The sequence below is a fragment of the Chanos chanos genome, chromosome 11, assembly GCF_902362185.1.
Source record: "Chanos chanos chromosome 11, fChaCha1.1, whole genome shotgun sequence".
Taxonomy (NCBI): domain Eukaryota; kingdom Metazoa; phylum Chordata; class Actinopteri; order Gonorynchiformes; family Chanidae; genus Chanos; species Chanos chanos.
The window spans coordinates 19,563,443-19,707,221 of record NC_044505.1 but is presented as its reverse complement, the minus strand read 5'-3'; the positions used below and the strand labels follow the sequence as shown (position 1 = coordinate 19,707,221).

The window sequence follows — 143,779 nt, the reverse complement described above, 5'->3', positions numbered from 1 at the left end:
ACAGTATTTTGAGAACTTGTGCGCTTCCTTTCTTTTATAGCAGATACTTCAGAAACTATCTCTGTTTGGCTGATCTTTGTGACAATACTGATATGTGCGCTAGCGCTTTTGGTCATTATGGTGTGTGTAAACAGCAAGAGACAACGACAAGGTAGGCATTGTTTCCGAACAGCCCAAATGTCATTATAAATGTTAAACTAAATTTGTTAAAGTGAATCAGTCCTAACAGAAATTTGAGTATAATACTCCTTTCCCTTTTTACTTCTATACAGGTTGCCAAACTGCAGAGCGGTATTACTTTGTAGACCATGGTATGGATTAGAACATACAAATGAAGGTAAGGCCCGCCATTGGAAACAAATACTGTACAGAACCACTTAAAATAACGAAAAAAAAAAAAAATAGTTAAACGTCCCAAGAGTTGGAGGGATGCGGGTTTGTCTCCTGACCACAGCTGGGATAATTTGAATTTGTTCACTTTTCTCTCATTGCTAATGTGAACTAGAACAAGACACTTCCTTCTAGAGATGCGATCTCTGAGAGAGGAGATGAGTATGTAAAGCAGTCTGGATGAAAGTGTCAGCTAAAAGAATACGTGTAAAACGAAATGTAAGAAATATAATCTCACTTCTTTTTCCGTGCTCTCTGTCTTTCTGTGTTTTTCATGTTTTAGGTTTTACAGGGAGCTCAGGAGACGTGAGGCTCTGTATTCAGCTATTGAGACCTGAGATGGAAGAGACAGGATGTGTTCTTTCACTGTAACATGCTGAGCATCCCTCCTCCCTCAGTCAGTCACAGCTCTTTCAAATCAACACACATTTTCCCGTCCATCTTTCTTTATTTATTTCAGTCTTACAAACTTAAGGGGCCACAAACATGTGCTCACAGCACACAAGCATTCATCTCTGTGAGTTATACAGTACACGTCACTATCGAACCTACCAAGACATACTCTGAGTCCTTTATCCACTTTTCTCTCCAGTAATAACTGACTGGTCCAGATGAACTGACCTAGTAACAGAGCATGTTACAGTTTTAAAAGCATTTTTGTATTATTTATTGAGTTGTTTGTTTAAAAGTCTATCATAACTTGCCTGCTGAAAGCAAAAAGGATTTGCTGGCTATGTTGGAATGAAAAATATCTGAATATAAAGAGACTGAACTTATTGCACTGTTAAAGACATGGGCACTGTTGTTTTTTCTGTTTCCTTTCATTGTTCCAGTATCATGTGCTACACTGAGAAAATATGTATTTGTAGAGTATTATTTTAAATATTTATTCGTTATGTGCTCGTGGAGACGCTTAGTAAAACATTTTGACATTACTGGTATGATGCATAAGATGGAAGAGACACCTGGGGCGTATTCCAGAAAGCAGGTTTAGTGAAAACTCAGAGTTAGTTAACTCAGAGCAAGTAGTAAACCTCCTAATAGAAGATCCGTCTTCCTTCATTCTCCTAGCAAAACAAAGTCATAGGGCTCCTGTATTAGGAGGTTTACTACTTGTTCTGAGTTAACTAACTCTGTGTTTTCTCATAAACCGGCTTTCTGGAATACCCCCCTGAAAGGCAAGCGTTGAGTAATAACAACACACACCTCAGTTATTTTTCAAAAGATGAACATTTAACTATCCACCTTAATTCTTACTTTTATTGCTATCACACAATACAAAGTGAGGGGCAAATTTTTTTCAGGTCCGTGTTTCAAGGAGAGAGAACACTGTATCACTGAAAAGTGAGGCCTGGATCATTTCTCCTTAAACTGGATTATGGAGTTTAAAGGCAAATATGTGTGCTGATTCATAAAGGCAAAACCACACAAACATCATGGCTGATTTCAGTACTTTTTAATTCTTCTGCCCCAAAAAAGGTCTCTCCTTTAACAATCATACTCTGGACTACTTTTGTCTTTGGATCCTTATGTCTGTAAGAACACAGTATGTGATCATCACTCTGGAGTTCAGTAAAACCAGTGTGTAGAGTAACAGTCTTTCCTTCTCTCACTGTCTTCTCCTCATCCACAGTAACTCCCAGCACATCTGTGAATAACAAGCGAAGTTGTAAAACAATCATGTAATGAGAGAGAGAGAGAGAGAGAGAGAGAGAGAGAGAGAGCACTAGATACAAAGCTTTTTACAATCAAAAATTGTCTCCATGCAGTTTGATAGAGATTAGCGCCTAAACCCCCAGTGAGCAAACTTGAGGTGAGAGTGGCAAGGAAAAACTCCCTAATGGAGTGAATAGGACGAAAGAACCTTGGGAGGAACCAAGACTCAACAGGGGGGCCTACCCTCCCCTGGCCAGCGCACTGAATATAGACATTTAATGTTTAAACGAGTCCAGAGTGACCAGATTCAATGGTCTCTAAAATTATTTCAAGTATATAATTTGTTTAACAGTTTAAAAGAGTTAATATCCTCTATCCACAAAATCCACCCACGCTAACTAGCCTCATCCATGGCTGGGTGTTACCTTCCAAAAGTTGCATACCAATCTCAGAGCTGCTGAGAGAAAATGGTGTAAATGCCTCTTTCTTTACTGAAAAAGTAGTGGCCATCAGTAGCCAATTCTCTGAACCACTCAGAGACAGCCAGTCTCCCCTGCTAAGGGCGCATCACTCTTCCTGGTCAGCCCCCTCACTGAAGGCAGGGTACCTGGGTACATGTCATGACAAGTTGACAACTTAGATCACACGGTGCCGCAAAGCGTCGCGCTCTAAAATCTTTTGTGACATTTTAACTCTCATCATTGATACAGTCATTGGACCGCAGCCGCAATGAATAAGTAGCCTGTCCTGTCCATGTGATCGGTCCAGACCTGGCTGTAACTTCAAAAATATATCTATAATGCAGCATGTACCTATTTTAAATGACAAAACAAAGACGATTGAGAACAAATACACATCTTTTTATATCTTCTATACCGGTATACATATTTTTCACCATTGTTTTGACGTGCCTCTTTGCGTAGCGCCCCTATGTGCTGCGTTTATTGCATATACCCCCTTTCTGCGCCTCTGAATTTAAATATAATGTCAAGAGGACCAAAGCCCTTTGGTGCCCAGGAAAGAAACAGAAGAGGAGGAAAAACGGGAAAAAGACAGAGGTAATGTGATGAATGAGTAGTTTATTGCAAAGTAGTTACCGTTGGAGCAGAGTGCTAGCGTACTTCGGACGAATTTAACTTAATGAATAGCTAGAGTTAACGTCAATTATTCCCACCTTAAATCAATTAGGGAAGTTGAAAGACTATCAAGGTGTTTGGGGAATAACCTTCAACCTAATTTTGACAAACTCACTTTTTATTTTAGGTGTGCTGCACGAACCATCCACTGTCTTCCTCAAGAAATCAGACATACTTAAATGCAAACATTAAATATAATTTTTTTAATTGACATCTTAGTCTAGTGGGCCAGCGTTAGCCCTGCTTGTAATAGTCAATTGAGTGCCAGGCAATTAAATATAAACAGTTCAGATGATGAGTTAAGTCCAGTGTAAATTGTATGATGAGTGGAAAAATTTTGAACAGTTCAGAGACATCTGAGTGCTTTATATATACTAATGAGTTCGTTTTTTTAAAGGAGCTCCCCCTGAACAAAATAACTGTAGCTGATAACCAAGTCAGTCACCAGATAAACCAAGTTAACTTTATAGAGTCCTGTGCCACAATTTACAGCAGTTTGAGTAAGGGTTCAAAAACTAAAACTGTAGAATTTTTCTAACAGATCTATCTATATTTGATTTTTTTTTTTTTTTTAGCCCTCCAAGGGTTATTTCCTCTTACCCATAGTAATGATGATCAAGATGAAAACTAATGGTAAAGTAACCAGAGAACATTATTGTTAGAACTTGTACATCTTTATCCAGAACTGTTCATTACATTATTTCATTTTCTTTTATAGCAGATTCTTCAGGAAACATCCCCAGACGGCTGATTCCTGTGATAATACTGATGTGTGTTATAGTGATTTTGGTATTTATGATATGGCGCAAAAAACAGGCACAGACAATGAGGGAGGTAATGTGTAACTGTGGCTTGAATTTCAGTATTAATGTTAAACTGAAATTGTTAGAGTGAATCAGTGTTATGGCAAATTTCAGTGTAATTCTCCATTTTTTTTCTTTACTCATATACAGTTCACCAAACTGAGGAGCTGACTTATGGTGAAGTTCATGTTTCTTCTCAGAGCTCAGAACCCACAATAATAAAAAATAGTCAAATCGCTCAGCAGTTGGAGGAATGTCTCCTGATAACGACTGAGAGAAGCTGAATAAGTTCAAATTTCCAGTTTTCTCTCTCAGTACTGATGCAGACTTGAACAAGACACTTCCCTGTAGTGGTGTGATTTCTGAGACAAAAGATGAGTACATGAAGCAGTCCGGATGACAGCATCAGCTAAAAAAGTACATGTAAAATGAAATTTCAGAAATATAATTTTATTTTTCCCCCCATGTTCTCTGTTGATCTGTGTTTGTCATGTTTTAGGAACACGTTCACAGGGAGCTGAGGAGACATCTGAGACAGTGTAGTTTATCAGAATCTAACATGGACATAACAGCAGGTTTATTTCCCAGTGTGACATCTCATGCATCACTCCTCCCTCAGTCACTTATAACTCTCTCAAATTCATACACATTTTTTCCTCCAGCTTTCATTTTTTATTTCATTCTCACAAGCTTAAGTGGCTAGAAGCATATACTCATAGCACATAACCATTCGTCTCTGTGACATATATACATAATTATCCAGCTACCAATACACACTGTGATTCCTGTATCCACTTTTCTTTCCAGTAATAACAGACTGCTCCAGTTTAACTGACCTGGTAACAGAGCATGTTCCAGTTTTTATAGTATGTTTGTGATATTTATTGAGTTGTTTGTTTAAAACTGTATCATAAATTGCCTTTACAGTTTTCTGATGCTGAAAGCAAAAATGATTGGTTGTCTACCATGGAGTACAATACATCTGAATATAGAGAAACTGAACCTGCTGCACTGTTAAAGACATGGGCAGTGTTGTTTCCTTCCATTCACAAACTGCTCTCGTCCACAAAGACAAAGCACGAAAATAACAAAGTTGTAAAACAATCACATAAGCAGAGAGAGAGAGAGAGAGAGAGAGAGAGAGACAGAGGCACAGAGAGAGACAGAGAGCGCACACTAGATTAGAACCACAAAAATTGAATTTCTACTTTTTTTATCTGCCACCCTGACAGACAGTAGGTGTTGCACATCTGTGTGAGTGCTTAAGTGCCAGGTAGCTCAGGTTCTGAGTCAAGTGCAGTGTAAATTGTAAGATGTGTATGATCATTTTGAACAGTTCAAAGTCATCTGAGTGCTGTCTATATACTCACAGGTTCACTTTTTTTAAAGGAGCTCCCCTTGAATCAGAATAAAAATCATTCTAAAACATTGCAAAAAATTTTACCACATGGTTCAGTTCGCTTAACGATCTTGTTACCTCTTTTCTTTTTATCTGTACTTCTCTGCACCAACACCAGGGTATCTGTTCTGAGGTCTACAAGGCACCAATCCCATGCATCTGATCCCAGCCTGAAGTCTACTTACTCCTGTTCCTCCTGCCCTGACCTCCTGCTAGGCCCTGTTCTGAGTCAGTGGCCCAACTGTGATGCTGATTCAGCCTGGCTATGGAACCAAGATCATCCTGTCCTTTATACTCACATCATAATCTGAGTTTTAACTAAAGTAAAGATAATTATTCTCAGCCATTATGCAGTTTGTCTTAAAGACAAACTTTTTGATATGAACACTGCTTGCTAATTAAACTAATTTATATCCCAAACCATCTAGAACTCCTAGAATCTCTCTACATTAGCTCTTTTAAACTGTAAACAAATCATATACTGTAAATCATTTTATAGACCATTGAATGGGGTTAACCCAGATTGATTTTATACTGTAAATGTCTCTACTCTATGTGCTGGCAAGAGGAGGATGGGCTCCCCCTGCTGAGTCTTGGTTCCTCATGAGGTTTCATGCTCCTGGAGAGTTCTTTCTTGCAGCTGTCACTTTGGACTTGCTCACTGGGGGTTTAAGCACTGATCTCTGTAAAGCTGCTTTGAGACAGTTTTTGATTGTAAAAAGTACTATACAAAATAAATTAAAACTTAAACTTGAAAGTTGAAAGCTTGAACAATATAGCATAAAGTAACTGAGGTAAAGTGATCGTAAAACCTTAAGATTAAGCCTACCTTTCCAAATAAGAGTATGAGGATAACATCCCGGGAGAGTGCTACTCTGAGTAATTTTTAAATATCAAAGTGTTGTGTGTTATGTGGCATGCTTTGTGCCAAAATTTGGTGGATGATAGCACAATCACACCTCCTCCTTCATCAGCCTATAAAGGAGTGTAAGTCTCAAACAGAGGATGTGAATGTGGTCAGAATGTTTCAGGTGTACATGTTTCACTCTTCAGTGTGACTGTGTAATGACGTGCTCCATAAACCACTCACAGACACACTCAGTCACCATATACATGCTCTAGTCACGATCATTTGTACACTTACTGCTTCATTTACTGTTTATTTTATATACCAGCTCTAGTACTTGCATCTTCCCTAATAGACACTTTATCAAGTACGCAGACAATACTGCCTTGGTGAGTCTCCTATGTGATGGGGAGGAGGAGCATGGGCTGGTTCTTGACTACTTCCTAAACTGGTGTGAGAAGTCAAACCTTCTCCTAAACACCACTAAAACTAAGGAAATGTCCATCGATTTTAGAAAGCCGCAATCCTCTGCCCTACGTTTATCAATGGGGAGCCATTACAACATGTTACAAATTACAAGTACCTTGGCATTGTGCTCGATCATATGCTTAAGTGGGACCTGTGGACTGACTTCATAAATTCATAAATAGTGCAGAAAGAATGTACTATTTAAAAAATTGCTATCCTTTAATGTCCACAACAAAATGCTTCAAATGTTTTACTGTGCTTTTATTGAAAGTGTTTTAACCTTCTGCATCATCTGCTGGTTTGGCAATGCTACTGAGCCCCAGAAAAAGACAGCTAAAAAACAGTAACAACAGCCAGTATACTTTTAGGGATTACATTACCAAGTATAGAATGCATTTACAGAGACAGAATGATGAATAAGGAAAACAACGTTATGGGTGACAAAAGGCACCCCTTGCCTCTTCATTTAAATTGTTGCCATCTGGGCAAAGATATTGCATCCCTCTATTCACTAAAAATAGATCCAAATTTTCATTTGTTCCACAAGCCATTAAGTTTTTAAACAGGGAATTCATATAATAATAAGCAGGATGTCCAGCTGGTCTAGCCAGCCTGGTCTACTGTAAGGTGTGAGGTATGTGTATAGGTATGTGTGTGAGTATGTGTGTGTATGAGTATGTCTATTGGTCTGTTGGTGACACTGTAATGTTGTGATGAAATGCCTTGTGATTGTGCTGCAAACCAATTTCTGAGTGACTGAGAGATTTTAGGGTTGTATTTTATTACTCTCCAATAAAAGCTTTTTTTTTCTTGTCTTTGTTATGCAATAATGAGCAACGTGTACTTTTGAACTTCTCAGCACTGTCCACAACACATTTTCGAGAACTTAGCAGTATAAGTTTTTTGGATGACATGGCTTGAGTTATGATACTGCCTTTTTGTTCTTACTACATAAAAAAAACGTGCAACATTATCTAGAGGAAGAGCTGATGTCTTCTTGTAAATTTGGCAGCTTCCCAAGTAAAATGCAAGTTTTTCCAGTGCAATACTTCCTGCTCATGTCATCGTTAAGCCTGCAACATATCAGATAATCTCAGTTTATTCCTCAGAGATCCCCTGCACTACACGTATTTGTTTCAATTTGTTTCAATCATTAGAACATCTGATTCCACTGACCAACAAATCATCAAGCCCTTAATTAGCTCAACTAACTATGATAATGAAGAGCTAAAACAAACACACACATGAGGTTGGGCTGAGCACACCAGGAACTAGTACAAGACACACACACACATACACACACAAAAAAATGGCATACTAATGTAGTGTGATCTCTGCTGCCACATAGTGGACATCATGAGGTTCACTTGGGCATGACCACATGACAATAATGAAAGAACTAGTAGTTTTCCGTGAGTCTCAGTGCAACTCTATGGATGACATTCATACTGGATACTGTGAGGAGATGGACAGTTACTTTTTAGCCATGTGCTGAGTAAGACATTGCTGGAATAAATCTAAGGATCACAGGAGCACAGGAGAATGTTCATTATTTCCATCTTTTAAAATGGAATTATCTTAGCATTAAATGCTCAGTGGAACCGTGTCATTAAGTAGCTAATTTAGTGTCATTAAGTAGTCTCATACTAAAATTCCAATTATATACAGATTATATACGTGTGTGTGTGTGTGTGTGTGTGTGTGTGCGCGTGTGTATGTGCGTGTGTGTGTGTGTGTGTGTGATTTCCCTTATAGCAGCTCTCAACCACCTGCTCACTGCAGCATGAAGGTCTCCCTGTCACAAGGGGGAGCCAGCGAGCACTAACCCTCCTGCTTCAAGTTCAGGAGGGTGTTCCAAAAAGTGGGTTTAGTGAAAACTCAGAGTTAGTTAACTCAGAGTAAGTAGTAACCTCCTAATAGAAGAGCCCTATGGCTTCATTCTCCTAGCAAAACAAAGCCACAGTGCTCTTCTATTAGGAGTTTTACTGCTTGCTCTGAGTTAACTAACTCTGAGTTTTAACTAAACCCGCTTTCTGGAAAACCTCCCTGGTCTAGTGTTGTGGTTGTTCAATTGCAACTTGATCGTTAATTTAACTTCTGAGCCTGTTTCTTGTTCTCTTCAGTATCCTGAATATGTTTAAGCTGTCTGTCAGTTTTCTCTGTGTGCTCTTAATGTTTACTCCTTGTTGTCTTTATTGTTGCTGCCAGTACTTTCTTACCCAAAGTTGGAAGTTTATTTTCTTGCGCTCTTCAGAGAGGGTTTATTTTTGCAATCTTTGTTCATCCTCCTTAGTAAAATAATAATAATAATAATAATAATAATAATAATAATAATAATAATAATAATAATAATTAATAACATTTTAACTCTGTTCTGCTTACTGACTGATTTGGGTTCACCAGGCCTGAGCATAACAATTAACAATAATGTATTCTTTTTTTGTTACATTAGCCATATTAGTATTTATCAGTTACATTTATGATGACTTCACTTCATTCATTATTGACATATCACAAAATATATTTCTTTTTCATTCAGTACAGTGAAATAAATCTGAACATTGAAAAGAAACATAAAATCACATTTCTTTTATTGGCATATCAACAACATATCTTGAAATCACATCACACAACATAACTGTTAAGATTTCTGTACATTCTCCACATGTGAAAAGCTCCTGGTGTGTGACCTCACTCAACAATTGTGATGATGTCACAGAATTGTCCCTCTGTCAGTTTCTGGGTCTAAAGTGATCGACCAGCACGGCAATCAAGGCCGCGCCCACAAGAACAGAAAAAACTGAACGGACCACAAGCACAGTGAAACTGCAGTGTGAAGCGCAGTCTCTGGAACCTGTAAGGAGGAAGGTGAGGGAGAAGGTCAAAGAGACAGAGAGAGAGACAGAGAGAGAGAGAGAGGGAAAGAGAGAAAAAAATAAAAGTGGTGGTGTATAGTTGTGTTGGAGCTAGCGTAAATATATTAAATACATACATTCTAATGAAGATTAACAGTAATGGTCTTACCTGCAGTTCGAGGGCAGAGCTCATTAAAGTTGAGTTGTGTTGTCTGCTGACTGACTGGGTTGTCAGCTACACAGCTGTAGATGTTGTTGTCCTGATCTTCTATCTCAAGAGGGAGAGAGAGGATGGTGTTGAGATCAGGGCTGCTGGTCTGGTTCAGTATCTCTTTCCCTTTGTACCAGGACAGAGTCACATCTCTCCCATTCTCCACTGAACACACCACTGAACACTTTTGAGCAGACGATCCATTTACTGCTGAGTGGTTCTGTCTGACTCTGATGTGAGGAGCAGGAACAATAGCTGGTAGAAATGGAGAGACATTAAAGATGAAAAGAATTATATGGAATATGTGATTAAATTCTCTTGACTACACCAGCTTTGGAAGTACTGTCAGTCATTGTTAATGGATTCAGCATCTTCAAAATAAGATGACCTCTACGTATCCCTTAACTCATGTCAAAACAAGGAGGTTCTATTTAACAAATTTGTGTGTTTGGCTGATATAAGTTAGCTGAGGACAGTGGTGTGAACAAACCTCACTCCCTCAAGAGACATCCATTACCGTATCAGTTTGAACCTTTAACACACCAGCTAGAGTATCTGAGCCATAGGTTAGTTAATGACCTGGACTTGGTGCGAATCCACTACATTTGCTCATTTGCTAAATACTAACCTTTTTTTTATAAGCAGAAGGAATACACTCTAAAATAACAATAAAAACTACAGTATAGTAAATACATAAACCAGTAACACAGTAGTTTATTATCATTATCAAGTATTATGTACTGTACATAATTGTATGTGCTGTAAATTTATACGACCAGCAGTGCAGTAGGTTTGTTTACACGAGCATCACCACAAGCATGGGAGTAATGCGTTATGCTACGACGGCTACAACGTCACTGGGCGATAGGAATTTTTCAGCTCCACTATAATCTTATGGGACCACCATCGTATGCGGTCTGTCACTGAGCAAAACATCATTATGCAGCACATGACTGTATTTGAAAATATAGATCTACATAATGAGATATCTTGGCACCAACAGAGCATCAGAGCCCCACATGGGCAGGTGAGGTCAGGTATCGAATTTTCCACTTGAGGCGTCAAAGTTTCAGATTCGGGAGCATTTCGGATCTTCAGATTAGTGATGCTGAACCAGTACGTGCTTTGAATTCCTTTAGATATAGCAATGCAGAATGAGTAAAGGCTAATCAATGGATTCATTCACAAGAGAGTCTGAAATCTGACTTGAAATCAGTGTGATGATATCTAGTCTGTTAGGAAATGTTCCAGTGTTGCTTCTGAATGATCTGTAAATTTAACTTTTACATGTCAAATTAATAAACAGGACAGTGAAGGGACAATCTGTAAAGTTTGTGGAATAAACTCACCATACACAGTGTAACTGAAACTCTTGTCTGACATCTCCTCACTAATGATTGTTACTTTATAAACTCCAGAGTCTGTGATGTTGATGTTCCTGATGGTGAGAGAGCCAGTCTGTCTGTCCAGCTGCAGTCTGTCTCTGAATCTATCACTATAGTCAGATTTTAGGTTCATGTTTTGGACGTGGGCGATGCGTGTTTTTGGATCCTCTGGTCCAAATGTCCACAGTATCTGAACACCACTGTGTAGCTCAGTCAAACCAGTGTGTAAAAAAACAGTCTCTCCCTCCACTGTAACTCCCAACACATCTGTAAAATGCACACAAACAATTAGTGTAGTACACTGACGTACAATTACTCAGTACACAGCATCTGAGAGAGAGAGAGAGAGAGAGAGAGAGCGCACTACATAAGAAACTTTGAAACCTAATAAAGTATATATCAGTAACCTGATTCTCACGTAAATATATGATTGCCAATACAGTGCGAATTTTTCTTCGCAATATCGTTTGTATAGTAAAGGACGGTGATTTTAAATGACTAGCGATGCTCTCTTTAATGGAACCAGCAAGGCTGGTAGATCCCGAAAGAAATTAACTGTTTTTTCTTCTTTTTTTAGAAGTAACAATTTACAGTCTTTTGACAAATGTACATGAGGGAGCGTCCGCTGAAAACAAACCTGAAGCAACAGTAAAGCAGAAAAGCCTAGCTGTTACGACGAGCATACATATCCAAATAACCGTCTGGAATTGATATCCTCTGAGAACATTACGACATTTAAGAAAGTTCACCATTTTGTCGTCCCATAAACTTCACAATGCTGGTGGACTTTTTTTTCCTTTTTAAGTTTTTAGTACATGTGTCGTTGAACTATATAACGGCAGCACGTCACACGCTTCTACCAATACAGGTGAAGTACCGACGTAAAGGTTTTAAATGGGAGGGATATGTAAAACAACGCCCATGAATATTACGACAAACAAACCTATCCCCATAACAGACCGCAAGTTTTCAGGCCGTTACCTTGTGAAAAACGAGTGAACTCTCAGACTTAAACTTAATGCAGACAAGATTTATACTAGTAGGGTTTGATTTGCGCGAAATCAGATCACATTTTCATTTATTACTCCTGTTTACTTAGCCTTGTTCAAGTTTTAATGACAGCCTAATCTATTAATATTCTTATTGGGTTGTCCAGATCCAGATAAAAAATAATGAAAATGTCTGATGTATGCCCAGTGCTAATTAAAAGAGCACTGGTTTAAGCTTGTTTGGCTGGTAATTGATTCAAGTACTGTAGGTGACTGGCAGAGAGGAAATGCTGTTTAGAACTGTTGTAAAAAATTATTTCTCACTTACAGTGTCAGCATGGAGAGTTCCCATTTTGATCTCAGTTGATTAAGGAGTGAGAAGTGGAATGCATTTTAGTTTACATTATTTAAGTAGTAAGATGTGCACTTTTCTCACCGAGTTTTCTGGCTTCAGTCCTACCATTGTACTGGACATCCCAGTTTGAACCAGCTTAACCAGACCTTCATTCTCCACTTACATTTTCCACCAGAAGAAACCACATACACTATATACCCCGGCACACTGACCTAAATAGAGAACCCACAGCTACCAGTCTGTGTCTGAGAAGCATCAGTAGTCATTGCACTAAATGGTCTGTGCATGCAATGCTGCATGCATTACTCTGTGATTACTCTTACTCTTAGCTCCCCACAGTTTACACACACATGCACACACACACACACACACACACACACACACACACACTTTACTGTAATAAAAGAATAATAACTGTAATGCCAACCCTAAACTTAACCCTAACCAAACAAATGGCACAGAACAGCTGTGCAGAGGAGAAACCTTTGTTTGGCCTGCAAACAATTGTTGTCATGATAATCCCGGGGATGTACACTGGCTTTAACACATATTCTTGTAGACCTGTGAAATTCATGCCTAAAAGTCCACTGGCCTACACTTACATGGGTAAAGTGATCTTCATTGTTTCAAATGTTGAGAAATGGTTGTAGAAAAATAGGATAATGGAATATCTGGGGGTCTAAATACTTTTCTGGGTATATTCTGTAACTGAATGAGATCTCTCAGGGGACTTATAAAACAGTTTCAACAAATTTCAATAATTCTTTTTGTCCAGCAGTTACGGTGAGGCTGATGATTGTTAGTGAGTTAGGGGATTAAGTAGACAGATGAACACCAGCACCACAGTTGCCTTACGAGTGTTATACACACGTCAGTGTCAATCAGATCAGAATACTTCATATGTTTATTTAAACTGCACTGCCTAATCTCAGATTCACTGCATTTAATCCATTGTTGTTCATGCACATATTTCTAAATCAGCTCTATTATATATGTTCAAAGATATAGGTTAACACATTATAAATCAAAATAAAGACAATAATCATCTGTCATTGATGAACTTCCTATTTACTGCTCTCCAAATCCAAAATGAGCACATGTATGCAAACCACTGCTGTGGTTCTAAGAGAAAACGGATTAACTGTGTGTTAAGAACACGTTATGAGTGAAGTTGTTTTGGTGGCTGTGAGATGTCCTTTATATTATTTTTATATTATTATTAGACCCACTTCCTTTTTTTGTTAATTTTTTTTTAAATGTTCCATCTCTGCACATGGCAACAGCTCTCATCACTCTGAAATCGTTTCAGAACGCCATGTGATAATTTTGCATTAACACTGGCCAAAGGATGGCTTTAGATCGTCTGTCTCACACTTCACAAAGGTTTCACACGGTGGTCTTTTTTCTGCCAGTGAATCATCCTCCCCCCTACCCCTGACCACTTCCTGTTCAACTAAGAGACACAGAGACTATAAACACATCGAAACAATGAACATGGGTTACACGCACTGTGTGCAGTGTTAGAATAGAGATGGAGACATGTTGTGTTGTCTGCTCTGCTTCTCTCCCATGTATCTCTTTCTATATACATATCATTTTTTTTTTACAGCAGAATAGCACATAACTGCAGTGCACAAGGCTGATGCACAAGTCAAACAATCTCATGTGATAGACTGAACTGTCATATTACACCATTACGTTCAGTTCTGAGCCCATAACTGCTGAAGTTCCTGAGAATCAGGTTAAACCAATTGTGGTCATGGTATTCTTCAGCAGATAGTGCACCATGTAGCAACCAGAGCAATTACAGTTAAATGATCCATGTTGTAGACCGCAACATGTTAACTAATAATCCTATGATCTGCCCACTTATATCTGGATAGAGCCAGTGGCTCCAAGACATGAAAAAATTCTAGCTCTAAAATATCAGTCATCTTTTAGTTCAAACAACCGACATTTCTTTTTTTCTTTCTTTTTCTTTTTGGATATAGCAGATTAAGTTTTTCAAATTTTCTTGGTGTCATTTTCTAAGCATGGGTGTCTTCACACACAGTGTTCAGCTGATATGAGAACCGGCAAGACTGATTCTTGTCAAATACCACACGTGACTGAAGAATGTGGTAATAGACTGTACATTCTCTCTTTAGATGGTACCACTCTTTCGCTGAGGTAAAGTTTTGATAGCATGGACATGTTTTATCATAGCCAATGTAATGTGGTCTCTTATGCCACCTAGTGATCGATCATGATCTAGACATGATTATTTTACTGATTTAACATTTCAGACCCAAGGTCGGTCTGCGCTGTGGAATGACTGCACTGTCCTAATTAGACTTTTAGTTCCTGTTCTGACTGGAGAGTCTGAGGACATGAACATTTCCATGAGAGGTGTTTTCATGTTACCTTTCAGCTGTAGTGACAGTTAATATAACATTCACATTTTCCAAGCATGTTTTTTTTTTTTCTGAAGAAAGGAGCACTAAACTGGTGGGAATGAAATTCCTCCACTCCTGTGTCAGTGACAAAAACGGTACTCATAGGATTCGGATTTCACTTTTGGATTTTAACGTCATTAGGTATGGATTCATTTTTTTATCTATATCTAATGACATTAAAATGCACAGCACCTCATGCCTCTCTCTCCAGGCCCATGATCAGTGTTGTCCACCTCCATACTGCCTTGATGTTGATGTGACTACAAACCCTCTGCAACCTATTTCGACCGGTCAGACCTTTGCTTTCCAGCCATATTGTTGCACATTGCTACAAGCACCACGTACCTCAGTTTCTTGCGCTCATAGGCCTCCTCCACTGCATCCTCCCAGGGCACTGTAAGCTCGATAATGTGAGCTAGAGTGAGGCCAATCATAGCACCAGGTCTGGCCTAAGGTTGGTTGATGTGATTTCAGCTGGGAAGCAAAGCCTCTGACCTAAGTCTGCCACCATTTTCCAATCGCGTGCCCCACCTCACCGCCCAGTGTCTGGTCTTGATGTGGCAAGTCGGGCTTGACCCTCACCTTCCTGACAAACGTTGCTTCCGGCCAGCAGGATGAAGGGGGAGGAAGGGCGTTGACACTCGTACGCTGACTTTCCAGTACTGCTGCGAGACAGTCTGACACCTGGTTGTGCCGCTAGGTGTATCAGCCTTGAGAGGGGCTGGTCTTGCAGCCCACCAGGATGTTTTAGTGTTGCTGGTGTTGGGGCAGAGGGAGCATGTAGGGTCCTCTCCATACCACTGGCTGAGATTCATGGGAGATGGCAGGACATCATGGGCAGCCTTAAAGGTGACGCTCGCTCTGCATTTCTCCATCTCCCACAGTTTTTTCCAGGAGATCTTTCTTTTCTCCACTCCCTCCCATCTCATCAACTGCCCTTGCCTTGCCTGAGCAACGGCCTTGGCTCATCTTGCTGCCTCTTCCTGCTGATGTATCTCCTGCACCACGAGCCTGCGTCTCTGGGACAGATCAGCCTTGTTCCAGGCTGGTGTGCTGGCCACGAGGCCAAGGCCACCCCTCCCTTGCTGCACTCGGCCCATGATGACCCTGTGCTTGAGTGCTGCCTTTGCCTGCTTGGTTGCTTCCGATGGGGTCCATTTCCTCCCAGTATCCAAGCTGGGGGCAGCCTGCGCTACAAATGGATCACTTGCCTCTATTAGCATCATTTCAAGTCTTACCTTGGCACACTTGTACTCCTCTGAGAGCCTGGAAATGGGTGGCTCAAGGACTTCTTTGCCATGGAGCCCCATGGTGCTGAGGCACATAAGAGTTCATCACCCTCTCCAGCTTTTCCACCTTTGAGATTGGAAGAACAGAGTGCAAGAGCGTCAGCAACAGCAAGGTGAGAAGAGTACATGCTACAGGCGTCTGGACGAGGGACATTCCGCATTGACCTGCAAATATAAAGAATTCAAGTGCAGAGCCTGCGACAAAAAGTTCACCTTGAGTGTTGATGTAGGAGGGGCCCACAGGGCAGACCACATCACACCACCAAGAGCACTATGTCAGGCAGACAGGCCAGGTACATCAATGCAGAATCAGCTGTTGAGGACAAACCCATGCAAGGTTCAAGGTATCCCCAAGGTAAACTCCTTTCAGTGACTGCCCTGACACCAGAAACATCAGTGCAGCCTCCTGAAGCAGTGATAGTCTCCCTGCCAGATCTACCAACTCTTCACTCACTCAATGATCTTCCAGGAACTGAAAAGGACGTTGCTCTGTTTTCAGTGAAAGGTGACCATGAATATGTGAGGCTGTATCGAGTGATGGTAAGACGTAAACTAGGGGTGTCCCCGACTAATAATTAACATAGCCGGGTCTGATTGGTCAAGTCTTGCCTATCATCAACTCATCGTCGAATCGCGTGTCCTGTCCTCTCAAGATTCTGGACTAGTAGTCGTTCCAAGAGTTAAAAAGAAGTCTGCTGGCAACTGTGCCTTTTCCTACCACTCTTCCTTTCTCTGGAGTGGTTTACCTACAGAATTCAGGGAAGCAAACTCTCTTCATACCTTTAAAACCAGACTAAAGACTTATCTTTTTTCTCTACCCCCCCCCCCCACCCCCCAATTATCAACAAGTTGCCCCTTATTCTAGTAACATTTGACATAAGAATTTATTTTATCAGACATTCAGCACCCCCAGACAGTTGGAATGGAATGATCCTTGTTTCATAACCACATTTTGCCACGATTCGACTGAGAGATTGGCGGTCAAATCAGGCTCCTTAGATCAACCTCAACGTAGGACCTCAATGTAATACTGAATTTACAGTTTCATGACTGAAAGCCATTCCTGTGTCAGCAAAAGACGTTTAGAAAAACCCAGGGAAAATGCAGAAAAGGCTAGACTCATGTCCGAAATTGTAGTTGATTATTAGAAAAATAATGTGATAAAGAACAATTCATTTTGTGTGTATTTTTTGAGAAAATGTAAAACTTTGTTTTTGTGAAAAAAAAATGGGAGACATAGGGTTTTGAGGAAGAGGTTCTCGATTTTTGGGGAGGTATTTGGTGTATTGAAATTGACAGCTGTTGTGTTGGTTGTGTGAGTGTTATTTAGTATGTCCCTTAAGAGGATCCATACTTGACCCATGGAATCAGAACTAAAGCTCTAAGTTTAGATGAGAGGGTGTGATGTATGGCTTGCAGGTTTTTTCTGTTGCTCTCATTCACTCTCACCCTGATGATCCCAGCTTATGTGATGGTCTGTTTGAGTTCCAGTATAAATTCAGAGAGAGAGAGAGAGAGAGAGAGAGAGAGAGAGAGAGCAAAGAAAGAAAGAAAGAAAGAAAGAAAGAAAGAAAGAAAGAAAGAAAGAAAGAAAGAAAGAAGGAAAGAGAGAATCTGTGTTAGGAGACAAAGAAAATCAGTGGTAGAAAATGTGTGTGTGTGTGTGTGTGTGTGTGTGTGTGTGTGTGTGTGTGTGTGTGTGTGTGTGTCTGTGTATGTGTGTGTGTGTGAACAAGAGAGAGAGAAGGAGAAAGAGAAAGAAAAAGAGAAAGAAAGAGAAAGAAAATCAGAGGTAGAAAATGTGCATGTGTGTGTGTATGTGTGTGTGTGTCTGAAAGAGAGAGAAAACAAAATAAAGAAACAGAGAGAGACAGAAAGAAAGAAAGAAAGAAAGAAAGAATATGTGTTTGAGCCCAAAAGATATGCACTACTGCCTATAAAGAATATAGGGGACAAAAGTACTGTAAAGTTACTTATCTGCATTCCAGCCATGTTTCAGGGAAATGAACCAGGTGTTAACTCAGTACATAACTATGGGGACACGTACTGAGGAATTCGTCATTGGGCGATTCCATCATTTTGCAAACATCATAGGATGTACTTAAAATGATACAATCAAGTGACGCGGTAAACACGACACGTGAGGCGTAACACGGCATACTGTTTTCCAGTAAACTTTTTTCTTTATAGGTAATAAGTGTGCTATAGAGTAACGATAAAAAGCCCAAAAATGACTTTTCAACTCCATTACAGTCTTATGGGACCACAGTCGATCCGTCATTGTTCGAGACGTTGTTAAGAAGAAAATGCGGAAATAGCTTTGTTTGTTTGTTACATCATGTGGCTATCTGAACTACTCTATCAGTGCTTCTCAGTGTTGTTAGTTTGTTGGCACTTTGTTTTCATTTTGGGGAGTACAGCTTAAACCAGTCTCCCCTGCTAAGGGCGCATCACTCTCCCCGGTCAGCCCCCTCACTGAAGGCAGGGTACCTGTAAGCCAAACACATGGCAGCCCTAATACATGTCCTTCTCTGTCTCCCCGGCCAATGGTGCTTCGCTTCCTTCATTCATCCCTCTGACTGAGAGTGAGCTATCTGAGCTCCTGGCATGTAGAAGTCCTACTACATGCCTGTTGGACCCCATTCCCACTAACCTCCTCCAAGCCGTATCACCCACCATTGTGCCAGCAGTCATGCATGTGATAAATAGTTCACTGGCATCAGGAACATTTCCAAAAGCATTCAGACTGGCTTGGATAACACCTCTCCCTCAAAAAGCCTTCACTCATTCCAGCTCAAGTTGAGAACTACCAACCAGTCTCATTACTTCAATTCCTATCTATGGTTATCGAAAGGGTGACTTTCAAACAGGTCTCAGAATTCCTCACTTGGAATGAACTCCTTGAGATAAATCAGTCAGGCTCTAAGGATGTGTGTTACATTATTACCAGCATAGTACAGTAGAAGTGGCATGTCTATTCAAAACCGGTTTATCATTGTTGAACAAGAGTAGTTGTTCTTGAGCACTTTCTGTACTCATACTTAAAGAAGTTAAAGGGGATGGGCTCTAGGAAACTGTTTTAGTTCCGTATAGTTGTGATCATCTCAAGCTTGGGAGAGACAATGATAATGGGAGGTGAAATTGACTTCTCTGCTCCTTGTAAGGTCCTCACATTGTGTGTTAACAGCGGCATGGTTGCAGTTCTAAGGTGACACTTTAACGTTCTGGTCTGCTCCTCATCATGTGATTATTGTGAACTAGAAAGGCTTGTTATAAATCCCTTCAGGAGGTGATTTTCAGTGTTAGTTAGAGCGTTAGTTAGTTAATTCTTTTCCAACTTGTTTATTTGGCACTTTAACTACCTTTAGCCCCTTTTTGGTTAGTTTTTGGAGGTAAAGCTGAAGTAGAAGAAAAATGTTCATCAGAATAACAGCTCTGTGCCTCTTCTGTGGTAAGTTATGCACACACAAACGTCAGCTTATGATTATGACAGATTCTGTGTCGATGTTTTAATACATTTGGCTGAAGCCAGTGTGAAAGATTTGTGTTTGTTCAGTGTCATGCAATAAGAATCTTGAAATTTATGACTTCCTCATGGCTAATGACTTCAGTTGTCTTAAATTCTCTTTGCCTGAAGTTTTAGTTCTTCACACTGTGTTTATTTGTTCACATATGATTTCAAAACACTCATAACCAACCTTACATTTTGTGACTCTGACTTGTTTCAGAGGAGAATTTGCACAAACCAATGTTTTTAGCTGTTACACTCCAAAATGTGTGAATTTTTGTGGACTGACTAAATGAAAAGAGTTCCTGTTTTAAAGTTCAATTGCTAAACATACTAAAAATGTTAAAAATGACATATGACACATAATTTAAAACATAATGTAAGCACTTGATATCATATACCAGTACTTCTTTTTGTGTTGAAATTGTAAACAGAAGTATTTTCTTTACACAAACACATCATGAGCACGGTAAACTTTCATACATAGTTTCTTATAAACTCCTTACTGAAACCTTGTCCTTGTTACTCACTGTAGAATAGCTCTGTTTAACCTGAAACACGCTCAGGATGTTTCACCACTCTTATCAGCACGCTCTTTCTTGTGCTTTGACTACACTGAGACTAGTTCATTGTTTCTGTGGACAACCCTGTGGCTGAGTGGTGAGTCTACATTCTGAGAAGTTTGTGTTTATAATTCACAGTTGTACTGGGAGTTACTGTGGATGAGGTGAAGCCAGTGAGAGAGGGAGAGACTGTTACTCTGCACACTGGTTTTACTAGACTACAGAGTGATGATCAGATACTGTGGTCATATGGACCTGAGGATCCAAAGACAAAAATAGTTCACAGTCAGGTCCTCAGAGGAGACATTAAAACAGATTACAGTGATAGATTCAGAGACAGACTGCAGCTGGACAGACAGACTGGATCTCTCACCATCAGGAACATCAGCACCACAGACTCTGGAGTTTATAAAGTACGTATCATCAGTGGAGAAGTTTCAGAGAAGAGTTTCAATTACACTGTCTATGGTGAGTTGTTTCTTCATTTTGCACTTTATAATATTTTACACTACCTTGTAACGGTTATATTGTGCTGTGCCTTTAAGAACACATTGCCTATTGTGCAGCTGCGCCTGCGTATATTGAGGGGATAGGAGGAAATTAGTCTCGCTCTTGTGTGGAACACGTGAAGTGCAGTGCTAAATGTCTGACTCTACCACCCAGAAAACCTGTAACGCGACAGCTTGTACATCCCTCTTTCTGTTTTATTTTCGCTAGTCTGAAGTACATGTATGTCCGGATAAGTATGCCGTTGAGACCTGGCAATGTGGTCGACGCTTTATTATTAAACCGACCCGTATGAGTACCGCCAACTACGTTGTCCTAACTCTTCCATGGTGTCTCCAGCCTTCACAATACAGAGCTAAAGTGTCACAACCTCCTCTCACAGACCTGTACTCTCACCTTGAGATTCAGGGGTCATATTTCCTTATAAATGGTCCACTGGTTCAGTCAGAACAGTCTGAAGCGAGACAGTTAAAATTCATAATAAATCAATCAATCAATAAATATTGATAAATCAATGAATGAATAAATGTCCAGATTCACAGATCTTACAGACCATACTCTGTCTTGTAAAGAATGTGTTGGAAAAGAGACAGTAATGAGACATTAAAATTCAGAGCATTTAAAGGCTTGTCTCACTCTCTCTCTCTAATCCGTTGTTGGAGTGGATTACACTGACACACAATCAGACAGTTATGGCCTCATGTTTTCAGATTGTGTGCTGCAAATATAGAAGTTGACCGAACTTCTCTCCGGTTATTAATATGGTTTTTATTTCTTATTTATAACCCCTCTATTTACTGCCATTAGGTGGTACAATGATGGCACTTACCCCATTAACAATAACTGACAACCGATTGCCAGTGAAGTCAAGGGGATTTTTTGCATTGCACAGCATGTAATTCTTAGTATTATTCATGTCTCTCCATTTCTACCAGCTGCTGTTCCTGCTCCTCACATCAGAGTCAGACAGAATCACTCAGCAATAAGTGGATCATCTGGTCCAAAGTGTTCAGTGGTGTGTTCAGTGGAGAATGGGAGAGATGTGACTCTGTCCTGGTACAAAGGGAAAAAGATACTGAAGCAGACCAGCAGCCCTGATCTCAACACCATCCTCTCTCTCCCTCTGGAGATAGAAGATCAGGACAACAGCATCTACAGCTGTGTAGCTGCTAACCCAGTCAGTACCCAGACAAAACACCTCAGTAAAGAACTATGTCCTCACAGCCTTGGTATGTCAGACATGGCCTTATTGTTTGTCATTATTCTGTGTAAGATCTTTATGTTTGTTGACCATATACTGTGTAGCTGATAACCCAGTCAACACATGAACAACACAGCTGAACACGACTCAGCTTTGTTACGCATTTGACAGTATTCTGGGTGCGATTTTCCTTTTTGACTGGTTGTTTACTAAGCATTAAAACAGAATGTGTTGCCACCAGAGAATTGTAGAAACATTTTATCTCAGAATTACAAAGATCCTGATTTCATTCCATTTTTTATTTTGGACCCCCAGCAAAGGGAAAACAAATAAACAAGCCCAGAGAATGAGAGGAACTGAGAATGTACAGATTTCATTGTTGTTTTTTCCCTTTTTAGCTGTAGCTCCTCCAGTAAAACTGCATATATGGATAATACCTCTCACAGTGCTTGTATTGACTTTACTAATACTGGCATTTTTCATATGGAGGATGAAGAGGAAGAGGCAATCTGAAGGTAAGTATTGAGCAATGACTAGTCAAACTTCCGTGGGATCAGGTGAAATTATTATGGGTACAAATCATAACACATACTTACTAACATTTCCTGTTTTCATATTTATATAGAGCACACTGAGGAGGTGAATTATTGTGTGGTTCAAGCTTCAACTCAGAACATACCTCAAACGGTAAGATCTGTGTGTTATGGTAATATGTACAGTAATGCCTAAAATTGATCACATCCTTTGATAAACAACAGTCAAATGGTTCAGTAGACTGGAGGTTGTTGGTTTAGATCCAGGATCATGACTGGGAATTCCCTGTTCACGTAGTAAAGTGGTTCGTCCCAATTTCACTCTAGAAATGTGATGTTTGTGGAGAGAAATCAATATTTAGCAGAATAAATGTATCCAAGATGAAATATGAGTGTATTTTTCTCATATTTTTTTCAATATTCCTGTCTTTTTTCATGTTTAGGTTGAACAAGGAACAGATGAAGCTTCAGAGATATTCTATTCAACTGTCAGAAGCTGACACTGAAATGCAAACTGTGTGTATTCACTCTCTCTCACTCATTATCTAAGCCCTTATCCTGATTAGGGTCGCGGGGGGTGCTGGAGCCCATCCCAGCGCTCATAGGGCGAAAGGCAGGGAAACACACTGGACAGGTCACCAGTCCATCACAGTGTGTGTATTCATTTGATCAGTATTATCTATGGGTAGCCTGTGGTTTGGAGGTTCGAGAATCAGCCTTGTGATGGAAGGGTCACCGGTACGATTCCCAGAACTGGCAGAAAGCATCCTGAGGTGCCCTTGGCCAAAGCACTGAACCCCATGCTCCTGCACTTGGTGTGTTCAGGATGGTGTGTAAGGATGGGTTAAATGCAAAGGATAAATTCACTGTTCACGGTGAACAGTGATCACTGATTCTATTCAGTTTAGAGAAATAAATCCCATATCATTTGTTCCCACACAACACCTACAGCTGTGTTGTAGATAACCAGACAACTCAGCTATTACTGAGCTCTGTGACAATATTTCAGATAAGATCCTCATTTTAAGATCTTGTTTTGTTTTACCTGAGAGGTACATAGCACAACATTGTAATACACTACGTACACTCTTAGCAAAAAAAAAAAAAAAAAAGAATAGAGACATCTTTATGCCGTTCCCTTCCATAGTTTTTGTTTTGTTTTGTTTTTTTAATCGTAGTTGTTCACCCACCTGTTTAGGTTTTGCATGTTTGACTGTTGAAACCATCTAGTGGCAGTTAATAGTAGTGCAGCCTACTTTAAAGACAGGAAGTAGTGTTCATTTAGTGTTAGCGTTGCAATGGTGAATTGTTTATTTTATTAGTTGATCACATACAGTATGATTGCACCTAAGCTAACATACTTAGGCTAACGTCCTATTATACTCACCTGATAAGACATTTACCTTTATTTACTGTTATACTTTATACTTGCTGCATAATACTTACTTTGTCACATCTGTAATGTCGACATGTCATTTTGTGTTTGTTTCAGTTTTACAAAAAGAACTATTCAAGTAAACTTCAGAATGGAATCCTGGTTCTCCTGGAGTTATTCAGTAGATGTTTAAGCGGTCTGGATAACTAGGTGCAGGGACCTCTACCGAGGCCAGTACAATAGTAATGATAGGGAGAACATTTTCAGAACGCATGAATGTCTACTACTGATATTTCATTGTGTGTGTGTGTGTGTATGTGAGAGAGAGAGAGAGAGAGAGAGAGAGAGAGAGAGGAAACAAATCATTAGAAATGAAAGGAAAGTGTGAGTGTATCTGAAAAGGGAAAAGTCATCCAGGGCATGTAATATTCTGATTACATAATTTGTATGACTAACATGTATTTAGTCTCAAGTAATTCACAACTGAATGCAACGACCTCTCTCTCTCTCCCCCCTTCTGTGTGAATGTCTCTTGGCAGCCTTTGAAAATACTACATAATTCCATGACATAAATACTCAATACATTTTTATGACTGTCACAACCTGCACCTCCATTTTGGACTTTTAGTTTGACATGTCTTTGTGCGCCTGTTCTGTCTGTCTCCGCCCCTCACCTGTTCCCGTTTGTCCCAATTATTAACCTTGTTAATTTCTACCAATCCTGTGTTGCCCTGTTTAGTTCTCCCTCTATTTAAGTCCTAGTGTTTGCCTTGTCCATTGTCTATTGTTGTTTGTGTTTTAGAGCACACTGTTATGCTGCACCTTTTTGTTATTGGTTTTTGTTCTAGTTTTACTTGAACTTTGGTCTTCATTTTAAGTAAAGTCTTCCGTTTTGTCACTTCAATCATCGTGTCTTTGCACTTGGGTCCTGCACCACACCACCAGCGTGACAATGACAAGGCAAGGAGACATAATCAGCGACTTTATTTCCAACTCATCACTTTTTTTCAACATTTATGTTGAATATAAAATGAAATCCATAGTGTTATCAAAACAATATGTCTTGTCATTTCTGTAATCTTATCAAATATAAGGTAAATATAGGATTGCAGCACCCCTCATTTTCAAGTTCTACTGTTCTTACGTGTCAGTTAGAAAGACAAAAAAAAATCGAGGAACTTATCATCTAAGGAAAAACATTCTTACAAAGATCTTCTCAAAGTCAGAGGGACTTTTCTTTACATAGCTTACATGAAAAGGCAAGAAAAAAGTCGAGACAAGAGGACACAGTAATACCCAGATGCACCACTTCCAACAAGCCTCAGAGTGTTATTCATCAGTGTGTTAAAATTAACTAAAGAAAAACCGGTATAGAGACATTCTTTTCCTACCTGACCACAAGGTGTCACCAGTTACATTAAGTCAAAATTCAGACATTTGGAAAAATGGGAACTTACTATTTATTTGATAGAACTAGACAACACCAACTCTATCTAATATAACAGGTATATTGTGTGTTGTTCCCCTAAGATTGCTACATGTTTAGCAGTATGATCATTTTCAGACATGTAGCTACAGGTTTACTGTGTGTGGGTAAGGCACAACTGGTTTCTCAAGACTCTCACAGGATCAACAGAACAGAAGATATAAATGACACCACTGAACCTTACTCTGTATCAACAAAGACATTTCGGTGTAGAGCTTTCACGGGGATCTCGCTCAGGTCTGTCTCTATAGACGAACACTATTCTAGCAGGATTCCTCAAACAAGAAGGATGAGTACTACTCTATGGTCAGACAAAGACAAAAAGAAAGAGAGAGCAAGAGAGAGAGAGAGATAGAGGGAGAGAGAGAGACGGTGATGCATAGTATCACTCTGGCCTTTTGCTTTTTCACCACAACCCCAGAAGGCTAACTTAACCATTGGGTGTAACTTAAATACCAGACAGAATAATCTATCTGCTCTTTTAGTGAAAGAATGGGATTCTTAGCCGTTCCAGTTTTTGGTAATTATGTTATACTTTCAGCCCAGTTAGGTGGAGTACTGCATGGTTACTGTTGTCCCATAGTCCCTGGATGACACAGACTTAAAAAAATGGGTACTTTGTCTTGTTATATAATTTATCTTAATTGTAATGACATATGAAAGCCACCAGGGGCTTTTTGTTTTGAACAGCAATTTCCTCCACCGCACGCCTGGCCTTGTCAACAGCAGGGCCAGCGTTTGTAAGCTGCACGGGGGTCATGTTTTTTTTTTTCCTTCGAGGAAAAGACACATGTTTTCCCTTTGACGTCTCACGACTAAAAACGTGCTGTTTTTTTACGTATCAAACCCGGCGTAGCTCCAGAACGTTCAAATAAGACAAAGGTACCCTCCAAAAGAACACATTTTTATATTCTGTGTTAATCGCTGTCGGAGGATCACGTCATTGTTTATTTTCTGAGGGACAAGCTTCGTGGTCAGATGGATAGCGTTTGTAACTTCCTTCTGAAATGTTACCACACTTACAAGTTTCATTTACATATTGCTAGGGCTCACAGATAATATTCTGTTGACCTGCCATCACCAGGAAATGTATATTGTTTAATGAGATTCCTTGCACACCTTGGTCATACCTCTGAAGATATACCCCGTGCAGCCAAGGACTTTTGACCTTGGTGTCCATAGATAACGGAAACTCCCAAACTTACACTTCAAACTGAACGGTGAAAAAGCTTTGTTGGTATGAATTATGTCACCCATGTATGGGAACATATAAGTAAAACAAACATATAGCCCAGTGCTCTAACCTTTAGACCACAGCTGCACTGCTTGATGTGATTAGTTGCAAACTTACGCTTTTTGTTCACTTCACTTGGCAGTGTGTGTATGTGACGAGCACGGGCATGCATTGTGATGAGTAGTTCATTTTCCCCTTAGTCTTAACAAATAATCCCACTAGATGGAAGCAGACACCACATTCAGTTCGGTTACTGTTTGTTGTGTATTGACATAGAGATATGTCTTTTTTATTTCTAAAATCAAATAGAAAAGAAAAAAACTATTTCTTCTCTCAATACTGTATAATACTGCATGGACTAATTATGCTCATATGGAATGAAACCCTAAAAAAAAAACCTTCACTGTTCATTTCATATATTACGACAGAGATACGTGTTTCAGAAAAATATAAGCAAATGTATTCGTGATATGTGGTTTCTGTGAATGGAAATGAAGCAGTAATGGCATTTATGAGCCAGTGAAGTTTCTATGTCTAGAAAGTCTGTTTCCTATACAGATCATTCAGTGAAAAGCCCATACATGCTTCAGCAGATTTCATAACTGTACGTTTTATATAAGTCAGTGCATTGGATTATAAATATGATGTATATGGTCTTTGTGAATGGAAATGAAGCTGCAGTCATCTTTACAGTCATGACTGCAATATGTATGTGGTGGATGAGTGTGTCTGTGAGTGGAACATCATGTCACAGACGCACAGTAGAGTGAAACACTATGGCCTGACGCATTCTGACCACAATCACATACAATGAGACATCATTTCTTCCACGTGTAGCTACGGCAGGTTGAGCTGGAGTTATTAAGGGACATGTCTCAACTCAAGTCTGTACAAAAACAGTGAGACTTCTATAGACAAATGCATAGCCACTGATGTAGTATCAGCCAGTGAAAGACATGATTAAACGGACCAGATGTTCAGATGATCAGATGACATCAGCTTTAACATATATTTGAGATTAACTCTTCAGTGTTCACTGGACGTTGTCCTTTACTCTTGAAAAATTAAAGAACCAAATGTCCCGGCAAGTGGAGGGTACTGTGTTTGTCCCCAGATGATGACTGAGAGAAGGTGAGGGACAGCTGATTAAGAACAAGATTCTCAACCCAAAGTCAGTAACTGATAAAATAAAAGCCAAATATAGGTGAAAAAGGCCTGTTCAGCACTTTTATACATGAGAAGACATGAATTGCTTATTGAATTCAGGAACCACACTGCCTGCTTGACTTTCAGTCCCTCGTTAACTCGAGTGTCTCCTGTATTTTAGCAGTTCCCTATAGAGCAGCGGTTCTCAACTCCAGTCCTGAGGGACCCCTGTCCTGCACGTCTTTGCTTTAACTCAGGACTGACACACCTGATTCCAATGATCAGTTAATTATCAAGCCCTTGATTGGCTTAATTAACTGTGATAATGAAGAGTTCAAACGAAGACGTGGAGGACAGGGGGCCCTCAGGACTGGAGTTGAGAACCACTGCTGTAGAGGATCAGTATGTAAGACAATCTAGATAACAGTGTCAGAAAAACAGACACATGCAACATGAAATCTGAGATCTGTGTCTCTCATATGCTCATAATAATCCCGTCTTTCTGTTTTGTCATGTTTGGGGTTTTACAGTGAGCTGATGAGATCACAGAGAGAGTGTTTACAGCTATCACTGAACACTTGTTATGAGAAAAAAAAACACATCCAGTTATTCACTGAAAATATAACATTTTCCACATCACTCTGTAGTATTCATACTTCCATTGGTCAGATCATAACTCAAATGGACAGTGGACTTGTATGACCTTATATGGATTTATACATCATTGTAGTTGTATAGGATGAGGAGCTCAGACACCCGGGAGGAGCTCGGAGTAGAGCCGCTGCTCCTCCGCATTGAAAGAAGCCAGTTGAGGTGGTTCGGGCACCTAGTCAGGATGCCCTCTGGACGCCTCTCTGTGGAGGTGTTCTGAGCACGACCAACTGGGAGGAGACCCCGGGGCAGACCCAGGACATGTTGGGAGAATTATACATCTCGGCTGGCCTGGGAACACCTCCGGATCCCCCAGGAGGAGCTGGTGGATGTAGCCGGGGAAAGGGATGTCTAGGCTACCCTCCTCAGCCTGCTGCCACTACGACCCGGTCCCGGATAAGCGGCAGAAAATGGATGGATGGATGGATGTAGTTGTATTTAATACAAACAAACATATCCACCCAGCAGATCGTAATCCCCCTTCAACCTCCATCTTTATCGACTGTTGTTGTCCATTGCAGTTGCTTGTTCTTGTTTCATCCTCTCAGTACACAATCTACTTATTACAACCAGGATTTCTGTCTTGATATCATTAAGATAATGACTGATGTCATCTTGTGTTTTCTCAACCTTCAAAATACAGTTGAAAGATCAGTGTTGTTAATGTCAATACTGTGTGTACATCTAATAATGAACACTGCTTGAATGAACAACTGCAGTAATCAATGAGACTGATAACTGATTTGCTTTTTATGCAGTTCAGTGAAATTAATTACATAAAAGGGATGGCTATGAGTCGAAAAAGAATGACAGTAAGACGGATAGCATCTTACCAATACAACTGTTATACTTTGTTTTCTAACCCTATTTGGGGAAACCTGCTGATAGGCAGGTGTGTGACGTCATTCAACAACTGTGATGATGTCACAGAGTTGTTCTGCTCTGACTCGAGTCTAAAGTGATCAACCAGCAGGAGAATCAAGGCCACAACCACAATAACAGAAAAAACTGAACGGACCACAAGCACAGAGAAACTGCAGTGTGAAGCGCAGTCTCTGGAACCTGTAAGGAAGAAGGTGAGAGAGAAGGTAATAGAGACAGAGAGAGAGACAGAGAGACAGAGAGAAGTGGTGGTGTATAGTTGTATTCTGGCAAGCGTAAATATTTTAAAAATGTTCAAGTGAAGCTTAACAGTAGTGATCTTACCTGCAGAGTGAGGGCAGAGGTCTTTAATGCTGAGTTGTGTTGTCTGGTGACTGACTGGGTTGTCAGCTACACAGCTGTAGGTGTTGTTGTCCTGATCTTCTATCTCCAGAGGGAGAGAGAGAATGGTGTTGAGATCAGGGCTGCTGGTCTGGTTCAGTATCTTTTTCCCTTTGTACCAGGACAGAGTCACATCTCTCCCATTCTCCACTGAACACACCACTGAACACTTTGGACCAGATGATCCATTTACTGCTGAGTGGTTCTGACTGTCTCTAATGAGAGGAGCAGGAACAGTAGCTGTTAAAAACGGAGAGAAAACAGCAATAATAAGAATTTCATGCTGTGCGTTGGAAAAACCCCTATGACTAAACACAGAATGATGTGCTATCAGATTTTCATGAATATCAGATTAGACCGTACCCTTATTTAATATTTTTCTTTGAAGCTCAATGACAGTTTTGTCAATGTTGCGGCCAGTGGAAGTTAGACTTTAGACTGAGACGTTTAATCCCAAAATCCCTCGACATGACTGTTGGAAAGGAGACAGGCTTCTGAATTGGAAGGTAACCCCCAGCTGATTAAAAAGGCGAAATTTTGCTGATGCATTTAGCATGTGCTCTGACAGTATATGCCTTAGTGCCACAATTTGTCTGTGTAAACCACTGAATCTTAAGTGAGGAAGCTAGGACAGACCGTAAGCACTGCATTTAAATGTTCCAGATTTCAGTATTTTATTATCACCACATATATTCATTAAGACGCACGTCCTTTTCCCATCATTCAGTGTCTGTTCATAAAATATCCCGGCGCTCTTCATGAATCATCTGCTTGGAAATATAACTGCAGACATGCCTGAATGAGTGTGAAATATGTAGTCATGAAAACTGCAGAACCAACTCACCATAGACTGTGTAATTAAAACTCTTATATGACATCTCCTCTCTGATGACTGTCACTTTATAAACTCCAGAGTCTGTGATGCTGATGTTCCTGATGGTGAGAGATCCAGTCTGTCTGTCCAGCTGCAGTCTGTCTCTGAATTTATCACTGTAATTTGTAATAATCTTTTCTCTGATGACTATACTCTGAACTATTTTTGTCTGTGGATCCTCAGGTCCATACGTCCAGAGTATCTGATCATCACTCTTTAGTCCAGTAAAACCAGTGTGTAGAGTAACAGTCTCTCCCTCTCTCACTGGCTTCTCCTCATCCACAATAACTCCCAGTACGTCTGTGAACATAAATACAAATTTCTCAGAATGCAGAGTCACCCGGCATGCGCACAGCAGTATCTTAATAGTAGTCACATTAGTTGAGAGAGCACTAAATTAAAAAACTAAAAACTGAATTAATTATAAATGTTCTCTGCCATTTGCATGTCGACTTCCTGACTCATTTTGAACAGACTGTCAGGTCTCTCCTCTGAACGTTCAAAATCGAAAAACGTAACACAAAATAGCTGACACATACAACAGAGAAGCCTATCGTTCGCAAAGACGATACATAACCAAGTGATGCCAAATGACAACCAAAATATCCAAGGAGAAGTTAACATTGTCTCGTTTTCAAAACTAATCACACTGGGTTAAATATTGTTCTTAAATTCAAGCACTGTCAAAAGGCGCAATGCGGCACAAAGAAAAAGCAAACTGATGAGCCGCGGGGTCGTGACTGCTTAAATTTGTAAAAGTCGTGATTCGTGTTTCTTCGCCTTTTCAGAATTTATGACGCACACGTCGCAATATATGTCCCTCTGCAGATGTAACCACCTGCTCTTGCAAACTGTGGCCTAATTTCCTCACCGATTTGCAAAACCGCTTAAGGTTTGTACTGAGATCATTTGTTAGCAAACCTGTAAAACAGCCCAGCTCAAAGTTACGTCCTACATAAATGGACGGAAAAGATCTGTAGAGCTCGTGTTATTTCTCCTACACTTGTGTTTGTCATTTGTAGGAAGGCAGTGTTTTGCTTCGCAGAAGGTGATGTGACTGGAAACTGGGGAGGGGGGGGGGGTATTTGTAAGCCATGGTGTAGCGGTTTCTGTAATGGTAAAATGAGCTGCAACTCTATGGTTTTATATCATCTACAAGCAATGCCTCCTACTGTGTGCTTTTCAGATTAAAGTTACCACTAACACAAGTGGAAAAACTCTTGAGACATGTCCTCTGTTTGCCCCCACCACTTCCTGTTAAAGTGAAAGACAGAGGTAGAAAGACCACTATACAGTGTATGCATACATCAGCGTGTGTGGACTCTGACACACTGCATTCACTGAATAAGACTGAAGTTCACTATGCACATTACTTGCATAAAGAGGAGGATGAGTACTCTAGGATGAGTGTTACTGATTATGATTAGGACACTTCCTCTTTCTCTTTTTCTTTCTTTCTTTCTTTCTTTCTTTCTTTCTGTCTGTATGTATGTCTGTCTGTCTGCCTGTCTGTCTGTCTTTCTTTCTGAGTGAGTGAGTGAGTGAGTGAGTGAGTGAGTGAGTGAGTGAGTGAGTGAGTGAGTGAGATGGCATAGTGTAGTATTCTCAAGACACGTTCTCACAAAAGACAGACAGAGGGAGAGGTCAAGAGAAAAAAAAGACAGAGAACAAAAGGAGATGTGGTAAGACGAAGAAAAGGCTTATGTAATCCTGCATTCTGGCCTGTGTAGACTGTAGTGAAGCTGAACAGTAATGATATTACCTGGAAAATGTGAACAGAACTCTCTAATTTTGAATTGTCTTGTCTGGTGACTGACTGGGTTAGCAGCTACACAGCTGTACATGTTGTTGTCCTGATCTTCTATCTCCAGAGGGAGAGAGAGGTTGGTGTTGAGATCATGGCTGCTGGTCTGCTTCAGTATTTCTTTCCCTCTGTACCAGGACAGAGTCACATCTCTCCCATTCTCCACTGAACACACAACTGAACACTTTGGACCAGATGATCCACTCACCGCTGAGCGACTGTGTTTGACTCTAATGTGAGGAGCAGGAACAGTAGCTGGTGGAGGGAGGGGGTAAATGGGGAGAAATTAACAATCACAAGAGACATATTCTTCAGTCTGTAACCTTAAATTGCTCTTAAAGACTGTCAGGAAACAAGTTTCTGATGAAAAACACCAGCTGATTAACCAGTCTACACTTGGCTTCTGTTCTAACGATACGATATCTGCCCCATAGCCACAATTCGGCTGTTCTCACATCGTTATGAACTGTTGAATATTACAAAAGGGATCCAGGATAGATTGTAAAAACTCTTTAAATGTTTTACATTTCATCATTTCATATTTCTCTGTTTTCCTCAATAGCACGTGCATCCTTTCTCATACTGAGGAGCCATTAACCACCAGATATCGGGCTGAACAAGATTAATCCTGATTTATGATCTGCTGCTGCTTCAGTCTATGTTTGTTTATAAATATTCCAGCGATGTTTACAGATCATTCGTAATGGACATTTGACTGATGTATTCCATGTCAAAATACAGGCCTGTGAGAGGAGGTGCTGTAAAATATATAAAACAACAAAAAACAAAACAAAAAAAAAAACTGCAGAACCAACTCACCATAGACAGTGTACCTGAAACTTTTCTCTATGAACTTTCGATTGAAGATTTGCACTTCATAAAGTCCAGAGTCTGTGAGGCTGATGTTTCTGATGGTGAGAGATCCAGTCTCTCTGTCCAGCTGTAGTCTATCTCTGAAACCTCCATTGTATTCTGTTATAATCTTTCCTCTAACAATCATACTTTGGGCTATTTTTGTCTCTTGATTCACATATCCATATGACCACAGTATCTGAGCATCACTTCGTAGTCCAGTAAAACCAGTATGTAGAGTCACATTCTCTCCTCTTCTCACTGCCTTCACCTCATCCACAGTAACTCCCAGCACATCTGCGAATAGTAAACACAAACGTCCCAGAATGTAGAGTCACCACATAACACTGCAGTTGTCAACAGACACGGCAGTGTCATCTTATTTAGTCACAGTAGGCAGCAGGTGAGAAAAGAGAGAGAGAGAGAGAGAGAGAGAGAGAGAGACAGAAAGAGAGAGAGCACTACCTTAGAAACGTTCAAAAACTGAATTAATTTTTTCTTTTTTTCGTCATCCCCCTTTTGCTAATCCCAGTAGGCAGTTAGAAGTACGTTGTTCAGGTCATCAGTGAATAAAAGTAGTATGACGCGCGGAGTTATTTTTGACAGGTCAGAATCTTTTGAGTAGGCTACTTTACATATACTAACGTGTTAGTTTTTATTGTTGTTGTTGGTTTTTTTAATGAACTTTCCTTGAACACAATAACACAAAATGATTGAGGTAATATCATGTTAAAAACTTACCTTTTGAGAGGAGAATACTTATCCAAATGAGACTATGAGTATAAAGCACTGAAAAGGCGAAAGGATAGTAAACTGTACCACAAAGAAAATGAAAATAATGTGTTTCTAGCTTGTATCCATTCATATCGGAGCGAACCTGTTCTTCACACATGTCTGAGAATTGAACAGCTTCATAGTTAAGGAAGGGCTCGTTACTACAGCCTACGTCCTCCCGTAGGTGTGACCATTTTCTTCACACCTTTTAAACCGTTTTAAGATTGTGATAAAATCATTTGTTAGCGATCCTATGAGGAAATAATGCTTAAAGTCGCGTCATGCAACATTGAAATTGTTTACAAAACCTACTTTATTTAGCTGCAAATTGTCTTTGGAAGTTGGAAAAAGCGCGCTATTTGTTCGCGAAACGCGAGGCAACTGCAAACCGTTTTTGTTTCTGTAAAATATGTTGGAACTCCTTAAGAGGCGTTAAACCTTTCCAAGCTGAGCAGTTTGGCCGTTATGTGCGGCGATTTGTGCAGGAATTTGTTGATAGTCACCGTTATAAACTTCGCTTCAGGTAAACTTGTTACTACTTGTGGGAAGCTCGCCTTGAAATTAATTGAGAAGTACACGTTTGTTAAACTTTTTTTGACCTCACGTATCGTACGAATGGCAAGTTTATATCTTTATATCCTTGTACATACAAACTCATTACTTTAAATTCACACATAGCTGTAAAATCACATAACAATTCATTTTGAACCAACATGACAGCCTTCTCCTTCACCAACCCGCTGCTCTAGCTAAACCAGCTAAAATTATTGTAGATGAATGTACATCTCAACCGAAGGATGTGAATGTGGTCAGTGTACATGGTCTTTAGTTCCACGGTCCTTTGTGTCTGTGAAATCATGTTCCCCATAAACAACTCAGAGTCTCACAGTCGCACCTACCACGTACGTGCTCTAGTTACGATCCTAAGTGACATTATGAAGTGACGGCTTCATTTGCATTCACAGAAACCATTTGCACTGTATTTAAGCCCCAGTGTACTGATGCGTTTCTCAAACAAAGATGCGTGTTTTCTCACCCACAGGTTTCTCCATTTTCCCTCCGGTTTCTGTAGAGACACATACGTAGACTCCATATAAGTGATGCGTATCACAGCATTTGTACTGAATATGATATGCAAGCACTAGACTTTCTGCTACCCTCTCAGTAGCAGAAAGTCTAGTTCACAGATAAAGAGTGAGAGAAAGAGGTGAATGTTTACAGGGAGCTGAACATTTTCTTTGCTCACAAGCAACGACCCTTTCTGTGTTTTGATGTTTCGTGAAGGTATTTATTGTTTTAATACATGGTGGCTATACACATTTGTGCTTTTCAGATGAAGGTCAGCTGAAACAGAAAGACTCTTAGGACATTTCATCCTCCGTTCGCCCCCACCACTTCCTGTTAAAATGAGAGACAGAAAGACCACTATAAACACGTGCTCAGTGTGTGTGGACTCTGACGCACTGCATTCACTGAATATGACTGAAGTTCACGATGTACATTACTGGCGTAAAGAGGAGGACGTGTGCTTTAAATGATCACTAATATATGGAAAAGTGTGAGTGTTACTGATTATGATTAGGTCTGTATCACTGCTCCTCCTCTTTCTTTCTTTCTTTCTTTCTTTCTTTCTTTCTTTCTTTCTTTCTTTCTGGGGGAGAATTTTAATTAATCTCTGTTGTTTAGTTAATTCTTTCTCTTTTTCGTCCTCTCAGTAAATATTATATTTATTGCAGCCTCACTGTCTGTGCTGGTATCTTTATGATGCCATCTTGTGTTTTTGGAACTCTCAGAAAACAACTGCATTATGAATATTATTATTTTAAAATACAGAAAGACTAGTCCCAGAGACACACTGCATTGAAAATGAACCTGAACCTAGACCTGATCTGAACCCTCTGGTAACAAGTTCATTTCCATGACAGTAGGTTACAACCACCTCCTCACGACAGCATGGGGATCTGTCTGTCACCGTTTAACACCAGAATATGATATTAATGAAAATAGGAAATACTGGTAATGCTTTATTTTACAGTTTGCTAATTACCAGGTATTAACTAAGAAATGAGATGATAATAAAAAGAAGTTATTAGGATCAGAAGTTCAAAATCATTTCCTGGTAAGTACATAAAAACCTACTAGGAAACTAGATGGCAACAACATCCCTTTTTTTCTTTTCTTTTCCTTTTTTTTGTTTGTTTTTTTTTTTTTGTTGTTGTTGTTGTTGTTTTTGGATGTGGTTGATGAAGGTGAGTTTATTTTTGCTCTCACATGCGGAACAATGACTGGCGCCCTCTGCTGGATAACACGTGAAAGTACAATTCGAAAAGAAGACGTAAAGTCAAGGTCACCACCACTGCAACCATCATGAGTAAAGGTTCACTTTAATTATTACTGAAATATTTCTTTTTTTTTTGTTCAGTACAGTGAAATCAAATCTGAATATTTATGAACACCAACAGGAAGACACATCTCTTCTGATATTGTCATAGCAACAACATATCTTGAAGGGACATCACACAATACAACTGTTACAATTTTTCAACAAGCTCTATATGTGATGTCACACAGTTCTTTCTCACTAAGTTTCTGAGTTCAGTAAAGTGATCGACCAGCAAAACAATCATGGCCCCGCCCACCAGAGAAGAAAAAAAACTGAACAGACCACGAACACAGTGAAGTCACAGCATGGGTTACAGTCACTGAAGTCTGAGAGAGAGAGAGAGAGAGAGGGATGGAATTAAAGAAGGAAATATGGTGAAATGATGTAATGTTGTATTTTGGCCAATGTAAATACAGTAAATATGCTTTAAGTTTAAGTTTATTTAAAGCCCAATATCACTGTTTACAGTCTCAAAGGGCTTTACATGCCCGCAGGATTACAACAGACAGAGCAGGGTAGCACCCCCTGACTTGATCCTCATAGCGGGCAAGAAAAAACTCCTCAATAAACCAAAACGCTAGGGAAAAATAGGAGAAATCTTGAGAAGGACCACAGAGAGAGTAGACCCCTTTCTAGGCCAGCCAGGTATGAAATAGGTGCCAACCCAGTGGGCAAATTACAAACAACACAGTGATAGTGAACATGAAAACACAGCTAGTAGACAGTATGAAGAATGACAAGACAGTACGGGGCTCAGCTGGGGTGGACGACACAGCCACAGCCACAGCAGCGGTACTAAAGTTGTAGTGTTCTTACCCACAAAGTGTGAACAGAACTCTTTAATGTTGAGTTGTGTTGTCAGATTACTGACTGGGTTAGCAGCTACACAGCTGTAGATGATGTTGTCCTGATCTTCTATCTCCAGAGGGAGAGAGAGGATGGTGTTGAGATCAGGGCTGCTGGTCTGGTTCAGTATCTTTTTCCCTTTGTACCAGGACAGAGTCACATTTCTCCCATTCTCCACTGAACACACCACTGAACACTTTGGACCAGATGATCCACTTCCTGCTGAGTGACTGTGTCTGACTCTAATGTGAGGAGTGGGAACAGTAGCTGGTAAAAATGGAGAGAAATGGTAAACAATGACAAGAGATATATGCTGTGTTTCCAAACCTCTCTTAAATCCATGCAGAATTGTGCATCATCACATTGTCATAACTATCGGATGAAACTATATCATTATTTGTTATAGGTTTATGAGTTGTCGTGGCCGAGTGGTTAAGGCGATGGACTAGAAATCCATTGGGGTCTCCCCGCGCAGGTTCGAATCCTGCCGACAACGTCAGTTTTAGGGGCAGCTGTGGCCTTATGGTCAGAAAAGTGGGTCCCTAGGACCAGCAGGAAAAAATGTGGGTGGGGGGAGTGGGTGAACAATTCTAGGCTGTTCTGTGCTCTCTTTGGAGGTATAGTAGTCACTCTGAATTAATCTGTCTTTATAAATTAAAAAGCCATGTACTTGTAGCATGGCCGTAGTTTTTGCTATTGGCGCATAATAGAAACAAACCAGCTTCACCTGATTTGTTTAGGTGGAAATATGTGCTATGGCTAAACTGTGTTCGTCTAGCAAGTTTTCTTTTTTGCATGTGTATTGTGCAGCACTATCATGTAGTCCTCTTACCCTACCATGCTGTGACTAGACAGTACAGCAGTAGCGCTAACCTTTTTATTATTTTATAGGTAAGGCTGATTTCAGCGATACTCACAGTGGCAAGATGCATCATTCCCCCAAGTTAACTGAAAAGTTGATTAGTGTTATCACATTTGATGAACGAAGGCATAACTGCCATGTTCTGTTATGAATACTTGAAATTTTCAACTGTAATGTAACCATCTCTATGTAATTACCCTCATGCTAATCTCTGTCAGACTTGAGCCTATTAATCCAAACGCTAACCTTAATCCACAAACCTCAGCCCAACAAAACTGGAGTTACAGGAAATAAAAACGTTAAGCTACATTCTTATGATATCACAGCCACTTGTTTTTCCTTGGTGAACTGAGCTGACCTCAGCTGTGTGTGGTGTTTGAATAATACGATCTGATGAATGTTGTGGATTCTTACCCAGTGCTCTATATGCAAAATAGAATGCTCTGTATTATGCATTATAGAATCACATATGATGGGATCCTGTATGATAAAAGTCATTTAAAAATGCTCTTTCTCTCTCTCTCTCTCTTCCATGTTTGTCTACATTTCTTTCGCTTTCATAATCTCCTACAGACATCTAGTGTTAAAATGTTTAGGATTGACTTTTTCAAGACAAACCTGTTATAAACACTCTCATAACAAAGAAGATGTCCCCTCCCACTCTCAGACATAAAGGAAAGAAACTTTCCACAGCTCCTGCTTTGCACATTTGAAACCGTGCAGTCGGTGCAGGACCGTGTCTGTGTGGTAGTACTGGAAAGAATGGCAGAGACCAGTATTTCAGTGTCTCAGGACCAGTTCATGTGTCCAGTCTGTGTGGATCTTCTTACCGATCCTGTGACAATTCCCTGTGGACACAGTTACTGCATAGACTGCATTAATGGCTGCTGGGATCAGGAAGATCAGAATCAGAGGGGAGTTCACACCTGTCCCAAGTGCAGACAGACCTTCAGTCCGAGACCTGCTCTTTGTAAAAACACCATTTTGGCTGAAATGGTGGAAAAACTGAAAACAACAAGACCCCAGGCTGCTGCTGCTGCCGATGCCCCTCCTCCTGCTCGATGTTCCGGCGAACCCGGAGACGTGGAGTGCGACTCCTGCATTGGAAAGAAGGAAAAAGCCGTCAAGTCCTGTCTGACATGCCTGGTTTCGTTCTGTCCGACTCACCTCCAGCCTCACCTTGAGTCACCTGCCTTCCAGAGACACACGCTGGTCAAAGCCTCTGCACACCTACAGGACCAGATCTGCTCCACTCACAACCGAGCCATAGAGCTTTGGTGTGAAACTGACCAACAGTTCTTGTGTCATTTGTGTAAGCAGGATGCACACAGCAACCATAAAACAGTATCAGTGACAGCAGGGCGGATCGAAACAGTGGTATGTACAGGGACTTCTCTTACAGCTCACTGATAACGTGTGTAAATATGCACTGACCGCCGATAGCGAAAGAACTTGTCATTCATAAAGATATTGTGTGACTTTGCACTGTATTAAGACACAGAAGTATCTGGAGGAGATTCAGAGAAAAATTCAGCAGAGAATCCAGGAGAGAGAGCAGGAGGTGCAGGAGCTGAGACAGGCTGTGGAGTCTATCAGGGTGAGTGTTGAATAGAGGAGAAGACAAAAGCTGGCTGCTGGAGGAGTCATTTGAGTCAGTGAGGAGTCCAGTGTTGGGCTACTGTCCAATCCCACTGAGTCACAGTGTAGAGAACAGACTGGCTGAGTAAGAGCTGAGTGAAGTGTGTACTTGTAATGGACCCCCCCTCCTCTGTGTGTGTGTGTGTGTGTGTGTGTGTGTGTGTGTGTGTGTGTGTTTCCTAACAGCGCTCAGCACAGGCAGCAGTGGAGGACAGTGAGAAGATCTTTACCGAGCTGATGTGCTCCGTTGAGAGGAGGCGTTATGAGGTGACAGAGCAGATCAGAGATCAGGAGAGGAGTGAACTGAATCGAACTGAAGGAATCCTGAAGCGGCTGGAGCAGGAGATTGCTGATCTGAGGAAGAGAGACACTGAGCTGGAGCAGCTTTCACACACAGAGGATCACATGCATTTCTTCCAGGTGACAGCAGAGGAAAAAAAAGTTCCCTCCAGAACAATGCTGATTGGCTGCGTGAGCCAGGGTTGAAACGGATGGACGAAAGGTCGTCCCATGAGTGTAACAATTACAGACACATCCAGCTTTAGTTCACACGCTAAACTGCCTGACTCTCTCTTTCACAGGGTGTGGTATGAATGGAGTGAATCTGTCGCATAGGCACTTAATACACACTAGTCAGTGTTGAATCATATAAAATGATATGTTTTGCATATTGACTTTAAGTAGAAGACACTGTGTCACCAGCGGTATCTACTAGGCATTGTCAGTATCATAAAATAACTATACATAAACAGTTGTAAGTTACCTCTTCAAATACCATATGCTGTTGCAGAGATCAAGAAATATTTTACTGAGAAGAAACAAAAAAAAGACACTTTGAGATAACATTTTTTTATCACAAAAGCTAAAGAATAATTCATCCTGAGTAGGTATTGAAACACTTGTGTGTGTGTGTGTGTGTGTGTGTGTGTATAGAATTTGCTGTCCCTCTATGCGTGTCCTGGATCTGAAGACTTACCCAGCACCACTGTCAGTCCACACCTCTCTTTTGAGGATGTAGGAAAATCTGTCTCCCTGCTGAGAGAGCGACTGGAGGATTTCTGTAAGGAGGAGTTTGGACGGTTTTCCACTAAAGGTTTGGACTTTATATGCTATTACTGAAGTCTTGCAAAACATGTAAAATATGTCATTTCAAATATGTTCCATGTTTAACAAATTAAGAATCAGTCCCTTTGTTTTTATACTGACAGATAGTGTTCATTCTTCTTCATAAACATGCACACGCGCGCACACACACACACACACACACACACACACACACACACACACACACACACACAAGAGTCCCATTTATAAGTAATTGTATTTCTAATGCAATCCAATGAACAAAAGTGCTATAAAATCAAACCCTAACCCTAACCCTAATGTAATCATAAGGTAACTAATGTTCTGAAGGACAATCCAGGAGGAGGAGTCCAATGTGATCCCAGTTTAATGTGATCCCAGTTTAATGTGATCCCAGTTTAGTCTCGTCCAGTTATGCTTGCTTCCCCCGCATCAAAGCTCACAACAGCAACAGATTAATTCAACGATGATTGAATACGAAAATAACTCTAACACCTCCACTGATACGCTGGTGACACTGCATTGTTTATTTCTCTCAGAATTTCACGAAACGGAACAATGCATTTTCGTAACATCTTCGGGGCCCGTGTATCTGTAATACTGGTGCTTGTTTTCAGTCACTTGTGAACTTAACGGTTTTGTTCCTCAACAGATTCCTATGAGCTCACGCTGGATCCTGACACAGCCTATAAATACCTCCGTCTGTCTGAGGGAAACACGGTGGTGACAAGCACCGACACTGACCAGCAACACCCTGACTGTCCTGAGAGATTTAATGGGAGGGCTCAGGTGTTGTGCAGAGAGAGCGTGCCCGCACGCTGTTACTGGGAGGTTGAGTGGAGTGGGAATAATGGGGTTTATATAGCGGTGTCGTATAAAAGCATCAGGAGGAGAGGACAGGCTGGCGAGTGTGTGTTTGGATATAACGATAAGTCCTGGAGTTTGTTCTGCTGTTCGTCCCGTTATGTGTTCTGGCACAAGTTTCAGGAGACTAGATTAGACGTACAGCCCAGTCCCTCCAGAATAGGAGTGTACGTGGACCACGGGGCGGGAACTCTCGCCTTCTACAGCATCCTAACAAACCAAAACAAAAAGTTTCTCCTCCACAGAGTCCAGACCACGTTTACCGCACCCCTTTACGCTGGGTTTGGTCTGGATGCGAACTCCGAAGTGAAAATATGTCACTTCGTGTGCTACGATGTAAAATGAAAATGAAAAAAAAAAATTAAAGCCGAGCTGTATTTTCCGATCGTTCAATGGCGTGAAATCGCATAGACGAACCTAAAGAGCATCGTGATGTAAAAAAAATATTGCGCTCCAGCTTTTTTAAAGCACACGCTGTTTCGCTGTTTTCTGAAGCTTTTGCGACTTGTCATTTGCCGACTCTGATTACGCTGATGTTATTTTTCAAACACTTTGAATGGTAGCAGGTTGGTCATGTTGCATAATCAGTCTATATCTTGATATATCTTGATATTTTATTTTGGGCTGTATAATACAATGCCACTGACTTGGATCTAAGTATTCTCTTGGGGGGGGGGGGGGGGGGGGGGGGGGCATCCACAATATTAATAATAAAATGTGAAATCTGTGATTGTATGAGAGAAATAAAGCATTATGTGGCTATAACCGGCCTTTTGGAGCATTGCTTTCTGATAGTCTCAAAGAATATTATGGCGATATGAGTATCGTTTAATTCTTATTAATCTGATTTAAATTAGTTTAAATTAGTTCAATAGTTTAAAGTAGTCAATAGTTTAAAGTAGTCTTTTCCAGACTGAATGATATATGCAAAAACTTCTCAATGAATGCATGTATAACTAACGCACCTTACATTTTAAAATGTATTCGGCCTGTACCTGTGTCTTTCTTTTAAAGGTGTTGGAAAACATGCAGATGTTTTGTTGTTCCAAGCTTTGGGTTCGGTTTGTGTTATTTTTTTGTTGTGCTTGTCTCTAGCGAGAAGCTTTAGACGCATTAGGCCAATGGTCCTTCTAAAGTGCAGTGGAAATGTTTTTGCCTTGAGAGCCGTCATCCTGAATACCACCACACGCCGAAAAGTAGGAAAGAAAAAAACCTGTCAGCAGGTCTCAACTTCAGTCATATGAGTAATAGGTTAATTCTAGTGCAGGAGAGACTTGGTGTTCCCTTCAATGAAATAGAAAAAGGACATATGTACCAGTGTCGGCATCGGCAATCGGCCAAAATGAGTTGATGACGTTGCGGCGAAATCACATTCTCGTGTTCTCGTAGAAATGCATCTGTCGTTTTGAACTGTTCGCAACTTTTGAAAAGTGACTGCAACGCTAAAATGTACGCATTTTTCTTCTAAATGACAATAAAACCATTTTCTCTGTCACATATTCAGTCACAACACACAGTCTGTCTGCCGGGCTGCGGAAGTGCAATGTAAGTGACGTCAGCAGTAGTGACGGCTCAATCAATAGCCAGGAACAGGCAGCAGCGGCAGTAGCACGCGTTCTACGAGACAAACTTAATTTTTTTGGTTAAATCGTTTAAACACATTCAATTCAGAGTACACTTGTTTGGTTAGGAGGTCACAATTTAAAAAATAAAAAGAGATTAATTTAGGATTTTCTCCACATTTTTGTTTAAAAATAAAAATATCTGATCATAAAAAGTGTCTTGTGTTTATACGACTTTTACAAATAAAAATATGTGATAAACAAACAAATCTAAACTAACAAGTTTCAAATCACATCTTTCGCCAAGATGGCCAGTTAATTTGAGTAACGTCATTGTGTATTCTACGCAAACTGCATCATTACGTAACGACGCCATCGCATAATGACATCACAGCATCATGCAGCAACTTTTACCAACGATCAGCCTACGTGTAGCAACTTCCCCATAAAATTAGTTGGCAACACTGGCTACTGTCCAATCCCACTGAGTCACAGTGTAGAGAACATACTGTCTGAGTGAGAGCTAAGTGAAGCGTGTGATTGTAATGGACCCCCTCCTCTCTCTCTGTAAGTGTGTGTGTGTGTGTGTATGTGTGTGTAGAGGATTTCTGTAAGGAGGAATTTGAAAGACTTTCCATGCAAGGTTTGGGGATTAGATATTATTACTGAAATATGGTTGAGACCAGATGACCTTAAATCAGTCACTCACACACATGTGTAGTACATGGTATTCAAAAGAGAGTTTGAAAAAAAGGATGATCTGTGAATTATGTTCTCAACCCTTAGTGGATAATCACTGAATGTTTTCAGTGTTTGTTTGTTTTTTAATCCATAACAGCTGACACACAAAAGAGCTTTATATAAGAGTGAAAGTCATTCGGAGCGTTTCGGACTTTAATTTTTATTCTACCTGTAAAGTCCACCCTCTCCCCTCACCCCTGTGTGCCCGACCACTTCCTGTTAAACTGAGAGACAGCGACAGAAACATCCATGTGAGTGGACTTTAACACACTGCACTCACTGAGCATGACATCCTTTCTTCCTTTCTTTCTTTCTCTCTTATTCTCCTGCTGATCTTTCCATATCTTTCAAATTTGTCCAGTAGTTGACTTCTACGTGCCTTATTGCTCTTTTTAATTCTTGCCAATTATTTGTGTACATGAGTCAGTCCAAGGCAGTATGATATGTAAATCTCTCTCTCTCTCAAGCTCAAAAGATTCATTGGTGACGGTCCTGCCATTTAATTTCAAACCTATAGTTCATTGGCAAGACAATTTCCATCAAATCCAGCTTAGGCTAGATGTGTCAAAGTGGTTCTCTGAGAGGGGAGGGGGACATTCAGTCAAAGACAGTGTTGGTCTAGTACCGTGGTTCTCAGCTCCAGTCCTGCAGGGCCACTGTCCTTCACATCTTTGTTTTAACTCTTCATTGAAGCAGTGAACTGAGCTAATCAGGGGCTTGATGATTAATTGATCAGTGGAATCAGGTGTGTCAGTCCTGAGCTCGGGAGAGTTAAAACAAAGACGTGCAGGAAAGTGGCCCCCCAGGACTGGAGTTGAGAACCATTGGTCTAGTCCAGGCGTTTTCAACCTGTGGGGCACCCCAACCCCACCCTCCGATTTGTCCGTTACAAACGTTACTACCAACTGTATTGTTGAGTTACTGGAAATTGTAATCGACCACTAGATGTCGTATTCAGACCGTCTCATGAAGGTTACGGGTCGCGTCCATAGACTTGCTCGCTGAGGCTGATCTAAAAAGAAAAGCTCTTAACAGCCTCACTCACCACCATTCGCCTTCAGCCAAAAAAGAAGCAAGACATTTTAGTTCTGTCGACTTTTCGCATCTGTATATGTGTAGACGAACTTTTGTGGACACACAAACTCACTTATCTAAACCGAAAGCAAGGACTTGACAGCAAGCTTCCGTGTCTACTGTAACTGTATCTAGTTCATAGGTTTGCTTAGTGCATGTTGTCAGCGCGCTGGCGTGGCTCAGGGGTTACTTCACAGAATTGGCTCTGACATACAATCGCTGCTGTTGGTGGCGGTTCGAACCCCGGGCGCTGTCCAGCGTTTTTCTAAAATCTCTCCCTTTCGGTCTCAGTCTCATTCATGAAGTGAAAAGCAAAGTGTTACGCATAAAATGTATTTTGTTACTCTACGAACGGGCATTCGAGTGATATTTCAAGGCTTTCACAAAGATCTTCTGTCTGATGCTTTGCATAAGACTACTGGTTCCATTGCTTCATTGTCATCCTGACGGATAAATTAGAATAGCATACTGCACGGCTTATAACCGTAGTATAGAAGTTCTTGGATGTGGAAAGGCAAAATTTCAGATTTCCAGGCGGATTTTTAACAACGAGAGAGGAAACCTGCGTTTTAAAATTGCTAAGACTTGCGGGACAATTTACTTTACACACTGCACGAGCGGCCAGGAGACGGCAGTAAAGGACCATTTTTGTGAGTTTTGTTTCAAACTTAGCAGAGTGAATACAGGCAGAGCATCCTTGGCAAAGTGAATACGTGTGTACAAAGGGCCACTGACATGTAAAAAATGTTATTTTGTACTTTACAGCAGGCATTTTCAACCTGTCAATGAGTAAAAGTGAAAATGGAGAGGGAATACAGCTGTTCTGAGGTTTGTATACAGCTGCACTGGGGTCTGTATACAGCTGCACTGAGGTCTGTATACAGCTGTACTGAGGTCTGTATACAGCTGCACTGAGGTCTGTATACAGCTGCACTGGGGTTTGTAAACAGCTGCACTGAGGTCTGTATACAGCTGCACTGAGGTCTGTATACAGCTGCACTGGGGTTTGTAAACAGCTGCACTGAGGTCTGTATACAGCTGTACTGAGGTCTGTATACAGCTGCACTGGGGTTTGTAAACAGCTGCACTGAGGTCTGTATACAGCTGTACTGAGGTCTGTATACAGCTGCACTGGGGTTTGTATACAGCTGTACTGAGAGAAGTCTCTCTGTGTTGGTTAGATGTGGCCTTTCTGCTGTGTGGTGTGTGATACACAACTTATATCAATCCAGTTAGGAATAGTGCCTCTTTTAACAGCATGTTTATTCTTTGTGTTGTGAGCTTTACAAACTTAAATGCACAACACAAGTTTTACTTGATCAGTTTCTCTGGCTTTTACATTACCATGCTACAGACCGACAACTTTAACATCAGGTGTTTCTCAGCCACGATTTCTGCTAGATATGCTGATCATCTCTGAGAGTATTTTGTGTGTCCTCTCTCTCTCTTTCTCTCTCTCTCTGTCTGTCTCTATCTATCTCTTTCTTTCTCTCTGTCTCTCTCTTTCCTCACAGTTTGGTAAATTACAACATGCAGCATAGTCATTCACATTTCCTGTTCAGGTCTTTTAATCAATCATAATGTGTAAGATGTGGAACTTGGCAGATATGCACTGTTTTTTTACAGGCTGCGGACATTGAGTAGACATTCACAGAAGTTTCTGCTGCATTGCACTAACATAACCAACAAAAGTCATCATAAAAGAGCTGTCAAGATGGATTATAAGCAAATATTTGCTCCATATACAGTTTTTACATGTGATGCAAAATTCTTCATAGCACTCTGTGTCTTTGTATCGCCCATCATCGCTGCTGGAACAGAAGAAGTGAAGGGGATTATGGGAGAATCTTTCACATTTCCTGTTCAGGTGTCTCAATCTGGAATCCTGATTTATGATGGATCTGGCATAATTGCACTGGTTTTTAGTGGACAGAGTGACACAGACATTGAACTGAAGTTTAAGAGTCGTCTGCACTGGGACAGTCAGAATGGACTCATCACACTGTCAGACCTGAAGATGGAAGATTCTGGAGTTTATACTGTTGAGAGCATTGTTGAGAATGTTCAACAGGTGTTTCACCTGACAGTGTACAGTAAGTATAAAACTTACATATGTCCAGTACTTAACCAGAAAATAATATTTATGTTTCCTGATAGCATACATTGTGATTTCTTATCTTAGAAGCATGAGACTATAATTCTGCTGTCATTAAGTTTTTATTTGTCTTTGTTTTTTTTTTCAGATGAAGTGTCAGAACCTACAATCTCAAAACAGGATGTAAACTCATCTGTTCCACAAATAGTCAGTAAACTGTGTTCAGTAGTGTGTTCAGTAGAGAATGGGAGAAATGTGACTCTGTCCTGGTACAAAGGGAAAGAGATACTGAACCAGACCAGCAGCCCTGATCTCAACACCACCTTCTCTCTCCCTCTGGAGATAGAAGATCAGGACAACAACATCTACAGCTCTGCAGCTGATAACCCAGTCAGTCACCAGACAACACAACTCAACATTACTGAACTCTGCCCTCACTCTATAGGTAAGACTATTACTGTTAATCTTCATTAGAACATATTTTATGTTTTTACAGTAAAGCCTGATCTCTCTCTCTCTCTCTCTCTCTCTCTTTCTCAGACTGCAGTGAGTCTAGCCCATGCTGTTGTTTCACTGTGCTTGTGGTCCGTTTGGTTTTTTCTGCCGTGGTGGGTGTGGCCATGATTGTCCTGCTGCTTGACCACTTCAGACTCAGAAACTCACAGAGGAAGAACTCTATGACATCATCATAGGTTCCAAGTGATGTCACACATCTACCTATCAGCAGTTTTTCCACATATAGAGTCTGTAGTGAAATTGTAACAGTTATATTGTGTGTTATGACCTCAAGTTATATTGTTAGTATGATAAAATAAGAGCTGTGTCTTCCTGTTGGTTTTCAAAAAATGTTAAGATTTCATTTTTTTTTTTATGTAGTTGATGTAGATCATCCAGCGAGCATGTATGACATTTAAACAAAAATTATAAATAAAAAATAAATTTAAAAAAAACATCCTCTTGAAGTTTTAGGAGGTTGCATTCATGTGAGAAAGGAAGAGACACCTACTGAAAAAGAAAGACAATATGCAGCCCCTCTGTATTCTTCCATAATTTCCCATCTTCAGTGTACTTACACATAAATAATCAAACAGCTCAAACAATATCAGCATCATTTAGATGTATGTAACAATGTAAATAAAAATCACAACTGATGTATTTACGACAGACACACAAAATATTGACTCTAATAAAAAAAAAAAAAAAAACAAATTCTCCATGTCCAGCAAAATTTGAATGAGGCAGCAATGATAAATCATCATACTAGGTTTATTAAATATCTTTAAGTTCAGAGTTGACATCAGTAATGATAATGAAACCTTAACCACTCATTATTCACCATCTCTCATTTACGATCAGGAGACAAGTACAAAGTGCTGACTATTTGATTAGTCTTCTTTTCAAGGATGTGAATATGGTTGGAGAGTACTGTGGGGCACATCAGGATGCATAGCAGTGTGTTCTCCATGGGATTATGATCAGAGGAGACACCTACATCCTCACACACACACACACACACACACACGCTCGCATACTCACCTGCACGTACAACATGTACTCACCCCCACACACCCATATCCATACATCTGCACATCCTCCCATTCGCAGAACCAAACAGTAACTCACAGAAATCAACGTGGATTTTAGAGTTAAACAGAGTGCGCTTTTTCCAGTCTCCGGTGTGTGAGTCTGACATGCGTGTTGTCTACGGCAACCAAGGCCAATATCTATGAGCAAGAAATTGTTTTCTTTGGCTCAGTAGCATCATGACCCAGGCACAGTAACATCTTGTGTGTGAGGAGCAGCTCCTCTCCTCTCCTCTCCCCTCCTCTCCCCTCCTCTCCTCTCCTCTCCTCTCCTCTCCTGTCCTCTCCCCTCCTCTCCTCTCCTCTCCTCTCCTCTCTCCTGTCCTCTCCCCTCCTCTCCTCTCCTCTCCTCTCCTCTCCTCTCCTCTCCTCTCCTCTCCTCTCCTCTCCTCTCCTCTCCTCTCCTCTCCTCTTCTTTGCTTGTCCCATCATTATTGAGCCTCAATAAAGAAGATTACTACCAAAAATCATCTCTGCGCCTTTTGATTATTTTTACCAACAAACACAAATGGCCCAGAGTACTGTATGTATTTCCTACACATTTAAAGGTCTTGTGTTTGATGTGTGCTCTGAGTGGAGAAATGAAACTCCTCAGTGGTCTTTTCTTCTGTTTTCACTGAATAAATGTTGAGAACAAAATAAATGGTAAGTTCATTAAAGTATTACGACTGACCTACAATTACAGCAAAGTAGTCTTAATATTAAATCTAAATTTGAGTTTTCATTTTCAACACTCACCTTGTAACATGGTGCTAAAGCAGAACAGCCTCAAAGGAAGGAAGATAAAGAAAATAGTTACCCAATCACTCATTTATCTCACAAGAGTCTTTTTTCTCTTCCCTTTTTTTGTGACTCCCTCTACTGCTCTCTCTCACACATGCACCATACACACACAGACACACACACACACACACACAGAGCACAAGAACACAGAGCCCCCCACCCCGCCCTCTCCCTCTCTCACACATTTTCCAAACACTCCGGCACACACGCACACAGAAAGCACAAGAGAGAACAACTAAAAACAAATAAATAAATAACTTTTTTTTTCTTTTTCTTGAACAGTCACACACAATCTGAGAAGTTTAACTTCCGTCCATCGGACAACTGCAAATCATGCACTTTTATCACTGTTGTAATCTACTAAATGTCAGAAATGTCTTTTTTATCGTTGTTGTTGTGGGGGGGGGGGGGGGGGGGGGGGGTTCTCCCTTTTTCTGATGTTTTTTTCTCACTTAACTCTGGAGTCTGGTACTACACATAGAATAACACAGACTCTGTAGTTTGATGCCACGAAGGATTTACACAAACTACGTTTTCAATACAACAAGGGACAGTCTAAAATGTTTAACTACGCTTAACCATGCTTAACCACACTTAAACATGCTTAACCAGTACCAAATATGACAGGTAGACACTCCAAACTACTCACATGTGTAGCTATTCCATAGTACTAAATATATCCAAAAGCTTGAGAACGTAGTCAGAAAGGAAATATTCTAAATATTGATTGTGCATTTTCTTTGCGCATATATAGTGGAATGGGCTTAATAAGCGAAAACACTCAAAATCTTCTAAGAATATAGTTGTCCTTCAGAACTAACTATATCCAGAAAACTCGAGAATGTAGTCAGAAAGGAAATATTTTAGATATTGATTAAGCGTTTTCTCTGCGCATAAAACTGCAAGCATTAACATATGTTGTGTATTAACTTTAAGCGGATGTGCCAAAAGAAAATGTTTAATGAGTATGTAAAGTGTTTCCCTTCTAACTACATTCTCAAGCTTTTGGAAATAGTTAGTACTGAAGGACAGCTACAATCTTGGAAGATTTTGAGTCTGTACTTGTCATTTTAGGTATGTTTTTGCTCGTTAAGCAGACATGGGCAAAGAAAACGCTTAATCAGTATAACGAATAAACAAATAAACAAAAAATGTTCACAAATGGTGATGAATGTTGGTTGTAGGAGAAGCTCTTCACACTGGGAAACACAGAGCAAAGTGTTTATTCAAACAGAACCATTATCAGGAGTTGTAGCGGAGGCACAATGCCTGTGTAACAGCAGAAGGTTTTGCAGGCACAAGGTGGAGCAGAGGACAGTGGAGACAGAATACACCAACAACAAGAACAATAGACAGGACACAGGGTGCTCCTCTGGAGCTGTACAAACAGGTAATCATGATTACAGTATTAACTGGGAACTCAAAGTATCAAGACTCGATCTCCACAAAGACTTCACAACAAAAACGCAGCGATACATCTATTGAACAGAAACCAGGCTTGAATTTGACATGTGTGCCCAGGTAATCATACAGTCCCAGAGCACTGACAGAATGTCAACGTCGGCGGGGAGACATCTTTGGAGGTGCAGGCTCCCTGCAGGCCGCCCTTTCAATGTTGTTCTCAATATGCCAGTAGACAGGAGCCACAATCATCACAGAGGGGATGATAGTCTTTTCCTCTGCAGGGGTCTCATGGGACGTTAAGGGTATGGGACAGAGTATTGGCTTTACCATTTTTTGAGCGTGGGTGAAAGGAGATGGTGAAATGAAAAAAAACGAGAAGAAAAGGGCCAACCAGGCTTGACGTGGACTTAAACCTCTTTGCCCCAAAGTAGAAGGAGAGACACTTACCTTCTATGAGTGAGCAGGTGACAGAGTCCCCCACCCCGGCCACAATGTAGACAGAGCCTCTTGTCTACATTGTGGCCGGGGTGGCCAAACTGGGCACTTCACTCTCTGTTGTCCCTCCTCTTCATAGTAGAGACAAAACCTTTGCTCAATCTGATGGTGACTTTCTTGCTGAAGTAAGATGGTTGATGCCTATTTGCATGGGCTCTGGATTCAGTTCTGGTTGGCAATTTGTCATGAGGAGTGCTCTGGAAGGTCGTCGGTGACCTCTGAGAAAATTGTCCAGATGGATGGAAAGGGAGATGAGCAAGTCTAAGGAGAAGGAATGCCGAGCCTTCAACTAGCACCTATCTAAACGAATAAACGCTCTTACTCTATGGAAATGCGGGTGCTCCTCAGTGTATGATTGGGTTACGTCCCGATAAACGCATCGTAAGTTGAAAATATCGTAAGTCGAAAATGCATTTAATACAATACATCTAACTCTACCAAACATCATAGCTTAGCCTAGCCTACCTTAAACATGCTCAGTAACGCTGGCAACACAGCAGACTATAAAGTATCAGATGTTTACCCTTGTGATCGCATACCTGACTGGGAGCTGCGGCTCGCTGCCGACGCCCAGTATCACAAGAGAGTATCATACCGTATATCACTAGTCCGGGAAAAGATCAAAATTCAAAATTTGAAGTACTGTTTCTACTGAACACGTATCGCTTTCGCACCATCGTAAAGTCGAAAAACCGTAAGTCGAACCATTGTAAATTGGGGACCATCTGTACAAGAATTAATCTAGTTAAGACAGGTCTCCTAACCTAATACCACCTTATGTGTTGTGTGTAACATGTAAGTGTGCCTGTCTATGAATGTGTGAGTATTTAACTAATAAGATGCTTGGAGGACAACACGGCCAAACCTGGGGAATGCGGGTGGCGTCTCCGAAAGGCCGTTCCAAGTCACCGTGATGTTCCTCCTTCGCTTGGCGAGCCCAAGCTGTATCTGTGCAGTTTAGTTGTAGTGGTGGCAATCCAACAAGTGAGCACAATACCATAAAAGACTTCACAAAAACAACATCATTCAACACAGAGGAGAATAATGAAAGGGAATAGGGATATACAACAGACCAATATGGTGCCTCTGTAAGTTCGCGGCAAACCATTTAGAGAGTTCTCGAGCTCCTCGCGAGAGAGAGAGAGAGAGAGAGAGAGAGAGAGAGAGAGGGAGAGAGAGAGAGATGTGGTGGCGTGGCTGCATTCTGGCCTTACTGCAAAAACATAAAATATGTTCTAATGAAGATTAACCGTATTGGTCTTACCTATAGAGTGAGGGCAGAGTTCTGTAATGTTAAGTTGTGTTGTCTGGTGACTGACTGGGTTAGCAGCTACACAGCTGTAGGTGTTGTCGTCCTGATCCTCTGTTTCCAGAGGGAGAGAGAGGATGGTGTTGAGATCAGGGCTGCTGGTCTGGTTCAGTATCTCTTTCCCTTTGTACCAAGAGTCACATCTCTCCCATTCTCCACTGAACACACCACTGAACACTTTGGACCAGATGATCCACTTACTGCTGAGTGATTCTGTCTGACATTAATGTGAGGAGTGGGAACAGTAGCGGGTGAAAATGGAGAGAAGTACACATCTATGAGTTGTCGTGGCCGAGTGGTTAAGGCGATGGACTAGAAATCCATTGGGGTCTCCCCGCGCAGGTTCGAATCCTGCCGACAACGTCGGTTTTAGGGGCAGCTGAGGCCTAATGGTCAGAGAAGTGGGACCGGCAGGACAAAATGTGGGTGGGGGGAGTGGGTGAACAGTGGTTTCCCTCAATGTTCACAGGTGAAGTGACCTTGGGCAAGGCACTTAACCCCAGAACTGCCCCCCGGAACGTTGCGATTGTGTGGCTGCGCACTGCTCCGGGTGTGTGTACACTGTCTTCTTGTGTGTGCTCTTTTGCTCACTGCTCATAGAGTGTCTTGTGTGCTCACTGCTTCAGATGGGTCGAAACGCAGAGGTGGAATTTCCCCGTTTGTGGGATTAATAAAGGAAATAAACTTAAACTCTTTGAAGCGCAACTCCAGTTTTGACAGTGCGGTCAATTATTGTCAGTGGATTCTGCAGTCATTTAGATATATATATATCTTGAACCCTTAACCCCATAATCATTCTATTGTCAGAAGGTAGAGAAGCGTCTACATTAATATGTAAGCGATACCTAATTAACAAGATCAAAGTAAATTTGTCCTCTGCTCTAATAGTTTATATCTGAGAACCACAAGTGGCTGTTCCCACATAAATCTGAACAACTGAGTTTTAAGGAGGGGATCTGGCACAGACAGTAAGCTGTGTTTTACATGTACCAGATTTCATTATGTCATTATTGTTTGCTGTATTCAATAATGTGCAGAATGAGGAAATGCCGACCAATGGATGACAAGGACTGAATCCCGACTTTAAAATCACTTTGTTTCAGTCTAATCTCTCTATAAATATTTCAGTGCTGATTACTGACCATCTGTATGGAAATATAACTCCTGTATTCCAAGCCAAAATACAAGTGTACAGGAATAGTTACATTAAAATATGATTTTAAAAAACTGTAGAACCAACTCACCATATACGGTGTAACTGAAACTCTTCTCTGAAACTTCTCCACTGCTTATTGTTACTTTATAAACTCCAGAGTCTGTGATGTTGATATTTCTGATGGTGAGAGTCTCTCTGTGTTGGTCAGATGTGGAAGACGGTGACAATCATGGTGGATGGTTTGAGGAGCTGGGCTCTGACTTGAGGAGTGACTTCCTGTGGCTTTTTTAACTGTATAACAGGTAACTTACAACTGACATGAAACCAATTAGGAATAATGCCTCTTTTAACAGGATGTTTATTCTTTGTGTTTTGAGTTTTACAAAATTAAACACACAACACAAATTTTAATTGATCAGTTCCTCTGACCTTTATATGCCCATGGCAACACAGGAAAATGAATAACTACTTCTTGTTTTAACATCAGCTGTTTCTCAGCCATGGTTTCTGCCAGATATGTCGAGTATTAAGCGTGTCTTCTCTCTCTTTCCTCACAGTTGGGTAACATTCAGGCTAGTCCTTCACATTTCCTATTCAGATTTTGTAATCAGTCATAATGCGTAATAATACTTGGCAGAAATACCTTGATTTTTAAAGGCCGCAGACCTTGAGAAGACACTCACGGGACATTCTGCTGCATTCCACTACAATTACCAATACAAAATCATCATAAAAGAACAGTCAAGATGGATTATAACAAAGTATTTGCTCCATGTCCAGTTTTCACATGTGCTGTTAAACTTTTCATGGCACTCTGTGTCTTTGTATCGCCCATCACTGCTGCTGGAAGAGAAGAAGTGAAGGGGATTGTGGGAGAGTCTTTCACATTTCCTGTTCAGGTGAATGAGTCTGGTGCTCTGCTTTATAAAGGATTTTGCATTATTGCACTGGTTGTAAATAAACAGAGCGACACAGACCGTCAGCAGAAGTTTAAGAGTCGTCTGCACTGGGACAGTCAGAATGGACTGTTCACACTGTCAGACCTGAAGATGGAAGATTCTGGACTTTATGTTGTTGAGAATAAGGAGGCAGAGAATGTGTTTGACCTGACAGTGTACAGTAAGTGTAAAATTTACAGAGAGAGGGAGAGAGAGAGAGAGAGAGAGAGAGAGAGAGAGAGAAAGAGAGAGAGAGAGAGATGTGGTGACGTGGCTGCATTCTGGCCTTACTGCAAAAACATAAAATATGTTGTAATGAAGATTAACCGTACTGGGCTTACTTATAGAGTGAGGGCAGAGCTTAATAACACTGAGCTGTGTTGTCTGGTGACTGACTGGGTTAGCAGCTACACAGCTGTAGGTGTTGTTGTCCTGATCTTCTATCTCCAGAGGTAGAGAGAGGATGGTGTGGAGATCAAGGCTGCTGGTCTGGTTCAGTATCTCTTTCCCTTTGTACCAGGACAGAGTCACATCTCTCCCATTCTCCACTGAACACACCACTGAACACTTTGGACCAGATGATCCGCTTACTGCGGAGTGATTCTGTCTGACATTAATGTGAGGAGTGGGAACAGTAGCGGCTGAAAATGGAGAGAAATACATGTCTATGAGTTGTCGTGGCCGAGTGGTTAAGGCGATGGACTAGAAATCCATTGGGGTCTCCCCGCGCAGGTTCGAATCCTGCCGACAACGTCGGTTTTAGGGGCAGCCGTGGCCTAATGGTCAGAAAAGTGGGTCCCTGGGACCGGCAGGACAAAATGTGGGTGGACAGCATTTTCCCTCAATGTTCACAGATGACGTGCCCTTGGGCAAGGCACTTAACCCCAGAACTGCCCCCCGAACGTTGCGATTGTGTGGCTGCGCACTGCTCTGGGTGTGTGTTCACTGCCTCCTTGTGTGTGCTCTTTTGCTCACTGCTCATAGAGTGTCTTGTGTGTTCACTGCTTCAGATGGGTCGAAACGCAGAGGTGGAATTTCCCTGTTTGTGGGATTAATAAAGGAAATAAACTTAAACTCTTTGAAGCGCAACTCCAGTTTTGACAGTGCGGTCAATTATTGTCAGTGGATTCTGCAGTCATTTAGATATATATATATCTTGAACCCTTAACCACATAATCATTCTATTGTCAGAAGGTAGAGAAGCGTCTACATTAATATGTAAGCGATACCTAATTAACAAGATCAAAGTAAATTTGTCCTCTGCTCTAATAGTTTATATCTGAGAACCACAAGTGGCTGTTCCCACATAAATCTGAACAACTGAGTTTTAAGGAGGGGATCTGGCACAGACAGTAAGCTGTGTTTTACATGTACCAGATTTCATTATGTCATTATTGTTTGCTGTATTCAATAATGTGCAGAATGAGGAAATGCCGACCAATGGATGACAAGGACTGAATCCCGACTTTAAAATCACTTTGTTTCAGTCTAATCTCTCTATAAATATTTCAGTGCTGATTACTGACCATCTGTATGGAAATATAACTCCTGTATTCCAAGCCAAAATACAAGTGTACAGGAATAGTTACATTAAAATATGATTTTAAAAAACTGTAGAACCAACTCACCATATACGGTGTAACTGAAACTCTTCTCTGAAACTTCTCCACTGCTTATTGTTACTTTATAAACTCCAGAGTCTGTGATGTTGATATTTCTGATGGTGAGAGTCTCTCTGTGTTGGTCAGATGTGGAAGACGGTGACAATCATGGTGGATGGTTTGAGGAGCTGGGCTCTGACTTGAGGAGTGACTTCCTGTGGCTTTTTTAACTGTATAACAGGTAACTTACAACTGACATGAAACCAATTAGGAATAATGCCTCTTTTAACAGGATGTTTATTCTTTGTGTTTTGAGTTTTACAAAATTAAACACACAACACAAATTTTACTTGATCAGTTTCTCTGACTTTTATATGCCCATGGCAACACAGGAAAATGACTAACAACTTTCTGTTTTAACATCAGCTGTTTCTCAGCCATGGTTTCTGCCAGATATGTCGAGTATTAAGCGTGTCTTCTCTCTCTCTCCTCACAGTTGGGTAACATTCAGGCTAGTCCTTCACATTTCCTATTCAGATTTTGTAATCTCTCACTATGCGTAATATGTGGAACTTGGCAGAAATACCTTGATTTTTAAAGGCCGCAAACCTTGAGAAGACACTCACGGGACATTCTGCTGCATTCCACTACAATTACCAATACAAAATCATCATAAAAGAACAGTCAAGATGGATTATAACCAAATATTTGCTCCATGTCCAGTTTTCATAGCACTCTGTGTTTTTGTATTGCCCATCACTGCTACTGGAAGAGAAGAAGTGAAGGGGATTGTGGGAGAGTCTTTCACATTTCCTATTCAGGTGAATGAGTCTGGGGCTCTGCATTATAAAGGACTGGGTACTATTGCACTGGTTTTAAATAGACAGAGTAACACAGACATTGGACCGAAGTTTAAGAGTCGTCTGCACTGGGACAGTCAGAATGGACTCTTCACACTGTCAGACCTGAAGATGGAAGATTCTGGACTTTATGTTACTGAGAATAAGGAGCGAGAGAATGCGTTTGACCTGACAGTGTACAGTAAGTGTAAAATTTATATGTGTCCAGTATTTTGCCAAATAACATCTTTGTGTTTTCTGATAGCGTGTGTTGTGATTACTTATTTTGGAAGCGTAAGAGTATCATTTTACCATCACTGTGCTCTTGCTTTTCATCTTTTTCTCAGATAAAGTGTAAGAACCTACAGTGACAAAACAAGATGGAAACTCAGCTATTCCACAAACAGCCAGTAAACTGTGTTCAGTGGTGTGTTCAGTGGAGAATGGGAGAAATGTGACTCTGTCCTGGTACAAAGGGAAAGAGATACTGAACCAGACCAACAGCCCTGATCTCAACACCATCCTCTCTCTTCCTCTGGAGATAGAAGATCAGGACAACAACATCTACAGCTGTGTAGCTAATAACCAAGTCAGCAACCAGACAACACCACTCAACGTAACTGAGCTCTGCCCTCACTCCATAGGTAACACCACTACTATTAATCTTCATTAGAACATATTTTATGATTTTGTAGTAAGGCCAGAATGTAACCACACCATTAAATCTCTCCCTCTCCCTCTCTCTCTCTCTCTCTCTCTCTCTCTCTCTCTCTCTCTCTCTCAGACTGCAGTGAGTCTAGCCTATGCTGTTGCTTCACTGTGCTTGTGGTCCGTTTGGTTTTTTCTGCCGTGGTGGGTGTGGCCATGATTGTCCTGCTGGTTGACCACTTCAGACTCAGAAACTCACAGAGGAAGAACTCTATGACATCATCATAGGTTCCAAGTGATGTCACACATCTGCCCATCAGCAGCTTTTCACATGTAGAGTCTGTAGTGACATTGTAACGGTTATATTGTGTGGTGTGATTTCAAGTTATATTGTTAGTATGATAAAACAAGAGATATGTCTTCCTTTTGCTTTTCAAAAAATGTGAAGATTTCATTTTGTTGAATGAGAAAAAATAAATGATGTATATCCTGGCTTATGATGGTTCCAGTGGTGATAGGTAATATGTGTTTCCAGTGGGTCTAGTTAATATATTCCAACACATCCCTGACATTTATACACGCTTAGATCATCCAGTGAGCGTGTATGGGTTAACTGGAAGGAAAAAACCCCAAACATTTGAATGATATCAATCAGCAGAATGCCTTTATTTTTTTAACATCTCATGCTGTATCACAAAGAGGGAGCATTTAACAAAAGTAATAAATAAAAATAAATTTATAAAAAATCCTCTCAGAATTGTAGGCGGTTGCATTCACGTGAGAAAGGAAGAGACAGCCACTGAGAAGAAAGATAACATTCAATCCCTCTGTTTTCTTCCATAAATTCTCATTTGCAGTGTGCTTATAAATAAATAACCAAACAGCTAGAACAATATCAGCAACATTTAGATGTATGTAACGATGTATTAAAATCAAAACTGATGTATTTACGACAGACATACAAAATGCTGACTTTAATAAATAATTCTCCATGTCCTGCGACATTCGAACATGCAGCAATGATACACTGGTCCCATAAAGTTCAAAATGAGAAATAATTCATTTATACCTTCATAAGTCTTTACATATTAAAAGTATTTTCCGTTGGGGATGGAGGAAAATGTGGACGTGTTAGATTATCAGCAAACGGCCGAATGATTTCTGTTTTCATGCCAGTGTCATTCAGCCACGTCGAAATAGTCCGCCTCTGAGATCTCGTCTCCCTTCTCTAAACCCTAAACATGTAAACATGACAAAACCAAAGCCAGACATTTGTGGAAGCATGAGTTGACAATTTTTTTCCAAGGTTCACGCTTTGATCCTGTACAGGAAGTACTCGAGTAAATGAGGAACATAAAGCCGACTGAAAGCATCGTGGTTCGTGACTTAATTAAGCATTTGTAAGTATTGATCCTGTATAAAAAAAATACTGGAAAGTCTACCGTTATTATGCTCTTTGTTTTAACAGATATGTTAAAGGACACATCCATTAGGAGTCATACTGGGTATATTAAGTATCTTCAATGTCGAGTTGACATCAGTAATGATACTGAAACCTGAAACTCATTATTCACCATCTCTCATTTACGATCAGGAGACAAGTACATGACGGTCAAACTGCTGACTATTTGATTTTTTTTTTTTCAAGGATGTGAATACGTTTGGAGAGTACTGTGTGTATTTCCTACACATTTAAAGGTCGTACTTTTTGCTGCATGCTCTGAGTGGAAATATGACTGAGTGAGATACTGCATTCTTCAGTTGGACCTGAATAAATGTTAAAAAGAAAAGAAAAGAAATGGTAAGTTCATTTAAGTATTAAGACTGGCTCACAATTACAGCAAAGTAGTCTTAATATTAAATTTAAATTTGAGTTTTCATTTTCAAGACTCACTTTGTGGTTCGTTTTCTCTTCTATGACGCCATGCCAGAAAGAACAAAATCACCAAAGTGCATAGGAATAATGCCGGTGGTATCAGCCGGAACATGAGTTTTCCAGAGGAATCTGATCATGAAAATGAGAGACATAAAAAAAAATGACAACATTGTGAGAACGATGATCTTTACGCAGTAGCGGGAATTTTCACAGAAGAAGCCCAACAACATTTGCATTTACACTGATACAACTTAGTAACGTGGTATAAATATTAGGCTACACTTACACTTACACGCTTACACGCGTGACTAATCAGTTCGCAATACGACGTGTTTAATATTGTCAGTTTCATTTTCCAAATCAAGTCAAATGAAGTTGTCACTCAAATGGCAACTTAACAAAACTGATTTGCAACAAAGAATCCAAGTCAACATCCATGCCATATTACTCCAAAAATCTCTTACCAACTACTCCCTCTCTGGTTGAAATTCGATTTATTAGCTGCTCATGTCAGACCGATAATGTTTTGCATTTCTGATCTGATTGGTGTGAAGACAACAGCAGGTTGGGTTCCCTCGCCCGCCCACTAAGAATTTACTATGTTTTCATGGACGCCAAACATTCGTGGGCTTCTTCTACACACACATTTTTTTCTCTTTCACAGTCCAGTCAGAGCACTACAACACTCAAAGGTGATTGGCTAATTAAAAAAAAAAGTGAGAAGAGGCCAAACGTGCGTGAACTAAGACTGGCTTCCCCTCGGACATGCAAGACTACTGTAAAGCGAGAAACGTACAACGATATGAGATTAAAAAAAAAAAAAAAGCTTTCCTGTTACCATAGTCGCTGTACAAATATGAGGTAGGCTACATGATCAAAAATTGGAATATAATCACGTGAAAAGTTTCACTAAAATTTATTTCACGTGTTGTTATTGTTACGGAGATTTTCACGTTTCAAGTCATCTAATTTTGAGGAAGACTGGGTTCCGCTAGGAGTCGCCACTTCTCATACGCTGTGTAACTTGAGTTTCATTGTGTATCATTACTCCAGCTTGGAGGAAATAATATAGAAGATAATCAAATCAGGATCTTTGTGTAGTGTGGATGTTGAGTTATGTCGTAGTATTGTGATTTTCTGACTACTTTGTTCTTTCTTTAAAAAGCTTCCTGAAAGAAAACAAACACATGAGCATGCAGTACATTAAAGTCTCACCTGAAACAGTGTCAAATTTGTCACAGAGCTCAGTTACGTTGAGTTGTGTTGTCTGGTTGCTGACTGGGTTAGCAGCAACACAGCTGTAGATGTTGTCTTGATCCTCTATCCTCAGAGGGAGAGACAAGTTGGTGTTGAAATCAGGGCTTCTGGTCTGGTTCAGTATCTCATTCCCTTTGTACCAGGAGAGAGTCACATCTCTCCCATTCTCTACTGAACACACCACTGAACACAGATTGCTGTAGTATCCTCTGGCTATGCCAGAAAGAGCAACTTCAGGCAGTGATACTTCATCTAGATGACAAAAACAAACAAAAATAAAACAAACAAACAAACAAAAAAAGTAGCTGATTTGAAATTCATTAAAAATCACATAAAAAGCCGATGTAAACATACTCACTGTATACTTTCAACTGAAACATGTAAGTTTTAGTCTGTTCCACCCAGGTCATAATCGTATAAAGTCCAGAATCTTCCGTCATCAGGTGCGAGAGATTGAACAGTCCAGTTTGACGGTCCCAGTGCAGGCGATTCTCAAACTCCTGACGAAAGTCTGTTTTGCCCTTTCCTTTTTTAACCTGAGCGATTTTACCATCGGTTGTCACGTCATTTTTACAGAGGTAACCATAGCTAAACACAGGGACAGGAAACAAGAACGATTCTCCCACAAAGCAATTCACATCTTGGCCCCTGGGTTGAGCTGAATGACTGGACTGACAGAATTCTGAGGAGAGAGAGAGAGAAGAAAAGAGAGAGGGGGGGGGTGGATTAGATCAGAGGCAGAAAGTCCCACCCTTTGATAGTATAGATGTAACAGTATATACTGTATAGCTGTAGTGATCTGTTTCTGTGTAGATTTAAAGGCTGTCAGTAGATGTAACAGTATATACTGTATAGCTGTAGTGATCTGTTCCTGTGTAGATTTAAAGGCTGTCAGTAGATGTAACAGCATATACTGTATAGCTGTAGTGATCTGTTTCTGTGTAGATTTAAAGGCTGTCAGTAGATGTAACAGTATATACTGTACAGTTGTAGTGATTTGTTCCTGTGTATTTAGAAATGTGAACACTAGTGAAGTAGTGGGTCATGAGTAAACATTAGCTATCTCCCAGGACATTTATATTGCATTTGCTTTTGGAGTTCCAAGGCGCCGTTACTTTGAGCTGTGTTGCGTTAACTTACAGTCAGAGACCAGCCAGCGAATGGGCTCTAAACACGTGAGTCACTGAATAAATGACTGAACTCCCTCTAAAATTTCCTCAAAGTTTTTAATCACATGTTAAAATGGGAAATGGTCAGGGTTCTTTTTTTCTCCACCTTGTGATTGTTAGATAATGCACATACAAGCAGAAATGAAAGGGAAGTGTAACATTTGGTCGCTTTCAAATTTCCATTTGACTCCAGTTCTCTTCAAAACAGACCACTCCGGTTTAAATTTTTTTTTTTCCTTTTTGCATTTGTATTTGTATTTAACATTGTTTTAATAATACTCAAAGAGTCAGCATCTACATGTCTACATAATATTAGCTCAAAATAAGATAAGAAGGCGAAAAAAACTCAGCGTTTCTCTGAAGACATCATTTTAACATTCAGATGATTCCCCTCCCTAAACACAAAATCAGAGTCAAATCATTTCACAACCTTACAAACACATCTAATTAAGTTTCAGAAATCATAACTCTTGCTGTTGTAACTCTTTATCAGTGATGTTTCAGTCTTACCTCACCTGCTACAGGGATGAAAAGCAATAGGAAGATGCCTCCCATGTAAGCGTCCATCTTCTTGTGTGAATCAACTGCAAATGAATTGTTTTTGTTTCTGTTCAGCTACGGATGACCTCACTAGTGACTCCGTCCACTAGGGGGCAGCGCAGACTGAAACTGGAGGTCGAAGCATAGTGACCAAAGCCCGTCACTCAGAGACCAGAACCTTATGCTGAATCTGTCATATCACTAAATCATTCTCCCATCTTCACTCAGACAAAAATTCTACAACATCGTTTTGGGCAAAAATATCGATCCATTTTCTTGATGCATACCAACTATCATGACAAATAATACTGACACAAACAAGAACAATATTCAGCATGCCGACATCAACTACCTGTTTACCACAGTTTCTCCTCACAAGTGTAAACACTAAACACAGTTGCAATCTGTAATTAAATTCTAACAACGTTTACGCCGAAATCAAAGTTTGACAATTAGAGAGATGACCCCTTTCACTGTAACTTCTGTTAACAAGGTGAAAATAGGGTAATACCTTAGACATTAGTCCACAGCCATTACATCAACTACTTCTACTTTATGACGTAGCTGTCATACCCAATATAACACATCGATGTTGGTGAATTTTCAGTGTACCTACATTATAGCAATAGCAAATGATTCATTTGCTGGCTATGAAACTGGGAGCTTGTGGGAGAGACTCCCAGGTCAGAGCCAGATTCGACCGAGTCCCTGCTTCACACTAAATGCCGTACTTCTTATGCTTAGTTTAAAATGAATTCTAAGTTTCAAAAAGCAGTCGAAGTCTTCAGAAGTCTGATGCAGTGCAGGTTTATTGCATTCAGTCGTGAGCAGAATACAACAAACTGAGTCAGGTCCCAAGGAGTGACTGAATCTAATACAGAAAATCACTTACTTATATCTAAAATTTTATCAATATGCTAAACCTACGCTTCCAATAAGCACATGACACGGTTGTATGGTAACACCCCTTACATCATCCGTTTTGCATGGTCCAACCCCTTCGCCTCCAGAACTTTCCCCGAATTTTCTCAGAATTCATTGTTCCATACACCACTATTTCTCAAGTTTTCCTTTTCTGATAAATAATAAAATAATATTCAACCATGTCCTCATCTTACTTCAGATACTCTACATTTAATGCAGATGTTAGTTTTCAAGCGATGGGGCTTGTCCATGTAAGGCGGATACTGATGCAACCACATCCTGGCCATTACTTATGCCTCCCTGTCATTGTGGCCTAGAATTTCCCTTTTAGTATACAGAGGTCCCTCTTCCATTGGCTTCAACGTTCAGAGGCCTTCTTCCATTTCTCCAACAAGCTGCAATACCCATTTGTAGCATGGTGAACTTTCCTACTGTATTACTACAGTGTTCATTAAGTTCTATTATGACAGTCTTTACTGTAAAAGGAAGATAAAGCTTAACAGGAGGTTTCCACTGTCCTTATGATAGTTGAAAATGATGTCACAAAGTAGAATAGAACCTTACATGGGATTATCCAAAACAATACCATCCTCTGTTACACCAGTTGATTCCATCAGCCATAGACAACCTCCTTAAGAGAAACTGGCTGACAATGTGGAAACTATGACACCCCATCTGAAAATTCTGCCGGTGTGAAATGTCAGCAGTGTGACAGAAATAATTGTGGATGTAAACGATGTGCTTTGACAGACCGCACTCTGGAAATGTTATGGACACTGTCGCTGTGATAGACGTATAAGAAAAGGTATAAGATGTGCAGAAATAAGAATAGACACATGGAGCATGCAGTGTTCATTTTACCGTGAGTTATCACGACTCAAACTCACAGTTCAAAATAACATTGCCTCAGGGGACCAATATTAATTTACAATTTACAATTTAGTTATTTGGCAGACGCTTTTAGCCAAAGCGATTTACAATCAGTGCATCATTCGGATTACTAATACCTCATGAACAGAGATCACAATAAGACTGAGCGTCAGTTTACTCCTTCGTATTGCGCCCCTGGAATACTTTGACAAACACAGATACCAGACAAAGTTGTTGTTTTGTTTTTTTTTAAGGAAAGGGAGGTGTTAGGCAGTGGGGGACAGGTGGGTTCTGAAGAGGTGGGTTTTCAGTTTCCTGCGGAAGATGGTAAGAGATTCCGCAGTCCTAACTGCATGAGGGAGGTCGTTCCACCACCGCAGGGCAATGGCGGAGAAGAGGCGTGGTCGGGAGGAGCAGCTGCCTGGTTCCCGAAGTGAGGGGACTGTCAATTGACCAGAGGTCGTAGAGCGGAGGGTTCTAGTAGGGGTATATGGAGTTATAAGGGACTGAAGGTATGATGGGGCGGAGCCTCTTGTGGCCTGGTAGGCCAGCACCAGTGTCTTGAACTGGATGCGGGCAGCTACCGGAAGCCAGTGGAGCGCAGTAAGCAGTGGAGTGACATGAGAGTGCTTCGGGAGGTTGAATACCAGGCGTGCAGAGGCGTTCTGCATAAGCTGGAGCGGCCTGATGGCGCAGGTCGGTAAGCCAGCCAGTAGAACGTTGCAGTAGTCCAGGCAGGAGATGACAAGTGCTTGGACCAGGAGCTGGGTCGCCTGTTGTGTGAGGAATGGGCGGATTCTCCTGATATTGTATAGGGAGAATCTGCAGGATTGGGTGACTGCCGCGATATGACTGGAGTAGGTCAGCTGGTTGTCAAGGGTTACGCCAAGGTTTTTGGCTGCTGTGGTGGGGAACACCACAGATCCCTCGATGGTGATTGCAGTGTCGATCGTTGGGGAGTTCTTAGCGGGAAAAACAAATGCAACACAACTGGCCAGAGAGCTAGCTAGTCAGTACTCTGTCTCTCTCTCTTTCTCTCTCTCCCCTCAGAGTTCTGTCAATCCTGACATTCAGCTTAACCCTTGGGGAAATTAAGAGGCATCATTAACTATACAGTCAAACTTAACTATTACAGTCTGTGTTGTCATTTTCAGATAACTGTGGAACTGAATTCCTGCTGATTCCCAGGAACTTGTATTTATAGACAAAGCTGGATTCAGTGTAGCGATGTGAAAGGACCCAAGCTGGGAGAAATGTCAGCGTATAAACAGATCAGGACAAAAGTGGGATCAGTCACCGCCATGGTCCCCTTAAGACACACGGTCCTGTCCATCTCGTTATGTTTCTAAACACCCTTATGAGTCTTTTTCAACCAGGGCGCCGAGGACCTGGAGATCCTGGGAATGCTGGGATCCGTGACCGCTTCTGTGACCATTCCGGGTTTGGATTTCCGTACCTCCAGACCTGTTCCCTGTGTCTCTGTCCCAGTAGGGGAGGTTTTGTGACATCATAGCAGTGGAAATGCAGTAAGCACATCGCCTCTCTGCAACCAGTGGAAAAGGCATGCGAACACATCCTTAATTCAAATGTTTACAGTATTCTTTATGAAATCCACTATGGCATGTGTTTGGGTAATTACAATAATACGTAACAATAATTCTTTGTTTATACACATATTTGGGGTTTTTCATAGTGACATAATCAATGCGTCACAATGGAATTAGAATAGGTGTGTGTGCCTATAAGATCTGTACAGTTGCATGCGTGCATGTGTATGTGTGTATCTAGATGCGAAGTTTCACTTGTTTGGTTTCAGTCGGATTTGAATCAGCGGGACAGTCCGTAAAAACTGAAACCGGGGAAAACTTAAATTAATAGCTGGTAAACACACGCGAGATTCCTGACTAGAATGATTCGTGAGGCAGGGTTTTAAGATCTCATATCAGAACTTTCCTGATCTCCTACACTGGATTCCATAAGACAAGAAACTCCATAGGCACAAACCAGCAGGTTACGTGGCGGGAACCTGCTCCCTGTCATTTGTGATTAGAGCACTTTTTCTTTTTTTTTTTTTGTTTGTGGTTGATAAGGGTTTACACGCTTTGATTACAGTTACCAAGAACGGTCTTACACAGTCTTACAGTACCAGATACCAACCTGCATAGACTCTGCATTTCAGCCTGTAAAAAATCCGCCACACCTCGAGGCAAAGAACAAAGCGGCAGGAGGCCGGATCTGATTTGTTCGAGATGAAAACAGGATCTGCTCACACGCTTCCCGTAGAGACGCAGAGCGAATACCATCTCCCCTTACGGTTTTTTTTTTTGTTTTTTGTTTTTTTACAAACTCTTCTCCGCGCCACAACATTTGAATGAGAGTTTGAGCAAAACAGAAAATGATGCACCACTGCACACACTGTATTGACACATCAAAGAAAAGGGCAGTCCCATGCCCCCCCCCCCCCCCTCCCTTTGGTGAAAATACAGATGAACAATGTTACAACAAACAGTCTGGAGATCCCAAAAGGTTGATTTCTTATCCTCACCGAGCACAGAGGAGAGACTTTGTTTTAAAACAACAACAGCAACAAAAAAACACAGATGGACTATGTAGCATTATCTCCAAACTCCAACACAAAGATTCATCATTTTAGTCACAGCTACCTACTGTGAGATGGCAGAGAGCTTTGCCTAAAAGTCTGAGTAAGAATGCAACTGAGAGGGCAGCATCAGCTCTAATGGAAAAAAAAAAAAAAGTTCGTGTAAAGAACTTCTATGAATCTACGGTGCATCTTCACTTTCAAACGACGGTCTTGAAAATGGCGGCAAGGCTCGGCGTATTCGTAGCGCCAGGACGCACTTGAAGTGCTTGCGGACCGGTAGAGAATACGGCGCCAGGGGGCTTTGTTCTTGCTATTCGTTTTTTTTTTTTTGTTGTTTTGTTTTGGTTTTTTGTCTTCTCTCCATCTCTCACCTTCACGTACGCTGTCAGTTCTTCTCCCCACCCACTTCATTTCCTTTTCCTTTGTTTCTTTTTTTTCTTTTTCTTTTCTTTTCTCTTGCACATCTTTTGAGGTCCTCTTGCTTTCTTCCATCTGTATTGTCACACTTCAGTCTCCAACACTGGCTGGACATTTTGAAAACACTTAAAAACAAGGTGAGTAATCGCACTGTTTATCAAACTATAAAGCACGCAAAAGAATTGTAGAAGAAGAGAGTGGACTTGTAGAAAGAGAAAAAAAAAAACGTGTGCCTAACGCTTTTTCTCTTGGGTCATTTTATGTAGTCTTTTCTTCTTTCATTCGTCCTTTATTAATTTTTTTCTTTCTTTCCCTCTCTCTGTCTCTCTGTGCGAAAGATAAGCAGCTAAAACCAAAATTGTTGGGTGGTCTCAGATATCATATCATATCTGGAGACACCCTACACCCATGTTGCCCTTGAAGACAGCTGTCATTAAACCACTGTCTATCAGCATTAGGGAAACACTATTAACACCACTGTCACAGAACTGCTTACACCTGCTCTAGACTGTGTGCACACTTAGCGCTGATGTGTATGTTGAATAATGTAACTTAGTCAACCTATTTTACGTTGTTCGGGCCTGAAATCTAAAGGTGTGTTTTTTTTTTTTTCCCCATTTGCTGAAATTTAATTTTCTTTTATTCATCTTACTATTAAACACTAGTAGCAAAATACACTATGAAACTGTTTAAAAATGTTTACATTTTTGTCTAGCAGACAATCAGTTTAGTCCTTTTCGAAGTCTGTAGACTTCAACGGTCCCCTCATCATTCAGTTTAGATATGGCGGGTTTTTCTTTTTTTTCTCTCTCTTTCTCTCTCTCTCTCCCCCCATGACCTCTTTATGCAAGATGCATGTTCTCTTAAACAGCTGCTGTTTGCAGGTCGCATCCTGCAGACAGGAGAGACAAAGGGTGGGCAATCTTAGTGGTGTCTACCGCGCCACTTCCTTTTGGAGCAGAAAAGAAGCCACATCCTGTCAATGTACACGATCTTTTATTCTTTTATATATATATGCGCGCGCGTGTGTGTGTGTGTGTGTGTACTGTATATATAACATTATTAATCAATCAGTCGATAACCGTCTGGTACATGTGCTGCGTATGGATAAATTTAGCTTCTAAAAGGGATACCGCAGGTGAAGAAACATAGTTTGTAGGGCGACGTAAATCAGCGTCAGGCGATGTTACTGAATATGTTTGTTTACTGAAGCAGATTTATCGTTGCTGCTGCACTACGCGGGAAAGTGCCCGCTACAACGCGAGGAGGTTAGCTAGTCTGTGGTTTCCTGTGGTCGATGAAAACTCTGCAGCTTGTTACAAGACAATACCTGGGCTCTCAGCTTCCTAATCTATTTTACAGTCTCTAAGGCTTTCCCCTCACTCTCTTACCAACCGTCTACCTTTTCAGAACCGTTTCGTCCGTCTAATTTCATGCCTGTCCCCTCGTTACTTTGATAAAGGGCAAACACAGCATATTGATATTTCCCATTTCATTTCTTTAACGTTTACATTTATCAGACACTTTTATCCAAAGTGACTTACAGCACAGATGTACCTTTTCTCATCAGTACGTGTGTTCCCTTGGGGATTGAACCCATGATCTAGGTGTTGTTGGCACCTTGGTCTACCAGTTGAGGCACAGGGACACTTAAGACCATTCCTCCCTCGACAAAACTGTTTTAGCCCAGTTGGCATGTCTCAACTGATTTGTAAGCTCTTCACTGTCCCCTGAATAAACCAAATGAGAACAATGTGCTTACATGTTTAGGATTTAGAGATGGCTTGGAGACCTGCTTGGCCCACATCAGTTTGCTGCATAACTTTAAGCTGAGTTTAAATGACACTGAGATTAAATTTTCCACCAAAAACCCGTTAAATCAAATCATATTATGGCTCTACCTTCAGTCGCTTACATACTCACTCTCTCTCTCTCTCTCTCTCCTGCCTTGTTCTCAGTCACAATGAAACCATCACGGTCTCTGGCATTGAACATCTTCATTCTGTCCCTGTGGATTCTCATGGTCTTTACCATCAGACCTGCTTCTGGGGACAATATCACAGCTATCTCTACAGCCAGTCCAAACAACACAGCAAACAAGACTGTAACCACTTTAACTACATTCCAAAATGCTGAATCCAACACGACAGGTGAAAACGAGAGCTTCACAAAAACGGCCGGCCCGACGAATCAGGAAGAGAACCTGACAACGACGACCACGTCGCCGGAGACCACAGAAAGTCCCCTGACATCCTCCACGCCATGTGACACCGGAAAAACGATCGCCCACTCCACTACGCGGTCATCTACCACCCCATCCCCAAATCCATCGCCTGCAAACGTGGCGCTTGGAATTCTGGGACTGATCGTCGTGCTGATCTTGCTGTTGGTGTTCGCTGTCATGTGGATCAACAGACGGGGAGACGAGAACGGCCGGGCCAGGCGCACGCTGGACGCTTTCGGGCAGCGGTTCCGCTCCGCGGTGGCCACCGCGGAGGCCCGTCTGGGGTTCCGCCTGTGGCCGCTGAGAAAGCGGGCGGAGGAAGAGGAGGAGATGGAAGTGGGAGACGGAGCTGAGGTGAGGATGGAGGAAGGAGCTGCCGGAGGAGGGAAGGGCAAAGGAGGAGACGAAAAGGAGGAGAAGGAAGACGAAGAGGAAGAGGACGACTCCTCAGACGACTACTCTAGCATGGATCTGAACGAGAGAGCGAGGGAGAGGGAGGCGGAAGGGAGAAGCAGTGGAGAGGAGGACGAGGAGGAGAAAGAAGGAGCGGACGACGGGCTGAAATCCGTTAAGTTGGGAGAGGGTGATGACCTGACCGCGTTGTGAGGTCACTAGACTTGTATTTGTTCAAGAATTTAAACCAGCCTCTCAAATGATAATGGATTGTTTACGGCCGGGGGGGGGGGGGGGGGGTAAAAAAAAGGAAAAGCTTATGTGAGAGAATGTGTTTTCTGGTTAATCACTAAAACAATGTGAATTTATACACTTCTTAACTCACTGTAAAACAGTTTCAAGCGCTTTGAATCACAGTTTTTAAATAAAATAATCCCCTTTTTCGAGAAAAAAAAAAAAAATCTGCGTACATCCATATGATTTCATGACACAGCAGGATTTTATTGTTTTGAAGTAACAACCCAAACAATGTAATTAATAAATGAAAAATAAGGGGGGGGGGGTCCATGAGTAGGCCAGTAGATCCACTATTATGATTTTTTTTTAGCATTTCTTTTAAATAAAAATAGTATATATCTATAGTTCCTATAGGATCCATATAGAGATGATATGAACCTTTGTGATTGATTTTAAGACCAATGAAGAGCCAAAAAAAAATATGACTATAATTGAACAGCACAGACCTGCCACAACGCAGGGCTGTCAATCACTGCCTCGGCACAATGGCACCACACAGTTCTTTTATACAAAACATACATGTTTGTTTGTTTGTTTCTAATACTTTCTGTCTTCCGTTAAGTTCATGCATGTCTATTTTACAAATGAGTTTCCTCAACAAAATAAGTATCCACACAGTTCTTTTATACAAAACATACATGTTTGTTTGTTTGTTTGTAATACTTTCTCTCTTCCGTTAAGTTCATGCATGTCTATTTTACAAATGACTTTCCTCAACAAGATAAGTATCAGCATAACCAAGTGCGTACCACAGTGCCATATGGGAAAAGAAAAAAGGAAAAAAAAAAAAAAAACCCTTGCATTATCCAGTCACGCGTCAGAAAGACTTCACTGCTCTCAGTCTTCAGTAATACACGAGTTTAGTGAATAAATCTTTTCATGTCCACTCTCCAGCCGTAATCTGATAAATAAAAACAAAAAACTAAAAAAAACCTAAATGAAAACTAAATTAGAAGACAGTGCACCACAAAGTCTTTCCTCATGAAAGGAAGAAAGAATTAATGACTGTAATTTGCAATACAATTTATGTCATGATAAATTACAGTTTTTTTTTTTTATGAACATTCAACAGGCTGGTTAAGACCAGTAATCGTTACCGGTCAAGGCCAGTCAGCTTTGGTATTTGACAGCATTATTTCTTCTCTCTGAGGAGAAAATGAGGAGAGAGAGAGGGGGAGAGAGAGAGAGAGAGAGAGAGAGAGAGAGAGAGAGAGAGAGAGAGAGAGAGAGAGAGAGAGAAAGAGAGCGGGAAAGAGAGAGAAGATGTAACTACTGACTGAAATGCAGAAAAAAAAGAAAGCATGCGCCACCCCTGAGCAGAGTGATGTTCTGAATGATTGTCACTTTCATCTGCCACTGCGGTGTCCTTTTTGCTTTTTGTTTCGCCCAGGGGTTCTGATTGGCTGCGTGACACAGTTGGTTTCTGTGGGAAAGGGCGGGCTCTGAACAGGGGACACAATGTCTCCATCCATGCTGGTCTTGAAAGGTTCAGTCAGAGAGAATTTCAGAGGACTAAAGAGAAAGAGAGAGAAAGCAAGAGGGAGGGAGAGAGAGAGAGAGAGAGAGAGAGAGAGAGAGAAGAAAGGAAAGAAAAAGTTTGCATGTAAGAAGGAGTGACAAAAAAACAACATTTAAAAAAATATGCAGAATGTCTCACTCGTACATACATAGCAACATTTCCATTTTCCCCTGGTTCTGACCTGATGGGTGTGTGTAGTTCTGACCTGGTGTGTGTGGCTCTGACCTGATGGGTGTGTGTGTGTGGTTCTGACCTGATGGGTGTGTGTGTGTTCTCACCTGATGGGTGTGTGTGTGGTTCTGACCTGGTGGGTGTGTGTGTGTGTGAGGTTCTGACCTGATGGGTGTGTGTGTGTGGTTCTGACCTTATGGGTGTGTGTGGTTCTGACCTGATGGGTGTGTGAGGTTCTGACCTGATGGGTGGGTGTGTGTGGTTCTGACCTGATGGGTGTGTGTGTGGTTCTGACCTGGTGGGTGTGTGTGTGGTTCTGACCTGGTGGGTGTGTGTGTGTGTGAAGTTCTGACCTGATGGGTGTGTGTGTGTGGTTCTGACCTGATGGGTGTGTGTGAAGTTCTGACCTGATGGGTGTGTGTGTGTGTGTGTGTGAGGTTCTGACCTGATGGGTGTGTGTGGCTCGGACCTGATAGGTGTGTGTTCGTGTGAGGTTCTGGCCTGATGGATGTGTGTGTGGTTCTGACCTGATGGGTGTGTGTGTGTGGTTCTGATCTGATGGGTGTGTGTGTGTGTGTGGTTCTGACCTGGTGGGTGGGTGTGTGTGTGTGTGAGGTTCTGACCTGATGGGTGTGTGTGTGGTTCTGAACTGATGGGTGTGTGTGTGGTTCTGACCTGATGTGTGGGTGTGGTTCTGACCTGATGGGTGTGTGTGTGTGTGAGGTTCTGATCTGATGGGTGTGTGTGTGTGTGTCTGGTTCTGACCTTATGGGTGTGTGTGTGTGAGGTTCTGACCTGATGGGAGTGTGTGTGTGTGTGTGGTTCTGACCTGATGGGTGTGTGTGTGGTTCTGACCTGATGGGGGTGTGTGTGTGTGGTTCTGACCTGATGGGTGTGTGTGTGGGGTTCTGACCTGATGGGGGTGTGTGTTTGTGTGTGGTTCTGACCTGATGGGTGTGTGTGTGGTTCTGAACTGATGGGTGTGTGCGTGTGTGTGTGAGGTTCTGACCTGATGGGAGTGTGTGTGTGTGTGGTTCTGACCTGATGGGAGTGTGTGTGTGTGAGGTTCTGACCTGATGGGAGTGTGTGTGTGTGAGGTTCTGACCTGATGGGAGTGTGTGTGTGTGTGGTTCTGACCTGATGGGTGTGTGTGGGCTGCTGTTGTGTCTGCGGACGTGACGCGCTTTAGGCTCGAAAGAGAAGCCCTCCTTCAGACTCTCCAGCACCGACGGAGCTACATAGGTAAAGCCCTGAGAGAGAGAGAGGGAGGGAGAGAGAGGGAGGGAGAGAGAGGGAGAGGGAGAGAGAGAGAGGAAGGCAGAGAGAGGGAGGGAGAGAGAGAGATCATTGTCAAGATCATTAAGATTAAGAATTACACTGCTGTAATGGGTGTAAACAATTACACTGCTATAATGGGTGTAAACAATTACACTGCTATAATGGGTGTGATACAAAATGTGAAAAATCAATGGAAAAGCCAGAACATTGCTCAAGTGTGTGTGTGTGTGTGTGCGTGTTTGTGCGTGTGTGCATGTGTTTAGGTGCGTGTGTGTGCATGTGTTTAGGTGCGTGTGTGTGTGCGTGTGTGTCTGTGCACATGTTTGGGTGTGTGTGTGTGTGTGTGTGTGTGTGTATTAAAGAGGACCATCTCACAGCAAATGTGTTATCTGTGCTCAGGGTAGTGTCATCAGGACTGTCCACGGGCGTCTGGCGTGTGAATCGACTGTCAAACTGACTAACATCCTCTTCTGACTGCTGCAGTTTCAGAGCCCAAAGGGACAGAGAGAGAAAAGTGACAGATGGGTAAAAAAAAAAAAAAAAAGGTGAGGGGCAGAAAGTGGAACAACATTTCAAAGCACTTAAAAAAAAGACCACAAATCTCACTGCTTTAAATAAATTCCCATCAATTATATAAGATTACAAGCCATTGCACTGAGCTGAGGAATCTCTTGTTGATACAATGGCAAAGGTAAAATGTGAGAGAAAGTTGCGAGTAAAAAAAAAAAAAGTCTTGCAGTACCAAGGATGGCCTGTAGGGGGGCTCAATTCGCTTATTTAAAAGGTCGTCCCAGTTGACGTGTCTGAAAAAATGATGTTTCTAAAGAAAGAAGGAAAGAAAGAAAAAAAAAGAACGAATTTAAAAACAAACAAATAAATAACAAATGCAACAGATAAAAAAAAAAAAACAAACATAAACCATCCCGTAAATTTCATTTCTGTCTCTATGTGAACAGCAGGCACTGTATCGGGGGAAAGGCTGAGATCTCCCGGTACCTGGATGTCTGCACAGTCAGCTTTGCTGGAGCCCAGCCTCTGCGTTGGGTTCTTCTTCAGCAACTGGAGAGAGAGAGAGAGAGAGAGAGAGAGAGAGAGAGAGAGAGAGAGAGAGAGAGAGAGAGAGAGAGAGAGAGAGGTGAGGAGAAGCAGGGAGCAGAGGAGCAGTGAGAGAGGACAGGTGACGTCCTGACTGGGGGGTGGGGGGCACTCACTTTTTTGATCATGTCCCTGGCGTCCGGAGTGAGGTACGGCGGCAGGTTGAGCTTCCCCTTGAGAATTTTGTCGATGGTTTTCTTCCTGTTCTCCGCAGTGAACGGAGGCTTAAAGTGGAAAAACGGGAACAGACCACGATTCAGGTTCATGTAGATTCTCTTTAGTCTAAAACGCATCTATCACTGGTCTCCAAACAGCCTCTTTCATTTGGCTGAGAAAAACTTCTCTCCAGCTATATATGTTTAGTTTCATATAGATCCTATAGTCTATCTGTTTTTCTTTGGTTCATCTGGAAAGAGGTCAATTTACAGCAAATGGTTTTTACAAGTTTCTTTTTCTTTTAAACAGTCCATGATCAGATTTGTTGTAAATAACTCCCACTTTTTTCCCCTTTCCTCTCTCTATCTCTCTCTCTCTGTTCCTCTCTAACTGTTTCTCAGTAGCTGTCATTTGAGTCATCATTCTGTCTTTTCGTTTCTCTAGAATTCTTTCACGTCTTTTTTTTTTTTTAAACGTTCTTTTCCAAGCAGTTATGCCAGGATCACTCTACTCTAGTTATGCCACATTCTGACAGCCTTTAAATCTACACAGGATCAGATCACTACAACTGTACAGTATATACTGTTACATCTACTGACAGCCTTTAAATCCACACAGGATCAGATCACTACAACTGTACGGTATATACTGTTAAATCTACTGACAGCCTTTAAATCTACACAGGATCAGATCACTACAACTGTACAGTATATACTGTTACATCTACTGACAGCCTTTAAATCTATACAGGATCAGATCACTACAACTGTGCAGTATATACTGTTACATCTACTGACAGCCTTTAAATCTATACAGGATCAGATCACTACAACTGTATAGTATATACTGTTACTATCTATACTACCACTGAACTAATTTCTCTCTCTCTCTCTGTCAGTCTGTCTGTCTCTCTCTCTCTCTGTCTGTCTGTCTCTCTGTGTCTGTCTGTCTGTCTGTCTCTCTCACCGAGCCGGTCATCATGTCGTACATCAGGGCTCCCAGGCTCCACCAGTCCACCGCTCTGTTGTGTCCTGAGCGGGTCAGGATCTCTGGAGCCCTGTGTGACACACCAACTGTTATCTCCATACACACACACACACACACACACACACCTACAAACACACGCACACACGCATCAGTGACACCTGTCACAACACCTGTGTGTTGTCTCCGCCTACACACAAACACGCACAAACACGCACACACACGCGCGCACACACACACACACACCAATAACACCAGCTTGCCCTGTATGACAGACAAACTTTAATCTCTGTTTACACCCACTTTATATGCACACGCATACACAGATCAATAACACACACCAGTAACACACACTAGAAATACCCACAGTCTCTGAGGGTAACAATCTGACTCAGCTGCTGATCAGTGGCATCTCAGACTTTTCATTTTAAGAGTTTTGACATGCTTTAGTACACATCACTCTGTTTTACTGTCTCACCCCCTCTGTCTCCATTCAGTTAAACTGCATTCATACGGCATGGTTATCAACAGATACTCTTATACACAGACACGTTCAAAAATATCAGATGCAGTGTCCACAGTGACCTCTGCAGTCTACTGTGTGTACTAAAAACACCTGGCATCCATTCAACTATGCGTAAGACAACGTTTACTGATAAAATCACTGTAGTGTGTACACTACACAACCACTTGAATCAGAACGAGTCACTCTAACAACACATTACTCAAAACAAGCCAAAAAAAAACAAGAGCTGCTGCTTAGAGAAAACAAATAAACTATGAAGGCAACCGCCTAGAGGGACAGGAACTGTAGGAGAGGCGAACTAAACTTCTGAATGAAGTTCACCAGTCCTCTTGGAACAGAGGTTTCCTGTGAGGTCACTGAAACTCAGCATTCTTTTCACTTCTGCGTCTGTGTCTGTAACATCACCGTTCCTGCCTCTAATTCTCTCGTCACCTTGGTAACCAACCGCGGCAACCGCATCAGGAGGTTCTACTCACATGTACTCGATGGTGCCGCAGAACGTGTGAGTGACAGTCCCGTCGTGGATGGACTCCTTACACAGGCCAAAGTCAGTCAGCTTGATGTGCCCTGAAGAGAGAGGAGACAGAGCGCCATCTTTAAACAGAACAGCGATACTGTGCTCATATGCGAAGGGGTACGATATTAATGCCCTCTAGAGGCAAGGTGAAGAATTACGTATATTTCTAATTATTTGACAGACCTGTCAAATCAAGCACAATGTTACCAGTATTTTTAAAATGACTGCTTATGTTTGTTTCTGTATTTAAGAAGTACACACACACACACACACACACACACACCTTGATGGTTTAGCATAATGTTCTCTGGTTTAAGATCTCTGTAGATGATACCGTTGGCGTGGAGGTGTCCCAGGGCTAACGTTATTTCACCAAGATAAAAACTGTCAATAAAAAAAAAAACAGAGACAGAGACAGAAGCCAGTCCTCTGAGAAATGCAGTCATCAACACCTTTAAAATGCAAATTTGTGTCTGTGTCTCCTTTCTTATCTGACATAACTCTTTCTGTTATTCTAACATATTTTCATTCTTCTGTCGTTCTTTTGTCCTTTCTCTTACCACGCTGTGTCTTCCATGAAAATTCCTTCCTTCTCCAGTTGCATAAACAGTTCTCCACCTTAAAGAGGTTTAAGAAGAAAACTAAGCACTGAGAGAGACAGAGAGAGAGTCTAAATTCAGATCACCAACGCAAAACACGCTAAAGGCATATTTCAGCAGGGGTACAGCTGACATTAAGCGTCACGTTAAGAAAAATACTCGCACTCTCTCTCTCCCCCCTCTCTCTCTTACGCAGACGCTCGGACGGACACAGAAACATCCACTCTCTTCACCTCCTCTTACCACTTAGACACTCCAGGATGAGGTAGAGTTTGCCTCCGGTCTGAAAGGCATACCACAGTTCCACGATAAAAGGGTGTCTGATAGTCTCCAAGATCTCTCGCTCTGCGCGCGTGTGGGCTGTGTCCTTAGCATTGCACACTATCTTTGCCTAAGGGAAAGGGGGTGGGATGGTGGGGGGGGGGGGGGTGGGGTTTGCTTAAAAAATCTTTGAAAATTTGTCTCTTTCAGCATTAAGACCACTAATCATTTGAGGGGTATATCTACATGGAGAGCTCAAGAGCAAAGCCAAAAGCACACTTACATCCTGACTGCTGTCAATGTTCGTACCTTTTTCAAGACTTTCATGGCAAATATTTTACCAGTCTGAGCTCCCTGTACTTTCCGCACTTGAAAAACCTGAATGAAGAAAATACAGCGAGACTCTGATTGTTTAACAGTATTGAATATTCATGAACTCCAGTATAGAGGTAGTGATCAGAAAAAACAAACAAACAAACAAACAAAAACAGAAACACACACAAAAACACGCACTTTGCCATAACCTCCTTTTCCTAGTACGGTGAGAAGCTCAAAGCAGTCTGGACCAACCCTCTCACTGTCCCTGTTTACACTGGCACTAGTGAGCTCCACCTCCTCTGTAGCCAGAGTGCTGATAGAGAGAGAGAGAGAGAGCGAGAGAGAGAAAGAGAGGGTGGAGTTTTTAAAAGGAATTTACATGCAACTATCTGTGAAGACCAACTCCCTTGAGATATCCCATAGTTCACACGGTACCATCAAACGGAGCACATACTTGTCAGTATCTGCCACAGGGATATCGCCACAAACTTCATCCTATATGCACAGACACAGAAAGAAAAACCGTATAAGGCAAAGAAAGAAACGTGACGTTTATGCAAATAATCTAAATTCCGAAAAGTCATTCAACAAAAGATTGGCAAGGGCGAGGTTACAATAATCGTATAGGAACAAAAGCTTTTTTCCCCCAACTTCAAACTCTCACCTCCGCGTCACTCAGGTCCTCTGACTCCAGATCGATATCAAACACTCCCGCCATTCTAAAATAAAACAATTAAGAGAAATGAACCTTAGGAATTATGTTTATTTTCGATTATTTACATAAATGAGCGTTATCGCGAAAATGTATTTGGCTAATTACTATGTGTTTTACGCTTCAGTTGTTTCCCAACTACACCCAGAGAACTCCTGATGGTAAAATAAAGCAATTAACTAAATCTCTGCGAGCTTTATATGTTGGCATCAATGGTGAATGGTTATTCCGCTGAACCTGACACTATTTTGTGTACTGAACAACAATGCTACAAGAACGATGTTACAGGGCGTTACCACAGAAATGTGGGCGCCATACAAACCAGAAATATGTCTATCCAGAAATATGTACAGGGCGATCTGGTTCGCAGGTTGAAGCATGATACCATGAAGCACTTGACAGCGAACGTTGGACTAGACTATCACACTGAAAAGCGACAGCCAGTTTAGCTATGCATGTAATGTCCTCAGTAAGCAGAGTTTCGAATTATGATTCCGACATCTGAAGGCAAAGTGCTTCTTTCAGACCTCCGCGAGACAGCTACAGAAACCAACAATGTCGTTGTGTCGATCTTAATGAAGAAATTATTAAACTAATACATAGCTCGCCGTAATCACATCCACTCCAGCATGCATGTCACCTCATTTTAGTTTGACAGCTGGCTAGCAAAAAGTTACTTAGCCTAAGCGTATTTTCAGCACGAGTGACAAGTCCTTACCCGTTTCATTCATGTAACGAGAAGACCTTCGTACTTCTTTCGACACGAAAGTAATCTGTTTTCGTCTTTTTAGGTCTAGTAGCAACACACTAATTCTGCCTCCCTGTCCCGAGTTGAAATAGAACGCTAGAGTTGCTAGCTGTGTACAACCGGTTCTACACTTACGTCATCATGGAGCGACAAAGAGTAGACACATCTCTCTCTCTCTCTCTCTCCCTCTCTCTCTCTCTGTCTCTTAACTCATCAGCTCATTAACTCATGTCTTAACAAACACTGCCCTAATTCTAACCTTAACCCTTACAGCAGAAATGGCAAATCTGTTGACGGAAGGATAACACCTTGCAAGTGCGATGAACCACGATCAACACGATGGATTCAGTTTAAAGAATACACCGACAGATCTCATGATTTTATACTCACATTATCTGTTTTTACCCACAGTTTTGATGATTTTTGATGGGACAGTTAACGGACCGTGTGGGCCGAATATTAGTAGATTTAAATTTAGACCACCGACACGTCCACCGTTTGCAATCGTAAACCAGTCTCTACGAGATTATCTGACATTTTGAACCGTAAACTTTGGATATGTTCTCGCTAGATAGTCAGAATTTGTTTCTTTCACGAAACTAAGTCAGACAACCGTTTTGCAGGGTGAAATATAATTGTAAGAGTCACTTAGAAAATATAATATTTCATATTATAAGAAATTTCATATATTGTATTGAAGACTTAGTTTAGAATAGATTCCAGCATACATATATGAGAACGATATACTGGCATATATCTAGTTTTAGTTAGTTTCTGCTTCACACCACATGGACAAAAAAAGCCTTGCATTTAAAAAACACATTCACTGCTTTTCATCACTTTTTTTTAACCCATCCACATGAAGGCTTCAAAAAGTAAATGACGTTGAAATGTGTTGAAACTTTCCTGTGTATGCTGTCAGTGGACATAACTAATTTGAAAAATGGGCTTGTGAAACCATTACAAAAATGTCTGCCTGTCAGGACCTCAAACTCTGGTCTCCAGGTAGACAGGTGAGAAATACTTATCACTACGCATAGACATCTAAACTCTTTTTGATGGGACAGATCAATTTTTTCCAGTGTCCCACCACAAGGTGCACCAGCAGGTGGATTGGACATCCACTCTCAGTCCACGTGCTTTGTATCTTGTCATTGTTCAGATCTTTCAGTACTTTCTTAACCTCTCTATACAGACAGTCACTGGACTCTCTATGTGCTAACTCTTTGTCCAGACAGGTAATATCTACTGTTATTGTTATCTATGTTATCTATGTGTTGACTGTTAATGACTTCATACCAGCAAAACAGAAGATAGCTGCGGCCAAATTGCCAGAAGTTACGTAACACCTTACCAAGGTAAAACTGAGGTTAAAAAAAAAAAAAAGGAGGGGGGGGGGTACATAGTTGAGCGATATGAAGTTAATTTTTCTCGCTTTACTAGCAGAGCTGTGTATTTGGGAATTCAGGATTACTTGACACGTTCTTGCATCAGCGCCATCGGGTAGATTTATTTGTAGACTTTTCTTTGTAGAATTTGAGGTTGTCAGTCAACCAGTTTGAGCGAGAACAAAACCTGCTGAAACTTGACCAAAAAGGCTTTAACCTCACTACCGTTAACCGCATCCCTAATCTCAAAATTCATCTAAAATCCAACGGCGCTGGCCTACGGTACCTGACAAATGTGAACAGATGAATGTTTTTCTTTAAAACACAAACACAATGAGTTTTGCACAAACTAGTTCTTGATTCTAAGGGCATCTTTACTAATTCTATTTCAAAGACTTCCTCCAGCGGACATTAGACAATGCTGTATGATTACTCCTTTGCTAATCAAGACTTGCTATGTAGAAACTGAAGACCACTTGTTATAGAGGTGTGAAACCTGGGGAAAGAACAGTCGCCCTCTCAGTTCTTCCTGTCGCTGTGTTGATGGAGTAAAATACTCATCGTTACCAAAGGCCCCGTTTCCTGCTGCATCATCGAGAGAAAGAGACTTTGTGTTCATTTATAGTGCAGCTGAACAAAAAAGAAAGAGGAAGAATTTCTAAGGGAATATTAAGAGGAACCTTAAAAAACTTAAACTGGTCACACTGATGAGGTCTATCAGTTGTTTACGTTTTTGTTTAGAATTGTGTCAGTCCCGCTGACATCATGAGGTGTGTGGGCTAGAGCAGTGGAACATTTCTGTGGTTGCACTTCCTGTGATGGTCCAGTGTTTCACCTGAAGCGAAACTCACTGGTCATACTGTTGTGAAATGCCTTTGTTTTCAGTGATTCCAATTGTCTGTGAGTATACCATTTAAAATCGAGTTATATGTGTTTCAGTGTTTACGACAAGGTGTAACAGTTGCATACATGGGAAAATGTGAGACAATGTGTATTTTTAATGTAATGGTTGTTTTGTTGGATGTTTACATTACTCCGCTCATAGTACGAGCAGTTTAGGCACAGGTGGCAAAAGCAAAAGTAGAAATACTCTTAAAAAAAGTACTCTAAGTAGAGTTAAACTGACAACTGTTTTTGTAAAGTGTAAGTGAGTGACTATTTTACTTAATTGTTTTTTCAGGAGAGGTATTTTAACTCTACCTGGAGGTTTTTTTTTTTTTCTTTTTTCCATTTTTTTTAGCAGAAGTACATTTACTTTGGCTTTTGCTACCTCTGAGTTTAGGACATGTTGTCTTAGTAACAGTTTCTTCTGCGTATACTCTTATGCTTCTATCCAAAACTAAAGTCCCTTAGAACAGATGTTTATTAAGATCTATGCAGCTATGATTTCAGCCTGATGTACATAATGCAGATGTTTATACATAATTGATATATAAACCTAACCAAGCTTAATAACAAGTAAAACACAGTTAAAGGAGTCAAAGAGTGGATTATTCATGGATCAAATGAACTTACAACCCTATTAAACATAAAGATTACTTGTGCAGTTGGGTAATATAGCATATAGTTATTGCACTTACCGACTTCTTCCGCTGTTTGAAAGTGTAGTACGTAATGCCACCGAGTTTATTTTCATGGAAAATACAGAGAAAGGACATGTTTCACATGTTTCTTGAGTATCAAAACCATTGTTTTTAGCATATCCGCACGCTCAGAGAAGTTTGTTCATGTTGACCGAGCGTGTCTTAAAAACTCTGTTTGGATTTTGCCTCTGTCTCTCTGACGTATGTCGTGAAGCTCTGTGGTCTACTTTTTGCTCCTAGTGGTCATTACCGGGATCCCAAATGTTGTGTTCACACTTCAGCTGAAACAGATCCAGATCGGAGACTATGTGACACTGGACTGCAACATTTCTTTCCACCATGAGATTACATGGCTGAGAGTGAGGTCCGGGATGGATCCCGAAGTGGTGGTGGTCGCTGGCCTAAACAGTGATGGGCAGATGTCTACTGTTTGGAGCATGGGCAGTAACCATTTCTCAGGCTCAGTTAAGAACAGATCCATAGCTCTAATAATTAGAAATGTCTCAGAGGAAGATTTGGGCTCCTATTACTGCGTCACTAAGGACGGCAGAATGCTACAGTTTGGAAAAGGGGCACACCTATATGGTAAGGTTTCGATGTTAGTTTGCATAGATTTACTGATGCTTAACCGGAAAATCAAAACCACGCTTATCACCTCTCTACACTGTTTTTTTTACTATTCCTCTTAGTCTCTCACCCTGGATGTGAAATGGGTGATCAACACTCTCCAGTAGGTAAGGCAAATTAACTGTTGCAACCATGTGATTCAACAGAACATAAAACAAAGGCAACTCACACTTGTGCTGTTCATGTGGAGACCATTCGCCGACTTCAGCAACATTATTGTTGCATAGTGTGCCCTCTGGTGTCAAGGTCAAGTACATCGCTTTAGATTCTGATCAAGTTGACATAATGAGTAGATTGAATACAAGTTTGTGGGTGACTGTACAAGATCCATTTTTCAAATGCTGTCCGGTTACCCAGTCTTTCTGTCTCATTCACAGAAACCTTGAAGATCTCGTGTGGATCCTCTCAGTTATACCAAATATACGCTGCAGTGCTGGGCATTGGACAGCTGATGATGATTGTAGCAGTTGTAATTGTGCACATGAAGACCAAGAAAAGAAATAAAGACTGATCAAGCCTGTGTGACCAGCAGCTAAACAGGGATTATTTTAAATGTGTTTCTACTGCCATGAAATTTGCCAGGTGGAATAAGTAACTGGTTTTGAATTAAAGTAAGTTCAGTCAGGGTTTCCGCCGGGAGCTCCGGTTTCCTCCCACAGTCCAAAGATATGTAAGTCAGGTGAACTGGAGATACTAAATTGCCCCTATGTGTGAATGTGTGCGTGAATGTGTTCATCTGTATATGTCTTGCGATGGACTGGCGACCTGCCCTGGGTGTTTCCCCTCTTTTTGCCCAGTGAGCACTGGGATAGGCTCCAGCACCCCACAACCCTAATTAGGATAAGCAGCTTGGAAAATGAATGAATGAGTGAATGAATGAATAAATTCAGTTGTACATTGGCTATATACTTGGTTCGTATTCTGCCTGTCTTGGAAGTCAGTTTAGATAAAAGTGTCTGATAAATGAACAAATGTAATGTAAATGCCAGGTTATGTATACTGGAGGTGTTACACGATCCTAACATGTCTTCAATAATGTGTTAATTTTGTTCATGTTTTCATAAACAATTTAGTTTCATAAACACTTCGGTAAGGGTGATCAGTTTTGCCATCCTTTTCTTATTAGAAGGGTGGTGACATTTTGGTATGGACTTTGAAATCAGGGATTTTTTTAAACTACAAGTGGAACATCTTCCTTGCCTGTTTATTAATTAGAGAACAGTGCTTTAGCTTTACTTAATACTAATAAATAATTTATTACATGGTGAATTAGCCTGTGTGTACATGTTATTGACATTCACATCAGACATCAGTTTAACTACCTTCTCCGGCATACATTTCAGTTATACAAATTCATAAATCAAGCACAGCTAGAAAACCAGGCTTACAGCGGTAAAGTCATTCACGCTAGCTCAAACAGGAACAGAGCACATTTTGTCTGAGCTATCGATTCCCATGGTCCGAGTGCGGCTTGTTTTAGAGGTGAAATTCACAGTTTTCCTCAGCTGTAGAAATTCATGGTATAAACCTATTACAGTCAGCACTTAATGCTATTTTTAATGTTCTGTGGGAGAGAATTCTCAGCCTGTGCCAGATATGGCGAAGAATCCAACCACACTGTTCACTTACTTTTAAAATGAATAATCAAAGTCTTCAGAGTCTGATGCAGTATACGTTTATTGCATGAACTCAGTGCAGCATACAACAAACGGAGCCGGTCCCGAGAGTGGCTGACGCATTCTCACAAAGCACCGATTTTTATACATATTCTCTCCGAAATAAAAGATACATCTTACCTCATCTCTTTGTAGTGGGGCGCCTCTGCCGGCCCAGCCTCACAGATTCCTTCTCAACTCTGATTTACGTCACATCATTATTTCTTATTTTCCTTTTACATCTAGCATACGCTGTCACCAATATGTACTGCCCTGCTCATTAGTGGAATAAGACGTACCATGAAACCTTGAACGTTTCACCCTCTACATGTGGTGTTATAAGGACTACAACACTCTGGCAGAGGCTCCTTCCTTATCTCACATGCGGCCCCTAAAGGGCCTCACAGGCCTCTTTTTTTTTTAACACAGGGAACTATCGTATAGTTATAACTAGTTATAACTTTTAACATAAATGTTTACATTGATTCTCCCCTGTAAAAATGAATATATTATCGTTACATTGGTTATCATGATTGCTACAATGATTATCTTAGGGAGCATATTATTTCTCCAACAGTTCTCTGGCTTGCTCCCCAGGAGGAGCTGGTGGATGTGGCCGGGAAAAGGGATGTCTGGGCTACCCTCCTCAGCCTGCTGCCACCGCAACCCGGTCCCGGACAAGCGGTAGAAAATGATGATGATGATGACTTATTTCAAACGTACTCTGCCCTCTTGTCCGCAAAACGTTACAGATCCAAAGCCCTGGCACAAAACGTTTCCAGTAGACATTAGCCCACTTTATATTTTAGCAGAGAGCACCTTTCTGAGCTGAGTCGCTAACGTTATGACGTAGCCTGATTGACATTCACGCAGGACATTCAGTGGTTCCTCGCAAGACAATCACAAGGCCCATGAGGCGCTTCTCCGCATAAAATACATATTTTGTTTTATGTACTATTAGTGACAGAGTTTTTGAACTGACCAAGGGTTTTATTGTCATTGAAAATAGTACTCATTTTAATAGTTTAGTATTATTTCTACACAACAACAACAACAAGAAACGTGTCAAGTCACAACCATAACTGAGAAATCAAAAGTGTGAGTACCTATTGAAGAGTCCCCACTAATAATAGACTATAATAGGAAGTGGTCGAAACCACACCATCGACAACTTTATGAAGTGTTACTTGTCGCGTTCGTTGTGGGAACGTGCGTAAACCACAATTTGGGTGTAGCAAAAGTCAGTTATCACCATAAACAAGGCAGAGCATCACTTCTCTGCAGAGAATTACAACAGTTCTCTTATAGTCTGCTCACGGTCGATAGAACAAGACTAGTTTCTCCGACTGTCTGAATGCAGTTTTGACTCTATGGCAGACTAACAAGTCACCGTTATAGGCCTACCTGGTCTTAGTGAATAAAAAGGTGTTTTACTAGATTTTATTGAAAACCGTTTCCTCATGGCTTCTTTATTTCTTGGATCATCGTGGATTCTTCCATTTCGTCTTGTACTTCTCTACGGTAAGATTTGTCAGTACGGCTTGAGTATTGCATGGTCACATGCACACAGCCATACGCATTTTACATTATGATTTAGCTTTAATCGACTTTTGGACTTGTTTCGCTTTACATAAGAGATACGCTCTCATCCATGTGTAACAATCAGCTATCGAAATATCGATTACCACTAATGTGTGTGTGTGATTGACGTCTCTTTTTAACTGCGGCCGTTCAGGTCCCCCACAGAATCCCTGAGATTTTTTTTCCGCCTCCGTCCTCCCTCCCGCCACAGCCGCGTTTCCTTTTAGGGGGGCTCGTGCCCTCGAAGCATTTGAAAAGGTCTATCTGTTTTATGTTAATAAATCATGCGAATTAACCCAGTATGCTTGACTAATTGTCTGTTATACAGTTCGAAATGCCGTGCAAATTCGATCAGGAGCGGGGCCAGAGGGAAAGCTTCGAGGGCACGAGCCCCCCCCACCCCGGGTGCCACCCAAAGATCCTAGCCCATGATTAGCCATGGATCAATTCGAAGCCTTGACCAGCACCCTGGAATGAGTCAGTGCTCCACTTGAGACCCCACAGTCAAAAACGTTTAGAATCGCCACTGAATCCGAGTGTTATTTGACCACGTGAAACAGGCCTATTTTACGTGCATGCAGGGGCGGCACCAGAGATCTTCTTTTGCTGGTGCTATGGGGTTGCTTGACTTTTCATTGGCTGTGCCCTGAAATGTAGAGTTTCCCATTAATGTGCGTGTCGCCACACTTTATCTTGTACTGCAACACCCCCGACGCACACGTACACACGCGCGCGGATACTTAGTTTTTTTTTTTTGGCAAGAGTACTTCTCCTTTTACTTTTGCCACCTTTGCTTGGAGACTGCACCAAATGTTCACTGAGAAGCTAAATCATTTAGGAACTTTTTTGGCTTGACTGTAAACAATAGGCCTTGTGTTAAATTACGGAGACTCTACAAGTAATTTTTTTACTCAATGTTTACTTAGAATATCAATTGTAGTCACTAAACTAGCATGGAGACAGACATTTTTTCATGTCGCAATCGAATAACTGTCTATGTAAGGGGCCTGTTTCAAGTGAAATTTATTTACTTAATTACTTTGCTGATGTTTTGCTTATTTCTAAGTGGGAGAGATCTGTTTCAGTTGATCCTGGTCTCCGCCTACGTTCACATGTATACTGTCTGGTATTGTTTTCTCTCCTCTCACAGCGTCACTACTTCCAAGTCTCACCCTCACCGTGAATTTGAACAAACCCGCTACTCTCTCTTGTAAAAGGGAGTGTTCTGGTGTCATTGGATGGACGTTCAAAGAGAGGTTCGTGGTCGCTGTGTGTCGCCAGGGGGGATGCCGTGAAGGCAAGGGCTTTGAAAACCGAGCGAAGATTTCCGTCGAACATTCAGGAGACGTAACCCTCACTTTAGATCCTGTTGTGTACAACGACAAGGGCTGGTACACATGCGCTTGTGACGACATGGCTGTATGTGACATTCGCCTTAATGTGATTGGTATGTCAAATATTATATATATATATATATATATTTGTATCACTATATTATTTTGAACTTGTGTAAACAGGGTGGATGTGTGAGCGAAGTAAGTCCATTGTATGTGACAGAGTATGTTTTTTATTCACCCAGTTCCCTCCCCAGTAAAGGCAATAACAGGGAAAAAAGTGAATCTTCCATGCAACGCAGACACAGAAAAACATTCACCAGATGCTAATATTTACATTTTGTGGGAAAAAGATGGACAACAAGTGGCGCAGGCCCGAGATGGAAATTCCACATTCGGTACGGATTTAGAGAGAAGAATTTCCGTGTCAACCACGAGTTATAGAGACGGTGATCTTTCGCTGACCATCAACGAAGTCCGTCCATCAGATAGTGGGTTATATCGCTGCTATTACCTGAAGGCCGGCAAGAAGACCAGCGGCCACCCCGAGGCTGTTGAACTGTCCGTTGAAGATACATTTTCTCACGAATGTGAAGTCATTCCATAGTCTTGTCACTAGAGGGAGACACAGCCTGAACAGTTCAACAGTCTGCTTAAACTGAACCAGCTTCATACTCAGAGCACCCACGTGATCATATCAACGTTCCTTTACGATGCTTTAGTGCCTTTGTATTAGTATATATCAAACAAGAGCCCTTAGGTTTTCCCTGTGCTCTAAAATATAAACTTAGCACAGAATAACTACCCTCATGATCCTCTCTCTGTGTTTACCACAGGTGGAGACCAGCGTTCATCCGGGGAGTCATCTAGTCGCCTTGTCTTCCCTACACTGTTTGGATGCTCATTAGTCTTATTGTTCATTTGATCTTGGTCCTCTGACAAGGACGGGTCATGGTGTGAACAGAGATGCTGTGGTGTGGTATCGCCTGACACAGGTTTAGTGCCTGTGTTTCCTCCTGTAGTCTTTATGTGAGTGATTTCAGAGTGACATCTGTTGCATTTTTTTCAAAGATGGGAAAAGTAAAAGTAGAAGCTCTTTTGCTAAAAATAATAAATAAATAAAAATTACTCTAGGTAGAGTTAAAATATCCCTCCTAAAAAAAATGTTTAAGTAAGATTAAAATAGTCGCTCACTTACACTTTACAAAACAGGTTGTCAGTTTATCTCTACTTAGTTCTTTTTTTTTTTTTTTTTAGCAAGAGTACTTCTACTTTTACTTTTGCTGTCCCTGGCGTTTTTCAGTGTGATGAAAGATGGCCTGTGAAATACGCTCGTCCTCCTGGGGTGGTAATGTAATAACTTGATGCCTTTTTGCTGAAGGTACACAAGTGCCCTTCTCAGACCGCAAGTATAAAAACAAATTCTCTGTGAGCACTACCAGTGCTTTTTTTTTTTTTTTACCGCTCATTATCGTTTGTGTGTCATATCAGATTTATCGCATTTCAGCACCCAGTCAACTGGCTTACCCTGGAGGGCTCTTTTGCATATATAGGCCTTGTGTCGGCCCAGTCTGGCCCAAATCCCCTATAAACAGTTCCATAGACCCTGGATCGGCCCTCTGGCCCAAATCCCCAGTAAACAGTGCCATAGGCTGTGTCCGAAATGGCATACTAGCGTACTGCATACTGCATACTAGCCTACTGCATACTAGCCTAGTATACACTGCATACTGCACACTACTCCACATGCTAGTATACAGTATGGTACGCAAAAATGAGAACTTTCAAAAAAACTTTTATTTTCCACGTACTGCATACTACTTACTACTTTTACGTCACAATTAGTATGCGAGTAGTATGTAGTATGCCATTTTGGACACAGCCACAGACCCTGCTCTGGCGCTCTCTGACCCATATGCCACACGTGTGTGTGAGCTCTGAGGTTTAATGTAAGTCAGTGGGCCGCACTGAAACTAATGAAGTTTCCTTAGGCAAGTACTCTTCACTGAATTTATGTCAAAGGAGCTGCCGTTGATACGGTCAATATAGTTCAGACACTCTCAAACGTGTTCAACCACTGATGTTTGGAAATTTTTTTTTTTTTTTACAATTTCATGAAAAGGATGTCCCCTCTGATCACGGAGTCGATTGACAACGGGAAGAGAAACTCAGCTGTCAACCAAATGGTTTGAATGATTTTGGAAATTTTTTCACATGTGTTCTCAGGCACTCTCAGAGACAACCTCCTCCACCAATGAGAAAAACATCGCCATCGATCGCTCCAAACTTACTGATATACTCAATCCAGTGTCTAACAGAGGGATTCTACTGTAAAGACACAAGCAGAATAATAATAAGTTAACAGAAAGATCAAATAATGTAGCCTTGTTTCATTTTGCATATTATCACACAGTTTATGTACGACCTTGAGGTCATTTGTTTGCAGGTTATATTCGTCTTACTTTCTTTTTGTCATTATTTGTTTGTGTACAATAAATCTTATGTGTTACATAATTTATGTAGTGGTCATGTCTTGAGCTGCAAAATGCCAAATACCCAGAAAAGCAGCCATGGACACTGTGAAATGACGTTTCTTTCCAAATTGTGAATTCAATTGCAGAGCCTAGGAAAGAGAGGCACACACAGTGAAAGATTTTAACGGTATTACCTATCTTTTTGTAACGAGAAAATAAACGCTTTTTGTGAGGAGTACATGATTAATTCGAGAACAATGAGAGCTGACAGTACATGTGGACTCTCGACACTAGAACCGCTATTGTCCTCCAGCTTCCATCAGTGGCAAAATCAAGATATGAAAGGATAATTAACTTTACTCTTCAGAAACAGCTAAACAGTTTGCAAAAGTTGGAACTTAAACCACAAGGTACTACCCGTTTCCTCCACCTTATTTAAAGCATACAATTCATATTTGACAAAAAGTAAACTGCTACAGTTTAAAGTTGTAACCAAGTCGGGACATCTGTGTAGCTATAACAAATTACTAAATTAAATTGTGAGATTATTGGATGGTTTTACATTGTAAACATTATTTTAGCTGTGAGTCACAGAGTGTGACCATGTCTGAGTGGTTTTTACACACACTCACACTGCGGTGCTCTTTGTGTGAGTATGATAATGCAAATCAAAGCTACAATACCGACCTGTCTCTCCACTGGACACAACGCCACTGTTATCAGTCACGCACTGTCTCAGCAAGTCAAGAGTCAAGTTTAATAATCTAGTGTTATATATAATAGTAATGTTTCGAATTGTATATTTTATTTGCATTGTATCTGTAATATCATTGCTAAAATTATTTTAAATGTCGATTTTGTCTTGTTTACAAAACTGTGTAACCAATCAAAACTCAGGTTAGGGGTCAGTATGGAAAAAGGAAGCGATCGCTCGTGAGGAGTTCAAACCACGGAGAGACGAGGGTGTGTTCGGTAGGGTGGAGAGGAGTAAGCACGTAGTTACCAAGTGTCTGGCATATTACATTAATATAAGTATTAATCTAGTTTATGTGCTTGCAGAGAGGACTCGGTAACTAAATAGCTACACTTTGGCGAGAAGTGTAAGTGCTGTTTCCGCTTCTACGCTTTTCAGGCTGACACTTTCAGAAAGTTAGTTTCTTAAGATAGCCACCTAGCATAATGTGTGACCACTCTGGATAACTTAGCTGTCAGCGCGTCAACTAACACAATTATCAAACGCAGCTGAGCCCTGTGGAGAACACATTAGGAGCTTAGTGGACAACCCAGATAGCGCTTTGAGAAGACTTCCTCTGGCGACTTTGGAGCTCCGCAGTTCTGACCGCTGGCTCGCCTGTTACTCTATCGAGCTCTTCCTCACCCGCGCCGCTCTCTTGGTACCGTAGTTTGAGTGACTGAGCTTGAGTCAAGTCGGCCTTTTGCTGCAGTCAGGCCTGCAACGTGGGGTGGGTTTTTCTTTTTCATGCCGGCTTTATTAGTTGTAATATCATGTGAATAATGTTCATTGCACATAAGCATACGTGAATGTATGGACTCTTTGTATTTGGAAGATATGATCTGTGAGGTGCATTGCAGAGTTTTTGGTTGTACTTATTTTTCAACATAGCACTGGGATAGTCTTGTTTCGTATTGGAGACTAATATTTGATTTTTAATCTGAATTATTTTATTTCACTGAAACTCAGGTAAATGTAATAATAATGCTTTTTTGTTCTTCAGTAATCTTTGTGTTTATTGTAGAATAAGAACAGGTAATAGAGTTAAATACAAACAACTTCATAGACAGACATTGACATACATTTAGTACCTTAGATAAATAAGGCATCTTATTAATAACTTTGTCAAATCAATTTATTCATTTGAATTTATGATTTATATAAGGCCAGAGTAAATCAATAGATCTGAGAATAAGCTCTTTTGTCTTGTCGTACTGTTCTCGTAAAGTGTTTTTGTCTTTCACTTCCGCAGACATCCTTTGCCTTTCTGTCAGACATCTGCAGCCGTGTCTTACAAGTTTCAACGGAATGTCGATGAAAATTAGCGACCAAATCAGGACGACTCAGTCCACGCTGCTGATACGTCTTGTGTTTCTCTCTGGTATAGTATTTTGGCAGTTCTCATGGATATATAGATAACGGTGGAAAAGTGCATAACATGGTACTAAAAGTAGGATTATAATGTACAAGTATGATTCTTGAAGTTTGTAGATTAACAAATTAAGAATCACACGCTTGGCAAATAAAAAGTAAGCGGAAAATGCAACAGACTGGAACTTGCCCCCTAAAAATCTTCCGTAATGATTGTTTACTCATTCTGATCAGCGTCCTCTCTCTTTTTGTAGTGGTTCTTACGGTGTCGTCTTCAAGTTTCCAGCGTGTTTCGGTTACGGTAAACAAACCCGCTACTCTGCCTTGCCTGAAATCGTGTTCCGGTGAGGTTAAATGGATGACTGCCACGCCTCCTCAAGTACTGGTTGTACAATGTCACAGAGAGACCTGTACTGAGGGAAATGGATTTAAAAACAGAGCAAAACTCGTGCTCGAAAACATCAGAGGGGGAAATCTCTCCCTCACCCTAAATCCAGCCGTATACAACGACAAAGGCGGGTTTGTGTGCAGCTGTGATAGAGACGCTATCTGCGATGTTCGCCTTGAAGTTCTGGGTGGGTTTTCTGTTTTATTGTACACATTAACGGACCTGTTCAAAGTGTCCCGTCTTTTATTTCGCTCACAGCTGGATTGCAGTAAAACATGCTCGTCTTGTCTTTTCCTCGTCCGCAGTCCCGACTACAGTCAACGCGCCCGTCGGCGAGAGTGTAGTTCTTCACTGCTACGCGCACACAAACAGGCACATCTCAGACAGTGCTATCAGCGTTCTTTGGAAAAAAGACAATCGGCAAGTACTGAAAGTCGATAACGGAGTCGCAGCTGATGGTCCAGGTTTTGAGGGAAGGGTGTCCGTCTCTAATGACAATTACAGAAATGGCGACCTCTCTCTCACCATCTCCCAAGTCCGTCCAGGAGACATTGGCTTGTACCGGTGCTACAACAGAGAAGGAAAGATTGAAGAGGAAGGACATCCTGAGGCAGTCACCCTTAATGTTGAAGGTCAGTTATACTGTACGCAGGGAATATTTTTATGCAAATAAACACTGGCAAACATGTCTACGGAAAGCAATTGATGGTGCTTTGTTTTAACCCCAACAAAAAGCTGTAAAGATGTTAGAGGTACGAGTAACTTTCAGCTTCTGTAACCACGACCAAAACAGTGAAGGAACGCAAGGACAAGAACTCTGGGTTTTTGTTTTTTTTTGTATTCATTTCTTTTTATTTATGTGACCTTGATGTAACCAGGCTTGTTGTATTGACAATTAATCAACGTTTGGAACCTAAACGAACGTTCGCTCTCTGTTCAGCTCAGCACGTGACCCGTACTGTGGAGGCTGGACAGTCTCTCCGTATAAATCTGCGCATCTCTGACCCGGTGGTGGTGATCTTCCAGAGGGAATCCGCCGGTTCCGGCTCAGAGGCCGTGTCAGTGTGCGCTGTGGAGAGCGGCTCGGCTCGCTGCAGCTCCGATTACAGCAGTAGAGCGTCGGTCGCGAACAACGTCGTTGTTCTGGACAAAGTCAGCTCCTCGGATAGTGGAGTGTTTATGGTGAAAGACAGTAAGACCCACGGTATCATCGGTACCTTCAGCATCACTGTGGTGAAAGGTATGGTTTATCGAAATTCTTTCATTTTACACAGCGTTATTCGTTAACAGTACACAAGGAACTAACGGATCACAGTTTTGTCATTTAATAGGATGTAATCATAAAACTTACTCAACAACCACAAATTTCAGTGAGGTGAAAATCATAACACATTTTCGAGAATATCTTTGTCTGTTTTGTTTTAGATGAGCCTCAGGACAAACTTTATTTTTGGTTTTTGTTACTGCTGGTGCTGGTACCTCTGGGAGGTGCTCTTTGGTGGTTCTGCAAAGGAAGACAAAGAAAACAGAATGAAAGGCAAGGTTTGTCATCCATCTCGGGGGCTTCGGAGCCAGAGGCAGCTTCGGCGAATGAACCGCTCACGATTCCGATGACAGAGACCAACCCCCCTCCAGACGCCTCGTTTGTACGGGCACTCGAGAAAGATGATGATGAGCACCTCTCTGTTCCCTTGACCGAAACCGGATTTCGTTCACCCCATCCATGGAAAGATGACTAACGTAGTTATTTAAACCCAGAGGCTGGAACTCTGCATCGTATGCTCACGACCTTGCTGTACACAGGACAGCTGTGAATGTGGGATTTAGTGTCACGATCCACACAATTTACTCTTTATGTCTCAAGCAGCTTCCCTTTCATTGTTTGTTTCAAATGAATTCATTTCTAAGGCATTGTTTACATTTGGAAGATCTGGGTCCAAATATTACATCTTCTTTTACAACTAACTCCTACACAAAAGTATAATCCTGTTTATCTGTGAAAACAACTGGGAAGACTGTTTGGGTGCTGTCCTAAGAATTTAGCCTTATGTTCCTATTTAAGGATAAAATTGCTTTAACTGTGAACAAAGAGATGAAATCTTTTACAGACACCCATTGGAACAGTTCTACCTCTGACAAGCATTCACCATTCTATTTGAAAACTGTCAGCGCTTTATATACTAACAGGCGTTTTAAAGATGTAAATTATTACTAGAGTTTAGTTGGCCAGTAGCTTGTTAAGTTGTGTTCATTTTAGGCATTTCACTAAAGGGGGCAAAAAAGCAAGCAAACGAAGACATTTTGACTGTCAGGGGAACAACTGTCATAAATCCAGGCTGTCATAAATCAGGATCAAACTGTCATAAATCAGGATCAACTCGAACCCCATTCCACTATTTACTTTCGTCTGTTTCACGGCACTTTATATGAAGCACTTTGGGAGTAAATTATTTTTAAAAAAAAAAACCCTCCCACCCACTCCCCCAAATATAAAACTTGGTTTCATAATCTTTGGTTGTCATTGTCGTCACTGTCGTCTCACATACTGTGACTCATTTATATGTGATTTGTGTGTAGGTGGGTGAGAAAGTATCTGTATATTAAAAATCCCATTGTTGTATTTCTCTGTACATTCCTATTCTCACCTCAGAACAGAGACAATATTGGTGCAATATCGAGCGACCTCAAAAAAATTGTTTTAATCGAACAAGAATTGATTTTGTTAACAAGTACAAATCAAACCACTTTGAAGATTAAGTAGACACTGTGTCAGTGTTGTATCACTCAGCTCACAACACGCAGTAATCCATGATGCAGCGAAGTGATTGGTTATGGAGTAATATTATTTTAATGGCTGAAAGTCTCTAAACTGAAGCTAAACAGTAAGGCCCTGCTGAGGGCGATGACCTGCCTGTCACCTAATGTGTGTCCTTCTCATCCACAGCAACGCTTTATGTTGGTTTCTTAAGGAGATGCTAATATTGGGCTGCCCAACTCCACTGTACAGTTAAGAACTGCTTATCTCACTCAAGCAATCTAATGCTACGTCTAGTCAGTTTCCAAACCCTCTCGTGTCATGTTTCATCCCAACCCCCAAAACATTCTCAGTCAAGTGTCATATATACTAAGAACCCCCCCCCTCCCCTCCCCTGAAACCTCTCTCAGAACACCCCAAGTCTTGTCACATGGCCCATAGTAAATGAATTGAACTGGGGTGTTGTACAGAACTGGGTTGGAGTTGGTGTGAGTGTGGATAAGCTGAAGTATGGGGGTTGGGCATAAGCTTGTGTATATACATTTGTCATTAAGATACACACAGCAGTCCTGTGTAGGTATATGCATGTTGCAGTCCTAGCATTCCCAAGGATATCGTGATCAGTAATGTGACTTAATTTAGACAATTGTGCCTTACTCTTATAATTTAATTTGGTGTAAACGTATGTTGGCTCAGTCATTATGTCTATCCTTGAAAGATAGATCAGGACAATTGTGCTATCACGTCCCTGGTGGTCTAGTGGTTAGGATTCGGCGCTCTCACCGCCGCGGCCCGGGTTCGATTCCCGGTCAGGGAATGCACTTTTTAAAGTCGCGTTTAAAAAAATTGTTTCGTTTCTTTTTCATACATCAATGCAGATAATATTTTTTTCAATACGTAGAAAGAGGTGTCGTACCAGTTAACGTTTTCATGATTTACGTCTATTTTGTTTGTTTGTTTTGTGAAAGTGGCTTAGACTTTATTGTATGGCACAAGTATGATGTCTAGACTAGACTTGTAATCAAAGTTTAAAGGGTCAGAAGACTACCACCATATAAATGGGATAAAAGGGTATATTTAGGAGATATTGAAATGGATCAGGTGTCGTGTAGGAGATTTGATGAAGTAACATATAAAATCGTGTAATTATAGCCCGGCTAGCTCAGTCGGTAGAGCATGAGACTCTTAATCTCAGGGTCGTGGGTTCGAGCCCCACGTTGGGCGCATAACGTTTTCTGTGCTTGTTCCACTGAGGTGCCAAGTTCAGCAGACTGAACTACCAGGCAAGTTTTGAGGAAGCGTTGTTCAGTGTCCGGCCTAACTATCGCAAAAGGGAACGCCACTTGAACTTTATTGTCATCCCAACCCACGTACTGGCATGTGCAAGAGGACAAGTGAAGCAGAAGAATATGATAACAACAACAAATACAGTTCATATACAATTTTGTAAAAGAAACAGATGTTCTGGTTTATAGTGTATAACAGGTTTATAGTATGGTGTTTTAATGGTATTAAAATAGGTGTGGTGCATTCTAGGTAGTGAACCTTTCTTTACTTTTGGCAGTGAGCTAAAATATTGTCGTAGAGGACTAAGAGCTTTCATTCTGCACACAATACCTTCAATTCATCAACCTGCGGCGGCAAGAAAAAAACTGTCGCCCGAACAGGGACTTGAACCCTGGACCCTCAGATTAAAAGTCTGATGCTCTACCGACTGAGCTATCCGGGCTCTTCCAAACGGTGCATGACTACCCCAGTTGTTTTTGATATACTACGATAAAACTGTACCATGAAACTACACGTTACAAGATATTCCATGTCTTTTGTCACTCGTATATCAGTGCCTTTGTGTACAATCGTTCTGAGTGTAAGACTACTCATGAGTTAAAGAGGTTTTCTGATCACCACTGTTGTGAACCTGCCGGAGACACAATAAGTAGCCATTGCGTGTTGTACAGGTAAACACAGTTTACCTGTACAACACGCATACATCGGTGCTTTTGCAATTGTGACAGATTACAATTTTGTTTTCCAGACAAGTTTATATGGATCTCAACTAAAACGAGTCAGGCCCCAGCGAGATTTGAACTCGCGACCCCTGGTTTACAAGACCAGTGCTCTAACCCCTGAGCTATGGAGCCAGGTTACAACGACAAGCTTGCAGTTAAGTTTTTATCCATATTATAAATACAAACACAACCGTACATTTCTGCACATTCACGACAGGATACGTGAACACAAGATTCACAGTTAGCATTGGATTACAAAGTCACTGAAAACTATAACAGGAGCATAGCACAGTGTAAATCGGTTAGTGATGGTACGATGGTAAAAGTACAGATACATTTAAATAAAACTTTACTGTAACATGAATTATTTTATCATTGAATAACTCGCGCTGAAACTTACCTCGAAGCTTTGAATATGTGATAAGAAGAGACCGCTTTAAAGTGGAAATCATGATGGCTCAAAGATTTTCAAACTCTCAAGACGTTTGTCCAGTAGGAGGTGCTGTTGGAGAAGGAATTTAGTGCACTAACGCTCTTTTTGGCATCACTATCCACCCTCTGCATTTCGAAGACAGTTGAATTTGTTCTATTATACTCTTCATATCAAGCTTTTCAGACGTTCCCGATGAAGACTATTAATGTATTAATCCCATAACGTGCATGTCTTGCACCAAATTAAAAAGCAAACAAAGTTTAACATACGTATATAGGCTACATATTATTTTTGGTTTTAATGCGTTCTACCTTTTTTAATCTCTCATTTTTCTGAGATATTTTATCTGTTAATTTGTGAAGCACTTTGAATTACTAATGTGTATGAATTGTGCTATATAAATAAATGTGCCTCGCTTTACAGTGCCTTGCTTTTCATTGGTAAATGAGTTTTTCGCATCACACTGAGATATAGTCTGAATTTCAGATGACAGGGCATATTGCATTTTAGTCTTGTCCAGGAGGGGACATATTACATGCGAACAAACTGAGTGCAATACGCAGTAATTACATTTGGGAAGTGCAGTAGATAGTAATCTTAATCGTGTTTGAAAATGACCACTGCGTTAATCGCACCTGAAAGAACTGACAGCTGCTCCAGCGCAGTCGTGGTACGGGTTCAGAGTTATGTCTGACTTTCACATAACCCGAAATACAGCAGCCTATGTGCAACAGACAGATAGATAGCACATAATAGTTCACATTAGCAACAAACTGGTCCATTGCGGATTCATTAGTAATGTAGCGGTGCTATAAAAATAATGTGTTAGTATAACCAAGTGCATGTTCATCTCTCTTCGCTGTTATTCCTTGTTTCTGTAAACTGTACACGTAAAGCTTCATTATTGCAGACCTCAGTTACGTCGGTGTGTTCCTCTGACTTAGGGGCCACAGAGAAAAGTAAAGCCAAGCCAAGCCAAGCCAGCGCCAGATTGACGTTTCTGTTAATAAGAACATATAAGGCGTAATGGATGGAACAGGGGACATAGAAATGTTTGAATATGTGGCCAGTCATAATGTTTTGTAGTGGAAACAAAGACTGATGACGATATATAGCCTAACTGTTCCTCTGTGGATGGACATTTGGACTCTCTCTCTCTCTCTTCTTTTTTGGAGCGCTACTTAAGCTTAGTGCATTTTAATCCTGTCAACAGAAGTGCTGAGCGCTAGTTCCTACACCGTTGAGAGGTTTTGCTATTAGTAACAGTGAGGTTTTTTAAGAAAAAAAACCGTGCCGAGTCACTTTTTGTTGCCAAATTTGACTCATTGAATCTGATATCTGTATGTGAGGTGAAGTGTGCTTACGAATAATGAAAAAGCAAAAAGTTGCGTCCAAGATATTAAGGACTGAAAAAAAATGAGAAGTGTTGCTAATTTGTTTTCACCTTCTAGCACCGTGACATGTAACTCACTAGCATTCCAAACGCGCATAATGACGACACAGAAGGAGGAGATGCAGCTAGTTTTGGCGTAGTTAGAAGCATTTGATTGGCTCTCGGGGTGTGATTGGTCGGGTTTGGCTATGTTTTCACCAGCGCCTTACATTCAGCTCCTGGCACAATGGACTTCCAAGAGTAGCCAAGGAAAGACGGTCAGGCAGCCGACAAATCGTCAAAATGATGGGACTAATCTTAATCTAACCGAGAAAGACTCTGTTTCCCTCTGGATTGATGCTTTATCTCTTTTAAAACATTTGACTACTTACCAAACACTGTTTCTCCTCGACCACGAGCGGTATTATGCAAGGAAGTGGGTTTAAAATTTAAATGGAGCTACAAGAACTAACAGTAACAGAAGAAGAATAGATGCAACGGCTTTGGTTGCGATCGGACCACCCTACATTAATTGCTGGAGGCTGTCGATATTAAAGCAACTCATAAGTAAGTCAGACCTGTATAAGATTGAAAATGCGGATTTTCTTTTAACCGAGTATTCCCAAACAGGTGGATGCTCTTGTTTTCTGTTTTTCTGCTGTTGTTTGTTTGTTTTTTTTTTTAATCGTCCCGCGAGTTATCAACAGGCTCTTACCGAGCTCCAAGGGGAAAATGCATTTCTTTGTGTGCCGTAATTTCGCCAAGCAAATAACAATATTCTCTAAATAATTATCACTTTGAATGATCCAAACAAGTGGTTCCTCGGTGAAACTCGCAAACATGAACAAGTTTTCACCGGCGGCGTAATGTCAGTGGAATAGTTAGTTAATAGTTAGCCTAGTTAGTTCATAATCATTTCATACACAGACACGGCGTCACGTTTCTGACAACGGCACAGGAAACTACTATGTTCGTGTTGTTAGGAAAAAATATGCGTCGGTAATGTTTTTGTTTTTTTGTTTTTTGGGGGGGGTTGGTTTTTTTGCTTGTTTGCCCCCCTCCCTCCCCCCAACCAACCCGTTCTTTAGATTTGGGTCTGTCAGCAGAAAACGAGAAGTTGTTGAGGCAGTGAGCCGCTCAAAACGTACGGATTTGCCGATACAATTCACGGTTTGAGAATCTCCCAATAACGTAGCTGTTTAGTTCCTGTAGGCACCACAGGATAAGTAAACTGAACACTTTTATGTGAGAAACTAAAATTACAAATATTTATACCTACCAAGCTTCATGTCAGATGTTGGGCGTCTGAAAGTGTTCTGTGACTAGTTGAACCTGTTTGGTAGGGTGTTTTTTTGCGATTTAGATTGCTATGAGTAGCTTATTTGTTTTAGTGCTCGAGGGGTTGGGTGTCATTAAAACTCACCGGCTACACCCCAACGATTTGCACTTCGCAAGAGCAGAGTTTCTTCTCACTACTACTAGTACAGACTACTTTTAGAGCAGCAGCTGTAGCTTCAGAGGCAGAGGTCCCGACATATCGCTGTTTAAATGATCTTACTAGAGGAAATCTGGAATCACTTTTGCATTGCCTCGGATATTTGTCAGTCGGTGTAGATCTGGTGGTCTGCTCGTTGATTATTTGAATCGGATAGTGACAGGGGAGTGAAGTTACTGACTTCTTCCCCTGAGCGCAACGATGAAAGTGGGACGGAGATATCTACCCTGATGCTGCACTTTGTTGCCTTAGCTTGCAATAGGCTGCCTAAATGTGAGTAGTTAAAATCATATATATTTGGCGTTTGTTGAATAAGCAGGCCGATACGGTCAGAGTACCTGTATGCATATTTTGCACGATACATGACTAACAGATTTTTTTTCCACAGCTGCCGAGATTCGTCTAAATGTTAAGATACCTTACTCGATACTTTGTTTGCAAAGCTGTCTGCGTCTGTGTGGTTCAGGGTCTCGAACCGAACAGCACCGCTTTCTTCGAGTAGTATTAGCCATGTAAATTATCGACTCGTTTGTGTTTCCCAGGGATACGATGTTACTGGCCTCCGCCGTGGTCGTGTGGGAATGGCTGAACGAGCACGGTCGCTGGCGGCCCTACAGCCCGGCTGTGTCTCACCATATCGAGGCAGTGATACGAAGCGATCCTCGGGGCGGCAGCGTCGTGCTAGGCCAAGTCGACAACCGCCTCTCGCCCTACATCATTGATCTGCATTCAATGCATCAGTTTAGACAGGACACAGGTAAGATGGCTACATACATGCATAAACTGATAAATGCATGTTTGGACACACACAACAGCTGAACTCCTGCTGGTTAGCAGACAGTTAGTGGTGGTGGACAAGATTTGACAGCTCAGTGCAACACGCCAGACCAGTCTTTTCTTGAATGCTGATTATATTTTCACCTTTGTCATCTATCAGCGTTTCAGAGGCAAAATATGCATAGTTTTTTTGTTTGTTTTTTTTGGGTGGGAATAGTTGTGCCATTTCATAGCATACTATGCTGGTGTTTTCTCAATGACAATTTGATTCCCTGTTGAAACGAATATTAGCTACACCTTTTTAAAATGTCTCGTAATAATTCAAGAGCGGTGGGAAGTTGGGGAGCTGGAGCGTCACTCCTGATTTGTTCCTGAAAAGGCAGGGGAGTGTGACACTGTGAAGCAGCTGGTAGTTCAGCTTCATGTTCAGTGACATTCTTTTAGCATTACAGCCCAATATCACAAATGCAGCTGTTGTTTTGGATGGGAATCCATCAGAATAGAGAGGGTGGTTTTGGATGAGCGGAGGGAGGGGGCAAAAAAACGAAAAAAGAAAGAAAAAAAAGATGGAATGTGATATATTTCAAGTCCTAATGACCAAAGAATCCTTTTGGCAGCCGCGCTCCACCATCCACTGAGCCGCCGTCTGGTCGTGAGCTGTTTTGGAGGTCCCGTCTCGAGGGCAGATTTCGGGGTCCCGCCCTCAGGGCAAAAGAGGGAAAGATGAAGTTGGAGAGGGAGTGGGCGAGAAAGAGTGGGGACCCTTTTTCGGGGGGGGGGGGGGGCCCTTCCTGCATTGTTCAGCTGTAGAAACAGATGTGAGGTTTTCCCTTTGTGGAGAAAGAGTGTGGGAGATGATTTCGTGGTGTAGAGAACACGGCCAGAGACCAGAGTGATGACGGACGCAGAGTTATACTTAATTATACGATCGGAGGAGTAGTTGAACTAAGACAAAAGAGGAAGAAAGTTCATGTCGGAAAATAAAACGAAAAGGTTCTCACGTGCCTTTACGTTTCCGTGATGAATGTTCACACCACGGCTATTAACACCCCCCCCCCCCCCCAAAATTGGGGTCGCTTAAATTTAAATATGCTTTTGTTCCGAGCTGACTCTATTTATCCCTTCAAGCAGTCATGCATTTTATTCAGATATACTTTCAAGTAATTATTCACAATGAACTGTATATTATCTGCCTGTCTCTGTGGTTGAGTACTGTTTTTTTTTTTTTTTTTTTTTTTTTATATACAGTAGCACAATTTATAATGTCTCTACAAACAAGATGATAGTAGAACTAACAGGAAAGGAGCAGTAGTCCCCCCCCCCCCCCCAAAAAAAGCAACAACTCGTGAAACAAGTGGCATTTTGAGACGAGCAAAGGATGAGAATACTCTTCCAGTGGGTGGGTGGGTGTCATCTGCGTTTAGCTGGCATTGAGTTGCTGTCTAAGTGCATTCACGTTAAGCCTAATGTAGCTTAATATGAAACACACTGCTCTGCAGCAGACGTGGGACTTTCTGGATACTCTTTTAGGTTCAGTGAATGAACTGGCCTGTCGTTGACAACGGCTCCATAACAGCGGTTGTTAGGTGCTGTGAGTGCAGAACATTATCATGTTTGAAAGACAGAATTGTAACGCTGCTAAAACTGTGGTGGATGATTTTTTTTGTTTGTTTGTTTGTTTGTTTAGTGTGTTGATTGGACTCATTATGCAAAACAAGACAAATGTTTTATGAGTTTACTGTGTCCTTGCTCTTTCATTTGACATTGAATGGCATCGTTGAGTGACACAGGCAGACTTGGAATGATTTGAAAGATCAAGCGAAATAGATTCAGACAGACGTGATAATATCGTTTGAGGATTTTCTGAGCTTTCACACACGCACTCAGATGCAGAGAATGGCGATATACGTTCTCCGATCTGAGGGGATTATGTTCCTTATGTAGGGCAGCATAATAGCTAACAAACCCAAGAAGAATGTCGCATGCACATGACTGTTGACGTGCCAAACCACAGAATAACAGCAGTTCTAACTAAGAGAGAACTGCGGCATTGGTTTGAGATGTAGTGTTCATGAGGCGCTCACACACACACACACACACACGCACACACACACGCACACACATGCCTGTGCACACACACATACACACACTTTGACAGACTACAGGGTTAAAGGGAACCAGCTGCAGTTTCCTTTATGAGTAAAACACATCCCCAAATAGTCAGAGAATTGGGGTTGGAGAGCAGAAGTCACTGCTTGGGTTGGAGGCACACACACACACACACACACACACAGACACACAGAAATACATACATACACACACACACACTCACACAGAAATACATGCATACACACACACACACACACACACACACTCACACAGAAATACATACGTACACACACAAACACATACATAAACACATTCACAGACACGTCCCAGAGTGACTCTGTTTCCACGAAAGGGGCTCTTCCAAGTAAACTGGAGGGGTAGGCAAGGCCACATCCAAGTTAAAGAATGCAGAACAAAGCAAGAGGGGGGAAGTGTGGTCTACGAAGAAGACCAGAGAGAGAGAGAGAGGCAAAGAGAAATTGAGAGGAGGGGGATGGTGAAAGAAAGCAAGCAAGCAGAGGAAAGGAAGAGGGGGAGAGGTGGAGGTGAAGGAGTTGGGGAGGGGGAGGGGGGTGGAGAGAAAAAAAGAGAGAAAAAAAAAACCGTTTCCCTCTCAGATTGTGCAACAGGCTGTGTAGAGTTTCAGCAGCACGTAGCCCCTTGGGTGCTGTCACTCAGTTAGTGTTTCCCAGAGATTAGAGGCACAGAAACACACACACACACAGGCGTACATACACACGCACAAGCATACATACGCACATACACACACACACATAGGCACAGGGCTGGTTTGTGTTTTTCTCTGTCCAATGACTCTCATGTGATTAGTTTTAAAAAGAGAGAGAGAGGGAGAGAGAGAGAGAGAATTTGTAGGGGCTAAGCTGACTGTGTTGAATTTTCTTATTTTCCGTTTTTCTTTTCTGTCTTTCCCTCTCCCTCTCTTTCTTTTACACTTTTAACACAGAAAAATTTAGATCATGGCTACCTTGGTTTTCTCTTTTCAAATCTCCTTCAGATGCAAAGAATCTCACCCTTTAATCACCGCTCATGACCATTCTATTGAGATTCTGTACAGTTAATCCAGATTTCGTTTTGTTCAAAGATCATTAGACGTTATTGCGTCGTAAACGAATTCTAAACCCTTGCGTTTTTTTTCCTAATCTGCCCCCTGTTTCAGTGGAACCTCCCTCTGTGTTGTGTTCATTCTTTCAGTCTGACTTAAGACAAGACTGACCTCCAAAAACAATTTAAGATATGTCTATACGGAGACAGGAGGGGCAGTGAAGGAGGTCTACAGCATAGTGGAAGGTTGAAGAGTGTGTGTGTGTGTGTGTGTGTTTTTTTCATGTGTTTGGGGGGTGTGACAGACACCACCCCCCCCCCCCCCCCCTGGAATTTTTTTTGCGTATTCCACTACCCCCTCCCGCATGCTTCATACTCAGAGAAAGAAAGGGAACTTGCGAAAGCTTGATTTGGAGAAGAGATAAAGTGAATTTTAACGGCAGGTTAGAGAAACTGAGTATGAGAAGGAGGTGTCTGTGGTTAGAGGAAAATCTACATGAGAGAGAGGGAGAGAGAAATACAGGCAGAACATTTTCTTTATTTTCAGATCATTAACTGAAGGTCTTTTTTAAATTTAGGAGATACAGTAGGCCCAGTCAGCCTTGTCCCTGAAGAATTATTAACTTGGTTTCAATAGAATCAAACCATTTTTTTTTTTTTTTATCGAGTCCATTAATACTGTTTTTCCATTACCATAGTTTAGTAATCCACAGAGCTGTGTCCCGTTGTTGGTTTTCGGGCTTATGGTTACAACTTTTTAACACTCTTTTGTACTTGTGTAACTGAAACGTGACGCTTTCGTTAACCTTAATGCATTCAAATGAAATGCCCAAGTATATCTCTCACCCATAGTCTCAAGATGTTCCCACAGTTTGTGTTACTGTGGTTTAGTTTCGGAGAAACCACAGTTGGAGAAGAAGAAGTTCTTTAGGTAACCAGCACCAAGCATGCGATGGCTAGAATACAAAGAGAGACCTCAAAGTACATTAGACAATTGTCATTGTTTCAGTGTTTGATTTATATGTACATAGTTGCAGTTACAGTAAGTGACTAATTCTTCCTCAGGCCATACGTAGTTCTTATTTTTCAAACACAAAAAAAGTAATAATAATAAGAATAATAATAATAATAATATGAATGAATAATAATTTATAATGACAGAATTTAAGGTGGGAAAGCAATCACTGTATGACTGAAGAATGATTTTTCCCAAAAGGCTGAGTAAAGTATTCCATGTAACAGATTATCATTGCACGGGTAGTGAATCATAGTTTCTAGTGAAAAAAAGCAAAAAAAAACAAAGAAACCCGCAGCATTTGCATCGGAGAGGAAATTGTAGTTTAACCCCTTAATGCCTGTGTTGTGCTCTCACGTGCGTGGGTGTGTGTTTATGTGCGAGCTGGGGGGGAAAAGGGCCGGGGGGGGGGGGGGCAAAGGAGAGAAGTGTGAAGAGAGAGAGAGAGAGAGAGAGCGGGAGAGTTCCATGTAAAGGGACCAGAGAAGAGTTAACAAAGGAACAGATGGATAGTCTCTGTACACCTGCTGGAAGGCTTTGTGTCAACTCAAGGGTCCTGGGATCCTGAACTTAATGTCATTCTATAAGATCTACTGAGACACTGCCCCTTTCTCACCAACACACACACACACACACACACACCCTAAAAAAAAAAACGCTGACACGGATGAACTTTCACCTCTCACGTGCAACATAGCTGAGATTTTAATGATTGCTGTATAAAAGTGAACAGGGCCATCTGTTGATCGGGCCGCAGCGCAGACAGAGAAATCTCAGTCATGCTAACAGATTTGTGATGATAATCGATGCGGCGGCTTTTTTTTTTTTTTTTCTTTTCAGAAAGGCAGCAGACGTTAGCGCACGTTACAGCTCTGAGGTTCACAATTTCAACCACAGAGTTTTGTTTTGTTTGCCTTTTGACAGTCCGGAATATTCTGTGAGTGTTTCGTCAGGGTGTTAGTTGCTGGTTCATAATCATGCAAGCGTTTGGACGTCAGCAGCAAGTGACTGCGTAAAAATTGTGGCAAAAAACTCACTGACTCTTTCTCTTTTATGAATGAAAAAAAAACAAAAACAGTGGAATTGTTCCTGTTCTCTTGGTTAAGGTTTAAGCGCAGGCATTGATGCATTGTGACACATTTTTCCCCCTCTTATTTGAAAGTGTGATAATCTTCCTCCTTTTTCTTACTTCTCCAAAAAAAAGCAATCACAGCCAAGTCCCCCCCCCTCCCCCCCTCCCCCCCTTCCCATTTTTAACTGATTAAACAGGGTGAGGCAGTAACTGAAAAACAGACCTTGACAAAATAAACAGCACCGTTGATTCGTAATTTCCCGTAGAAACCTCCTATGTGGTAAGCCTGAACACATGACTGCAGTTCACATGAAACTGTCTCATGACTTTAATTGACTGTATTTAGAGTCCTATCTCTGATTTCTAACGCGCTGAGAAAAAAAAAAAATTGAATGATTGTTTTGGTGCAGGTTGATGGACAGGTCAAGCCAAGACGCTCAACCCTTTTTTTTAATCCCTCCGCTGGCCTTAATGAAGTCATTATGGTGCATGGCTGTGACCTCACCCAGTATGGGATTTAGATAAGTCTCCTCACGAACGACATTCAAAGCAGCGAAACCAGTTTTAGTGTTATGTAGTACTTCTCTACCTTTTTCTATGACGCGTCGTCTATGCCGGCAGAAGCGTTGTTCAGTTTAATGCGATAATTCGTTCCATAGAGTATAAATTATGACGGGAAAGCCCTGTCTATTGTTAAATTTATAAAACACACAGTCATTATAATCGTTTTGCAAAAAGGTGTGTATTGTGTAACCGTAAAAAGTGTGTCAGACTTCAAATGTTGGAACTAGTGTGAACTTTTATGCATAAAACAGTTATACATTAAGGTAAAAAAAAAAAAAAAAGAAGTCGTCCTTAGGGAAGGTTCTTGTGTATTGGGTGAGAGAAATGTCTCAGAGGAGCGTGTTTTACTTTGTCCAAATGAACCCTCCCACCCCACCCCTGCAGGCCTTAAAGGTTTGTTTACCCTCACAGTTACCTGCTATTCATGACACACACCCCTTCACCTGTGGTTTTGCTGACCTTCTCTCTGCCCTGCCCTGCCCTCTCCCCTGTGTCTCAGACCTCAGAGGGGTAGGAGATGGAACAAGAGAGCTCGTTTTTATTAATGTCTTCCATTGTTCTGTAAATGAAAGAAAACAGGGTTGTTCTCCGGTGCACCCAGGAGAGCGAGCCAGGGCACAAAAGCACGGTGATTACAAACACAGACTGGAGAGTGATAAGCTGAGTCCGTGACACGGTGATGATGATCAAAGTGTGTCCACGCCTTTATTTGGCTTTTATACGCAGAGACGACCCCCTGGGGATTTTTTTTTAGCAATTATCAAGGCGAATGTATCAAAGACTGCTTTGTTTTGCGGGACGACGATTTTTTTTTTTTTTTTTTTTTTGTCGTCGATGACTGTATTTGGTGGTAATGTTTCTCCCTCCTAGTGCTATTGTGGGACCCTTTAAAAAGAAAAATTAGAAGATCGCGGCTTAGGGACAGATACTCCAGCAGGATATAATTCCTTCCAGGGTTTGGACGTAAATCATGTTTGTCGTTGTGTGCAAGCAGTCAGTTTGAGTTAGCTGTAGGTTTTGCTTGTGAAAATCAGAAGGGGTCTTCCCCCCCCCTCCCCTGTTTCTCTCAGAGCTAAAGGTTGCAGAGGTGTTGCTTATTGGCTGTCACTCAGATTACACTTTGGTGTCAGCACTAAACAAATGTTGACCCCGTGTACCCAAGGACTTATTTGATGTTTTTGTGTCCGGCGCTCGCTATTGCCAGGAATCCCTGAATGCATCTCTTTGCCTTGCTTACTTGGCATTGGCTGAATGGCCGTGGCACACGTTGCCCCTGGTTACCAGCCCCGATGTGATTGGACGGTTCTTGACCCACCTCTTCAGAGAGCTGGTGTTATGCCAACCCAACTCGACTCTCACGGGGAAAGTGAAGATATTCATTTCTGTGAAAGTGAATGGGGTATAAATCCCTCGTGTTCATAGTAAAAGTTCAATCTGCATTCACTAAGACCCAAATAAGGGCTGGAAGTTGCTGGAACAATATAGAACAGCACTGAGGTTTTTTTTTTTTTTGTAACTTTGTAAACCGTGTAATATCAGTGTGATGCAATGTCTTAGCCCGTGTGTCTCATCTGTTTGCTGTTGTATTTTCTCTGAAGCCTTCTGTGTTGCTTTTGACACATCACTCTTGATGAAGAGGCTTAATCTCATCATCCTGTTGCGTATATGACAAAGTTCTCACTTTAAGCTCTCGTTCTCTCTCTCAGCCGTTTCAGCTCTGCTGCCTCTGGTCCAGCTCATCCAGAGCCCCCACTGATTAGTTAGCTGCTTAAATCAGTTTTCAGGTGCTGCTGAAATTGAAGATGTGTATCAGTTGGGGTTTGGGGGTGAAGCGTAAAGGGGGCATTGGAATCTTACGGATCCCTGATAGTGGATAATGAATGAGGCCGTGTGTGTTCTGTAATGTTCACTGCTGGGCATCCCTACCGTCCTCTTACTCTGCCTCTGCTTGTCGCCCCCTTCAGGTACCTTGAGGCCGGTGCGGCGGAGCTTCTACGACCCCGGCTCGGCTCCAGGGCAGGGCTGGCTGTGGGAGTGGGAGAACGACACCGGTTCATGGACGGCGTACGACATGGAGGTGGGCATCGCCCTCCAGGCCGCCTACGACCGGCAGCAGCCCTGGCTGGACCTGGCGCCGCTGGGCTTTTGCTACCTGGTGGACTTCCAGAGCATGACCCAGATCAACCGGCAGACGCAGCGACGCAGGCGTATCCAGAGGCGGTCGGACATGGCCTACCCCCTGGTTTCGGGGCCTCTGCCTAAATCTACTCAGGGGTGGAACTCTGGGGCGGGGTCCGGAGGAGCTGCGAGCGGGGTCGGTTCGAGCGCGGGGTCGACGGGCGCCCTCCTGGGCGTCGGGGTGTCGGGTTCGAGCTCAAGCGGGAACGGGAGCGCGGTTTACCCCAGCGGGACTCTCTCGATGTCGTCTCTCGCCCCGCTCGGGCAGCCTTGCGCCTGCCAGCAGTGCATGTTGGTCATGAGCGTGAAGGCTAACACCATGGCGTCGCACACGCTCGGCCGTAAACCGCTGACTCCAAAACCGCAGAGCCCCAAATCCAACTCGGGGGGTCAGCCCGGCTCCTCTTCCACGGCCCAGTCCGTATCGAACTATTCCCACACCCTGCCTCACGGCCTCTCTCTATCTCGTTCGCTCTCGCCTCGCAAAAACTCTGCTTCCTTCGCCCAGTCGCTCTCCCTGCTCACGTCAGGCACCGCCAGCCTTTCTCTTTCCACCAATCGCCCACCTCCTCCGCCTCTCCCTCCGCCTCCCCCGCCACAGGCATCCAATCAGCAGCCTCCGCCCACGCCAAGCTCCTCCTCCTCCGCCACGCCGGCGCCCTCGGTGCCAACTGCCACGCTCATCACCACGGCGACCAGCACCACGTCGTCTTCGGTCGCGCCGTCCCCCTCGACCGGGGTCCCCGCCCAGCGCTCGGCGGCCTGCGCCGCACCCCTCCCTCCGCGGTCCAGCCTTGCTGGGCTCAGTCGTCCGGCTCTCCAGCGCATCGCCATGGCGCAGTCACGCGCGCTCATCGCCTCCGGGTGAGAAATCTGCGCTCTCTGCTGCCCCTAGTGCTCAGAGGACCAATCTCCCTTTTATGTGGAGATGATATCACCATTTTAGCCTGGTTTTAATTACATCCACTCGAGGAAATTATATACAGAGGGCCAGTGTGTTTTCTCTCGGGGGATCATAATAATTTTGGCATGTTGATTGTGAAAGTGTGTCATTCCTTAAACATTTTTAGCATGCGCTCTCGTTCTTCAATTGCTAGAGGGGTGTAGACACAAAACAAAAATTAGAACCAGTTGCACTTCTTTTATTTAAAAAAAAAAAAAATGTGTCAGAGAAAACGATGAAATGCAGGCATTTTTAGCTAGATGCGGATAGACGTATAGATCAAAGTGCCTTTTTTGAAATGTGGCCAAAAAGTCAAAGTCCATTGCATCGGTCACATAAGTTCAAGGTCTGGGCATCTGTTTCTACCACTGCTGTTTGTATACTTTTTTTGTGTGTGTGTGTGTGGTTGTCTGGGTCCATACTGTTCACCTTGGATAGGGTGCTGGCTCATGTGTTACTGCTTAGGGCTGAAGGGATGGAGATGTTCACGTCGCTTTTCTGTAGGTCCACATGATGTTGGGAAGATGTTTGTAGACCGTCATAGTCTGTTGAATACTAAGTGACTTTCTGATGAGGTTAGGGTTTTGATGTCTAATGGGATAGTTTCTCTTGTGTATGCATGCATGTGTGTGTGAGTGTTTGTGTCTGTGTGTGTGTGCGTGTGTGTGTGTGTGAGCTCACAGGAATGTGTTTTGGATAGATCTGAGACTCAAAACATGTCTGTGCATGTGTCTGTGTTTGTATGTACTCATGTGTATATGGGAGCATTCCGTGTATGTTTTAATGTTGTGTGAGTTGGACCGTGTCTATGTGGAACTTGTAAATGTATGTGTGTTACCATAAGGAATTTTTATTTCTTTTTGATTGCGTAACTATGCGATGTGTGTGTGTGTGTGTTTATATCTGTGTGGGAGTGGGGGAGTGTGTGGGTGTGTATCTGTGTGTGGGTGTATCTGTGTGTGTGTGAGTGTGTTTCTCACACTGCTAAATCATCCAAGTCTGCTTGATGACCATCTGGGGACAGAGCACTCACAGAATTGAGGATGAGGATGGAGAGAGCGAAAAAAAAAAAAAAAATGAAAAGAGCGACAGTGAAATATGGGAAAGAGTGGGTCAGTAAGGGTCAGCAACTCCCTCTCTTTCCCTCCCCCCCTCTCCCTCTCTCGCTCTCTCTCTCTCTCTGTCTGTCTGTCTCGCTCTCTCTCTCTCTCCCTCTGTCTCTCTCTCTCTGTCTGTCTCTCTGTGTCTCTCTCTCTCTCTCTGTCTCCCTCCCTCCCCTCTCCACTGTCACTCCACTCTTCCCAGGGTTTCTTCTCTCCCCAGTGTTGAAGAAGACCCTCTGCACCTATTGTGTGTTGGCTCAGGGTTTCCACGGTAACCTTTGTTGGCAAAGCAAGGCCTAGTCAGCATTGGGGACACAATGCTGCTTCATTGCAGCGCTTGGCCTTTTAGACTGTGCAAGGGAGGGGCCGGGGGGGGTGAAGAGATTGGGGGTGGAGGGTCAAGCAGAGACAAAAGAGGAGGGCACAGTCATTATTGTAGAGATCTGCCTAAGTCTGTCTTGAGGCATTTGTCAAAGAGAGGTTTTTTTTTTTTTTTTTTGGTGTGACGGGGCGGGAGAGTGGGGGGGGGGGGGCGGTCTGGGTAGATGAAGACTTGGTGGGGGCCGTTCATTGCAGCCTGCCAGACGCAGACGCTGTCACACGGGGAGAGGGGAAGAAGGGGGTTGTTTGAGGAAAACAAAAGAACAACTCGGCGGCTGGCAGACTCATTGGCAAAGATTGATCACGTTAAAGGCCAGAAATCAGGACAGGAGGGCAGACAGAGAGAGAGAGAGAGAGAGAGGAGAAAAACGAGATGTGGATAGAGAGAAAGAGTGGAGAGGATAAAGTCCAGCAGGGCCAGGAAATAGAGGAGAGAAAGAGAGAAACAGCAGGCTTCAAATAATTAGTTATCAGGTGTCGGCCTTACAGGTTGCCGCACTGAAAGAATTGCACGTACGGTATACCTCCAGAGAGAGGGATTGGGAGAAGACAGAGCGATTGAGCAATACGAGAGAAAAAGAAGAAAGGATAAGTGGAGAGGGAGGATAATTCTTGATATTTTTAGTTATCGAGTTTCAGTTAGTCAGTTCCCCCAACCCCCAATGCAACTGCATGCTAACTCCCACACACACGTACACGCTCACCACACACACACACACACACCACACACACACTTTGAGCGGCTTAAAAGTGTCTCATAACCAGAGAGGTACACATGCAGGGAAAGTAAATATTGACCATTCAAAGTAGGCAGAGGGACAGACCATGCGCTCTCTCTCTCTCTCTCTCTCTCTCTCTGTCTGTCTCTCTCTCTCTCTCTCTCTTTAAATGGGTGGAATGTGAAAAAAGACAGTTTGGTGATGGTTGGGTAAAAGACAGGATTAGAAAAAAATGGAGGGATAGAAAAGAAACAGAGAATGTGGACAAAAGATGAGATTGAAATTGAATTGAATTTCAGCCGGGTCCAACAACAGTTAAATAATAACTTATCAGTTATTTAAAATTTAACTGAGAACAAATGCATAATATGTCAACTATACTACATCAGTTTCAACAAGTTGGAGTGAATTGCCTCAAGTCACCATTAGAGGGTGCTAGCAGTAGCTAAACGACGCTGTAGTTTTACTCAAATAGCATGTTCACAGGAGATTATGGTCACATTTCTGTCACGTCTGTGAAACGCTGTAAGAAAAATTCTGTTTTAAAATGCCAAATGCTGCCAGAGTCTGTCTGTGTCTGTGTGTGTGTCTTTGTGTGTGTCTGTGTGTGTGTCTGTGTGTGTGTCTGTGTGTGTGTGTGTGTGTGTGTGTATATAGACACACAGAGGCACACACACAGGCACACACACACATATACATATTTATGTGGTGATGAATTGTGCATATGAGTGCGTGTGTGTGCGTGTGTGTGTGTGTGTGTGCGTGCGCGTGCACATGCGTGTGCGTGTGTGTGCGCGTGTGCATGTGTGTGTGTGCATGTATGCGTGCGTGTGCATGTGTGTGTGTGCATGTATGCGTGCGTGTGCGTGTGCGTGTGTGCGTGTGTGTGTACGTGCACGCGCGTGTGTGTGTGTGTGTGTGTGTGTGTGCATGTATGCGTGCGTGTGCATGTGTGTGTGTGCATGTATGCGTGCGTGTGTGTGCGCGTGCGCGTGCGTGCGTGTACGTGCACGCGCGTGTGTGTGTGTGTGTGTGTGTGCGTGTGTGTGTGTGCATGTATGCGTGCGTGTGCATGTGTGTGTGTGCATGTATGCGTGCGTGTGCGTGTGTGCGAGTGCGTGTGCGTGTGTGCGTGCGCGTGTGTGTGTGTAATGCTGGAACGTGGGAGCATTCTGTTCTGGCCGGTAAATTACTCTGTCCCTCTCAGAGTGACGGCCATCTGGAGACAGAGAGGAACAGTTGTAGAGTGGAGGAGTGAAGATGGTGTGAGTGTGTGAGTGAAGAGGAGAGAAAAGAGAAGGGTGTGTCTGTTGGGGCTGTGGGTCGAGAAAGGTCAACAACACCCCCCCTGCCCCACACCCAAACATACCCCAGTCCCACCCCCCCCCCACCCCCCTACCCCCCTGGCCTCTCTTCAAATTCTTAACAGCAAGACTAACTCAAGACAACTTTGTTTTCATGATTAAATCACCTATATCCATTCACATGTAAGTTCAATCACATATCTTCCCACATTTTAAAAAATATGTGTTTTAAATTTTTTTTTTTTTATCTTAAGATGATGAAAATGCTTTTAATTTCTTTGCGTGACAAGTAATTTTTTTTTTTACTGGGTTTTCTTTTTCGGTTGCGTATACCATGCGATGCTGAATGGTAAGATAAAAATGCATGTTTAGAGCTTTGAGTCAACATAAAAAAGAAAAAAAAAATCCTTGTTTATTTTAAAAAATTCTCACTGTACAATTTTCAAGGGACTTTGACTCATTCTCAGTCTGAAGTCTTGCCTGTTTTACACTTTAAGAACAGTTAAGTGTTTGTTTAGTCAGACAGTGAGAAAATGCATTTGGCACCTCACTGTTAAGTGCAGAAATAATGACTTAATTATCTGTAATTATCACACACTGTGTAAGATGTGAGAGAACTCGGCCGTCTTCAGAGACAGAGACTCACTGTGTTTTGAGAGTTAGAGAAGTATGAAGAGAAGAGAGAGAACAAAAATTATTCTATCGTGTCTTTGTTGGTTTTAATATGTCCATGTGTGTGCCTCTGTGTGCGTGTGTGTGTGCCTGTGTGTGTGTGTGTGTATGTGTGTGTGCACCTCGGTGTGTTTGCGTGCCTCTGTGTTTGCGTGCCTCTGTGTTTGCGTGCCTCTGTGTAAGCCCCTCTCTCTGTGTGTGTGGGCCTCTGTGTGTGTGTGTGTGTGTGTGTGTGTGTGTGTGTGTGTGTGCGTGTGCGTTCCTCTGTGTATGCCTCTGTGTGTGTGTGTGTGTGTGTGTGTGTGTGTGTGTGTGTATGTGCCTGTGTGTATGCCTCTGTGTGTGTGTGTGTGTGTGCGCCTCTGTGTGTGCGTGTGTGCGTGCCTCTGTGTGTGTGTGTGTGTGTGTGTGTGTGAGAGAGAGAGAGAACATTATCCCTATTCTGCTACATATGGTTCAGCAAACCTAAGCCTAAGCAGAGCCATGTATAGGTCAGATCAAATTGAGATTTTCCTAGCAGGTGTTCTTCACTCGTTTACTGTTTCTCTTGTACTCCTTCACTCCTTCATGTCTTCTCTCATTCACAAGTTCACACATTCAGATGTTATACTCTATCACATACTCTACCCTATGTGATACTCTATTATCGCATGTCCTGCTCCATCAACTGGAGGCCTGACTGGTCTTTTCAAAGTTGAGATTCTCCCGATTACAGGTCTCCTCTCTCTCTCTCTCTCTCTCTCTCTCTCTCCCCCTCTCTGTGTGTGTGTGTGTTTGTGTTTGGTCTCTATGGGTGTGTTTGTGTTTGGTCTCTGTGTTAAGTCGGGCAGTTGGGAAGTGTGTTAATACTGTTCAGATTAGCAGACATCATCACACGGGCAGCACTTGGAGGTCTCTCTGTCTCTCTGTGTTTGTGTGTGTGTTTGTGTTTGTGTTTGGTCTCTATGGGTGTGTGTGTGTGTGTGTTAATGCCAGTCGGGCAGTTGGGAAGTGTGTTAATACTGTTCAGATTAGCAGACATCATCACAGGCGCAGCACTGGGAGGTCTCTCTGTCTCTCTTACCTCATAACTCCCAGGCTGCAAGCACAGCAATGCATGAGCCTCTCTATTAACACAGCCTTTTAATTAAAGCGATTAATCTTTCTTCCCCTTCCCCCTACATTTCCTTATCCCTCTCCTCCTCCTGTCCTGCCTCCTCTGTGCCAACACAACCAACGCCGCAGTCAGTCAAAGCCAACAGATGCTTACAGGACCTTAAACCCTATATATAAACTCATGTCAAAGGCATGCTTAGGTACAGTCAGTCACTGGGTGGTTTTATGTCAATTCATAACTGACTGAGAGAAAGAGGGACTAGTAAAAAAATTATATATATATATATATATATATGTGCGTGTGTGTGTGTGTGTGTTTGTGTATATATATGTGTATATATATATATTCCCCCCCCCCCCCCCCCCACACTTCCAATACATCTGCTGACACACACACCTCACACACACATTAGCACATTTACCTCACCTGAGCCTTAACCCTAAGATTATCCTTTCCAATTTAAAGCCTGCTAAGTCAAAACATCCAGAAGGCCGGGCTCTGGGCCGATGGTGCATATTCACTCATTCACCCATCTGTCATCTCAACCTGCACGTCCTTCTCTGGGAAAATTCTATGAATAGCACCGAGGGGCATCGTACGTCATAGATTATGGTTGAAAGCATATTAGATTCTGTATCAGTGCCGTGACACACACACACACACACACACACAACCTCATACAAATCTTTACTTACTTGTTCCAAAAAAAGTACTGCTATTATACATAGTGCTGCTATGAAGGAAAGGTCAGATTGACCTGGAACACAGTGCTGATTTGTGATGTGGTGACACAGTGGTGAGAGTAATTTCCCATCAGAAAACTGAAGAGGGTCTTTATTTTTTCTTGACAACACATATCCATTCCCATGCCCTTATGGGAACCTAATTTTGAGTTTGTCATTATAACCCCTGCCTTCGCTCTATTAGTCCTTTGTCAAGAGGTAAAAACAGCACATCTCTCTCTCTCTTCTTTCCCTCTCTCTCTCTCTCTCTCTCCGTTCTTTCAAAGTGCTCACTGAAAGGCATCGTGACCTGTGGAGAAACAATGTAAGACTGTGCTGTTCTGTGGAGAGGGACGTAGTAGTTAAAATATGTATAAGTGTATAAGCACTTTACACTGGATACTATTAGTACAAATGTGGGTCAGATCTGTGGTCCTCACCATTTGAGAATGGAAGTGTGTTTGTTTGTTCAGGAAGGACTGAATGTTTGTGTTCCTTGTGTATATATTCAGCATGGGTATACTGTGTTTGCACATTGTGTGTCAGTGTGTGTGTGTGTGTGTGTTTGCGTCACAGTCATGTGAACTTGTGACGTGCAGGTAATCTGCTACAGGTGCGGCGTGTGTGTGTTGTGATGTCAGGCACCAGATGGAAACTAGTGGATTAAGACTATAAGAGAGCAAGTTTACACAGAGACACACTCATGCACTGTGGCAGACCTATTCACGTTGGAGAACTGTGCTTTGGAGTGACAGAGAAATATCACAGCAGCAACAGAACATGGAAAATCTGAAAATTACTCAAACGATCTGACACGTTGAAGAGAGGAGAGGAAAATAACGGGAAAGAATAACAGACGGGAAAAAAAAAACAAAACAGGTCTGGGGGGAAAAAAAAAAGAAAAAAAAAAACGTTTGTGGAAGATAGAGAGAAGAACGCGAGTGACTCAACTTCATTTTTTTCTTTTTTTCAAAGTCTCTCATCAAAGGAGGAGCGTAAAAATCCGCCCTTCCCTTTTTTTTAAGAAAAAAATTTTCTTTCATTCATAGATTTTCGTTTTTGGAGCATGACGGTTCTTAGACAATTTCAGTAAGTATTTAGTAATACAGGCTTGGTTTCATTAGCTGACTAAGTATTATTCACTGTTATCGCCTCTAAATGAATTTAGGATGTCCTTTTTGTGTGGGTGTGACTACGTCTTGCCTTAGCGTACTGTGTTTGTTCATTTGAACTCATAAAGCAGAAACCCGTTTAGGAGCTGAGTGACATCTTTATTAATGAGGTTAATGATTTCTTCTCTCTTGTTTGATTCATAAAACTGACTGGATACATATCTGGTTGTGACTAAAAAGTTCTGGGGTGTGTGGTTGTCAAATGTTCGACAGTCATTTTGATAGACATCAGAGATATTGTCTCTTTTTAGCGATGCAGTGTGATTATGATGCCATATGTTTGAATTGCACCCCCATCCACACTGTTACCGTAGCCCTAAATTTAAACACGCAAGTCCTGTAAAAACATAAGTCAAAGAAAAACTGATGTATAGACAAATGTACCGCTTGAGAAAACATGTCAGTTTTCAAAACACATACACCATTGTCTAAGCTCGCAATGGCTGGAAAATCTGTTCATTGGGATCGGAAATATTGCACGGTGTTTTTCTCTATGCTCTTAAAAGTCCTCACCTCTTAATTCATTAATTACAAACCATTTTCTTTTGCGTGTCGTTCTGTCTCAGCTGGTGTAGATTGACTTTGTTGCTAAACGACGTAATGATGAACTTAAAGAGTAATCCTTGGTTTAATTAGAGCTAATTGAACCAGGTCAGGAGACTGGGCTTACGGTCAGCCGGATGCTGACAGATGGGTTTTGCCTTTGGCATTGGAGAGAATGGTCATGTTGAAGAAATGGCGCTACAGCCAACTGGAGGGATTAACAGTTGATCCACATCTATCTGTGTCTGAACCTCACCTGCTTGTCTGAGTCATGCAACGGCTTTGTGTGAGTGTGTGTGTGTGTGTGTGTGTGTGTGTGTGTGTGTGTGTGTGTGGGGCCGAGCACACCTGGTGTGTCATAGGTGGTTTGGCAGAGGTATGTGTGGGCGCGCGTGTGTGTGTGTGTGTGTGTATATGCGCTTGTGAAATCCAGAGCAGTGTGTCAAGTGACTTAATATTCCCAGTATAGCGCTCTAAGTCGTTGGCATGGACGGTAGTAAACAGGCCTGTTATTCAGGAAGTTGTTTATAGTGTAAACAGCAGGTGTATAACCTACATGTTTCTTGTCTTTCAGAGTACCAACGGTACCGGTGAAGAACCTCAACGGTTCCAGTCCGGTTCACCCTGCTTTGGCAGGTAAGAGCAAAAATTACACACACACACACACACACACACACACATATGTATATGTACACACAGAGGGGCTGCTACAACTGTTACTGGACTTCAAACATGTAAACTATGGACACATGCTACTGTATGGTTTAAATCTTTTTATTCACGTGCCTATATGTATGCGAATGCTACTAAAACTATCTGTTCGTAATGAGTGAGTCCTCTGTGAGAGTATTTTTTTATCTGTGTCTGTGTCTGTGAGTATGTGAGTGCATGTGTGTGTGTGCATATGCGTGTGTGTGTGTGTGTTTACTAATGATTTTCTCTTATTTGCCCACAGGAATCACTGGCATTTTAATGAGTGCTGCAGGACTGCCCGTGTGTCTGACTCGTCCCCCTAAACTAGTGTTACACCCTCCCCCTGTCAGCAAGAGCGACATCAAACCCATTCCTGGACTCAGCCACTGCTGTCGCAAGACCACCAAGAAGCAGGCCCGCAAGAGTGGGTGTCACTCACACACACTGTCTCTCATGGACACGCATACACACACATACACACTCACGCACATAGACACACACACATAGACACACACACACACAGGGACACTCTTTCACACACACACATTCTGTCTCTCTCACATATACACACACACTCTTTCTCTCTCACACACGCATGCGCATGCTTGCTCACTCCCTAACTCTCTCTTTCTCTCTCTCTCTCTCTCACACACACACACACACACACCTTCTTCACGATATATTTTACATTGTTAATGTGATATACTCATGCATTAACACCTATATGGGGGTAAAAAGAAAAAAGTCAGAAACATACAACTCTTAATACAGTCTGAGTTTATGAATGAAATGAAACGTGTGCACAGAGACGTAGCATTCACACATATGAACCTTTTCCTTCCACAGGTAAGACGCCAGAGGATGTGGTGAAGAGGTATTTGCAGAAGGTCAGAAACCCTCCTGAAGAGGTAAGACGTCCCCCTGTCAACCACGCCCACATTCAGCAAATACTTCTGTTTTTTGTTTTTTGTTTTTTTCATTCACAAAACCTGTTGAGTCAAATCCTCATTGTTGGATTTACAGCATAGTTGGAAAACTCTCTAGTCCAAGAATGTAACAGTTTAAGTAACATGAAACGGTGAAGATCTGTCCAGATACTGGTTATTTACTTAATCGTACCATAAGGAAATGAGGCTGTTAACAACACCTCAACATCTAACTCAGTTCTGTCCCATCTTCACTGTTTCACTGCATTGGTGGCCCATGTTTCCACATACTACTGAGATTCAGACATATATGATATGTTTATATATCTATATAATATGTCAGTATCTATATTTCTATGACGTTCTATCTATCTGTAATAAAAACCCATAAGATTTGACAGTAGCACTGAAGTGTTGGACTGGAGCCATGTGTCAGTTCACCTACTGCTGTATCTGACATTATGTGAGTTGGTAATAAGACCATATATAGATGATTTCTCTGGCCTCTTCTCAGGACTGCACTATCTGTATGGAGGCCCTGTCTGGACCCTCCGGTTACAAGGGACCGGGAGTAGGGGGCGTGTCGCGGGCGGAGTCCGTGGGCCGCTTGGCACAGTGTGGGCACCAGTACCACCTGCAGTGCCTGGTGGCCATGTACAATAACGGGAACAAAGACGGGAGTCTGCAGTGCCCCACCTGTAAGACCATCTACGGCGTGAAGACTGGGAACCAGCCGCCTGGGAAGATGGAGTACCACGTCATCCCGCACTCGCTGCCCGGGCATCCCGACTGCAAAACCATCCGCATCATCTACAACATTCCCCCCGGGATACAGGTAAGACCCGTCCGCTTCACCTACACACGGAATCAGATTAAACATGCATTTGAGACTCTGCACTAAATACAACATAACACCTGACACACAGGGAATACTTATGCATGCATGGTTTGAATTATGGAGGGGGGGGGGGGGGGGGTTATGGGGGTCTGACCCCCTAATTAAGACTTGGACCTCCCCCCAAGAGAGGTAAAAAACAACAGTTCGGGGGGGGGGGGGTCCGAAACATTTATGTATCCTATGCTATATAGCCCTGGCGAAAAAGTTGACCCCCCCCCGATTGTCAGTGTGTTATTCGCACTCTGTATTCATGTATACAAAAAAAACAGACACCTGGATGTACTAAGAGGAGTTTTCGTTTCTATGGGCATGTACAGTGAGCATGGTACAACTTAATTCTGTACTTTTCTTCGACGCCACCCGTTTTGAGATGCATTGAATAAAATTCAGATGACGTACTCCTTAAAATGTACGTGCTTGAACACCGTCCGTTTCTCTCCGAAACAGAGTATAGAAGTACAGTGTTAATATACTGTGCGTGTGTAGTAGAATAGAACTAATCAAATCCTTTTTCTTCCCTTCCCTTAAAGGGACCAGAGCACCCGAACCCTGGGAAACCCTTCACTGCAAGAGGATTTCCACGTCACTGTTACCTTCCCGACAGCGAGAAAGGCCGCAAGGTACTTTGCCTGAGTTTGTTAATACCTCCTCTGATCACCTGTTCGCATTTACCTGTCAAAAAAAAATCTCATGCCATAAAACATGACAGTGTGATTACATTAATGCTTTCCTTCAAATTTATCGACGGCAAGTCGGCACCTATGAATGACTCAGGGGCTCATTCACATAAAAGGAGCAGGGTGTGTCTGTCTGACTTAACATCCAAAACATCTAATGTTAACCACAGAAGCCCTTAGAGGCAGATTGTGGTCAGCGCTGAACAGTGAGAGGAGAAAGTGGTTCTTAGAAATGACTTCTAAGGAACGCTTCACAGAAAATGGGAGGATGTTTTGAAGAATCTGTGTTTAATTCGAGAGGGAAATGAAACGGTGGGAGTGAAGAGTATTCAGTGGACAAAAGCGTACTCACTCATGCTCTCTCTGTTTTTTCTCTTTCTCTCCCTCCCTGCCTCCCTCTCTCTCTCTCGTCCTCCCCCGTCACCCTTTGCTCAGGTGTTGAGACTGTTGTTGGTGGCGTGGGACCGCAGGCTCGTGTTCTCAGTGGGAACGTCCAGCACCACGGGCGAGTCGGACACGGTCATCTGGAACGAGGTCCACCACAAAACGGAGTTCGGCTCCAACTTGACCGGCCACGGTTACCCGGACCCCGGTTACCTTGACAACGTGTTGGAGGAGCTTAAAGTCCAGGGCATCACAGAGGAAGACGGACAGCAGCAGTAGCGAGGAGAGGAAAAAAAAAAAGCGGAAGAGCCAAAAGAAAAAAAGAGCGAAACGTTATGGACTGGACCAGCTTGTAGTATTGAGGATCAGAAACAGGGGAATTGTGTTTTGGAAAGACATCTGTCTTTTGGTCGCTCACTAAATCACTAAAACTTTTTTTTTTTTTTTCCTTTCGTTTTTTGCATTTAAGAGCATGAGTGGGACTGTATCAGTTAGACGTCATAAAGGAATGAAAGAAAGAGAGAGGGAGAGTTTTGAAGAACCTGGCTTCGCTGAGGCAGACAAAAGATCGGTGTACCGTCGTAAAAACAGTGGTATGCTCAGACAGTAGCTACTTTTACTCACAATATGTACCTCACCTACAATAAAGAGCCTAGAGGTGTTTTTAGCCACGTATGAGCTAACACAGCTGTGATAACTAGAAGAAAAGCATTAGAGTGAGAGGATAAGATGTTTGGGAAGTTTTAAGATGGAAGGGACAGAAAGGGCGGAGACAGCGAGATTAGAATGGGAGGGGGAGGGGACTCGTGCAGGGAAATGAAGGGAATGAGAGGAAAGAGTGAGAGAAAGATGGACAAAGAAGGTAACATGACTTAGAAGTTGATTAACTTAGACTTAGGTGGTGGAGCAGAAGCTGTGTGTTCGTGTGTTCGAGTGTTTGTGTATGTTCGTGTGTGCGCATGTGTTTGTGTGTGTGTGTGTGTGTGTGTGTGTGCGCACGTGTGTGTGAGAGAGAGAGAGTGAGAAAAAACAATTGTGACCAAAGCCTCCGGCGTTTTTTCAGAATGGACGAGATGCTTGTCCACAGACAACCACTGAATAAATGTGAATGAAAGTAACTGTAAACATTTACTCCCATGTGGTTCCTCGATTCCACTCCTCAGAGACAGTCCTGGTAATGAGGATCACGAATTAAAACACGTGTGCTTTGATCATATTACAATTACCAGTAACATGTAATATCATTCCATGTGTAGAAAATTTTTTTTCTATTTGCTCAGTTATGTTTTTTTTTTTTTTTTGTTGTTTTCCTTTGGTGACTCCTGGATGCCGGTACATGTGTCTGTCTAAACGGTCCGTGTTTTGAAAATGGTTCTGCACTTTTCTTTGTACGATGTCCAGCTTCTCCCAGTGGTTGAAGCTGCTTCATTCAAACTGGTACTTAGTTCAAATCCCTCATCTTCATCTCACTCTGAGAGGCTCAGATAAGAGGTGGAATTTTTTTTTTTTTTTTTTTTGTCTTTTTCATGTGAATGGGTGTTAGCCTGACCTGATTTTTCGATAACGAGGAAAAATAAGTACGAGATTTCCTGGAATGAAAGATGCTGGGGCAGAAGCTCCATGATGATCTGAGAGAAAGGACAAAAAAAAAAAAAAAAAAGAGACGCACATAAAAAGACTTTCGATTGGACAAGTTACAGGGAACGATAGATTACGTAGCAGACGTCAGAGAACTTAAAACACTCTGTCACACACACACACACACACACACACACAAAACCAAAACAAAAGAAAAAAGGACCTGATTTCCAGCTGCTTCAAAAAGATTCCTAATTCAATGATTATATTTCAGCCTTTGCTTGAGAGTCACTCTGTCTCAGTTTGAAAGAGATGGGGCGTTGTTACGTATGCGACTGGAAGGCAGGTTCTTGTCCAGATCCCAGTTCCTAAAGGCCACTCGTGTTCTGAGTTTGTCTCTCACTTTTCTGCATCGTCCTCCGTCTGTTCTCTGTCTCTTGTCCGGTCTTAGCGTTGGGTCAATAGTTGACCCGTTATAAAACGATCCCCCATGTGACAAAATAGTGCCAGCGTGCACATGTACGCGTGTGTATGTGCAAGTGTGTACGTACGTCTGTGTGAGACCATGCATCAAACGTATGCATGCCTTTGTACTAGCTGTGTATGTATGGATGTGTATGTATATCGACTTAATATAAGGTACAGTTATGTTAATGAACTGCACATATTTTAATTCTGATTCATATCTTTTTTTTTTCTATGGATATTATCTTCATTCCCTTTTCCCGATTTTAGTTTTTTTTTATGTACAACTGCCATTTTTATATTAGTCATAACTAATTTTGTACATAAATATTATACATGTAAGTTGTCATAAGCTTCACCTTTTGAGTACCGTTTACTTTATTTCGTGTTTACTTTATTTCCTCCTCTCTTTGTGTACAGAATTTCTCTGTATGTACGTCAATGTCTTTTCTTTGTGAAAAGGAATTAAAGGTAGACTTGTTGGAGTGTGTAACGTAGCCTAATGTCTTGTACTCTGTGAAAGAATCAACTCCTCCTTTCTCTGCATATTCAAACAGACAAGACCTCAATTGTCAGCCATTGTCCTCATAATGTGAAGATTAAGACATGAATGAAAATGACCGTTTTTAACACGTCTTCGTTACAAGAGCATTACATGAAGGGAGGGGGGTTAGATTACATGGAGAGAAGATGAATGGCAAAGAGGTGTAAGATTACCCCCAAAAAATCATCATAAAAAAAAAAAACATGTATATAGACATTGAAAATGAAATACTTGTACATAAACATTGCCCAGGTATGTAATTAAACGATGGAAAATAAAAGAGACAAACGAACGTATGATGGAGGTGAAGCGTGTCTGGTTCATTTCTGGATTAAGCCTGCAAATAGTCTTTTCTATGTAGACATGGTTAATTGTGGAGAAGGGGGCGGGGGCGCGATTCGCAATTTCGGACTTCGGAAATTCTCGCTGTGTAAGGACTCCAGGGTAACCAGTGATCGGAATGACTTTACATGAGTTTACATGAAGGAAGTCAAGTTTTGCGATATCTCGCCGTCACGCGAGCTCGTTTAAATAGTCCAAATATTAGTTGGCCGTCCGAATAATAAACATTTGAAAAAGTCTTAATTCAGCTTGAGCATTTTTTAAAAACTAGTCTAACCCAATACTGGTGTGTAGTTATAATCACAGACAGAGTGTTATAGCCACTAATTCGGTAGTATGAGCCACAAAATTAGTTACATGTTCCAGTGGGTTGCTCTACTGGAAAGCGCAACACGATGGGAAAACAGAACAGGTACGGTTTAATTAAGTGAGGTGGTGTCTTCTTGAAAGCATGATATGCTAACCCTGTCACATCCCTGGTGGTCTAGTGGTTAGGATTCGGCGCTCTCACCGCCGCGGCCCGGGTTCGATTCCCGGTCAGGGAAGGAGTTCTTTTCATTTTTGTACGCGCATTGGTGATGAGCGTCATAGAGCGTCATATTTACCTGTGAAGATAACTAAAACAAAAATAGTTTTCTTGATCGTCTTTGTTTGTTTGCTTGTTTTGTTTTATTTATTTATTTGTTTATTTTTTAAAAGAATTGCTGTAAACGAACGCTTGCTACTCTTGTTTGCGTCTTTGACTCCGGTGTACAACCAGATGACATAATTTAATCCCGTAAACGGTTGGTCTTTATTAGTGTATATTTAGGTACACATAACTGTCATTTACTACGGCTAGAAGTCTAGTCAATTATATCAGCACAGTTTCTATGTCAAAAATTGTTTGGTTCGCCCACTTTCACATTCAATGAATGTTTCCTACTCGCACAATTCTTTCTCGATCTAATCCAGTTGGCTCATTATATGATTATTGATGTTTTGGGAACACGAAAGCAAGTGACAGAATTCGTTCTTTAGGTGGCTTGTGAAAAGAGAAAATGAAGCATGATTTATTTGTTTTAAAACTGAATCGTGTTGTGCAACTACAAAAACGGTTACCTCCTTCGAGCCGGATTCGAACCAGCGACCTAAGGATGTCAGTGTCACAGGCCTCTACAGTCCTCCGCTCTACCAACTGAGCTATCGAAGGGGCTGAGAGCGCTTGTGGCAATCGCTGTATTTTTTTCCTCCGCGTATGGCTGTGCGATTGAAATCCTACCTAATGCAATAGACATCCCTTGAAAGCAGTTCGAAACCATTGAGTTCGGCGAGTCTGACGCATGGAAGTATTTCTAGGGCAGGTCTAATAAGAGTGTTACTGACGCTGCATATAAGCAAGACTATGCTTAAAAAACCGCGGATGTCGCAAAATTCAAGACGTTTCTGAGTTCCATGAACATTCATGACGCCATAAAGCGTCATTAAGCCTATATTTGAAATGTCCCACGCCTCTTTTCAGTATACTTATGCACGAAAAGTCTCTAAAAGCTTTCAAGTGCTTTATTAGCACTGGATTTATTTTCACTCTATCGCGGAACGTGCTGATTCTACAGGAAGAACAAGTAGACGCGGATAATACAACGAAGTTTATCACTACTGGTAAAAACTTTTTTGTATGACCGTATTACGAATATGTACATTATTTGAGCAAACGCAATTACTGGATAAATATGAGAAGCATAGTAACTGTTAGCCTCTTGGTTGTAGAAACCACAAGTCTCTAAAATCAATCCAATAGCATGCCGAGTTCCACCTTTTAACAACCAATCAAGTTCTGAACCCATCTTCGTCAGTCCAATGAAATTGCGAGGTCAATTACTCATACACCAATCACTGCACGTAGTCCATTTTTGTCCATCTTTCAGCACAATCCCATCCAATTAAATCATTGCCCGTAGTTCCGCCCGCTTAACGTTAAGTGTATGAACTTTTGAAAGCTGTATGCAAGCCATCACGCCGCTGACGGACGATAGCACCAGCACAACGTATACCAGAGAAAAATACGTATGTCATTTATATTTTGCAAATGAAATGGCTTAGTTTTTTTTTTTTATTTCAAGAATAGCAAGACTGGCTCCATAAGATTAGAATCTGATTGCATTAGCTGTCAGAATTCAGTAAACTGGATAGATTAGGTAACGTTAACTAGCTAGCCGGCTAATTTGGCTTTGACGATTAGTGAACACAGATTTATGAGGTGATAAACATTCAGCTATTTCATTGATGTGTGAACATTAATATGGTATAATTACAGTAACTATATATCTGTAATGTAAAAAGCATTTTCTGGCGTAGTCTGACTTTGTGTAACTTTAAAGGTGAGCAAACGTTTTAAAATCTCGTGATATGTTAGCCTGTTAATGTCAGTTTTAGAGTTAGTATTAAATATACACACATATATTTATACTTATCTCATAGTGTATCTCAGTTCATGGGACATGGCAATGGTCTGTAAGCAGTGGGGCTTTATGTAAATTTTATTGTATGTCTCCTGTCTGCTTATTAGCTAGGCTGCTATAACGTTAACGTTAAATATGTCATATGTCATAAAATGTAACTGTTAAAACCGTGTTGCTGGGCTACGGTGACAGCGTAACACGTTCTGCGTTGTTTCAGGCAACAGTATGGCTTCAACCAAGCCGCACAAAGACATAAGCAATGCAGAATGGCTTGTGCATCTCCAGAGTTTTGCCTGAACAGGAGTTTGGCGATCAAGGGAGGCGAATGAACCTGCTCCCCGACAAAAGAGATGGCATGAGCTGTATCATAAGGTAAATTATGCCGCTAGCTGGTTCATGGTTGAACTAATAAACTTGTGTGATAATACATTGAGCTATTTCATTTATGTGTATGGGTAAGTAATTAATACCTGTATGCGATGTTAAATGCAATGTAATACTGATATAATTATGTTGATTTATGGCTGTTCTGAGATAACGTGGACAACAGTTCATAGCTATACTTTATGGTTACAGAAGGAAAGGTGCCCCTCTACAACTGAGAGAGCAGACTACCCTTTTGAAGGAATCTCAGAAGTGTATTTGTGGATTTCACGGGGTAACTTCAATTAGCCTTTTTTTGAAGTTGCATAAATAGATAGATGTGTTTGCAATATCAGTGTGTCGTTATATCAAAAATCACATAGGAAGACTGTACAATATTATACATCTGGTGTATCTCTGCATGTATCACAGGGTCATCCACCAGCCAAAGTGGATGCATCACAAAGCACCTCTGGCCAGAGCACACCCTCCACCAGTGATGTGTCAAGTCCTGCAAAGAGGGTCAAACTGACATTGTCAATGGTCAGCAGACCTTACTATTGCAAGTATCCCAGCAGACATTGAAACATCTCAACCTTGTCCTATAGCGGTACAGGTTTTGTGTGTATCACTGACTATGACAAACTTTTTTTGTCAGTTTGAAAAGTCAAGGTTAGGAGGCTCACGTGTGGCAGCAGCAAAACCCAATCTGAGCATCCAAAGGAAAACCTTCTAGGTTAATATGAAAGACTTCATGACATCAGTTTATTTCATTAAAATTTTACACGACCCCTTAATAGATTAATCAGTACCGTTTTGACTCCACAGACACTAGAGGTCCCCAGTTCAGCCGCAGCCTTGTGCCCACCCTCTGACCCTCTTCCTCCTCCATTTCCCAAACCTCACGGGCCTGTCATCCAGCCCTCCTCGTCCCTCTCCCTTCCTCCAGCTCAGACATCACACGGCATCGAAGAAACAGCACCACCGTCGTTCGTTTCGGAGTTTGCTGTTCTGAGGAGCCCAGATGCGATCTCAATTCTTCATGATTGTAGAAGAATATGGCAGCTAATCCTGAGCAACGGAACAGCGATTTATGAAACAACCCTTCAGGTAGTTGAGGTAAACCAGAGGACCCTTAGAACGTGGCACAATGAACGTTTAAAGGGTCAGGAGGTCTCGGTGCTGTTGCAAGGACCAGTGACACTGGATGGTCTGCTTCCAGTACGAATACAGCCTGTTGTGTCTCCACAATGTAGCCACCAGTTGCACCAGATGCCACCAAATACAGCTGGACAGGCAAAGACACAGTTTAGAAAGATCCAGCCCTCAGCTGCCTGTACATCTGGCATAGCCTGTACCTCAGTTGAGCCATCAGCCCTACACCCTCAGCATTTATCCACATTCAGTGACTAAAGAGCAGTTGTTAGATGTGCTTTCCATATTATGAATATGTATATTATTTGAGCAAACGCAGTTACTAAAGATGAACAGGGGGGAAGCATAGTAACTGTCAGCTCTTGATTCTAGCAAGAACAGTCTCAGTGGACTACGTTCTAAAATGGAAAGCGATTTTAAAAAAACGGAGAGGTTCCTGATGTCAGAACGCCTCGGGCGTCTATCCGGCGTTTTTCAAAGTAGAGGTCATGAGACCCAAGTGGGTCGTGGGGAGTGGCCCGGGGACTCAGGGCAAGGAAGCAGAAATTATTCATTTTGTTATGCTAAATTAAAACGTGTAACACGTTCAAAGTCCCAGGTCACTGCAGGCAGTTGCCAACGAGGCAAGAGGGTGCTTCTTAGAGAACCAAAACCGAGTTTCAAGACAATAAATAAATAACAGTAAGACACAAACAGCTCTTGAGCCCACATGCCTACAGACTAGTTTTTGCATTGTTGACATTATTGAGAGCGCTGTTATTTGTAGGCCCAGTTCGCTTGCTGTGGAGAATTTCCCAATAAAGGATTCGACCAAACACAACGATTGCATCTCATTTATCATCCGTACCCAAAAACAAACAAACAGACAAAAACGACGTCACATTTTAGCGAATCAAGGCACTATAACGGGAGTGTAAAAGACGTTTTGAAAAGACGTTTGCTCCCAATCAACTTCAGACTGACAAAACAAAAAAACAGATTTTCTTTCATAAAGTTGCTAAAACAAAATCTGATGAATCTTGAACAGATGTTATTGTGGTTCTTACTGTTTCTGAGCCTTGGTTTGCCCTTATTTCATTTTTTAGCTGTATATTTGCAACAGTTTGTTTTGGTTTTCAGAGCTGATTTTTATTGTTGAGTGTTTCATATGCAGTGTAACTGTACTTATTTTTTGAGTTTGGCTTGTTTTGTCTTCTGTTTGTGTTAGTTGTTTTCGAAACAGTATCATTTTAAATATTGTTTGTTTTAATTGACTCTTAGTGCTGTCTAGTGGATCCCAGGAAGACTAGCTACCACTTTGTGGAAGCTAATGGTGATCCCAATAAAGAATAAAGAGTTGTTAAAATATTTTATTTTTAAAAATTAAAGTATGACACAATTTTCCTTTTTGTTGTCATCATATTTTTATTACCTGTGTACACATTTGAAAGATGTAACTACAGTTATTTTGACTGTGTCCTCCCTTATACATAAACTTAATTATGATGATCTTGATCATCTCATTAGAGTTATAGTTTTAATATTATCCCTCATTAAAATTACCTGCCCACTTTCCATAAGATAAATCTTTTTGTATATTCTCTGTATGTATGTAAAAATTTTTTTTAACACAACAGTGGAACACAAATACTATTTGTAGTAGCAGAGAAATAATACTTGAAATGTTATAATGGTTCAACAGCCCAGGATTGACAGGGTATTCTGTCTATTGATGTTCCTGTGTTTTTAGTTAAAGATTACAGTTTATTGTTACAATGCAGAGCAAATTGCCTTTGCACATGACCAAGTGAAAGTGAATTTGAAAGTGTCTGGTCCCACTAGCCATTCATGGACATGAGGAAGTCTATAAAATGTTAACAACCTTGACTTACTCATGCCGTTCCTCTGCTGGACTATATCACCTTACATCAGCACATGAAAGAATATCCTTGTATACACATGAATCTATAAACTGTTTGATAGAACAGGTCATGTTATCTTAAGAGGTTTATGGATAGAATTTTACCCTTTTTGATTTAATATGTTTACTCTTCTAAAGAACTTTAAAACTTAATCTCTGTGTTATCTAACAACAATAAGGAACTGGGAGGGAAATTCTTCTGTTCTTTTACATGTTGCTCTGAGAAGCCAGTAAGAGCTTTGGAATCTTGTGTTACAATGAGATTCTGTAGTGTCTCCTGGGTCTGACAGAAATGAATGAATCTGTTCCATCAGTCTATTCATAATGAGTGATTAAATGCTGTACGCTATTCTTTCTGAAGGTTTGAAACTCCTCAGAAGTGAGCACATACCCGTAATCACAAACAGGGACTCCTGAGGGTCTCTGAGATGGTTGGGGTGCTATCTAAATGCAGATCATATCAGGCCACTTTAAGGCAGCTGGAACAGAATCACAGACAAACCGAATCATAATGGACAGATTCTCTATAATGCATCTGTCCCGGCCGTGTCCCATCACTTTTAAAACAGAACCCTGTTATGTCAACACTTTCCTATTTTTTGCAACAATAGGCTTGTCAGGGTTTCAATGATCTCATTTTGCAAATTATTGGAGGTATATTTTGCATTCTGGGGTATGCTATTTGATATTTCTCGAAGTTTGGCATCTTTCGTGACTGTGTACTCAACACTCACAAAGACACATCATTTGGGCCAGTACCAGATGAGTCAGGGGCAGTGCGTGGTTTGGGGATCAGAAATCAATGCATGACGTTTATGGCTTTCTTAGGCCATGCACAAACATGCACTCAAATCAGAGCAAGCTAGCAAACTGAGCTAAAAACCTACCTTGCCACTCAGCTAGTATGTATCTACAGCTTCATATTCGTGAAATCTAATAAAAACTGAAGTGATTGCAAAAATCTAAACTGAAATGATTCAAATAAAACCAATGAACCAAAAGATGTATTATCACAAGATCAGAGTATGCTAGAATTAACTCGCCTTCTCCTTGTGTAATCAAGCTAGCTATTTCAGAAGGACTTGACAAGTGACAAGTTCGCAACCACAATTCCAGTGACTAAAGTGATTGACTTGTTTTTGAGTTTTATGCTGCCCAACCAGCCAATCAGAGACTAGTGGGAAAGCAATTTGAAGAATGGTATTATATAATTGGTTACCAGACGTTTTACGTTTTAAAGGAAAATGAAAATGAAACTTTTTGGCTGAAGCCCGACTTAGCATTCTTGTCCCTGTGGTGTGTTTCCAGTAGTTTTTCCTCAGCAGAGAATGTATAAGTCTCATGATGTCTTTATAATTTAACAGGATGTTCTGTTTCGTCAGGAGGAATATAGATGACTGCTACGTTGCAGATTAAAGAGCCTTTGCATATTGGGGCTTTTTGTGTCAGAGACAAGGGTGGAAAGAGGGCTGTGGTGAATTCGAAAGTTGCTTGCCCTGTTAGCCTCTCACAAGGATCAAAGTCTTCAAGAAGTGAACAAGGTTGATATGTACCACGTGTTACCAAATTTTATTGAATCCATTTGCCAACAACAAAAAGCTCTGTCAAACATGACGTTATCTAAAGAGACTGATGGACAAGATTTTACCCTTTGTGTGTTATTATGTTTGCTTCTTCCATAATGTGTAAGGAGTTAGTCTCTGCATTATCTTACAATAATAGGGAACTAGATTGTTATTTAACTACTTTTTTTTTTTTTTTTTTTTGTAGAAGTAACAACTAAGAGCATAGTCAGGTTTCATAAAAGTTGTTTCAGTTTTTCTGCTATCATTTATCTAGCTAAGACTTTTGCAGTCTTGCAGTCTGCAGTCTTTTTAAATGGATGAGTACACATGAACATGGTGTTGGCTGAATTACTAGAGAAAAATTTCTTGCATGATTACGTTTTTTCTTTTTTCACTCAGCCTTAATCTGTATTACTTCACATTATCATCGTTAGGTTTGATTGAAAACCAAATTAGCTTTCTTACTGTTAGCAATTTAAATTGAAAAGAGTGGACTACAAGAACACAGTAAAGCAGCTAGTGGTTCTTGATAGGATACTCTATGAGACAACTGCAGAAGTTGAATGAGGAGTGTAAATACAATGAGGAAATAATAAAAAACAATTACTCATCTTCAGTACTCATCTTACACATGCACACTATACTTTATAGAACGGCTTTGCACTTTGAACTACAGAATACTTGAAGTAAAGCACTGATGCAAAATGATTTATCCGTCTATGTCGTCATCTGTTTTGTTGTCATGTTAATGTGGAGTATATTTCCACTCAATACCGCTTGATACATGTTTGCATTTCTTCTCCTTTTTGTTGGGTTGGCAATGGAAAATAATGCCCGTCTGGATTGTTCTGTATTTCTTTGAGTATGTTTCTTTCAGGTAAACCTTTTTTAAGGCTGAAGATAAACACCAGAGCACGATGATCAGAGCATCATGATGTCAGAGGGTAAAGTGAACTGTTTCCCATATAAGTAGTGATTACAATGTTTATGCCCCAAGACCCAACCTAAATGGAATCAGCTGGAATCAACAATCTGGATGCAAAAAGCAGTAGGCCACTTTGTTCCATCTGTGGGGCAAGCATCAACAGCATCGAGAAACAACAGTAAGCTAGAGCTCCCATGCTCCTCTTTGTCTTGAAGGATGCCTTCTCCTAAAGAATGTCTCTTAGCTCTTTTTCACTAGGATGGTGCTGGTGACCGTGCCCGTGCCGGTGCGGAGCCAGTGCTGACTTGGTGCCTTCTGAGAGCCGGCCCGCATTTTTACAGGTTTGGGAACCGAAAGTTTGGGTAATTTCCTTGGGGGAAAAAAATAATGTCGGACAGAACGCATCTGCTTGCTTTTTATAAATTTACTTTTATGCTAAGCTTCCACACTGCGAAACACCTCACGAATGTTGCCCCAAAACTTTTGGCTTTGGTTGCGAAATTCACGAAAATAGTGAGCCTGTCACCTAGCGCAAAAATTGAAATGAGTGCTCAAACAAAGCTCTACAGTGGTCTATTTGCACCAGCCAGAGCCCAGAGAGAGAGTTTTTTTTTCTATCGCTCTGGGTCCAACTACGTTCATTTAAAATGTAAACAACAGCCCGTGTTGATGTAGACACAAATGGTTGCCCATATATCTTTTAATGATATACATATTTTCATGCTACATATGGCCTTCAGCCTACCCCTATCTTGGTCAGACTTTTTTTGTTACTCCGGCCTCTCTAGAGAACGTCACGTACCAAACACATCAAACGCTCGCATGGTATTTATTGGCATAGCCACTGACGTCAGCTGTTCCATCTTTTGCTTTTGTTCAGTTGTCATGAAAGCGAATACAAGTTGATACACTTTTTGGGACAAATGACCCTGTTGATACCATGCTTGTGCCCACAGTGCCAACGAAACGTGACCAGAACAAGTGATACTATCTTAAGCCTACTACAAAAAAAAATGTATTGCCTCTGAAATAGAAGTGCCTTCTGGTAAACTGCCATATCAAATCTTTCAGAGGTATCCACTCTGTTTTGACTGAGTGCCAGATACGGACAATTGAGGCAGTCGGCAAATACAAACCAATCATCAATATAATGCATGACATCAAAGATTTAAAGCAATGTATCTTTTGCATCAAGAAGGAGGCAGTAATAACATTCAGAATTGCTAATATTAAGTCTAATTTAATGTGATTTAACCTATACATCTATTACATCTTTAATCTATTATTTCACTCCACAACAGAAATGAAACCTTCCTGGAAATATAATGTTTAACATTATCTGCAGCACTGTTACCAGTTAGTTATGACAATATTTTTATTACTAGTAGAGGCCATTTCCTTGTTCATTGGTGTAAACAAGCCAGTCAGGATAGTATATATTCTCTGGCAAGAGAGCTGCACTCAGTGCCACATCACCAGCCTACTGTAGAGAGAACATCTGGAATATAGAGGTAAGAGGTAATATAGAGGTTCAAATTGGTCTTTTCTTAAAATAAAACACACTGTCATTCATGCAGTTTGAAAAGCTCTGGTACCTTAAAATACCAGTGTGTGGACTTGAAGGTCCTGATATAATTTTTTTTCTTTCTTTTCCATATGGGCAGATTCACTCAAACTATGAGGACTTTTGTTGTGTTCAGTTTGTTCTGCATTATCCTCGTACGGGGGACGCCAACAGGTGAATAACACAGTCTAACATCTCTCAACATGAATGCAAGCTCTATGATAACCAATTTCATATTGTTTTTACACTTTATATGAGAAAGCACTAATATCTGATGACATTATCACTGTGATATCCCAGAGAGAGTGGGTGAGACCCTTGTGGGAGCAGCTGACACTTCAGAGGGAGTGGTCAAGACTGAAGAGGGAGTGGTTGAGACTGCAGTGGGAGTGGCTGAGACTGAAGAGGGAGTGGCTAAAACTGAAGAGGAGGTTTTAGAGACTGAAGAGGAAGCGGCTGACACTGCATATGAAGTGTTTGATCCTGTTGATGAAGAATATTTAAACACAGTTCTGGGTCAGCACCAGTGTCATCTAACGCTAACATGAATTTCAAAAAAGTCCTTATTTTAGTTTATTCTACCCAGAGTTAAATGGTAGATGGCTTTTTAACGTCTCTAAAATGTTTCTAAAACAATATTTGACTCTTATGAACTATGCTATCTCTTTCTTTTTAGTCAATTTACACTTTAAGTTGATTTACACTTTTATGATTTTTTTTTGTTGTTGTTTTTTAACTAGCTGAAGCACTTGGGTCGCCTTTAGAAACAGTGGAAGATGGAAGTTTGGAAGATGCTGTCCTTCCTCCAGGTAGAATTCCTGAGGCTTCTAACAGCCCATAGAGAAATACCAGAATATCCCAAGGATGCATACATGTCATGTTTCCTCTCTGTGTGTGTTTTTGCAGAAAGTGAAGATCCTGAATACGCAGACATGGATGATGCCGCGGAATGTCAGTAAACATTCTAACATATGGAAGAATAAGAGTAGAAAAACAAAACAGTCAGGAACTCTTCTGTTAGTTTGCTTGTGTCAGATTGTTTCATTATTTCTGCTTTTTAAATTTAAATTATATTTGATCCACATAAGTTGCATAATTAACAATTTATTTGGGATGCTGCTTCAGTGGAAATGATCGTTCCTTTTTGTCTGTTCAGCAAGAGGAGTCTACTGCCCTCCTGGCTGGATTGGATACGGATCCCGCTGTTTCCTGATTGTGAAGAGTGCAAAGGCTTGGAATAGTGCAGAGGTTGTAACTCTAAACCCCTAAAAGAAATAGATAGAGGGTCTTTAAAATATAAACCTTTTCTTAAATAACTAGACAATATTACGGTTAAAGCTGAACTTTTAGTTGTAAACAGAATAATTAAGCTGAATGCTTTACTTGAATGCATAATGCGCACCTAAATAATACCTTCTCTCTTCCCCCCCCCCCCCTCTCTCCTTCCCTTTCTTTCTCTCTCTCTTCTTCTCTCTTGCAGGACCATTGTGTTCAGCAACACGGCAGCTTGGTCTCTGTGCAAAGCCTTCGCGAATACAACTTCCTGCAAAGTGTGCTTCAACTTTCAGGCTATACACAAGCATGGATAGGTGCCTATAAATTCCAGGTGGGAATTTTTTTTTTTGTGGAAGCACTCAGAGAGTATGGTCCTGTATGAAAATGTTCCTTTCAGTGTCTTTTGAAGTACACTTGTGTAGGCAGTTGTAGTGACCTTTAGAAAATACATAAGATGCTGCATGTAGGGAACTCCTTTGTGACCTGGTAACATAAAAAGTGACGACGAATCCTGTTCCTCTCATCCGACTATTTCGTTTTCAAAATTTCTGACAGGCTTATTATACTATCTCATGAGAGCGACACGTAAATGACTCATTGTAGCTAGAGCTACTATATATTCCTCAAAACAAACGTGTAATATCCAGTCTCTTTGTCTAGAATCGATGGAGGTGGATTGACCGAGCGGGGTACTACTACACTAATTGGTACTCCTTAGGCAGTCGGACAAGCTACCCTTGTGGCTATATGACTACAAGTAAGTTCACTTTTTTGACGTTTATGTAAGAGTATTATGTTTTATTCCTGTCACTAAAATTGTTTATTCTTGTTCCTTTAGCGACCGGCTGGAGAAATACCAATTGCGCCACTTCCCTTGTATTTATATGTGCCTTGAAAACTTGTTAGACTCACTTGGAAATGCTCAAGCAGGAGTAAAAACTCTTGTCTTCTTTGACAAATTGATTTCATAATGTGAATTCAAAATTGTATGTGTTTTGTTTACTTGCTCTGCTTTTACACATAATAAACATTTTTTTCCCATTATCCGTAGCGTTGTGGAATAATTTTCTCCGAGTGAAATGGCAGTGACATCATAGGTGGCACATCACTTATTAAGATATTTTGTTAAAGCATGACCTACTTTCCTTTTTGTTGTCATCATATTTTTATTACCTGTGTATACATTTGAAAGATGTAACTACAGTTATTTTGATTGTCCCCCCTTATACATAAACTTGATTATTATGATCTTGATCATCTAATTAGAGTTATAGTTTTAATGTTATCCCTCATTACGATTACCTCACCACTTTCTATAAAATAAATATTTTTGTATATTCCCTGTATGTATGTAATATTTTATTTTTTTTCTTTTGGTCTTGTTTTGTTTTTTAACACAACAGTGGGACACAAATGACATTTGTAGTAGCAGAGAAATAATATTTGAAATGTCACAATGTTTTAACAGCCCAGGATTGACAAGGTTATTCTGTCCAATGATGTTGCTATGTTTTTAGTTAAAGATTACAGTTTGTTGTTACAATGCGGAGCAAATTGCCCCAGCACATGACCAAGTGAACGTGAATTTGAAAGTGTCTGGTCCCACTTGCCATTCATGGACATGAGAAAGTCTATAAAACGTGAACAACCTTAACTGACTCATGCCACTCCTCTGCTAGACTATATCACCTTACATCAGCACATGAAAGAATATCCTTGCATACACATGAATCTATAAACCGTTCGATAGAACAGGACATGTTATCTTAAGAGGTTTATGGATAGAATTTTACCCTCTGTGATTTAATATGTTTACTCTTCTAAAGAACCTTAAAACTTAATCTCTGTGTTATCTAACAACAATAAAGAACTCATTTAAATGGGAGGGGAATTCTTCTGTTCTTTTACATGTTGTTCTGAGATACCAGTGAGAGCTTTGGAATCTTGTGTCACAATGAGATTCTGTAGTGTCTCCTGGGTCTGACAGAAATGAATGAATCTGTTCCATCAGTCTATTCATAATGAGTGATTAAATGCTACACAATGTTCTTTCTGAGGGCTTGAAACTCCTCAGAAGTGAGCACATACCCGTAATCCCAAACAGGCACTCCTGTATGAGAGAACAGGGTCTCTGAGATGGTTGGGGTGCTATCTAAATGCAGATCATATCAGGCCACTTTAAGGCAGCTGGAACAGAATCACAGACAAACCGAATCATAATTGACAGATTCTCTATAATGCCTCTGTCCCGACCGTGTCCCATCACTTTTAAAACAGAACCCTGTTGTGTCAACACTTTCATATTTCTTGCTACAGTAGGCTTTCAATTTCAATTTTCAGGGTTTCAATTATCTCATTTTGCGGATTATTAGATGTATATTTTGCATTCTGGGGTATGCTATTTGATATTTCTCGAAGTTTGGCATCGTTCGTGACTGTGTACTCAACACTCACAAAGACACATCATTTGGGCCAGTACCAGATGAGTCAAGGGCAGTGCGTGGTTTGGGGATCAGAAATCAATGCATGACGTTTACGGCTTTCTTAGGCTATGCACAAACATGCACTCAAATCAGAGCAAGCTAGCTAACCGAGCTAAAAACCTACCTAGCCAGCTAGTACGTATCTACAGCTTCATATAATCGAGAAATCTAATAAAAACTGAAACGATTGCAAAAATCCTGTGGTGTGTTTCCAGTAGTTTTTCCTCAGTAGAGAATGTATAAGTCTCATAATGTCTTTATAATTTAACAGGAGGTTCTGTTTCGTCAGGAGGAATATAGATGACTGCTACATTGCAGATTAAAGAGCCTTAGCATATTGGGGCTTTTTGTGTCAGAGACAAGGGTGGAAAGAAGGTTGTGGTGAATTTCGAAAGTTGCTTGTCCTGTTAGCCTCTCACAAGGATCTAAGTCTTCAAGAAGTGAACAAGGTTGATGACAGCCACATCTGTTATGTACCACGTGTTACCAAAATTTATTGGTTCCATTTGCCAACAACAAAAAGTTCTGTCAAACATGACGTTATCTAAAGAGACTGATGGACAGGATTTTACCCTTTGTGCTTTATTATGTTTGCTTCTTCCATAATGTGTAAGGAGTTAGTCTCTGCATTATCTTACAATAATAAGGAACTAGATTGTTATTGAACTACTATTAATCAGCATAGTCAGGTTTCATAAAAGTTGTTTCTGATTTTCTGCTATCATTTATCTAGCTAAGACTTTGCAGTCTTTTTAAATGGATGAGTACACATGAACATGTTGTTGACTGAATTACTAGAGAAAATGTTCTTGCATGATTACGTTTTTTTTTTTTTCCCACTCAGCCTTAATCTGCATTACTTCACATTATCATCATTAGGTTTGACTGAAAACCAAATTCGATTTCTTACTGTTAGCAATTTAAATTGAAAAGAGTGGACTACAAGAACACGGTGAAGGAGCCTGTGGTTCTTGATAGGACACTTTATGAGACAACTGCAGAAGTTGAATGAGGAGTGTAAATACAATGAGGAAATAATAAAAAAAAAATTACTCATCTTCAGTACTCATCTTAAACATGCACACTATACTTTATAGAACGGCTTTGCACTTTGAACTACAGAATACTTGAAGTAAAGCACTGATGCAAAATGATTTATCCGTCTATGTCATCATTTGTTTTGTTGTCATGTTAATGTGGAGTATATTTCCACTCAATACCACTTGATACATGTTTGCATTTCTTCCCCTTTTTGTTGGGTTGGCAATGGAAAATAATGCCCGTCTGGATTGTTCTGTATTTCTTTGAGTACTTTTTTTTTTTTCAGGTAAACCTTTTTTAAGGCTAAAGGTAAACACCAGAGCATGATGGTCAAAGGTCAGAGGTCAGAGGGTAAAGTGAACTGTTTCCCATATAAGTAGTGATTACAATGTTTGTGCTCCAAGACCCAACCTAAATGGAATCAGCTGGAATCAACAATCTGGATGCAAAAAGCAATAGGCCACTTTGTTCCATCTGTGGGGCAAGCATCAACAGCATCGAGAAACAACAATAAGCTAGAGCTCCCATGCTCCTCTTTGTCTTGAAGGATGCCTTCTCCTAAAGAATGTCTCTTAGCTCTTTTCCACTAGGACGGTGCTGGTGACCGTGCCCGTGCTGGTGCGGAGCAAGTGCTGACTTGGTGCCTTCTGAGAGCCGGCCCGCATTTTTACAGGTTTGGGAACCGAAAGTTTGGGTAATTTCCTTGGGGGAAAAAAATAATGTCAGACAGAACGCATCTGCTTGCTTTTTATAAATTTACTTTTATGCTAGGCTTCCACACTGCGAAACACCTCACGAATGTTGCCCCAAAACTTTTGGCTTTGGTTGCGAAATTCACGAAAGTAGTGAGCCTGTCACCTAGCTCAAAAATTGAAATGAGTGCTCAAACAAAGCTCTACAGTGGTCTATTTGCACCAGCCAGAGCCGAGAGAGAGAGTATTTTTTCTATCGCTCTGGGTCCAACTATGTTCATTTAAAATGTAAACAACAGCCCGGGTTGATGTAGACACAAATGGTTGCCCATATATCTTTTAATGATATACATATTTTCATGCTACATATGGCCTTCAGCCTACCGCTATCTTGGTCAGACTTTTTTTGTTACTCCGGCCTCTCTAGAGAACGTCACGTACCAAACACATCAAACGCTCGCGTGGTTTTTATTGGCATAGCCACTGACGTCAGCTGTTCCATCTTTTGCTTTTGTTCAGTTGTCATGAAAGTGAATACAAGTTGATACACTTTTTGGGACAAATGACCCTGTTGATACCATGCTTGTGCCCACAGTGCCAACGAAACGTGACCAGAACAAGTGATACTATCTTAAGCCTACTACAAAAAAAATGTATTGCCTCTGAAATAGAAGTGCCCTCTGGTAAACTGCCATATCAAATCTTTCAGAGGTATCCACTCTGTTTTGACTGAGTGCCAGATACGGACAATTGAGGCAGTCAGCAAATACAAACCAATCCTCAATATAATGCATGACATCAAAGATTTAAAGCAATGTATCTTTAGCATCAAGAAGGAGGCAGTAATAACATTAAAAATTGCTAATATTAAGTCTAATTTAATGTGATATTAACCTATACATCTATTACATCTTTAACCTGTTATTTCACTCCACAACAGAAATGAAACCTTCCTGGAAATATACTGTTTAACATTATCTGCAACACTGTTATCAGTTAGTTATGACAATATTTTTATTACTAGTAGAGGCCATTTCCTTGTTCATTGCTGTAAACAAGCCAGTCAAGATAGTATATATTCTCTGGCAAGAGAACTGCACTCAGTACTACATCACCAGCCTACTGTAGAGAGAGCGTCTGGAATATAGAGGTAAGGATTCAGTCTCGGGATCTTTGTGGCTCTGGTTATGTGAAGCTGTTTTTACTGGACTTAGATTTTTGAGTTCCCTTCATGTCTTTTGGCCACCTACAATCAAAATCAGAGAGCTGAGTAGCATGCTATAATTTATAGTTTAAATTCTCATTGTTCAAATTGTTCATGCTTTTAAATTGTTCCTCTCTTATAAGAAAACAGACTGTCATTCATGCGAGTTGAAGAGCTTTGGTACCTTAAAATACCAGTGTGTGGACTTGAAGGTCCTGATATAATTTTTTCTTCTTTCATTTCCATATGGGCAGATTCACTCAAACTATGAGGGCTTTTGTTGTGTTCAGTTTGTTCTGCGTTATCCTCGTACGGGGGACGCCAACAGGTGAATAACACAATCTAACATCTCTCAGCTCTTAGACAACCAGTTTCATATTGTTTTGCAATTTATACGGGAAAGTAGTAATATCTGATGACATTATCACTGTGATATCCCAGAGAGAGTGGGTGAGACCCTAGTGGGAGTGGCTGACCCTTCAGAGGGAGTGGTTAAGACTGAAGAGGGAGTGGGTGAGACTGCAGTAGGAGTGGCTGAGACTGAAGAGGGAGTGGCTAGAACTGAAGAGGAGGTGTTAGAGACTGAACAGGAAGTGACTGATACCGCACATGAAGTGTTTGATCCTGTTGATGAGGAATATTTAAACATAGTTCCAGGTCAGCACCAATGTCATCTAACACTAACATGAAATTCAAAAAAGTCCTTATTTTAGTGTGTTTTACCCGGAGTTAAATGGTAGATGGCTTTTTAACATCTCTAAAATGTTTCTAAAACAATATTTGACTCTTATGAACTATGCTATCTCTTTCTTTTTAGTCAATTTACACTTTAAGTTGATTTACACTTTTATGATTTTTTTTTGTTTTTAACCAGCTGAAGCACTGGGGTCGCCTTTAGAAACAGTGGAAGATGGAAGTTTGGAAGATGCTGTCCTTCCTCCAGGTACAATTCCTGAGGCTTCTGACAGCCCGTCGAGAAACATCAGTATATCCCAATTATACATACATGTCATGTTTCCTCTCTGTGTGTGTTTTTGCAGAAAGTGAAGATCCTGAATACGCAGACATGGATGATGCCGCGGAATGTCAGTAAACATTCTAACATATGGAAGAATAAGAGTAGAAAAACAAAACAGTCAGGAACTCTTCTGTTAGTTTGCTTGTGTCAGATTGTTTCATTATTTCAACATTTTTAAATGTAAATCATATTTGATCCACATAAGTTGCATAATTAACAATTTATTTGGGATGCTGCTTCAGTGGAAATGATCGTTCCTTTTTGTCTGTTCAGCAAGAGGAGTCTACTGTCCTCCTGGCTGGATTGGATACGGATCCCGCTGTTTCCTGATTGTGAAGAGTGCAAAGGCTTGGTATAGTGCAGAGGTTGTAACTCTAAACCCCTAAAAGAAATAGATAGAGGGTCTTTGAAATATAAACCTTTTCTTAAATAACTAGACAATATTACGGTTAACGCTAAACTTTTTAGTTATAAACAGAATAATTAAGCTGAATGCTTTACTTGAATGCATAATGTGCACCTAAATAATACCTTCTCTCTTTGTCCCCCCCCCCCTCTCCTTCCCTTTCTGTCTCTCTCTCTGTTCTTCTCTCTCGCAGGACCACTGTGTTCAGCAACACGGCAGCTTGGTCTCTGTGCAAAGCCTTCGTGAATACAACTTCCTGCAGAGTTTGCTTCAACTTTCAGGCTATACACAAGCATGGATAGGTGCCTATAACTTCCAGGTGGGCATTTTTTTTTGTGGAAGCACTCAGGGGGCATGCTCCTGTATGAAAATGTGCCTTTCAGTGTCTTTTGAAGTACACTTGTGTAGGCAGCCGTAGTGACCTTTAGAAAATACATAAGATGCTGAATGCAGGGAGCTCCTTTGTGACCTGGTAACATAAAAAGTGACGACGAATCCTGTTGTTCCTCTCATCCGACTATTTCGTTTTCGAAATATCTGACACGCTTATTATACTATCTCATGAGAGCGACACGTAATTGACTCATTGTAGCTAGAGCTACTATATATTCCTCAAAACAAACGTGTAATATCCAGTCTCTTTGTCTAGAATCGATGGAGGTGGATTGACCGAGCGGGGTACTACTACACTAATTGGTACTCCATAGGCAGTGTGACTAGCTACCCATGTGGCTATATGACTACAAGTAAGTTCACTTTTTTGATGTTTATGTAAGAGTATTATGTTTTATTCCTGTCACTAAAATTGTTTATTCTTGTTCCTTTAGCGACCGGCTGGAGAAATACCAATTGCGCCACTTCCCTTATATTTATATGTGCCTTGAATACTTGTTAGACTCGCTTGGAAATGTTCAAGCAGGTGTAAAAACTCTTGTTTTGTTTGACAAATTGATTTCATAATGTGAATTCAAAATTGTATGTGTGATTTTGCTGACTATTACAAAATGATTCCATGTTTTGTTTACTTGCTCTGCACATAATAAAAAAAAAATTCCCCGTTATCTGTAGCGTTGTGGAATAATTTTCTCTGAATGAAATGGCATCATAGGTGGCACATCAATTATTAAAATATTTTGTTAAAGTATGATATAATTTCCTTTTCATTGTCATCATATTTTTATTACCTGTGTATACATTTGGAAGATGTAACTACAGTTATTTTGACTGTGTCCTCCCTTACACATGAACTTAATTGTTATGATCT

At 41.4% G+C, this 143,779-nt stretch overlaps 6 protein-coding genes and 9 non-coding genes across 15 annotated transcripts in view; 11 read left to right on the top strand and 4 right to left on the bottom strand.

Moving 5' to 3' along the window:
- Window positions 1-700, top strand: part of LOC115823798 (SLAM family member 5-like) — a 6,268-nt gene extending 5,568 nt beyond the window's left edge. The window contains exons 4-5 of the mRNA XM_030787823.1: window positions 135-151; window positions 674-700. Of these exons, the coding sequence (XP_030643683.1) occupies window positions 135-151; window positions 674-700 (44 nt within the window). The remainder of the gene's footprint in view (window positions 1-134; window positions 152-673) is intronic.
- Window positions 701-16,491: 15,791 nt separating this feature from the next.
- On the top strand, window positions 16,492-22,124 carry LOC115823797 (CD48 antigen-like). The gene is made up of 4 exons (XM_030787821.1): window positions 16,492-16,573; window positions 20,428-20,757; window positions 21,732-21,998; window positions 22,102-22,124. Exons 1-4 carry the CDS (start codon window positions 16,492-16,494, stop codon window positions 22,122-22,124), a joined length of 702 nt encoding a protein of 233 aa, XP_030643681.1.
- Window positions 22,125-37,632: 15,508 nt separating this feature from the next.
- On the top strand, window positions 37,633-37,714 carry trnas-aga (transfer RNA serine (anticodon AGA)). The gene has a single exon. It is a non-coding gene; the product is annotated as a tRNA-Ser (tRNA).
- A 1,128-nt stretch (window positions 37,715-38,842) lies between these two features.
- On the top strand, window positions 38,843-66,034 carry LOC115823796 (tripartite motif-containing protein 16-like). Its single transcript, XM_030787820.1, has 11 exons — window positions 38,843-39,457; window positions 39,582-39,677; window positions 39,905-40,199; window positions 40,689-40,811; window positions 41,454-42,001; window positions 54,767-54,986; window positions 56,554-56,623; window positions 56,903-56,906; window positions 57,228-57,447; window positions 61,432-61,535; window positions 65,906-66,034. The coding sequence occupies exons 1-11, from the start codon at window positions 38,843-38,845 to the stop codon at window positions 66,032-66,034; spliced, it is 2,424 nt and encodes an 807-aa protein (XP_030643680.1).
- On the top strand, window positions 52,993-53,074 carry trnas-aga (transfer RNA serine (anticodon AGA)). The gene has a single exon. It is a non-coding gene; the product is annotated as a tRNA-Ser (tRNA).
- On the top strand, window positions 55,477-55,558 carry trnas-aga (transfer RNA serine (anticodon AGA)). Its single transcript has one exon. It is a non-coding gene; the product is annotated as a tRNA-Ser (tRNA).
- A 5,712-nt stretch (window positions 66,035-71,746) lies between the features above and the next one.
- Window positions 71,747-78,604, bottom strand: LOC115823948 (ribosomal protein S6 kinase beta-2-like). Its single transcript, XM_030787995.1, has 15 exons — window positions 78,551-78,604; window positions 78,341-78,381; window positions 78,082-78,199; window positions 77,878-77,946; window positions 77,551-77,698; window positions 77,269-77,326; window positions 76,992-77,092; window positions 76,668-76,758; window positions 75,648-75,738; window positions 74,642-74,749; window positions 74,427-74,489; window positions 74,173-74,250; window positions 73,806-73,907; window positions 73,290-73,402; window positions 71,747-71,974 (listed from the first exon to the last, which is right to left on the bottom strand). The coding sequence occupies exons 1-15, from the start codon at window positions 78,602-78,604 to the stop codon at window positions 71,809-71,811; spliced, it is 1,401 nt and encodes a 466-aa protein (XP_030643855.1). The 3' UTR covers window positions 71,747-71,808.
- Window positions 78,605-80,314: 1,710 nt separating this feature from the next.
- Window positions 80,315-83,455, top strand: LOC115823795 (Ig kappa chain V-V region T1). The gene is made up of 3 exons (XM_075353613.1): window positions 80,315-80,351; window positions 82,558-82,902; window positions 83,322-83,455. The coding sequence occupies exons 1-3, from the start codon at window positions 80,315-80,317 to the stop codon at window positions 83,453-83,455; spliced, it is 516 nt and encodes a 171-aa protein (XP_075209728.1).
- Window positions 83,456-95,980: 12,525 nt separating this feature from the next.
- trnae-cuc (transfer RNA glutamic acid (anticodon CUC)) lies at window positions 95,981-96,052 on the top strand. Its single transcript has one exon. It is a non-coding gene; the product is annotated as a tRNA-Glu (tRNA).
- Window positions 96,053-96,386: 334 nt separating this feature from the next.
- Window positions 96,387-96,459, top strand: trnak-cuu (transfer RNA lysine (anticodon CUU)). Its single transcript has one exon. It is a non-coding gene; the product is annotated as a tRNA-Lys (tRNA).
- A 432-nt stretch (window positions 96,460-96,891) lies between these two features.
- On the bottom strand, window positions 96,892-96,964 carry trnak-uuu (transfer RNA lysine (anticodon UUU)). The gene has a single exon. It is a non-coding gene; the product is annotated as a tRNA-Lys (tRNA).
- Window positions 96,965-97,303: 339 nt separating this feature from the next.
- Window positions 97,304-97,376, bottom strand: trnat-ugu (transfer RNA threonine (anticodon UGU)). The gene has a single exon. It is a non-coding gene; the product is annotated as a tRNA-Thr (tRNA).
- A 3,396-nt stretch (window positions 97,377-100,772) lies between these two features.
- On the top strand, window positions 100,773-122,504 carry dtx4b (deltex 4, E3 ubiquitin ligase b). Its single transcript, XM_030787964.1, has 9 exons — window positions 100,773-100,817; window positions 101,087-101,301; window positions 109,108-110,185; window positions 118,551-118,612; window positions 118,932-119,093; window positions 119,516-119,577; window positions 120,110-120,430; window positions 121,024-121,113; window positions 121,606-122,504. Coding segments are annotated over exons 1-9 (2,220 nt in total). The 5' UTR covers window positions 100,773-100,815; the 3' UTR covers window positions 121,834-122,504.
- Window positions 122,505-124,956: 2,452 nt separating this feature from the next.
- trnae-cuc (transfer RNA glutamic acid (anticodon CUC)) lies at window positions 124,957-125,028 on the top strand. The gene has a single exon. It is a non-coding gene; the product is annotated as a tRNA-Glu (tRNA).
- Window positions 125,029-125,585: 557 nt separating this feature from the next.
- trnay-gua (transfer RNA tyrosine (anticodon GUA)) lies at window positions 125,586-125,675 on the bottom strand. Its single transcript is given in 2 exon segments — window positions 125,586-125,621; window positions 125,639-125,675. It is a non-coding gene; the product is annotated as a tRNA-Tyr (tRNA).
- Window positions 125,676-143,779: the final 18,104 nt, after the last annotated feature.

What these genes read in the sequence shown, in the direction of transcription:
- dtx4b (XM_030787964.1), top strand. An exon ending in CGCGCGCTCATCGCCTCCGG is followed by an intron (nt 110,186 to 118,550) that starts GTGAGAAATCTG and finishes CTTGTCTTTCAG; the next exon opens with AGTACCAACGGTACCGGTGA. An exon ending in ACAGCGAGAAAGGCCGCAAG is followed by an intron (nt 121,114 to 121,605) that starts GTACTTTGCCTG and finishes CCCTTTGCTCAG; the next exon opens with GTGTTGAGACTGTTGTTGGT.
- LOC115823948 (XM_030787995.1), bottom strand. Translation starts at nt 78,604, where the DNA reads ATGGCGGGAGTGTTTGATATCGATCTGGAGTCAGAGGACCTGAGTGAC. An exon ending in CCAGGGACATGATCAAAAAA is followed by an intron (nt 74,490 to 74,641) that starts GTGAGTGCCCCC and finishes CTCTCTCTCCAG; the next exon opens with TTGCTGAAGAAGAACCCAAC. An exon ending in CCCCCTACAGGCCATCCTTG is followed by an intron (nt 73,908 to 74,172) that starts GTACTGCAAGAC and finishes CTGAAACTGCAG; the next exon opens with CAGTCAGAAGAGGATGTTAG.
- LOC115823797 (XM_030787821.1), top strand. Translation starts at nt 16,492, where the DNA reads ATGTCAGGCAGACAGGCCAGGTACATCAATGCAGAATCAGCTGTTGAG. An exon ending in AGGTTCAAGGTATCCCCAAG is followed by an intron (nt 16,574 to 20,427) that starts GTAAACTCCTTT and finishes TATAATTCACAG; the next exon opens with TTGTACTGGGAGTTACTGTG. An exon ending in TACCCAGACAAAACACCTCA is followed by an intron (nt 21,999 to 22,101) that starts GTAAAGAACTAT and finishes TATACTGTGTAG; the next exon opens with CTGATAACCCAGTCAACACA.
- LOC115823795 (XM_075353613.1), top strand. Translation starts at nt 80,315, where the DNA reads ATGTCTGCCTGTCAGGACCTCAAACTCTGGTCTCCAG. An exon ending in CCTCAAACTCTGGTCTCCAG is followed by an intron (nt 80,352 to 82,557) that starts GTAGACAGGTGA and finishes TTTTGCTCCTAG; the next exon opens with TGGTCATTACCGGGATCCCA. An exon ending in AAAAGGGGCACACCTATATG is followed by an intron (nt 82,903 to 83,321) that starts GTAAGGTTTCGA and finishes TCTCATTCACAG; the next exon opens with AAACCTTGAAGATCTCGTGT.
- LOC115823796 (XM_030787820.1), top strand. Translation starts at nt 38,843, where the DNA reads ATGGCAGAGACCAGTATTTCAGTGTCTCAGGACCAGTTCATGTGTCCA. An exon ending in CAGGGCGGATCGAAACAGTG is followed by an intron (nt 39,458 to 39,581) that starts GTATGTACAGGG and finishes ATTAAGACACAG; the next exon opens with AAGTATCTGGAGGAGATTCA. An exon ending in GTCACTTCGTGTGCTACGAT is followed by an intron (nt 42,002 to 54,766) that starts GTAAAATGAAAA and finishes TTTCCTGTTCAG; the next exon opens with GTGAATGAGTCTGGTGCTCT.